Raw genomic sequence first — 144,179 nt, 5'->3', positions numbered from 1 at the left:
ATTTCCCAGTGGAAGTCATTATTACACAGAGATTAACTTGAGTGAAACTAGAAGGTGGGTAGTTCTGGATCTCTGTGAGATCCAAGTGCTTCCAAATAAAAAACAAACAAAACATTTTCAGAGATTCTGTATTTTATCTATATATTACAGTGGGCTCCAGAATTATTGGCACCCTTAATAAAAATAGATAATAAACAAACAACATGGATAATGATCTGCATTTCATATTCAAGCATAAGGGAAAACTATATACTTTTATTTCAATGCATTTACTCTCATGTTTGAATGTTTATTACGTCAACCATCAGCATGGGAAAAGCCAAAGAAGTGTCAATTCAGAAGACACACAGATGGTAATCGATCATCACAAGTCAGCTAATGGGTACAAAAAAAATACATAAATGGTTTAACATACCACTTAGCACTGTAAGGGAAATAATAAAAAGGCATAATACATATGGAATGGTTACAAATTTGCCAGGAAGAGGATGCAAGTGCGTATTATCCCCATGGACAGTAAGGAAGATGGCCATAAGTAACCCAAGGATCGCAGTTTAGGAATTTCAGAGATTGGTTGTGTTTTGGGGTCACCATTAAAAAAACATAAAATGGCACCTCCATACCAACAAACTCTTTGGAAGGGTAGCATGAAGACAGCCCTTATTGAGCACAATAAACAAAACCAGGCATTTTGGGTTTGCCAAACCTCATCCAATTATGATTAGAATTATGAAGATTATAGAAGAGAGTGCTACGAGAGTGCTATGATTCCATTTAATTGTTAATGAAGCACACTGCTTTATACATGTTGGAAATTGAAATGGAGATTATGCCAATACTTTTTTGTGCATATTTATGAAGGGTGGGCCTGTAGTGTGGTGGTTAAGGCACATGAGTTGGACCCGCAAGGTTTGGCGGTTCGATTCCCGGTGTAGTCACAATATGATCCGCTCTGGGTAACAGTGTCTGCCAAATGGCATTAATGTAATGTAAAGTAATGGGTGCCAATCATTCTGGGGCCCACTGTATATACAGAAGTAGAATGTCCAGGGGTCATGCCAAGTGTTTTTTCCACCCATGAATTGATTTCACAAATTAGTTCTACCTTCTGGCTGAAGAATTGTGTTGATCAGCAAATCCAGGTAATGGGAAGACAATACTGGGACGATTTTTACTTTATGAACCTGAATTTTCCAGCATGTATGAACTAGTAATAAAACATGCATGGACTCATCATCCCTGCTTAGCAAACACACATTCATGAGGGTTGTTGTACTTCTGTATTAATGTAGAAGGTTTCATAATTGCGTGGGTCTATCTTTCATGCATTGAAACCACATGCATGATGTGAAGAGACTATAAGAGGAAAGAAAAAGGTTCCTCCAGAGAGTGAAATGGCTCAGCAATTATTTGTTGGTGATGATGATAGTCACATTTGGACTAGATGATAATGATGTCGGGCAAATTATACACTAAGGATCTTTCTAAAGTAATGTGCTCTTCTTGAAAGCTGCCGTTATGCAAATTCAGGCAATTATTTTGAGGACTGAGAACTGAGTGCGATCGATCATTATGGGCCTGTATAACATACTACACTGTACTGTATAACAAATGGATTTCTGTGCATACTGCATTTAAAGACAAAACGTGTGCATTGATGGCTATTAGATGCCTGTCAGCTTTCTGAGAAGGTATTTACATAAATCTGGTAAATGACAGTACGGTGGCATATTTAAAGACTCCCAGGATTGGCGGAATTTACAGTTAGGTCCGGAAATATTTGAACAGTGACACAATTTTCATAATTTTGGCCCTGTACGCTACCACAATGGATTTGAAATTAAATAATGCAATTGAAGTGCAGACTTTCAGCTTTAATTTGAGGGTATTTACATCAAAATTGAAGGAAGGGTTTAGGAATTGCAACAATTTTCATACATAGTCCCCTCATTTCAAGGGACCTAAGGTAATTGGACAAATGAATATAATCATAAATAAAATGTTCATTCTTAATACTTTGTTGAGAATCCTTTGCAGGCGATGACTGCCTGAAGTCTGGAACCCATGGACATCACCAAACGTTGGGTTTCCTCCTTTGTGATGTTTGCCAGGCCTTGACTGCAGCTGTCTTCAGTTGTTGTTTGTTTGCAGGTCTTTCTGCCTTAAGTTTTGTCTTAAGCAAGTGGAATGCATGCTCAATCGGATTGAGATCAGGTGATTGACTCGGCCATTGTAGAATATTTCACTTCTTTACCTTGAAAAACTCCTGGGTTGCTTTCGCAGTATATTTTGGGTCATTGTCCATCTGTACTGTGAAGCGCCGTCCAATCAACTTTGCTGAATTTGGCTGAATGTGAGCAGACAGAATGTTCCTATAGACTTCAGAATTCATGCGGCTGCTTCCGTCTTCTGTCATATCATCAATAAACACTAGTGACCCAGTGCCATTGGAAGCCATGCATGCCCATGCCATCACACTGCCTCCTGTTTTACAGATGATGTAGTGTGCTTCGGATCATGAGCTGTTCCAAGCCTTCTCCATACTTTTCTCTTCCCATCATTCTGGTACAGGTTGATCTTAGTTTCATCTGTCCAAAGAATGCTGTTCCAGAACTGGGCTGGCTTTTTTAGATGTGTTCTGGCAAACTCTAATCTGGCCTTTCTATTCTTGTGGCTTATGAATGGTTTGCACCTTGTGGTGAACCCTCTGTATTTGCTCTTGTGAAGTCTTCTCTTTATGGTAGACTTGGATAATGATACGTCTACTTCCTGGAGAGTCTTCTTCACTTCACTTTACCATGGAAAGGATCCTGCGATCATCAACCGCTGTTGTCTTCCGTGGACGTCCGGGCCTTTTTGTGTTGCCGAGTTCACCAGTGCGTTCCTTTTTTCTCAGAATGTACCAAACTGTTGATTTGGCCACTCCTGATGTTTCTGCTATCTCTCTGAAGGATTTTTTCTTTTTTCGCAGCCTAAGGATGGCCTGTTTCACTTGCATTGAGTGCTCCTTTGACCGCATGTTGTGGATTCACAGCAACAGCTTCCAAATGAAAATGCCACACCTGAAATCAACTCCAGACCTTTTACCTGCTTAATTGATGATGAAATAACAAGGGAATAGCCCACACCTGCTCATGAAACAGCTTTTGAGTCAATTGTCCAATTACTTTAGGTCCCTTGAAATGAGGACTATGTATGAAAATTGCTGCAATTCCTAAACCCTTCCTCCAATTTTGATGTCAATACCCTCAAATTAAAGCTGAAAGTCTGCACTTCAATTGCATCTCGATTATTTAATTTCAAATCCATTGTGGTAGCGTACAGGGCCAAAATTATGAAAATTGTGTCACTGTCCAAATATTTCCGGACCTAACTGTATATATTATGTTGCATTGTTTAAAATTCCCCATTGCTGTTTTCATAGTATAGTTCAGAAACTTAGGTATTTAACATGTACAGAATAAAAACCTACATATTCAACATATAGATTATATCCACTACTCAGTGAACAGTTTATTAACTAGACCTGTACATCAGTTTGTTAATGCAAATATTTAATCAGCCAACCATGTGGCAGCAACTAAATGCATAAAAGAATACAGACATGGTCAATAGGTTCAGCTGTTTTTCAGACCAAAAAGACCAGAATAGGGAATTGGTGCCAGACAGGGTGGTTTTAGTGATCTCAGAAACTGTTGATCTCCTGGGATTTCACAGACAACAGTCTCTAGAGTTTTCAGAGAATGGTGCTAAAAACAAAAAACATCCAGTGAGCAATTAATTTCACAAACATTTTTTAGATTTCTTTGTGCATTTCTGTAGAACCTAATGAAACCTGGATTTTATCTGTTAACTTTAAAGGTACAATAGGTAAGATTTGTGTGTTAAAACATTGTAACAAGACCATTGTAAATCCCTTCCAATCATTGAAAAAGGCTCACTGACATGTTGACTCACCCTCTGTCTGTGTTTATAGTCCTTAGGTTTGGGTTTCAAAAACACAGTTGTATGACAGGTGTACAATAATTCAAGCTCATTGGTTGAAAATTGGTTCTAATTGCCACAGCCAATGGCGTGGGGCCTTATTCTGATTGTTTGCGTGTTGCTGCCCAAATTGCACTCCAGACAAGCGATCACTGTAACTCTGTATACTATTGCTTATTATCCAAGCGAAGACTGCATATCTAGTTATCAAACAATACCAGTTTTCTATTGGTAGCAATAGATATTTGTAAATTCGGCAAGCTAACTAATAGCAAATTTGCTTGTTGCTACCGATAACGAACTGGTATCGTTTTATAACTAGATATGTATTCTTCGCTTGGATAATAAGCAATAGTATACATAGTTTCAGTGATCACTTGTCTGGAGTGCAATTTGGCAGCTGCACGTTCCTTTTATCTCTTTACGTCTTCAATCATGTGTGTTTAGCTAAACCTTTATCTCAAACTGTAAGTTACAGTTGCATCGTTTGAGGTAGACTATCATATCTAAGTTTTATAGCCAGCTAGTTACATAGCCAAATAAGTTGCTTGTTCATAATACAGTTGGTTAGCTAAAGTTAAAACTTCAAAAAGACAAAAAATGTAAATAGTGTTGTGTAGCACACTAAAGTCAACATTTCATAAAGTCACCTGTTAAAATACTACTAAAGATGGCAGCCTCTGTTGCATGTGTCACCATCAGCTTTCCAAAACAGTGCATGGGAACACTGATCTGTATAATAATGTTTTATATTACACATTATATTCATAGACTGTGGGAAGGATAAACAGTGGTTTGAGAGGGTTTTTTTGCTGTAATTCCTCTCTTGACCGTTAGGAGTCCAGAATTACGAATTACCTATTGTACCTTTAACTTGTATTTAAGTGCAATTCTGCTTTGTCTCTGGTCAGCATATATATATATATGGCGGCACGGATGGTGCAGTGGGTAGCACTGCCGCCTCACAGCAAGGGGGTCCTGGGTTCAAATCCCCGTCGGCCGGGGCCTCTCTGTGCGGAGTTTGCATGTTCTCCCCGTGTCTGCGTGGGTTTCCTCTGGGTACTCCGGTTTCCTCCCACAGTCCAAAGACATGCAGATTAGGCCGATTGGAGAGTCTAAATTGCCCGTAGGCATGAGTGTGTGAGTGAATGGTGCGTGTGCCCTGCGATGGACTGGCGACCTGTCCAGGGTGTATTCCTGCCTTTCGCCCAATGTATGCTGGGATAGGCTCCAGCCCCCCTGCGACCCTGATCGGGATAAGCGGGTTCAGATAATGGATGGATGGATGGATATATATATATATAGCGCCTCTAACAAAGCGCTGTACAATTGATGCCTCTCATTCACACATTCACACACATGGCAATTGGCTGCCATAGAAGGCACCAACCTTTTGGGGAGCAATTGTGGGTTAGGTGTCTTGCTCAGGGACACTTTGGCACACCAAAGACGGGATCGATGGGGTCGGTGTCTTGCATGGCAGCCAATCGCCGTTGGTGTGTGAGTGTGTGTATGAATGGGTGAATGAGAAGCATCAATTGTACAGCACTTTGGATAAAGGCGCTATATAAATGCCAACCATTTACCATTTACCTCCTGAGCCAATGTCAGCAAACTCAGTTTGGCAAGGTCTGAAATTAGTAAAACAAACTTGCCAACCTGAATTTGTGAAGAAAAAGTGTAGCGTTTGCACCTGCTTGAAAGTCAAAGTTAAGGACAAATGTTGGTTCAATAAAGGCCTTTTTAAGAAAAGCAACAAAAAAAAACTTCCTTAGAAAATATTTATTTGAACATTGAGCTATTGCCTCTCAGGAGACAGATTTATTGTATACTGTAAATGTTAGTACATTTTGCCATGCACTTGGCACAAGGTTGCTTTAAACAGTTTGTCTTCCTGCATAAGATCTGCGTCTCTGGTATGTAGACATATTACTCATCTCCCGATTACCGGCTTCTCCTGATTTTCCACACCTGGATTTAAACCAATAAAAAAAATGTTCTGGTCACTCATAAATAATTTCTATGGAAACAATATGAACTTAAACCACCTGAGCCTGGGAGAATTGTTTCTCGGCGAAAACAAATTTTCAACATTAAAAGTCAGATGAAAATAAACAAAGATTTTTTTCCATGGGTTTGGTTTGTCTATACGACCACTGTCAATTCCTTTTGCATGAAAACATCTTGGGTGTGACCACATGCATTTAGCTCTCTGGTGCACCACTGCGGCCAATTCCTTCAAAGAAAATACGCCCTTTGTTTCTTCATGAGTAAAAATTGTGTTGAGCTTACATAGACTTTGAGCATGTTGAATGTTGTTGCGGGAGATTACATTCTAATCTGCCAGTTTGATATATTTTTTATTTAGCCAAATTCATGTGAGGGGGCCAGTGATGGGGACAGCTCTTTGGGGGAAAGAGGTGAATGCAGTGCCCCTGCAGTTATTTGGCTGATGCTTTTTTTATCCAAAGCAACTTACAGTTGATAAGACTAAGCTGGAGAGTTCAATGAGATAAAGAAGTAATGAAAAGAATAATTTGGAAACAAATGTACATGAAGCCACAGAGAAATATGCGGACATGCTGTGAATGAAACTGTCTGCCTCATAATATATTTCCGTCTTTGGTCACAGGAATTTAGCAGGTGGACAGCACTGATGACTGTGAAAACAATATTGTTGGCGGCAGACATGACAAGTGATTGTGTGAATGTTGCTGGACGATGGAAACTCTGAGGACCATGCCTTCGTGACACCCTGCGATCACACATTGCTGGGCCACAGGGCTGCAAAGATGTCACTCCTCCCAGAATATCACAATTGGGAAGGACAAGCACATTGCCAAATGCCAGCTGGTGACATCATCTCATATGCTGGGGGATATGACATCACTTTGTAGCAGCCTTGGTGCTTAACTTTGGTACATCACAGCATTCTTGTTGGAAAACCAGTGAGATTCTCAAGGCTCCTTTGGACCATTCAGTGATTTATTACAGGACAACTGATAGTGATATGGACACTAATATATTGCCTCCCTCACTACAGTACAGTGCATCCAGAAAGTATTCACAGCGCTTCACTTTTCCCACATTTTGTTATGTTACAGCCTTATTCCAAAATGGAATAAATTCATTTTTTTCCTCAAAATTCTACACACAACACCCCATAATGACAACATGAAAGAAGTTTTTTTTTTTTTTTTGCTAATTTATTAAAAATAAAAAACGAAGAAATCACATGTAGATAAGTATTCACAGCCTTTGTTCAATACTTTGTTGATGCACCTTTGGCAGCAATTACAGCCTCAAGTCCTTTTGAATATGATGCCACAAGCTTGGCACACCTATCTTTGGGCAGTTTCGCCCATTCCTCTTTGCAGCACCTCTCAAGCTCCATCAGGTTGGATGGGGAGCGTCGGTGCACAGCCATTTTCAGATCTCTCCAGAGATGTTCGATCGGATTCAAGTCTGGGCTTTCGCTGGGCCCCTCAAGGACATTCACAGAGTTGTCCTGAAGCCACTCCTTTGATATCTTGGCTGTGTGCTTTGGGTCGTTGTCCTGCTGAAAGAACCGTCGCCCCAGTCTGAGGTCAATAGCGCTCTGGAGCAGGTTTTCATCCAGGATGTCTCTGTACATTGCTGCATTCATCTTTTCCTCAATCCTGACTAGTCTCCCAGTTCCTGCCACTGAAAAACATCCCCACAGCATGATGCTGCCACCACCATGCTTCACTGTAGGGATGGTATTGGCCAGGTGATGAGCGGTGCCTGGTCTCCTCCTAACATGATGCCTGGCATTCACACCAAAGGGTTCAATCTTTGTCTCATCAGACCAGAGAATTTTGTTTCTCATGGTCTGAGAGTCCTTCAGGTGCCTTTTGGCAAACTCCAGGCGGGCTGCCATGTGCCTTTTACTAAGGAGTGACTTCCGTCTGGCCACTCTACCATACAGGCCTGATTGGTGGATTGCTGCAGAGATTGTTGTCCTTCTGGAAGGTTCTCCTCTCTCCACAGAGGAATGCTGGAGCTCTGACAGAGTGACCATCGGGTTCTTGGTCACCTCCCTGACTAAGGCCCTTCTCCCCCAATTGCTCAGTTTAGACGGACGGCCAGCTCTAGGAAGAGTCCTGGTGGTTCCAAACTTCTTCCATTTACGGATGATGGAGGCCAGTGTGCTCATTGGGACCTTCAAAGCAGAAGAAATTTTTCTGTACCCTTCCCCAGATTTGTGCCTCGAGACAATCCTGTCTTGGAGGTCTACAGACAATTCCTTTGACTTCATGCTTGGTTTGTGCTCCGACATGCACTGTCAACTGTGGGACCTTATATAGACAGGTGTGTGCCTTTCAAAATCATGTCCAATCAACTGAATTTACCACAGGTGGACTCCAATTAAGCTGTAGAAACATCTCAAGGTTGATCAGTGGAAACAGGATGCACATGAGCTCAATTTTGAGCTTCATGGCAAAGGCTGTGAATACTTATATACATGTGATTTCTTTATTTTAGTTTTTTATATTTAATAAATTTGTAAAACTTTCAAAAAAACATCTTTCATGTTGTCATTATGGGGTGTTGTGTGTAGAATTTTGAGAAGAAAAAAAAGAATTTATTCCATTTTGGAATAAGGCTGTAACATAACAAAATGTGGGAAAAGTGAAGCGCTGTGAATACTTTCCGGATGCACTGTTTGTGGCAGGTGCGACCATTTTGGTGCTACAGAAAATGTGTAATTTGGCAGGGGATTTTCTCCTAGTCCTTCACAGTGGTGCTGGGTGATGAACCTTAACCATAATGGTCAAATTTTCTTTTCTTTTTTTTTCATTTATATTGTAGTGCTGAATATCTAAACTACAGGGGCCACACAAAATGCTTCTGGGGAAAAAAACATCACCACTTCTAACTATTGGGTGTTGATAAGAACCAATCAGCAAGGCCAAGCAGCTTGAATGTGATTGGCAAACACAAGTCGCATGATCACATGGAAGCAGAAACAAATTCAAGTGGGAAGTCCACAAGCACAGATTTAAGGATGTTTTTTCTCTTTATTGAGTGCACAATGTATGTAGCACATTATCTGTCTTTACTGCTTTCTTTGCTCATTTTTATCAAGGATGTGAATGAATTCAAAGGAAGTAAGCATGTTTTCCATGAATAAAAGCCATAATGCGGTGACTCATATATTGTAGAAAACAGCAGAAATTGAGGGTTAAAATTTAACAAATAGAATTTTACACATTAGTTCCACTAAAAACCTACCTGTTAGCAAGCTGTTTCATCTTGCATGTGTCTGTTATGTTCCTGTGTGTTAGTGTATCATTGTTTAGTATTATTTATTCTTGTAATTTATTATTTTTCATATTTCATGTCTGGTTCTGTTTATATTTGTTTGTCTTTGCACTCGTCTTCCCCTTCCCCTCTCTGAGTCTGAATGTTTTCTAGTCCAGTCACTCCCTTGTCTGCGTGCCCCACTATTCGGGTGTTTACGGTAGTTCCAGGGTTCAGTCTTCCTTCCAATCTTACTTACTTCCTGCTTTCTCTCCATTTCATGTTTGTACATAGCACTAATATACTAATCCCAACTAACATAGAATTTGTACAGTACTAATTATACTAACACACTAATATGTTTGTCAAACTAACATTCACTAGTTTTGGGTATTTGTAATTTAAAGCACTTAACTAACTTACTAATGCATCTCCAGTTTCAATTCTGTTCTGTAACTCCACCTCCCTATTCTATCACTGATTACTTGCTTAGTTTTCAGCGAAGTATTCGCACCTGTCTCTCTGTATCTCTGCATCTCCTGATTCTCTGCAAATTGTCTACTCCCTAGTCCGGAGCCGTTTGTATTACATGTGTGTCTTTGTGATTCCAGTCCGCGTTTTTGTTTCCCCCTCGTTATTGTCCCATTACCCTTTCATGTGTCTCACCTGATGTTTATTTGTTAGACCGCCCTCACTCCCATGCCCCGCCTAGTTTGTCTCATTCCCCTGTGTATTTATACCTGTCCTTTTCAGTTGCACGCTGCTAGTTCGTCTTGTCCTGTTTCTGTTCCTGAGCCCTTGATTCCTTCCCCAGTTCTAGCCTCCTTGTTTCCTTGCCCCTGCCCTTGTTCCCGAGTCCTTGCCCTTGCCCTTGCCCTTGCCCTTGCCCTTGCCCTTGCCCTTGCCCTTGCCCTTGCCCTTGCCCTTGTTTATCTGGTTTTCCTGTTTTGACCCCTGCCTGCTTCCCTGGACTATTCTTTGTGTTTTGTGGATTTCTGTACCTCTGCCTGTTTGGACTGACCCCCTGGATTTTGACCGTGGCTTGTTTTGTGACTACGCTCTGTCTGTCCCATCACCTGTGAGTAAACTTGCCATTTTCCACACCCCTGTGTCTGCTTCTGGTTCCTCTGTCCTCCCTGCCGTAACAGTGTCATGATGTGTAAATATGACAAGCTAAATTTATGACTTTCGGCGGAGATTTGCAACGTCGACATTTCACAAAAAAATAAACTGAAGCAATGGCCCCTTGAGAATATCCTGTTTGATGAGGACCTGTTTTTGTTTTGCCTGAGTTCAGGTTGAGACTGTACTGTAAAGTTAAGACAATTCATATCGCTAATGCCCCTGGAACTACTCCCCTTAACTGACAAAACATTTCACTCCAGCTACAAAACAACGTAAATCGCTTAGGGGTTCCGGCGGGAGGGGAAAGTTAGGTGAATTGTCTGCACCTCATTTACATCCAAATTACATTTTTAAATATTCATGCATGTTGGCCAAAGGAAGGGAGATGGCAGCATACAGCAGGGCTCAATCTGTTTAATGAATACAGACCTGCCTCTCCAAGTAGCACAGGTGCCCTTTAACACCTCACATTCCAAAACGATTAAATATTTATTAACATCTAATATTACCATCCTCATCCTGGTGGTTTGTGACCGCCGGCAGGATTATTAGCATAAGATGGACACTGTTAATAATCAAGTCTGTGGTGGTAAAGAATGATGCTCTCTGTGAGCTGTTTGGTGCCAAATGGATGCAACTATAGGCGTATAGAGAGCAGATTTGTGCATATTGAGTACCCACATCCTGAGTCAGCTCGACCCCAAAACTGACATAAGAGGCTGCTTAACAACTTTGGATTGCCGGGGGGCCCTCTAAATATTCTGATTATTAAAAATTATATTATTTAGGAGGTGGGATGTCCCTCCCCCCTCCCCAATCAAATCATGCTTAGGGCCCCTCAAAGGCTAGAGCTGCCATGTCCTAATATCCTGCTTAAAATTATCAAGGCTAAAATACAAAAACATGTGATTTTCAGGCACATAAGCAGTATATTAAGGAAATATATGATATTGCTCATTTAAAGTACTCATAGCAGCTTAAGCCATTGTCTGTGAAACTGCTTTAACCTTTAACTGAGAAGATAATACAGGTCACAAAGTACAAGCTCCACTGGATGAATAACCAACACTTTTTGTGAGGTAAGGCCAAGTTCTAAAGGTTATACAGCATGTTGTCACTGAGACTTAGATTTCCCACAATAAAAATGCATTTTATCCAAAGCCAAGCCATATTTCTACCATGTGCACTTTTCTGCATCTAAGTGATAAATTGTTATTATTACCAGAACTCCAGCAGCTTAGAGAATTTGCCTGCAGCAAACGTATGCTTTTCCTGAACACTTAAGATAATAATCGGGTTGAGAGCAAAATGTGGACACACATTACAGCGGACTACCCCTTAGATACAATCAAATAACAGATAACAGAATTCAATTCTGTTTTTGTGACATTTAGGCATATTCTCATTTTTTCCAGGAAGGCAAAGATTTGATTGTTGATTACTGAGTCACCAGAGTTTGTTCTTCAGTACAATTCAGGATTCTGCCCCTAACAAGACTGATTATTTCTCAAGATAGAAGATACTGTAAAACTGGTGTTCTACCATCTGCCCACTCTGCCAATGTGCTAAATTGATAATGGACCTATTAGATACAATAAAAATAACTATAACTGCAGGCTGTGTGACCTGTCATTTTTCAAATGCAATTTTCTTTGGATGTTACTCACTTTTTCTGTGTCCAAACCATACTCAGGCATTCTACTATACTATACAACTAGTATATAGTCAAAGAATAATATTTCAGATAATATGCCTGTTGTAATTCCTATCAAGGCAGCCAGGAAGGGTGTTACCAAGGAACCAACTGTAAATATATGAATATTACATACGTTAGAGTTACAAAAAGTCTTAATTCACTACATTACAAAATTTCATCAGAGAACACCATTCCTTATTAAGTTTTAAATTAATGTTTATATTTGGAGGCACAATGTCATTTTCAGTGGTGGGTGCTTGCTTTTATTTTATTTGAGGTTTTGCAAAAACGCATGCTCAATTTGGTTGTATACAGTTTCAGGAAGAGTGTCTCAAGAATCAACATAACGCATTATGACTATTAAAGTGCTTTTATTTTGAAATTACACATCTGTCAGGTGCAACGATTCTTGTGGGTTACGCAAGGGATGGTACCCTATGAACGAGGAAATAATTGCCTGACAGGGTGGTGCCATTTACCACCCTGAAGGGCAACTCATTCATAGGGTATTATCCCGCTTATATCACGGCTAACTTGCCAAAGTAATGTAGCTATGGATTATTTATTTTTAGTTTATAAATAAATGTACTAATTGAAACGCAATGGGAACGTGAGAAAAAGTAGTCCCTGTTGCTGAGAAAAATATTTACACAGCCGAAAAGTGACTGCTGCAACTAAAAGCCGACTGCAATATCGCCAAAGAAAAGTTCACTAGCTCACCATCGGCGAAAGGAAATACAACGTTAGGCTATTAACTAATGTTAGCTTGCAAAATTATAGTAAACAATTTATAGAAATTTGATGCTGTTTTCCAGACTTCAGTGCCTTCCCATTTTGAACTGAAGCATAGAAAAACCTCAATATTTTGTTGAGTTTTACAGCTTTTACAGCCAGTCCCGCAAAACAACATATTCAATTATTACGGACTTCATTTATGTTGTTTTATGGAGTGAATTACAGAGAGTAAATGTTTTTTGATCAATCTCTCCTCACTCATGTGATGTAGGTTATGTTATTATTACTGCCTAAGTTAAAATGCCCGGTTATATTATGTTTGAAACATCTCCTTTGGTAGCTCCAATGTAGCCTATAGTAACCAGGTCGGCTATAACTGGACTACTTGCATGAATTCCAGATCCATTATGTATGTTGTTGTAAGCATTGATATTTGTTGCTAACGATATTTTCTCGTCAGCAAGGCTGTACGAAAAGATTCACTCCCACGTGATATATCTTGGCCAATCAGAATTCCTTATTACCCCTGGGTGGTTGGTTATTTTTTAGTGCTGTGGTATAAGGGTTGAGTACACAGTAAATCCTCAAATTGTGATTCTATTTGAAGCCGGGCCTCGGATAATAGCCGGGGGCGTGGGCAAATAAAGGACGGCCCCCAAATACAAGCCGGGGAAATATTGCCTACCAGTAGGGCTATCAGTCCATGAGCACTAGAAGACATTGTTTCGATTTAAGAGCTTTTCTTAATATTTTATATTGTTGGTTGCTTTAATACTGTTGCCAATGAAAAGTCGTTGTCCTACACTATGGGTCTCCAACACGTTGCTACCAGTCGCTTGCCGCCCCCTTCTAAGTAGCTTGCCAAAGGCTGAAGCAGTATACATTTAAACACAATTGTTGCCGCGAGGCATTCCAGCCTACGAATTTAATAAAAAGTAAATCAGGCAAAATTCTAAATTAACTCAATTTAGGCTACTTGGCTACACAATAAGGTTTCCATGAATTTACAGCACAGCGCACGTTCAATGAATGAATGAAAGCGGCTGCCTTGGCGCGCAATAAACAGACGGGTGGAAATCCCGACACTCTTTCAACTACATAAAACTTAACAGTGAACCATCAAATACCCCCCAGATTTCAGTGCCCATCAGTCCCAACATTTACCAATAGAATCAAACAGTCCAAAAGTAAATTAAATCCCAAACCAAAGCGAAAATCTTTTGATAGCCTACCGGTATGCTGTTCCAAATGAAACGCATGTCTCACAATAAAACGCACTTTAGGAAAAAAAGATCCTTAGCTTGCTGTTATCTACGCTAATTTGTTATTGTTCATGAAGGCGTGTCTGGCAAGTTGTTATTTTATGGATTCTGGACTTGCATGTGATTTATTGTGTTTGAGAATATTTGCAATAAACTAAGTCTGTTAAACTGACACTATGACGGTGTTTCCTGATTAGCCTACACCAATTGATTTCTGAACGGTTACAGGAAGTGTTGAACAGTGTTGGCCCACTTGAAGTGTAGCCTTTTACTTTATTTCTAAGAATAAAATTCTACAACAGAAGCCTAATAAGAAATAAAGGCCTGCCTCGAATACAAGCCTGCCCCAAATAAAGGCCTGTGCTTTGTGCAGCCTAAGTAAATAAAAGACCCCGGACACAATTTGAGGATTTACGGGTACACACATTTTGGCTCACAGTGCAGTGAGTTCCTGTTTTTTTTACATTTCTGGCAGCAGGCTTGACAACGGTCTTGCAACCTATGCTATATTTTTCATCATCAAAATACAGATTTGTTAGGATTGAATAATGAAGAGAAGAGCTGAAGGGCGGGTTAAATTAGCTCTAGTATGTTGAAGTCCCTGAAAAGGTTAGTGACATCAATCAAGCTAATGTGTGTAACTAATTTCATGGATGATAAGGCTGAATGGCTTGCACAGACAGCCGTACTATCTTGGCCATAACATTTGCTAATAAACAGCCAATTGTATGTTTTTTTATGTAAAATGAGTCATGGAAAAACATGGTATTGTAGAAAAAAACTTAAAACATTATTAGTTTGGTTATAATTAAATGCTACTATAATTTGTCAGCAAGCAGCTTTCTGACAGGTCAGCAGAGTGCTTCTCAGTGGATCATGATGAGGCAAGTTTAGTGTAGTACTGGAAGCCAAATTGTTTGATTCAGTTGATAATCTCACACTTTTACATAGATAGAATACTAGGGCTGGAGGTCAGGAAAATAAAACTATGAAAAAGATTAATTTAAATATAAAAATCTTATAAAGTAGGCAATCTCTTTATTATGAGATGTGACATAAGGAAGTGCACATTAAATATTAAAATTCTGAGGTTCTCATTTATCACATATGCCTCCCAAACCCCCGCACCAAAAAGACTTGACTACCTAGCCGCTGTAATTATTTCTATTTTTATATCCTTTATGTACAATGGACCTGACTGAAATTCACTTTGTTATGCCCAAGCTAACCGCCTTCCTTAGTTAGGTATTTTCCTTATTTTTTCATTTATCTGTAGTTAATAGTGGTAAGGTAACCCCTGTTCTAGGAGTGGGAGGACAGATGTGTAATTGGGAACACACACAGGAGTTTGATTGGGTAACAACAGGTAGGAAAAAGATAAAAGGAGTGTGAAGAGGATGGCGGGGTGTCAGACCATTGAAGAGTGCTATTTAAAAAATTCCATGCTAGACGCACTTTGCATGCTCTCCATCCATCCATCTTTGCTTCCTCAGTTTTCTGTTCACCTGCGACTACTTCATCACACCTTTTTATTTTCACCCTAAACTAGACGACAGCCAACAACGACGGAGCAGTCCACTACCGAGCAGTTGCTCAAATGTTGGCAAAAGCCAAGGAAGCAGTGTGGTGGTGAATGTTCCATATATGACTATGTCGGTACCTGTTCAGTCCCACAGCCACTTTTACAAGTTACGTTTCTACCCCTAGACAAGCAAGCATAACACATGAAAACATTCATAAGCAAATTTTGCTTAATAAAGTGTGTCTTTCTTTACTTTACTTAGTCTTAATATTGTGTACTGAAGTCCTCCACTAAAGTTCCCACCTACTGTATATACATACATTAGTTATTGCTGTCAGAAAATGTGGTAAACATATATAGTAGATTGGTCAGGTCTACTGTAATTATGTCCCAATGGGTCTGTAGACTATAATTTTCACCCCACCACTTTCAGACCTGTAGTGCTAACCGATTCCTTTCATTTGATTGATGGAAACGTCAGAGTATTGCTTCAGTTTCCATTAAAGCCAGGGTCTCTGCAATCTTACTCACGTCTGCGTCGGTTTGCCTTGAGGAAAACGCACAGCCCCATTTCTTAGCCATTAGCTACGGTGGAAGGGGGAAGTTAAGGGGGGTTGGGCAGGAAGTAGTTAAAGAGACTGCCAGCGTGTGTAAATCATTCATTCAGCTTTATCGGCGGGTTTCAAAGCCATACCCTTTGAAAATCGGCAAGATTTATGTACACATCTGAAAACGCATGTGTGCGTTTGATGCCTTTCAATTCTGCATGTGAACCAGATTCTACGGAGTCATGTTTGTTTCTCACAGTGATGTGCTGTAAAATGAAGACCCATTTCCAAAGACGATGAGATTTCAGTTAAAGAAATATTATATTTGTATTGCTGTATTACTTTTGTATGCATATAAATTGGCAGCATATGTATTGAACTATATATTAATATTTATCAATTTATCTATGTATATTGGTTGCCCTATTTTAACAAGCATTTTCTTCACCAGGATGAATTATTTAATGGGGGGTTCCCAACTCCTACAGCATGACCCACCTCTAGTCCAACTGTTGACCACTGGCATTCACACTATTCACCTACCTTTCTGCTAGGACAAATTACATTTCTGCTAGGACAAATGACACATTCCCCTTATTCAGCAGGGAATTGGTTGGAAATTATGCAATATGTGGTTTATGACTGATACATATTCAAACCATGATGGTCATGGTGAAGTGAAAATGCTTCTTTCTAATTTAATACAAACTTTTTCAGTGAAAAATGTGACTGTGAAAAATGTATATGAATTTCAGAATGTCTTAGTGTTTGGTATGTCCCCCTGTTGCTTTAATGGCAACATGCACTTGAGCTGTCTTGGACTCCACAAATTTGTGCAAAACCTGGTGATCCATGTTCTCCGAGCATTATTTCCAAAGAGAAACTTGTGGTGTTACTGAATGCTTGGCTTTTGTCAGTCTTCAAGTGTCCCCATAAATATTAAATGGGGTTGAGTTCAGGTGATTGTGGATTGTGCAGTGCTCCTTTCTCTTCTTTGGTCTTTAAGTAGTTCTTGCAAAGCTTTGAAGTAACTTTAATTTGCTTTATATCTTTCAAAATCCTAAAACTTTCTGTTTATTTTTGTCATTACATGAAAAAAAACCCAGATTTTCAATGTGGTCTCAGACTTTTGGACCCCACTGTAGATGCCTGCTGAGAAGGGTCTCTGACTGAGAAGCTGCACCCTCTTTCTGAGAGATTGTTTATTTTCACCACCAGGCCTGGTCCAATTCCTCTGTATTCAGTGATTGCTGGGGAAATGAGCTGACAGACTGACTGATTGTCCCTCCAGTGCCTGGCCCAATGCGAGGCCAAGCACTTAGAGATTTGGCAAAACCAGGGCTCAAAAACACAGCTTCAGAGGTCATCTGCCATACATATTTTTCTCAGAAAATATAGCTTTGAGAATAACAGCTCACATCATTCCCATGACCAATGCCAGTGTATATATTCAATATACCACTGATACATTGAGATTATTCATGCATATCCGTTTATAAATACAAGTATTTAAGTATATGAATGTATTGTTATCTCCCAATTTGTGCTCTTTTTGGGGAAATTCTTTATTGTAAAAGTGTGCAGTTTGGTGCTTGCTTATGGTAAAACCCCTTCCGCACAACCACTATTTCCCATGCATCATGAGCAAGTACTGCAAAGCCTCACCCGCTGCTAAAAAATAATGGATTTTAACTAAAAATCTGTTTAGTCTATAGCCAAAATGAGTAATGGCCATCCTTAGCTTTGGCAGAGGACCAAATGGGAACGATTCTGTTCAACAATTGTACCTGTAATTCATTGCAGGGTAACTATAATTCATTGTGTCTGCATGTGCTTGGAAAACAAAAACACCTTGTTCTTTGTGCTAACACATCAAACATTGCTTCAAAAGGACCGGAATTTAAAGTAAGCTTCCCATCTTGAAACTGCTGGTGCCTGTGGATTCTTAACTACTAAGACTCGTTTTAAAGGGATACTATGCAGGATTGTGTAGCCTTGTGTTTACAGTCAAAGAAGTCTCCTCCTCAGTCCTCAACCCTGCCCAGTCATCTCTGTTTTTATATTTCAAATTCATTTTAGCGTTTTTATATTTATATCTCTGTATTTCAATAGCTGTCTCGTGTGAGGAAAAGCAATTCCAAGGTTGTCTCTGGTTTTTGAAGGAGCACCTTACGCTTGTCTTTTCGCTTTGCTGTACTTTTGCTTCTTCACCGACAGCATTGCGGCAGCTAGTTCGTTTCAATCATTCCACTGAAACTTGATACCAACCCCACAGGCCTGGAGCCATAGTCACCCCTTGGCCAAGTGACACAAGAAAGAATAATCCACCCAGAAATGCCCCGATCACAATTTAGAATTGGCAAAAGTGCGCAAATACCGAGATTGCCAGTGCATCATAGACATGCCTTTGCATGGCTATTTTAGAATATTTTAAAGGTAGAAATCCAGCATAGTATGCCTTCAAGACATGATGCTTCTCTTGATATTATTGTATCTTAATGATGCATCAAGGACACAATAAAACTGACTGAATGTGCAGGGGGGAAACCTACCCCATTGTTGATGAGTTTGGGACCTAAGAACACATATTCACTGCAGTCAAAACAAGCTGAAAATGGTCAAATTACAATTAAATCCATGATATAATATATAATAATATAATCAGCACACATGCCTTGAGGCAAAGAATGATTCCTGTTCGTTTTGGAAACCTAAGAGTTCCTAGATTTTTGGTACCCCCAAGTACATTTTAATTTGAATTATAAACCATCCTCAAAATGAGCTGAATTCATCTGTAAGAACTTAGTTTTGAAAAGGCTGATCTGTGTTGAACAGAATTTAGAAAAGAAAAGATGAATGGCAGCAGAATATGGGAAAATCAATCACCGGTATGAGGGCCTCTGAAATAATCAGAAAATCCCATTGAAAAGTTTCCTAAAGTTTAATGAAAGAGTCCCATCCACAGATGTACTGAAAGCAGTGAGGTGACTGTCATTACAAATTAACTGTGTTCACGTTGGCAGTAGGTATCACTTAATGAAGTGACACAGCTGCATAAGATAGCTGTTTGATATATGACCTCATTAATAAATAAGACCAGCATGGTGTTGGACTCCCTGTAGACCAGTATATTCTGGTGATTTAACAGAACCTAGAATGTAAAAGACAACAGGGTGGATGTATTGTATGGCCTACATATTAAGCCTCACTTGAAATGGCTGCTTTTCCTAGGTTTATGCCAAGATACAATATGACATCAACAAAAACACTTTAGGCTACACTTTTCTGTCATCACATTTTTATAAAAAGCCAGTGTCACCAGGTTATGTCACAACTGTTTTTTCTTAAAAATATATTAACAGTTACTTCCTATCCAGAAACTCATTAAAAAAACTGTAATTACACTCTCGCGATAATCACCATTTTCAAGAGATGCAGACACTTTACATTTGCATTTTTACATTTTAGTCATTTGGCAGACGCTTTTAATCCAAAGCGACTTACAAGTCCATAGGTTCTACCATAAGTCAGAGCATCACATCCAGAAACTAGCAAAATACACAGGAAATGCTGTTCTAAACATAGTTGTCATTTTTTTTTTTTTTTTTTGGGGGGGGGGGGGGGGGGGGTTAGACAAGGATAGGGATATCAGAAAGGAGGGGCAGGGGAAATCAGGAGGGAGGACTAAGGTAGAGTTTGAAAAGGTGGGTTTTGAGTCTGCGTCGAAATAGGGGGAGGGATTCTGCTGTTCTGACAGTGGTAGGCAGGTCATTCCACCACTGAGGAACCAGAACGGAAAACAGGCGTGAACGTGCAGCTCGACCGCCAGGTGCACGTAGAGAGGGACTTTAAGAGTACTTTAAAGTAAAGTACTGGCTTGAGATCTGACAGACAGTTTGATCAGCACAGCCATGCATAAAATATCCACGATTTAGTTGTTTGGCAGTCATAGCAACAGCCACAAAAATCAACCACAGCCGTGACTCCAAGGACGCGCCCTATAAGCCGGGCTTAGAACTACAGCTCAATAAATCTTTAAAGACATCCTCCACATACATGCACTGAGATAAGACTGAAATGACTGGCAACCAGTCTCAATATTGGGAGGCAAGAGGAAAAGTTCAAGGTAATTACCTTTATCTTTATTTATCGTTAGCTTTTCTGGACCTAGTCCTCCAGTATTGCAGCATGTAGAAATCATGACATGTTATATTAATTTAGGAGCGGCGAGGACTGGTCTCTGAAAAAGTCTGAGTGTTTTAACCTATAATGATTTTTTTTCACGTCTATCCACTTGGAACTTGAAAGAACGTAAATGTTCCTACAGCCCCCCTGCCTCTGGGAACAGATAAATATAATTTAACATTCATTTCAAATCCTACAACTTCGCTCAGACAAACTCTCTCTGCCTCTCAGCATCTTGGATATTTGTATTTGGCAGGCAAACCATCTTAATGAAACAAGGCAGGGATTAACTGATCAAAAGATTAAAAGATTAATCCTATCTATTGAGGCAGACTGAAGACCCACCACTTCAGCCCATGCCACAGCTTTGCCAACCCTCTTTATCCTCTTTCTTCTTGAATTTCCTATTGGATAATAATGTTGTAATTGTGTAAATGTGGGTTAGCTGCTTAGTTAACAATGATAATTATCGGTTTGTTCAGCCTTACTGGTCATAAATGGGCCTTCTGTGCCTTCTTGGTGATTTAGCAATTTTGTATTCCTGAGACGAATGCTGTTGTTCTGCATTTTTGCAAGTCGCTCTGCATAAGAACATCTGTACTGAAATACAAACTACAATGAAATATAATTGATTCTATGTACAGTTTGACTTGGGTCAAATACGTAATTGTTTTGAATTTAAATACTTTTCTGTGCTCAATTGATCTTGACTGGTGCAACTGAACCATCCAAGAGGACCAGAAGGTGGGGTTTGAGGGTATTTCATACACCAGACAAGCTCAGCAAAGCATATAAATGTTGTTTAATCCAAAACAATTGCACTTTTGATCCAGATCTGCTATTTACCTTCTGATGTCTTTTCAGGCCTGAAGACCAGACATGAGTTTTCAAAGGAGAACCCTCCTTGCCCAAATACTGTATGAACCCCCACTCCCCCCTTCTTACACAGAGAAAGGAGCGACTGGTGAAAAAAAAGAGAACCTGCAGCCTGCCCCTTTGTCTGTCCTCACTTATTAAGTTCATTGTAAAGCCTTGACCATTGGACTTGGACAGTAGAGGCAGGAGAGAGAGAGAGAGAGAGAGAGAGAGAGAGAGAGAGAGAGAGAGAGAGAGGGTGGAGGGAGAGAGCAAGACACATCTGAACAGAGGCCTTGCAGAGTGAAGGGCTGTTGAAGAGACGCTGCTGTGTGCTTTTCTTTCTTTGTTCTTTTCTTTGCACAAAGCAAGCGATAATGCCCTGAAAGAGTCCTGTGCACTGCTGTTTTTTCCCCCTGAAACCTGTACAGCGTCTGTACCTTGTATCTAGAGGGACATAGTCCTGAATTAAAGGGTAAGTCTGCCAGAGAGTGTCTGGTGACAGTATATAGTATTGTAACAGTAACTGCTAAAATTATTATTTAGATTTATGTTGTGGGATTTTAAATTATTTGCTTCATCATTATTCTCTTTTGGAATAAGAAGAAAGCTGAACACAACTGTGCCTGAATTGGTTTAAGGAGTTGCAATCTGGCAGGGAAACTGGCCAAGTGATGATTGATTCAGAAGGTATGATTCTGAAGCAAAGTTCAACCAAAAGCCAAACCAGAATATTATGTCTAACTTTGAGTGATATGTTAAAACAAACGTTTGGTTTTCTATTATTTATTTATTTAGGAGAGGAGTGCATGAACTCACAACTACCTATTTTTGTTGTTTCTGAAAATGGCAATAGAGCTGTATTAACTCTGATCACCGCTAGCACTTTCCAATACTGTCTGGATGGGAAATCCCTGAGACTCGAGACTGACTCAGGTTTCTCAGTGGAACAACCAACAAACAATATCACCACCCCCCACTGCCACCCCCACCCCCAGCAGATAACAGCAATACCACTCTAACCAGAGGCTGGTAGCCTTGGCGTATTCTCTGGGTATCTGTTACCATGACAGCAGCAGAGAGCGATCGTGAAAAATCCTGTTAAGGACTCTGGATTAATCCCTGGACACCAAGGAAATATGCATCAAGCAGCCGAATAACTGGCTTTGCATTAATGGGAGAGGAAGGTTGGATTCGCAATCAGATCCTATATCCATTAATTATTCACTGAGTGGAGGTATAAATCTTATTTGGGTGATTGAAAGGCTGCTAAATAATTCACGCCGCAAAATTTGTTTCAGTGTTTCGGGCCTCTTAGGGGCACACATTATATTTTGGCAAACGGATCAGGAGGATGGACTCGTTTTTTAATAAGCAATTTCCTGGACAGGTACAATGCAGACAGACACTTGAGTGGGACTGAGACGTACGTGCTGCAGTGTTTGGAAGCAATATATGCCTCCATCTCTTTTGCTTTTGAGCCAGTGTACAGTGTCAGCTTGTCAGAGCTCATAAAAATGTAAAAGCCGTACAACAAGAACTAAAGATTAACAAAGATCTGTTGGTAGGAAAAAATAACTAGAGGCGATATCAAAGGCCAGTGCTGCACCCGATCTTAGGTACCATACATCCCTGTGTCCCTCTGTCTATCTGCACATTTTCTGTTTCTTTGATAATTTTGCAGAAGAAGGTGGAAAGTCTGAGAGATATCATTGTTGCTTCTTTATTTTCGACTCCCGCAATCCAGACACATCACAGAAATGTTTCTCAAAAAAACTAAACAAAAGTCAGATGCTGTCATTTTCTGGCTCATAGGCTTACTGGTAGTCTGCAGGGATATTAAATTAGTTATGTCCTGGTGGAGTGGGCATCAGCCCTGTACTCTTTGCTGTATTAAGGAGTGCACTTGTGGTGGAAAGAAGATTTGGCTAGTTTGTACGCACAAAATGACATAGAATTACGCGTTTGTGGATAAAGCGAAACTCCACTGTTTGACTTTGCCAACCGCAGTGTTCACATCCCTGCTAGCCAAGATTTTTGCACCCTGAGGACAATTTGTCTAAAATATCACATGGGTGGCTGCTTTGGCTGAATCCCATCTTCTCATTTCATTGAGAGGATGAACATACCATCTTTTATAATAATAATATATGTATATTTTTAATTTGATAATTCATTCATTCATTCATTATCCTAACCCGCTTATCCTGAACAGGGTCACAGGGGACTGGAGCCTATCCCAGCATACATTGGGAAAAAGGCAGGAATACACCCTGGGCAGGTCGCCAGTCCATCGCAGGGCACACACACCATTTACTCACACACTCATACCTACGGGCACATGTCTTTGGACTGTGGGAGGAAACCCACGCAGATACAGGGAGGACATGCAAGCTCCACACAGAGAGGCCCCGGCCGACGGGGATTCGAACCCAGGACCTCCTTGCTGTGAGGCGGCAGTGCTACTGCACCATCCGTGTCGCCTCTAATTTGATAATATAATAATAATAATAATAATAATAATAATAATTAAATTAATGAAAGCAGCTTGGAAATCATCATGGTAGCATCCAGGGGTTCCAAACACAGCCAGAAACTCACCTATAGGTGGCCCATACCCTTGCGAAAAATGTCTCTCTTATGCTTCCTCACAGGTTTGCTGGTGAGTTTCTGGCAAATTTCTGCTCCTTCGCCAGAGCAATGGTTGCTTTCTGTTTAGTGTGGCACACATCGCCGCTTCTGTGTACTGCAAAATCGAAATGTGCTGCCCCATTGGCATGGAATGTCACTAAATGAACAGTTTGAAACTGCAGTCAATGAGTACAGAATGGACAAGTTTATGTACTCAGTGGTGCTTCAATTTTGTCTGTTTGCCTTCCTATCAAGTATACTCCCACCTTTAGCCACTCACATTAAATTAGCCAGGTCCAACATGTAGCATTAGCTAGCAGAGGCAGCATCAGGTGTGAGATACACCTCCCCTTGAGTACCACAGTAACTCCCTCCAAAATCACAGTTAGGTATTTCTGATATGGCACAAAAAAATTATAACCAAACCCTCCCCACAGCACAAGCATCCATTAACATCTCATATTGCATCATGGGTAGGCAACTCCTGTGACACTATAGCCTCCCCTCACAGGACATGTACAGCATCAGACCACTGAGAAATCATTAAAGGATTTTTTTCGAATAAACTTCCAGTTATTTTACATGGGAGTGCTCGGCGGTTGTCACTGCTGTTTCGCAAGTCTGATCCGAGACGTTGCGTGTCTCGTGGGCAAACTGCGCTCGGTCGAGGAGTGTCCCAGATCTTTGCCGAAACCTCACATATCTGTCACGGTACGCCATCTCTGCTGATTACATGTCAGGCCCAGACGAAGCCCACAGAGCTCAGCCAGAGACACGGGAGTCCTGTGCTCCTTTGGAAATAAGGCATGAAAGCCACCGCTGCCTTGCGACAATCTGCTGTCAAAGATTTTAAATGGCATTTCTGGCAGGGAGGGAAGTCTTTAATCAGGCAGCCAGCCTGTCCGGGGTGTCCCAGCAGGGTTCCGGTCGGTCTGGAGCGGATGCAGATGTGTGCTCTGTCACCTCTTCGTCTGAGGCTGTCTGTCATGGGTGGGAGGGCTTTTAATGAGCTGGTTGTATACTCAACCCCCTGTCCCGCCGTCCCCTGTCCCCTCCCCCTTCTCCCACCACCGTCACCACAGCTCCCTGCTCAGACGATTCTGACAGTAAACCCGATGATGCCTTACAGATCTCTTTTTTTATCTTTTTTTTATCCAAGATCGACAGGTCCGCCAGCTGACTTTGTTTGCAAGGAGTGAGAAATTGCTAAATTATGTCAAGGCCCCACTAAACCACAGCCAGACTGCAAATGTATGAAATGGTACGACACAAAGTTGCTGCTATCTCTCAGAATCTGCTCACCAGCCAGCGACCAGGTTTTCATCTAAGAACATATGAAAAGTTAATGAGTGAGCAAGCAGATTTGAAGATCATTGCAGCAGGATTTTTCATTTTTTCTATCTTTGTTTAACCAGGGTGGTCCATTGAGAACATGTCCGTCGCTTTTTCAAGGATGCCTGGGGGGAAACACCAGAGGAACCGCTACAAGTGGGGAAAGTGAAAGAGAGAAAGCCCCTGAAGAAATGAAGGTAAAAATATTAAGAATGTATAACATGCCCATAGCACAATTTAATTTGTGGTGAACATTTGCCAGTTAAAAAAACAAAAAACAAACAGATCCAATAATACAACAAATGCAGCTGACTGAATGGAAAGTTGGAGTAGTTAATCTAATGCTACATGTTGGACCTGTGTTTTTTAATGCTGAAGATGCATCCTAAGCTGGAGATGGTGAGAGATCACCAGCAAACCTGTGAGGAAGCATAAGAGAGACATTTTTCGCAAGGGTATGGGCCACCTATAGGTGAGTTTCTGGCTGTGTTTGGAACCCCTGGATGCTACCATGAGCCAAGCTTCTGGGTCTCCTGCCATCAATCTCTCTGTCTGCCCAACCCACTACACACCCAAGCCCCTTCCCTTTTTAGTCACAATCACCAAACAGGGCTCAACAGGGGCAGCCGTGACAAGTCTAAAAGGAACATTTAGACTGGTCTGCAGGGAGGATCCTGTTTGGCTATCACATTCCCAGGCATTTCAGGCACGCTGGCTGCTTAATGACTCATCGAAGGCGAGTGAATGCCATCACATCTCTAACATACACAAAGACATATACAACCGTCTCTGCACTCTCTGACTACAAACTCAAAGCCTCTTTTGTCTGTACTCCTCATGTCAGTCACACTCCTTCAGTTCGCACACACATATAGACACACGCATGCACAACTCATACACACACATCGCCAGGAAACACACATATTTGTATTACTGAGGATGAAACAAGTCAGAGAATAACTGCAAAAATGAAAAGAGTGCACTTAATTCATGCTAGCTATCAACACATACTCACAGTGTGCTGTCCAGTCAGAGCAAAAGGAACCTAGAACTACATGGTAAACACATGAACTATAGGGGTCATTAGATATTTGGCCCCTCCAACTGAATAGGCCTACGTTACTTTAGGGTCTTTTTCTTTAATTATGTTAAATGACCTTTGCGAGGAAACTGCTGATCAATTCTATTTACTTATTGACTGATAACAGCCAAAGGTGTTGTTGGAAAATGTCACTGGTAACACACAATCCAATCACGCTGCCCAGTCAAAAGCTAAATTCTGTACTTCAATATTAATCGATATTACTCAAGTCATTATGGTTAAAATGTTAAAGGCATTCCGTTCGTCAACATTTATAACATGATGCATTTAATAAAGCTAAATAAAAGTTTTTGTTAAGCTAACTGTGGTTTCAGTTCCTCTGTGCTTGGGGGTTTATTAGTACAAGACATTCTGCCAGCCTGTTCTTTCTTTTAGACTTGTGGGACTGAAGTATTTCTCTATGTTGAACTTCATTGCTATTATAATAAATAAATAAGAAGAATGTTGTGCATCTGGCCATCTTAACTGATAAACTTGGTTTGACCTACAGGAATGAGAAATATTGATGTACAAGTGACCCCGGGGCAAATCAATACACATTGAGTAATTACAGAAATGTTGACGGTTTCTGTGAGTTTTCTACATGTGTTTCTTCAAGAAAACTGATTTTAGCTTTCACCTGACATAATATTTGCACTTATTATGTCCTGCGTCCAAGATCTCAGAAAGTATACAGAACAAGCAGATTTCAGTTTTAAAATAGTTTTAATCAGGACTCCACAGGTTGTCTCCCCTTAAGCCACCTTAAATCATGCAATTTAATGGACTCAGCATTTAATGGACTTCTGTAAAAAAATAAATTGTTTTTTGTCCTCCAATGCACAGACAGTGCTGGCTGAATTTACTGGTGGCTGAGCAATATGAATGTAATACTTTAAAGACTCTGTCCAGCAATTTAATAGCTTTATTACAATTAAATAACAAAAGAAAACAAGCACTGTTACTGCATATTAAGTCCATATAATCTGGTTTATATTTTACATTTTATTTTCTAAATCCCCAAGGCAAGCTGTTCTACTGCCACCTATAGGAGGATTCATATTTTGTCTTTTGCAAGTACAAACAGTGTAACTGTTGCAAGTATACTCACTTTATTAGGCACACCTGTACACCTGCAAATATCTAATCAGCCAATCATGGGGCAGCAACTCAACGCATAAAAGCATCCAGACATGGTCAAGTGGTTTAGTTGTTGTTCAGAACAAACATCAAAATGGGGAAGTGACCCAAGTGATTTTTACCATGGAATGATTGTTGGTGCCAGACAGCGTGGTTGAGTATCTTAGAAAATGCTTATCTCTTGGGATTTTCATCCACAACAGTCTCTAGGGTTTACAGAGAATGCACAAAAAAAACATCCAGTGAGCGGAACTTCTGTGGGTGAAAACACCTTGTTAATGAGAGGGGTGAGAGGAGAATTCACTGGTTCAAGCTGACAGAAAGGCGACAGTATAAATAACCATGTGTTACCTCAGTGGTATACAGTGGTGTCTCTGAACACACAATATGCCAAACCTTGGAGTGGATGGGCTACAGCAGCAAAAGACCAATAAGTCTAAAAAATAAGTTTAATAAATACCTAATAAAGTGGTCACTGAATGTACAATCAGTTAACAAGTGGGCACTGCATCCATTTATTAATAAGCTGTCAATTAGATGTGAACTTGAAACAAATATCCCATACATGATGGACATGCTTCTTACCTTAAGATCTCAATTCCCACTTCTATGTGGAGTTTGGCTCTTCTCCCAGTGTCCATGTGGGTTTCCTCTGGGTACTCCTTATTCCTCCCACAGTCTGACAACATCCAAGTTGGGCTAACTGGAGAGTCTAAATTGCCGGTAGGTATGTGTGTGAGTGAATGGACCTGCAATGGTTCCCTTATTAAGTGTAACACTGTCCTCTAGTGTCTGATTACGAAAGTACAATAAACAATTTCAGAAGACATTAACTGATAGAACTTCAGTAAAATAAACATCAGGATTAGACTAACGGAGCGTGCGATGTTAACTTGTTTTGAGGCTCAGTTTGTAAAGGCAGTTTGTCCCATAGCCTACAAACAGACGGTGCTGGTATCGAAGGCTGGACCTGGAGCCGAGCCTGGGACAGTACCGGAACAAGAGCCTGGGACAGACCCGGAGACAGTGTCCTGAACGGGACCCGAGACGGTGTCAGGGACAGAGCCTAGGATGACACCAGGGCAGGGGCCTGGGACACATCTGAACACGGAGCCTTGGAGGACGAAGCCCGGGACGGTGTCGGGGTAACGGCCATTGGACAGAGCCGGGGACAGGGACAGGGACGGAGCGGGCGATGGGGCCCTGGATGGGACCCAGTTAGACTTCGGGGACAGAGCCTAATACAGAGGCTGGGAGACTGTCGGGGACTGGGCTTGGAATGGAGCTGGGGGCCGAAACCGGAACATAGCAGGGGACGAGGCCAGCGACGGTGTCGAGGACAGAACCAGAGACAGGGCGTGATGGCGTCGTGGACGGGACTTCAGATGGTGTCGGGGCCGACACCGAGAAAGATTCAACAGACAGAGTCTGAAAAGGTGCTATAGCTGATCGTGCCAGGGAGGCCCGAAGAAGGGGTCGGGGTCGAAGGTTGAGGTGGAACTGGACAGAGATAGGGAAGGCGACAGAGATGCAACCAATGACCAGCGAGTGGAGAAGACTCTGAGGATGAGGTCTGGAAACGGGTCCTGAGAGGGGTGTGGAACAGAACAGAAGACTGGATCCAGGGAAGCACTGGAGACTGGATCTGGAGCGGCCCAGGGTACAGAGTCCAAGGAGGTGCTGGAGAAAGAGCCTGGGGCATAACTGGAACTCGGGGCGGTGCTGGGGACTGGGTCTGGGGTGAGGTTGGAAACCAGACTTGGGGTGAAACTGTAGACTGGGCCCGGAGAAGCACTGGGGACTGGATTTGGGCCATCTGAGACTAGTCTGACGAGGTGCAGACCACATAGAGACTGTCTCTCGGTATGCCGGTCTTGCAACCAAGACTTAATCCGGATGTCCAAGTCGATAACCCTGTCTAGAGTCTGAGGGAGTTCTTCGCATAAAAGTGATTGTTTTAGTGGTGAAATCATCAAAAACCACAAAACCTGTGACTGTTTTACTATTATACATGTAGCTTGAACCATGAACACTGCTGTTTTCCAGCAAAGTCTCTGACACCCCTTTGTCTCTCCACACCTCAAGGTGTCTGTGATCGCAGGATTGACTTTCAGTAATTCAGATAGTGGTCGGTTGTACTGTGTACACATAGTCTGATGTGTGGGCATGATTAAAACAAAACACTTTATTAAGCCTTTTCACAACTGTGGGACAAGAAAAGTTCAAGATAGCATCAGCCTGATCCAGGGTCACTATGATATAGTGTGTGAGTGCCAGCGGAACATTTCTGTATTATGTCTCCACTTTCCAAAACATTGATGTCTTTCACAGCTACTAATGGAGTACTCTTTCAGAGGTGGGTCATAACTGGTTCCCCTGCTAAAACACTTGATAACCTGTCAGGTGATTAAAGGGGGGTAATTCTGGAATGTTCCAGATGTTCCTGCAGACAATTCAAACAACTTTTGAGGTTTCAAGGTGCTCACCTGCTTAATGTCAGTGAATGCTTGTAATTCTGACAATATGTCCATGCCTAATATAGGTCCCGTAACAGGCCCTATAAAAACAATGTATTTGAATTTATGTGGTCTTAACCCAATTATGAGTGGTTCAGTTTTACCACATTGTTCGCAAAGCCATTACATCATACATAGTCTAATGAGAACACGCATTTCCATTCACAATTCCTTAATTGTATCTACAATCATTTTTACTTTATTACATAATTCATCAAGTGCAATTTCAAGAGTTTTTTTTCCATGCTTTGAGTGCTGCACAGATACTATATCAGCTTATGCACTGTGTGCCTTATGTCTATAATTCTGCATACTTTTAATGTGTAGCAAGAAGTATGCCTGGCACATGTTTGAACTTCTTGCCCTGACACTTATTGTTCCGCCACACTACACACTTACAGGTTTAACAACAGGAATTATGTCTTCATTTGGGCAGTCTGACAAAAACTACTTTTCTATAATTTAGTTGATTTCTTTAATATTTTTTAGATTCAATATTTTACATACTCAGTATTCAGAACTATGTAAAGAAAATGTTATTTCAAAAAATATTTTTGCAATTAAATAAAAAATTGTATTCAGTCAACTTTTTTACAATCCTAGGGCTACAATGCATGGAACATTACAAAACATACCAGTGGATCTGCACTTTAATAATTTTGTTCCATGTCAAATTATTTGTGATGCATCAATAAACCTTTCCCAAACTGACCTTTTTTCACAAGCAAAACACGCACCATATTTGTCTTTCTAAGTATTTGAATACATTTACAGCTTTCCACAACAGCTTTCCACAACCAATATCAGATATTTGTTTTCCTTGCAGTAGGTGAAATGACTTATTTTGTAAAGCATTGCTTCTCACATATAAATGGCACTGATATTTCTTGAGTAAACTGACATTATGCAAAACATCATTTGAAAGATGTCACAAAAAGGAGCACATATAAAACCATTGAATAAGCACTGGACTGGCATTCAACAACTGGTGTGTTTCAGAATTCATAAAATTCTTGAATTAGTCGAAAACCCTGGTAAAATGAAATAATAATATTATATTAATTGCACAATTAATTGCCATCACAGGTTTTATAATATTTTTATTCCTAAAATCTTATTCCCTATTATTTAAAACTGGATAATCAATCTTTGATTTCTAAAGGGTGTCCTCAGTGAAGTACGCTTCAGCATCTTTCCCTTTGGAGAGGTACTTGATGGTATCCACCTCTCCTCCATTGTTGGTCGGTTTCTGGAAGTGAATTTCCAGGATGTCCTGTTGGTCTTCCTCATCTTGGATGTCCTCAATCCCGTCCAGTAGAACCGTCCGCTTGGTCACCCTGGAGAAAGTCTGGAACCAGTCACAGGTAGTCAAGCCACCACACAACACGCTACCAGCCACTTCAGGCCTCCCATACAAATGTAAATACATTCACAACCAGTAAAATTATTTTATCATGTCCTGAGTCAATAAAGCCCAGCCCTTCATAACAGGTTTTGCATGTTCAATACTGACACAGCTAAAAAGCAATGCTAAACAGGAAAAACTAGTGATGGATGCCAGAAAGAAGGTCCAGGGATTAGCACCACACCTGAAAGTTTTTCAGTTGGTATTCCAGACTAGGAAAAGTGCTGACAGCAATTTTACGATTGGTGTCCAGGCAGTATTTGTTCTTGAGGGTCAAATTCTCTGCAACTAAAAGTAAAAAAGTGTTAGTTTTATTATTTTACTCCCATGACTATTCATTAAAGCAATTAACATATAAATTCAATGTTCCTGAAATGTTCCATGTACAAGACATGTCGGTGACTGTAAGCACTAGACTGTTACAGTATGATAGAAATACATTCTATGCTAATGCAATTCTAGAATGCACTGACCTCCAGTGTTGAGAAAAGTGACCTGTCCTGATCCTCTCTTCTTGTTGTAGGTCACATCCACCACCTCCCCTCCTCCGCGGCTGGGTTTAGAAAAACAAGCCTCCAGCCAGTCCTTCATGTGCTCTTCCGGTAAGATGGGAGCGGCGTCTGAAAAGCATATCTTCCTCTTGGAGACTTGCATGTGTACCTGTGTGGTCAAGAGGAGACCCCCGTTCACAGGAGATTGCAGTCTGGTGCAGTATGGCACGGCAGTACAACAGAAAGGGGACAGCCCAAGGAACTGCAACTAGCTTTGTGTATTTCTTTCATAATGACTTACTGCACCTTCTAGTGCTAAAATAAAGACACTGTCATTATGAGGAAACCATTCATTAGTCAGAGAGTGAGCCATAGCATTTTTAAGACCCTGCTCCCATTAGTCCCACTCAACTTTGTTTAATTTATTTACATTTTACCTCTCACTTGAGGACAGCGGAAGGACAAGTGCATGAGATCCAATCATTACTAAATTAAAAGTCAACATTAGCCAAGCTCTCTATGAACATCATTCCACTCTACTGTATCACCTAACCTTTGTGTAAAACACAGATCAGAGACTTTGGATCCAAACCTCAAATTTCACTGAGGGCTCCAGGGTCACAGGCTGTGGGGTCACACATACCCTCTTGGTGCCAAACATCACTGGGCAGGTGGCTTGATTGAGGATTTTTGCAGCCACTAGAAAACAGAAACCCATATAAATTACCCCCGTATAAATGACCCCTGAAAAAACTGCTCTGTCTGAACAGTTGTAGTTTTTTTACATATTGGGTAGTTTTAGGATCAGTACCAGACATACAGTGCGGTGAAAATGTCAAAGGACAAAGTCTTTACTTGAACCCAATAGAGATGCTGTGGCAGCACCTGAAACGAGCAGTTCTGCAAAGAAGAGTTGAAAGTTTCCTCCACAGCGATGTGAAAAACTGATATGAAATTATAAGAATTTTTCACAGGGGTGACATGGGTGTTTGATAACTTAAGTAAATGAAATGATCTGCTTTGGCTTTACTCTGGTTCCATTTGTCTAATATTACAGAAGAAAACAGGAAGGGGAAATACTTTGTCACTGCACTGTAGGATCAGGTGTACACAACAAGAAGGTAAACCAACAAACAGGGAAGATAAACAGATGCTGGGGATCTACCTTCCTCTTCCTCAAAAGTGATGAGGGCCTGGCAGCCCTTCAGTAGAAAGGTGGGTCTCTGGGTGATGGAGAACACGGCCATGGTGTTGTCATAGTTTGCATCCCTTGTCGTCTTTTCCACCCCAGTAAACACCACCTTCTTCTCTGGGATTTCTGCATTAATCTGGGGGAATGCGTGACATAGCATGTCTACTGTAGGACACCATAACTGGATTCTTCAGGCATTTTTCACAGACTTCCCCATAGCTGACCTCATACCTTGAGCTGGACATTGGCACACTCCGCCTTTTTATTCTTCAGGATTGTTCGAAATTTCTTCAGCTGCTCCAGCAGTGCACTGTTACTTTTCTCCAAATCCAAAAAATTGTTCTGAAACATAAGTGGAAATAAAATTTTTCAATGGACCAATAAATAAGCCTAATAGCAAAGTGTGATAGTAGAATGTAAGGAAAGTACCATAGTAATTAAACATTTAAATTTTGCCGCACGTATTGCGTATGGAATGTTGCCTGACTGGGTGCTGGGGAGATCTGCCCAGTGATGTACCAGTAATGACTAGATTGCTAGGCTTAGTTTTGTGTTGTTTATTATTTTATTGTGGTTCTGTAGCAAATGGGTTTTTAATAATTATTAATATTTTGATTGAGAGGGGTATGGGCATTCTGTGCATCCACCTCTTGTACTTTCTTCACTTCCAAAGAGCTGTCTTCCCTCTTCTGTTGCTGTGTAGCAAGAGCGATCAGTTCTTTCTCGGCCTGTTTCTTGGCATCTTCAGAATCCAGTTTTTCAATTAACAGCTTTGCTTTTTTGCTATCTGCTTCTTCAACTTTCCTCTGAATCAAACAAAAACAATAAAAGGTTATTAACAATAAATAGCTTATTAGAAGGTGTGAATAAAAGAAAAGTCAGATTTTAATCAAATAAAACTCATGCATGGCAGTAGGACATGCTTGATTGGCTATACCAAATGCATTAAATCTGCCTATGAAGGAGACTCCACTGTTATAAAACATACAAATTAACTTTCTGAGAAGAATAATAAAAAAACAGCACTGTATGTGATCCCAAGACTAGAAATGTTGACTGTTGTAAGAACCATTTTAATATATGTTTGTTATTACTGTTCAGAGAACTGTCCTTATTGGAGTTTGATCTTTCACATTACAGTACCTTCCATTTCTCCAGCTCCTCTTTTGCCTCAACAAACTGTTGCCGTTCTTCAGAGGAGCAATCATTGTGATGCTGCTTAATTCGAAAAAAGCGTGAGCCATAGAGAACAATCGATACTTGTTTAATTGAACAATATATACGCGTTTAATTGTTTAAATATATCTTATTTTTATATGTATGTATCTATTTTTCTTCCAGGAGATGGGGAGTAATATTTCCAAGTAAACTATATTTAAATTACATTCAAACATGCTAAATTACATGGCCTGGGTGGTGGGGATCCAAAATGGCTGGTGGCGCCTGTGTCCCTCTATATCAATTCAACCTCATTCAAAACCCGATCGTCATCTGGACGTTTAAACTGAAACTGGCATAATTAATTATAGCCTTTTAGACTTACGGCCTCTTTTCTTTTCAATGAATCCATTGTGAATTAAACCTGGGGAAATTAAGGGACATATCTAAAAACATGAACCATTTTAAAAATATACTTTATAGTTAGGCATATGATGATAAATAGAAATGTAACCTTGATTAAATACCATTGCATTATCAATAGGAACGTTATACGTTCATTGGTTTAAATCGTACAGTCGGCCTATAGGCTACAGTCGGCAATTTCTATCTTTCAGAATGTGTAGCGTAATTATATCGCCTATATTTTTATAATCGTTGTATATCCATGCGATATGCATCAGACTTATTATGAAGTAATGTATACCAAATGTAAAAATCTAAAACAGGCTGCAGTTTGCAACTTACATTCTATTCGACCTAAAATGTTTAAACATGAATTACACCCATACCTGTTCTCATTAACAAGCGATTATCATCATAGGCTAGCCTATTACTCAGAAATTTAGACTTAATTTTCCAAATCCTTCTTTCAAAGTAGCCTGCACTCAGTCCTTCTACGGCGTTTGTTCGTTTTGGTGTTTTTTGGTTTTCCTGCCGAAGTAAAAGCGAAAGCTAATTCAAACTACGTACGCAACAGTTCCTGGTTTCAAAGGGATTTACTGCCTATGAGAAGTAGGCTACATGACTAACCGCTAGTTGATTTATTCCTGCTCAACAATATTACTAAAATACCACATTAATGGCACTGTTTTCATGCAAATAATGAAATTGTAAATTACGAAGGATGCATGTTGCACTTTATTGAACATGTTGCCTAATTGCCTTTTAAATTATATTCATAAACTGAAGATTTCCCACTCTCTCTAGGTGCTGGAGCGATGTTTTACCATAGTTCTTTCTTGGTTTTGTTGAACACCGTAGTCCTAAAACTGGAAAATAATGTTTGTTTATTCAGCGCCACGTCTAACAATATTATATATATATATAAGTTGCAACAAAGGTTATAGGATAATGTCAAAACACAATTTTCAACAGATGGTGAAGGGTCCAACAAGAATCACTCGGACGAGTAAAACCATGATTGATCTGATAGTCACAAACAGACCCGAATGAGTCACAAGGACGTATAATCTACTAACGGGGCTCTCTGACCACAACATGACCCTGACCACAGCAAAACTAACAAAACACCGTCTACCAAAGTTTACGAATGAACATAAACCAGGGAATGCAGTCATTCCCAAGAATAAAATGCCACGATTTGAAAATTACCTAAATAATATTGACTGGAATGGCGTTTTACAAAACAATGATTTAGATAACTGTTGCAACTGTTGACACAATAATTTATGTATCAGCTAAAACACCTTTTGTAGCAGCAGAGACACTGTCTATGGAAATGGAGGGTGTATCCCACTGGCTGAAAGATAACCACCTAACTGAATCCTAAAAAGATTGTTTCAATGTGTAAAAGAAAAAGCACAGGATAAGCTTACCATCAGAATAGATCAAGAGGATATAGAGGAAGTCAGTGAATTTCTAGGTGTTATTCTGGACTCGCAACTCAAATTTGATAAACACGTGAAAAAGTTATTCAAGACTGTAAAGATAAATCTGAACTGCTTTAGAATGATAAGACACTACATACCTCTTAAGGCAGCTCAACTGTTTATGCATGCCATGATATTCTCTCATTTATCCTATTGTGTTACTGTATGGGGTCAAGCTTCACAGTCAACTGTCAAACCCATTACGTCGCTATAGAAACAGGCACTGAAAATAATGCATCAAAAACAAATGAAATGGCATCACTGTGTAATTCTAAAAAAGTACAATGTATTGAGTCTTGACAGCTTTATTCAATCTAGCCCCAGCTGTACCAACTGTCCATATGTGACAAAAACAAACACCAGTAGAATGGCTACAAGGGAATCGGTAAATGGCAACTGCAAGGTGGCACAGCGCAAAACCACATTCGGTCAGTCATCATTTTCAGTAAAAGGGATACATCTTTGGAATGCCCTACCAACTGAAATAAACACACAAACTGAGCTGAAAATGTTTAATGGAAAGGTGAAATACTGCCTGAAACAAAACCAAACATGCAATCACTGCTCAAAGAGGAAAATAAATAAACTGATGAACATACTCATAAAGATTACAAGCACACATGCACACGAACCATACACATTTATAAACACACATACATACATACACATAGTGTATCGCCATGAATCAGTGAACACACATATGTGTGATATAATTGTTAATGTGATGTAATTATTGGATGATGTAACTGTTGATTGTGTAATTGCTGTATTTGTATTGAGCCTTTTATTTTTAGAAAAGCCTAACCAGGGACAGGGGTCGCAAATTAGCCTTGGCTAGAAACCCTACATGCAACACATGTGTTTCATGGTGTTGGAACCTGTTATAATGTGCTCTGCACTGTCCCTGTCAAATAAACCAATAAATAAAAAATTAATACAAATATACATACCTATATATTCAGCCAGGAATCTTTTTTGACTAGCCCCAAATCTTTTAGAGTGTCTCGCTGTGTGCAGAATTGTTTGCTGACTTCTCAACTGACATACAAACATAAGCATTGATTTCGTCCACACTCCTGTGATTGACATTGTGAACAGCCAATGAGTGCAACTGTGGGTGAGCTGTCTGAGACTACTCCAGCCTTGTAACGTTTCTCCTGGTTTCTCCACGATTGAAGCCACTGAACTGTTCAATGATTCAAGCAGACTCAACTCTGGTTGTTACGGTGCGTTCCATCTACCATCGGAGGTCAGAATTGCCAACTCCTGACCTATAAGCGTTCCAGGTGTACGACGCCAACGTGAACAAAAAGACACTGACCATGAAAAATGGTGACCCTTGTGAACCACTGCTGTGGATTGTGGAAGTACTAAATAGCAATATCAATTTACCTAGTACATTAAGTAGGTATGTCTAAATTAGTTTGATGGGCCATCTATGAGTGGTGGCACGGATGGTGCAGTGGGTAGCGCTGCCGCCTCACAGCAAGGAGGTCCTGGGTTTGAATCCCCGTCGACCGGGGCCTCTCTGTTTGGAGTTTGCATGTTCCCCCCCGTGTTTGCGTGGGTTTCCTCCGGGTACTCTGGTTTCCTCCCACAGTCCAAAGACATGCAGGTTAGGCTGATTGGAGAGTCTAAATTGAATGGTGTGTGTGCCCTGCGATGGACTGGCGACCTGTCCAGGGTGTATTCCTGCCTTTCGCCCAATGAATGCTGGGATAGGCTCCAGCCCCCCTGTGACCCTGTTCAGGATAAGCGGGTTAAGAAAATGGATGGATGGATGGATGGATGGATACAGACTGATAAACATTACAGCAATTTAACCTGTAAGTATAAAGGTAAAATGCATGGAATGGCCCTTCCCAGCTCAACTTTAGCTCAGCCCTAAGTGTATTCAAACCATGGTGACCCCCCTGGTGACATGGTGTTGTCATAGTTTGCCTCCCTTTTCCACCCCAGTAAACACCACCTTCTTGTCTGGGATTTCTGCATTAATCTGGGGGAATGCATGACATAGCATGTCTACTGTAAAACACCATACCTGGATTCTTCAGGCATTTTTCACAGACTTCCCCATAGCTGACCTCATACCCTGAGCTGGACATTGGCACACTCCGCCCTTTTATTCTTCAGGATTGTTTCACATTTCCAAAATATTGTTCTGAAACACACCGATAAGTGGAAAATTTCATTTTCAGTGGACCAAGAAATAAGCCTAAAAACAAAGTGTGATAGTAGAATGTAAGAATGTAAACATCTACGTTTTGCATTACATATTGCGTATGGAATGTTGCCTGACTGGGTGCTGGGGAGATCTGCCCAATGATGTACCTTTGAATTACCTGTTTGCTAGGCTTAATTTTGTGTTGTTTATTATTATATTATTGTGGTTCTGTAGCAAATGGGTTTTTAATAATTTGTTATTTTGATTGAGAGGGGTATGGGCATTTTGTGCATCCACCTCTTGTACTTTCTTCACTTCCAAATGAACTTTCTGAGAAGAACAATAAAAACAGTACTGTATGTGATCCCGTCTTGAGATCACATACAGTACTGTTTTTATTGTTCTTCTCAGAAAGTTCATTATATGACGTTCCTATTAAAAATGCTATGGTATTTAAAGTTAATCGATTAACTTTAAATACCATAGCATTTTTAATAGGAACATCATATATCCATTTGTTTAAAGCGTACATATATATCTTTCAAAATGTGGAGTGTAATTATATATTGTCTATATTTTTATAATCGTTTTATATCCAAGCAATATGCATCAAACGCATAAACCAAATCAAAAATCAAAAACAGCCTGCAGTTTACAAGTTACATTCTACGCGATCTAAAATGTTTAAGGTTGAAATACACCCGTACCTGTTGTCATTAACAGGCGATTATCATCGTAGGCTAGCAGGAAGTTTAGACTTTAGTCTTCTAATTAATTTTTGTTTTCCTGTCGAGAAATCGCGAAAGGAGTTCTTGGTATGAAAGGGACTTTTTGCCTATGGGACCAGCCACTAGTTGATTTGTTGAAGTTGTGTTAAGTTGTTTTGCATTAATTTACTTTCTTTTCAGACTGCATCCGGCATATGGCACCGTTTCTGACATCCTAGTATTTCTGAGAAGAACAATAAAAACCGTACTGTATGTGATCCCAAGACTAGGGTATAGAAATGCTGACTGTTGTAAGAACCATTTTAAGATATGTTTGTTATCACTGTTCAGAGAACTTTCATTACAGTACCTTCCATTTCTCCAGTTCCTCATTTGCCTCAACAAACTGCTGCCGTTCGTCAGAGGAGGAGCAATCATTGTGATGCTGCTTAATTCAGAAAAAAGTGTGAGCCATAGAGAACAATCGATACTTAGTTTAATTTTCCATGAATCCATTATGTATTTAACCTGGGATATTTATTAATCCAGGTTACATTTATAAACTGTGATATATATCGCATTTTATAAATGTAACCTGGATTAATTTTAAATACCATAGCATTTTCAATAGGAACTTCATATATCCATTTGTTTAAAGCGTACATATATATATCTTTCAAAATGTGTAGTGTAATTATATATTGTCTATATTTTTGTAATCGTTTTATATCCATGCAATATGCATCAAACGCATAAACCAAATCAAAAATCAAAAACAGGCTGCAGTTTACAATTTACATTCTATGCGATCTAAAATGTTTAAGCTTGAATTACACCCGTACCAACAGGCGATTAACATCGCAGGCTAGCAGGAAGTTTAGACTTTAGTCTTCTAATTAATTTTTGTTTTCCTGTCGAGAAATCGCGAAAGGAGTTCCTGGTATGAAAGGGACTTTTTGCCTATGGGACCAGCCACTAGTTGATTTGTTGAAGTAGTCTTAAGTTGTTTTGCATTCATTTACTTTCTTTCCAGACTGCATCCGGCATATGGCACCGTTTCTGACAGCCTAGTATTTCTTCGCACTTATACAAGTGCCTTGTCTTTATGGAAGAAAATACATTAATTTTAGTCGGTCTTCCCGGTGATTTTGCTTCTGTGAAATCGAAGTTGGAATTATATTTCAGAAATAAAAGAAAATCTGGAGGTGAAATTTCGGAAATTAGAAATGACCCCAATGACAAGAGGAAGGCATTGCTCATTTACGTAGAGGATGAAGGTAATGTTTAAAATAACTTAATTAAACTGAGTGTACCTGATAATAATTATATATATTGTTTTACCACTAGATATAAATAATAAAAACGGACTAGTTTCAAATACTTTAATAACAATAATAATATGCACATATTATCATTATTATTATTATTATTATTATTATTATTATTATTATTATTATTATTATTATTATCATGATTGTATGTATGTATGTATGTATGTAATTGTTATTATTATTGTTGTTGTTGTTGTTTTTGTTGTTATGATGACCGATTTGGTAGAAAAGCTTCAAGTTAAGCAAAAAGCTCCCGACCAATTGGACCCCATTCGATTTCTTTGTACGTCGCTCTGGATAAGAGCGTCTGCTAAATGCCTGTGATGTAATGTAATGTCGGTTCCATGCTCGCATCCGTCGGCTGCCCTCTACTGACAACTATAATGCATTGATTGCAAGTAAAACAAAGCCGAATGGGATTAATTGTGGGACCAGTCTTAAAACCGTGGTAGAGAAAGATTTACGGCATCTATTATCTATTTATCAGCCGCAAAAAGTGTGTTGGAAAAAGGACCGCACAAGGTTGATTTTGAGGCCTTGGGCGTGGTGGAACTTCAAGTGAAGCCACTACAAGAGGACGGCGTCGCAAATGTGAAGAGAATTAAACCAGTGCCGTTGCCCCGTCGTCCCCTTGAGAAAGAGGTTGGCTTTGGAAAAACTGCACCTAACATAGGAGAAGCGGTAAATATCTTTAAATAGCTACGATAATGTTGACACGTGATGATTGTGATGATTTTGCTGTATAAATCACGAAGCTGTCCCTCTGAAATAAACACAGCTTTAGAAGCCAGGAATCCTTCACATTCTTGAAAACAGTGATAATCAAATTGTTTTTTTTATGTCAGAACAACAATGTAGGCTCATGTTGAAATATGACTCTTCCCCAAATCTCTGGACATCTTGGTGTGGTGTAGCAGAGCCAGAGGCCATGCTGATTTAATGTTAAATGGCCAAACACTGGTGCACTTACTGCATCTTCTTACATCAAATATTAATAATCTTTATTGTATTTTCTCTTTTCTATCAATTATAGGAGCCAGGACCATTTCACCAGGAAGGCAAGCTAAATGCTTCTGTTTCTGTTCATGTTCTGTTTATTATCTTATGTATGCCAATGGTAATAAGAATAGGTGCCATGTACCATGCAGATTTTATTGGACATGTTTTATTGAGCATATTGCGGGTGGTTTTATGTAGTTTGATGTATACTGACCATTTTTAGTTTTAATCATTTTTATATAATGTCAAAGGTCTATCTGAAGTCATAAGCATGAGATGAGACTGGTGTTGGTTTCCTTTATCTTGCAGCTCTGTTTAACAGTGATAAGGATGGAATCTACCTTGGGCTATTTCTGAAAAATTGTCTTTTTGTAATATAGTTTTCATTAAGTTCTTCATTTTCATTTCACATGTAGGTCTAATTAGAGGAAGTTTGTGATACTTATGTTAAATCCCAGTGAAAGTCTTGTGTGGGATGTAAGGTACCATATACAGACACGAGCAGAAACTCTTTAAAATGCTTGTATGTCCAACCCAACAATTAACCCCTTAAGTATCGCCCCTTTTCTTGAAATAAGCTTAAACATTATTATACACAAAATCAAAGGAACCCTTTTGACTACAGGCATAATCCTGGTGTCTTCTGAAGTGTAACCCTTTGGGGTTTTGTTTTCCAAGAGTCAGAATTACTCCTAATATTACTAAAACTTTCAGAAGCCCAAACATACAGTGAAGTTTTTTTTCTCACTGAAAATATTTTCTGTTTTTGACTGGAAGCAGATTATTGTGGTTGTGGCTGGTGCGCTTAGAAACACAATGGAGCCAAGTCACGACACTGGACAAACAAACCCCTATAGTATCACCAAAAATGAGCATTCTGCATTGCTTTTTCTAATGCCCTCTATTGTGTTATCAACTGTGTTTTCACTGTCTTCCTCAGAAACATTCACTCCTCCAAAGGTAGTCATATATTCAGATAAAATATTTTTTGTTGTTGTAAAACGTAAATTTTTGGCATAAAATCAGAAGAACTATTTTTGTCATAGCGCAATAGATGTGCATATTGAAAATGCTCTAGTTTTGTTGGGCAGGTGAAAAAATGCTGGGTTGTTTTTTTCAAGCCTAACAAATTATATGCCGCTGGAAACGTAATGTCATGAGCTAAAATGCTTTTTAGTCTTCAGTTCAATAACATGCTCACCGTCAGTTCTTTGATGAGCTGAAGTTACAAATACTGGCCAGAAATGGATGTACATCGGCTCATAATGTTCGAGAAAGCCTATACAAAATGTTGATAATAGTATTTCTATAGTACTAAGTACTTTTGTAGAAATATACAATGGTGAAATGGACATTGATAATTCCTCCAGAGAAATTTTAAGTACACAATGGGCATTCTATCAACGTTTCTCCGTGTGAACTATTATGCATTCAGTCCGCTGGACACTGGACATTGACATTACTGTATTTTTTGTTGTATGTGGATTTCCAAAATGCAGAGAATGTCCTTTCACAATTGTCCACCCTTGTTTTACCACCCATATGTTACAAAATAAGGAACTGTTGTCGCTAAAGCAATAGCATCTTAAAATAGGTTATACAGATAGACCCTGTTACCATAGTGATTGAAAATTGCGCCCAGAAAAAAGCAATGAATGCAAAAAACCCTCACCAATATGCAATGAAAATTATTGAAAAATCTTCTGTGTATCAGTGAATTTCCAAATACGTTATTTTGGTTGGGATACACCCCTAGTAGCTAAGCTCTGAAGTGATAGCCTTTTCTACTTTTCTATTAAGATGGCTTACTTATCTGAAACCTCAAGGGTATCTGTGGATGTGTACCTGCTTTATAAGACCAATATGGAATTTATCGATATCATGAATATCAGCATATCTGGAAGATGCTAGCCCTTGGTTCAACTGGATCCCAGAGTTATACTCTGTGTCCTTTTTAATGGTACAAAAGGTAATTTTGGACTTCTAATGGTCAAGTGAGGAATTACAGCAACAAACACCCTCAAACCACAAAACTGTTTATCCCTCCCCCTTTTCTGTGAACGTGAGGTTTAAACCCACCCGCCATTGGCTGTGGCAATTACAACCAATGAGCTTGAATTATTGTACAGCTGTACAATGTTTTGGTACAGAATTTAAGGACTATAAACAAAGGCAGAGGGTGAGTCAATATGTCAGTGAGCCTTTTTCCATTTCCATTGGTCTTGTGACGTTTTAACACAAAAATATTACCTATTGTACCTTTAAATCCTGTATCACACTTAATGCGAATAATGAATGATACATTTGTATAATTTTGTTTGTGGCTGAATTATCAATCGGGCCCATTAAATGTTAACAGAACTCATGTACTGCATCTCAGATTTGAAGAATGTCCTGGCCAAGAAGGATCATGACCCGGAGGGTTGCTTGATGTCCGTACAGCTATACGATGAGAGAAAGGCAGAGGAAAGGCTTGATCCCCGTAGGTTCATCCTGAGTGGCTTCAGTGAGGATTGCAAGTGCAGCCACCTCTCCGTCTTCATCAAGAGCTGCAGCAAAGGGGCTGAGCATTCCTGGGAGATCCTGAATGACGGAGAGAGAATTGCAGTTACCTTCAAACAGGATATAGGTGGGTCCGCATACCAAAGCTAAAGCATAAATGGTAAAGGCAGGCATTTATATAGCGCCTTTATCCAAAGTGCTGTCAGGAGCGACCAGCTTGTCAGGAGCATTTGGGGGTTAGGTGTCTTGCTTAGGGACACTTCGACACAGCCTGGGCGGGGGATCGAACCGGCAACCCTCCGACTGCTCTTACTGCCTGAGCCATGTTCATGGGAGAGCGGCCTGTAGCGTAGTGGTTAAGGTAAAGGACTGGGACACGCAAGGTCAGGGGTTCTAATCCTGATGTAGCCACAATAAGGCCCTTAACCCTGCATTGCTCCAGGGGAGGATTGTCTCCTGCTTAGTCTAATCAACTGTACGTCGCTCTGGATAAGAGTGTCTGCCAAATGCCAATAATGTAATGTAATAATGAGAGCGGCAAACAAGGCTGAAATGCAGTCTGAATCTAGAACATGATAATCACCTATATTTTTATTATTTAACCTTAATTTATCCAGATGCCATAGTATCTATTGAGCAGGAGGGCAGCACTATCAATAAACAAGATAAAGCTATTGTAATTCACATCGAGGCTGTCAATACATGCCTGTGTCTAGAACAGTACAGTGTACTAATATGCTGGATAGTTTTGTTACTAATAAGTTTTGTTCAACATGTCAATCCCATGGTTTAGATGTTCAGGCATTTTTGAAGAAATGCTCCTCAAAAAGACTTCAGAACTTGGATATCTCTGCCAGTCGTCTGGAGTACACAGACACTGTGCTGGTGGAAGGAAATATGGAGAACATCTCAGATGAGGTGCTCAGGGCATATTTTTCCAGCAGAAGTAAAGGAGGGCAAGTCAAATGCGTGAATTTGGACAATAAACCAAAGAGTGTGCTTATAGAGTTTGAAGATTTTCATGGTATGTTATCATGCATTCACCTCACGTTATGATCTTCTTTTATACACTAATGTTCTCTGTCCAATGATCACAATGTACATTCCATCACTGTGAGTATTTAATGAGAACTACATGTGCAGTGGGGTGTGCAGCAGGATGTGTTACATTATATCTCCTTTTCCAATTTTACAGTTGCAAACAGAGTGGCCGAAGAGAAACACAATATTTGTGGAGTCAGCCTGTGTGCTTTGTTGTACTACTCCAGCCTGCAGCAAGCCTTAAGAGGAGAGAAACCCATTACACCACCCTCCTTGTTGCTACACCGACTGGCCCATACATGGGAGAGGAAGACTAAGCAAGCAGCTGAGGCACTGCTGGAGAAATATAGCACAGTCATGTTGATGTCAACTGAAGAGGTCTGGGATAGAGTGAAGGACAAATGCATCAGTCTAAATCTCAAAACTTCCAGAGTCACATTTGAGAGCACTAAAAACTCTGTTGTGGTGGTGGGGCAACAGAACGAAGTGAAGAAGCTTCAAGGTGAAATCCAACTCCTGTTGAACAAAGCAAAAGAAGAACTGGATGTTGAAAAAAACACTGTGGTAAGGAAGATTTCTGTAGATACTAAGGAAGAACTGGATTGCCACCGGAAACACATATACTCCAATGCTGGGGAGTCAAAAGTGTTGGAGAAACATCAAGATGCTCTCAAGGCCAAGGCCAAGGACTTTGCCTGTAAGCTTTACCTGACTGTTGAGCAAGCCAGTCAGACAAGCTCTCACCTGTCGTGCACATTTAAAATAGGATACTTCCTGACTTTAACCATAGCCCAGGGTGAACTATCCAAGCAATCAGCTGAGGCTGTCATTTGCCCATTGAGTGGAAATATGTCATTTGATAATCCGGTTGGCAAGGAAATTGTACAGTTTGGGGGGCCTCAGATTCTTTTGAAGAGACTTCCTTTCGCTGGGGACATAGTTGAAGGTAACCCAGGAAAACTGTCTGCCAAGGCCCTCATCTATGCTGGGATACCCACATGGCATAACACCAACAAAACTGAGTTCAGCAGATTTTGTGATACAAGGTTCTTGGCATCAGCTGTCAAAAAGAGCCTCCAGAATGCAGAGAGCAAGCACTGTGTCTCCATGGTAATGCCGGCTCTGGGGTGTGGTGCTTTCGGTTTCCCCATCAGAATAAGCTGTGAAGTCATTGACAAGGAAATCGCAGAGTTCTGCAACAGTCATTGTGACACCCCTCCACACCTGAGGGAAATATTCATTGTTGACTCTGATGCCAAAACTGTAGAGGAATTTCACACTGTCCTGAAGGAAAAGGTTTGTGGCATCACTTGTACAGACTCATGAGAGAAAAGCCACATTCCAAATGTATTGATGACAACAAATTTTCTGTCTTTATTTACATTCTGTTGTCGCCCATTTGTTAAACAGGGATATCAAAGTACAGATTCAACAGAAACACAGTTATCTGTTCCTCCTGCAAATACAACAAAGCAAGCCACTCCTCCACCTCCTCGGTTACCTAAACCTGGATCAGACTGTATCGGTAACATTTACTTTCATAATTAATAACCCATTGCACATATTAGGAGATAGTGTAGACAATGGATTGTCTGTGAGCTCACTTGCCTTTTCCTGTTTTTCTTGTTGTCAATAATTACAGTGGATAGTGGTGGCATTACAATAATTCTGAAGAAAGGAGACATTACCAAAGAGGTTGTGGATGCCATTGTGAATTCCAGCAATAACAGTCTGAATCTAGACACTGGTACGTTTCTGTATGTCCAACTTTGAGTCATAAGAACATAAGAATATCATCATGACAGGAAGATCATTTGCTACTATCTAGGCCTTTGTTCTATTAATATAGAACAGTCAAGCCCTATGGGATACATGTTATTCTGTAGAATGGAGAATGGCCATATGTATGGCAGCACAGTGTTGTAGTGGTTAGCCGGGTTCTGGCTGGCCAGATTCTCTTTTCATGGATTTTGAGTTTGCATTTTCTCCCCTCTTTGGTGTGGGTACTCTACTTCCTCCCACACCAAAAGACATGCATGTCAGATTAGGTATACTCCTGCTATTGCCCTTGACCATGGCACTGGCCTCAGAACTGGAGTTGATCCTCAGGCACTGCACTGCTCCTAGCTAAAATGCAGAGGGCAATAAAATATAACTTCTTATATAGTCACAGGAAGCTGAGCCACTTGCTTGGAACTATTCAGTCACTATACAAATGAGAGTTCATATTTAATCCACATGTATTTGTCTCATTGTTGGGGGAAATACATTTTTACCCTACTTTGTTTCTTAGGTGTCTCTGGAGCCATTCTGAAAGCAGCAGGAAAATCTGTTCAAGATGAATGCGCCAAACTGGGTAACCTTCTTAAAACACAAATAAATTAACATTAAATTAAATGTATATTATTCTTATTAAGAAAGCTATTGTATTTTCCTTGTGAAAGTTTCTCACTCTGCTCTGTATTTATTATATCACCTGCAGTGGCAGCGTCCAAGCCTTAAACAGTCAAACTTGCGAAAATTATTGAGTTTATGCTTGCTTGTTACATCCAATCACTTTCCTGGTTTCATTTTCCAGTGACTACCCTACCACTGTTTTTCATATATAACCGATCTGGAATGACTATTTTATAAAATATTAACCACAGGCCTGCCCCAATTGTTCAGGTACCCAAAACGAAGATGGGGTGGTTGTCACAGGAGGAGGGAATTTGAAATGTAAGCACATCATTCAGATGGTGGGGCCGACCACCACAGCTGGCATCACCACCTCCACGGAGAGGGTCCTGCAGCTCTGTGAGAGCAAGAACACCACAGCCGTGTCCTTTCCAGCCATCGGGACGGGTAAGACCACAACACAACCAGTGCCCACATCCACACAACACAGACCACAACCACTGCCCACATCTACACAGTGTCGTGAGCCACGGACCCCTTGCCGAGCTCAGACCTCACGTTCCCACGAGCAGTACCTCACAATGAGGTGTCTCGGGGACGAACTCAAGTACTCCGAACGTCCTGGAGCCCTGGTAAGTTCTACTGAACTTCCAGCCCAGTCTCGAAGTAAAGGGTGTGATGCAAATCTGGTAATCAATGTCCTGTATTCAATGTATTTCCTCTAAAGACTCTTTGTCACATATGATTATAGTAAGATATATTTTATTATAATCAATCAAAAGAATAGAGTTGTACAGATTACAGTGTACATATCATCTTTTGCAGTTTGCTAATCACATGCAAGTTACATATACCCCTCTTAGCTCTTTCTAAATTACCGTTCCACCACGATGTTTAAAAATCAAGGTACACCCTTCCTATATCCATCCTCTTTGGCCTTAGCCTTATCCTATAGCTCCCCCTTCTTGACGTTTAAAAAGAAACTATTCCTATAATATTATATTTATCTAAATATGATAATTTCTCTACATTTTTATACTTTATATAGTATCCTAATAAGAAATAAAAGATATATAAAAGTAAACTTATAATATGTTACTTTTCCTACTTCTACAAGTAATATAGATTATAATTACCACTCCAGCTTTATAATTGTTCTGCGTGGCTCTTTCTTCACCTGAGTCCGCACCGCGTACGTCTCTCCTCTCTCCATATCCTGGAGTGGCGCGCAGAGGGAGCGCGCCACTCCAGCTTGACTGTCTTGCGTTGCTCTCTCTTCAACAGCTCGTAGATATCTTCTGAAGCCAAATTCTGGGATCCTGCTCTAAGGTCTAAAAACTTATCCCTTATATATCTTTTTTGCATACAAAAGTGTACCTTTTTTGATAAGAAATGCCCCCATTATGTCAAGCGGGAAGACATTTATCTTTTATATAACCTGTTTTTCAATGACCATATTAATTATTTCTGTTTTTCCAATTGTCATTTTCTCATACCTCAAAAGAACTGTCCCCAATATTTTATTTCATGGGCCCCTCTGGTTTGGGAATTTCCCCCATTTTAATATATGAGTGGAAAAACACTAGCCCTTATGTTGTTTTTAATGAACCTATTCATCACTGGTGTCTGTGTCAGTTTCATAATCTTTCCTTGACTTCCTCCAAACTTTGATTTCATGTAAGCCAGACGTTAAAGCCTGCCACCATCCCAACACCCTCTTTAGGTGCCCCTTTTTGTGGCGCCTTAAGGGATCTACAAAGGACATCCAGCTAATAGCTGAGTGTAAATCATCCGCCATTAATCATTAATTTTCTTTCGGTATTGACATCCCTTCCGTTTTCCTTATTTTTGTTTTTCTTTAGCCAGGCATTGTGCCCCTCCCCTGTAGGGTTGGGGTATTCTCAGTCAGAACTTTAACCTTGCTCCTTAAAACCCTAAATCTAAGTCTCCCGACTTCAGACTCCTCTACTGACAAGCATGGCTGCTCATTCTCTGAACCACATATTTTTCTTCTTACGGGCGTTCTTACTACCACCTCGATGGCGTGTGCGAGGGGTTAACAATGCATTCCTTTCTAACCCATCCCCCGTCAATCTCTCATCAGGGGGGCCTAGGGCCGGGTCCTCGACAACAGTACAGACCAAACCACTGCCCACATCTACACAGCACAGACCACAAGTACTGTCCACATCTACAGAACACAGACCACAACCACTGCCCATGTCTACACTGCACAGACCACAACCACTGTCCACATCTACAGAACACAGACCACAACCATTGCCCAAATCTACACAACAAAGAGCACAACCATTGCCCACATCTACACACACAGACCAGAACCACTGCCCATGTCTACACTGCACAGACCACAACCACTGCCCACATCTACACAAGACAGATCACAACCACTGCCCAAATCTACACATTCAGACCACAACCACTGCCCACTTCTATATAACAAAAACTACAACCACTGCCCACATCTAAACAACACAGAACACAACCACTGCTCATGTCTATATAGTACAGACCACAACCACTGCCCACATATACAGGGTGAGACCACAACCATTGCCCTGTCTACACAACACAGACCACAACCACTGCCCACATCTACACAGAACAGACCACAACCACTGCCCACATCTAAACAACACAGACCCCAACCACTGCCCGTGTCTATAGAGCACACCACAGCTACGTACCCTCTTGATACAATATACTCTTAAACCACAAACGCTGACCATATCTATACAGCACAGACCACAACCACTGCCCACATCTACCCAACAAACCACAACCACTGCCCATGTCTATAGAGCACACCACAACTATGTACCCCTTGATACAACATACTCTCAGACCACAACTGCAGACCATATCTATACAGCACAGGCCACAACCACAGCCCACATCTACACAACATGGCCACAGTCACTATCAACCTCTATACTGCATAGACCACAAACACTGCCAATGTCTAAAGAGGATAGACTACAACCACTGTGCTTTGAACAAATACTATGATGAAAATGTTCAGCATTTTGGTCAAATTATATTTTCTTTCCCAATCGGTCAGTCATAGTTATTATCAGGGATTTTAGTACTTCAATTTTTCAATATAAATAACCCACTCACAAATAAGATTGAAAGACTGGTGTCTGTCTGGGCACTTTTAAAGATTAACAACAAGGCAACATGTGATAGTGGTTTCTGCTGCTTTCTGTCACAGGAAGAGGCAACATTCAGCCAGAACAGTCCATCAAGGCCATTCTCAAGGGGCTGCAGAACCATTTGTCTCAGACCACTTCCACAACCATCAAATTCATTTTCATAGTAGCCTTTGAGCAGAAGGTTTTTGACTCCTTTTGCCATTACCTTGAAGAGAGGAACCAGCAGTCTCTGCAGAGAAAGGAGGTTAATATTTTGATATCATAATATTTTAATATCAGAATAATTCCGTCAAAACAGTAGCTTCTCTGGGCACTTTCTATGTATTGGGTATCATTATCGACAGTTATGTTTTCATGGAATGTTCTGTCTTTATCCAGGCAGTCACTGGGTTCCACTTGCCAAGTATTCAGTCCAGGTCAATGCAGCTCCCAGCCAATCAAGGTTTGTTGAACAGAAAGATAGATACTTTATTCATCCCGATGGAAATTTTAGGATGCCATGACCGTACAGAATCATATCCATAGTTGCACACGGCAGCAACTGACTGTAAAGAATTCCAGTTAATTCATATGGTATCTCATCACTTTTTAAGGATGAGGCAAAACTTATTATGAAGAGCAAGCAATGTTGATTCTTGCACAACGCTTGTTCCACATAAGTTAATTCTATTTTGCCAATATTTTTATTGACTGCCTCTGATGACTGATCTATGGTTTCTGCAACATTATTAGGGTACTTGACCAGAAAGTTACATTGTTAAACTAGCTGCAGTAGTTAGGTGGAACACAATAGCATTAGGCAGTATTTACAGAACACAAAATAAAACAAGTAAAAATACAACTCCCATTGTTATTGTGATCATTGTGAAGGTGACACAAAAATAGCCACAATTCGACTGTTTGTGTGTCTTCTACCATCACAGTGACATTGGCATTTTTGTGTAATTAGTATGTGGGAAAGTGTAAGCGGATGCCTTCCAGTAAAAAAAAGCTCTTAAATCCAGATGCACTTTATTGTGTATTGATGTGTGTTTTCTTCTTCCTTTTGCATTTGGTGTGCTCTCACTACTATAATAAACCCTCTCAAGTTGAGATCCATGGTATCAGAATAGAAGTGAAGAAAGGTGACATCACCAAAGAAACTGTCAGAGGGATCGTCAACACAACCAACAATGAGCTGAACCTGAAAGCAGGTGAGTCCCTCTTTGATCTGGTTCATAAAAGTGAATTCAGCCTGTTTACAGTCGCAGCCAGGGTGCCTTCCTTGTTGCTATGTGATGAATACAAATCCCAAATTTTGTCCCTTGGTTTATGTATTATCATCTTCATGAATTGATCTGAATCTGCATAATCTGATGTTGCCTTTAGGAGTTTCAGGAGCTATATTCAGAGCAGCAGGACGCTTGGTTAAGAAGGAATGCAAAAAATTTGGTGAGCTTCAGGCAAAAGACTGACAATCAAGTTTCTTCCAAAAAAAGTTTCTGTGTTTTGCATAACCTCAAACTATTGGGTTTCATTTTGTTCACATGTTTGGGCTTAAAGGGCCCCAGCAGGATGATGGCGTGGTGGTGACGAGTGGTGGGTCGCTACAGTGTGACTTCATCATTCACATGGTGGGACCCCGCTCCTCAGCTGCTGCAACCTCACAGGTGGAGAAGGTTCTGGAACAGTGCGAGAAAAACAACATAACCACCGTCTCCTTCCCTGCTATTGGCACAGGTGAGCACTTACACAGTACAATACAGTACTGTCCAAAAGTCTTAGGCACCTGTTAACATTCTGTATAGACAGGATTCTTTCAAAAATAATTCAATGAAAGGTCATAAATAAATGTACTATACATTTTACATTACATTTTAGTAATTTGGTAGAATAGTTAAAAACTGATCAAATCAATATTTTTTGTGACCACCCTTTGGCATCACTTCTCTGAGATGGCCAACACGGTCCTGTAGTTCTATAAGACAATCAGCAGGGAGGTTGTTCCAAGCATGTTTTTCTTTCCATATGGGGCAACATGGCTCAGGCAGTAAGAGCAGTCGTCTGGCAGTCGGAGGGTTGCCGGTTCGATCCCCCGCCCGGGCTGTGTTGAAGTGTCCCTGAGCAAGACACATAATCCCCAAATGCTCCTGACAAGCTGGTCGGGGCCTTGCATGGCAGCCAATCGCCGTCGGTGTGAGTGTGTGTATAAATGGGTGAATGGAGAAGCATGAACTGTACAGCACTTTGGATAAGGGCGCTATATAAATGCCTGCCATTTACCATTTATGTTGGAGAACTTGCCACAGTTCTTCTGTAGACTTTGGTTGGCTCCTTGCTTCTGATCTCAGACAGCCTTGATCAAGTTTTTTATGTAAAAAGTAGTAAATTGCTTACAGTAACATGGGGGGTGACATGGCTCAGGCTGTAAGAGCAGTCGTCTGGCAGTCGGAAGGTTGCCGGTTTGATCCCCCGCCTGGGCTGTGTCGAAGCATCCCTGAGCAAGACACCCAACCCTGAAATGCTCCTGACAAACTGGTCGGTGTGTGAGTGTGTGTATGAATGGGTGAATGAGCAGCATCAATTGTACAGCGCTTTGGATAAAGGCGCTATATAAATGCCAACCATGTTACTTTTTAAAATTAAATATGAAAATGTCTCTGTAAAATGAAATATTATGGAAATCTCAAATATAAAAACACATATATTTTAAAGTCTAGGGTGCCTAAGACTGCACAGTACTTCTTATGTTATGCTTCTTATAAATCACTTAATATAAGAACTATGTTCCAAAAAATCCAGGAAGACTTAAACAGAATCCAGAAGTGGGCAGAAACCTGAAATTCAATGCAACTAAATGTAAAGTTCTACATGTGGGAAAGAAAAATATAAGGCAGGACTACTTTATGGGAGGTACAAAATTGGAAAATGCTCAAGGCGAAAAAGATTTGGGGATAATAGTTGACCAAAGCCTTTCAGGTTCTTGTCAATGTGTGGTAGCAGTAAAAACTGTCAACATGATGCGAGGATACATAGCCAGGAGTATGGAGTATAAGTTCAAGGAAGTTATACTCACCTTATACAATACTCTTGTTACACCTGCTTGGACATTGTAGGAATTTGGTCCTTTGTGAAGTAAAACTTGAAGTCTGATATTCAGGTAAACAACAATTTATTAAACAACAAAAATAGTCTTTAATTACAGTATGAAGCATACCGGGTAAAAGCAAGGCAGTTCAATTACAAACTCATGTTAGAAAGGAATGAGCTTTTATGCCCCAAACCGCCTGATGTAAAGTACAGGTAGTTGTCCCTGATTGGGTGACAGGAAACCAAATGGTCAGTGTCAACAAAGCAGGCAGTGAACCCCCTTTGATCATTCAGTATGGGCTTCCTAATCCCCCTTGATCATTCAGTATGATTGAGGTGTTAGGTGACCATCCAAGAACAATGAAGCTGGAAATGTATTCTTCCCTACAGACATCCATTAGTACTGTGTGCACTTCTGGGGACCGCACTATAAGAAAGATATAGAGGCACTGGAAAAGGTTCAGAGAAGGGCAACCAGATTGATTCCATTTATAAAAGATAAGAGTTGTATGTAATTGCAATTTCAGAATTAAAGTAAGAGTTTAAAAAATGAAATAAAAATGCATCAGCAGGGCTTCGACGTTCACATTATTAAATGAACAATAGCGCATTACATTCACATAGTGCTCAATACCATCAGATATAGCCAGTTCTCCTCACCAGTAGGATGTGCATGTATTATCAACATATATTTGAGATATACAATTTGAGTAATTTTCGCCCCATTTCAAATTTACCATTTCTTACCAAGATACTTGAAAAAATAGTTGCAGCCCAGGTACAAGCCCACATGACCAACAATAATCTGTTTGAGCAATTCCAATCTGGTTTTCGCTCCTTCCACAGTACGGAGACAGCCCTGGTGAAAATCACAAATGATCTATTAATGGCAGCTGATTCTGGGCTTTTAACCATACTTGTCCTTCTCGATCTGTCTGCAGCCTTTGATACCATCTCACATAACATCCTCCTTGAGAGACTAGCATCACTTGGAATCACTGGCACTTATCTTGTCTGGTTTACATCATACCTCTCTGGCCGCACTCAGTTTGTCCAACTCAAAAACCTGAAATCACAGCCCACTCCAGTAACCACCGGTGTTCCACAGGGTTCTGTTTTGGGCCCCCTCCTATTTATTATTTATCTCCTACCCCTTGGCAATATTTTCAGGAAATATGGGATTCAGTTTCATTGCTACGCGGATGACACCCAGCTCTATCTGTCCACTGAGCCCACCTCCGCTCTTCCGCCCACTTCCCTCTCCGATTGCTTGCTGGAAATCAAATCCTGGTTCTCAATCAACTTTCTAAAGCTCAACAGTGAAAAAACAGAGGTTCTCCTCGTTGGCACCAAATCCATTTTGGCTAAATCTGACAGTTTCTCCCTCACCATTGACAACTCCACAGTCTCCCCTTCCCCTCAGGTTAAGAGTCTGGGTGTCATCCTTGACAGCACATTATCCTTTGAAAAACACATCAATAATGTTACTCGGTCTGCATACTTCCACTTACGCAATATTAATCGTCTTCGCCCATCACTTACACCTACCAGCACTGCCATTCTTGTCCACGCCCTGGTTACATCCCGTATTGATTATTGCAACTCCATCCTCTTTGGTCTTTCACGCAAGTGTCTCCATGAAGTTCAACTGGTCCAGAACTCAGCTGCCCGTATTATCACCAGAACTCCTTCCATTGATCACATCACTCCAGTTCTCCAGCAACTTCATTGGCTCCCAGTTAAATCCCGTATTGATTTTAAGATCTTGCTGCTCACATTCAAAGCCCTTCATAACATGGCACCTTCATATCTCTCTGAACTCCTCCATAGCCACATTCCCTCACGTACTCTCAGATCCTCCTCTGCCTCCTTACTTGCCACACCATCTGCCCCCCGCCTGACCACCATGGGATCTAGAGCCTTTAGTCGTTCTGCCCCCCGCCTCTGGAACTCTCTGCCACAAGACATTCGCAACATTGACACTCTCCTCACTTTTAAATCTAGACTCAAGACACACCTTTTCACACTGGCATATTTAACCTGACCCTGATTGATGAGTTTTATGTTTTATGTTGATAATTTATATGTCTTGTTGTATATAACATGTCGGTGCTACTGATTGATTGATTAGTTTTTGTATGATGTTTTTACTGTGTCTTGTAAGGTGTCCTTGAGTGCTCTGAAAGGCGCCCACAAATAAAATCTATTATTATTATTATAAGTATATATCCCTATGACAAAGGCTTCGACTGTAGCCTTTCATTATGAATGCTGCCACCACAAATGGCCATTCAGCTTATTTATACTACCAGCATTCAATAAATATGTACCAATTCACAGCTGGTTGGTGCCTTACATGGCAGCCAATCGCTGTTGGTGTGTGTGTGTGTTTGAATGGGTGAATGAGAAGCATCACATGTACAGCGCTTTGGATGAAGGCACTATATGAATGCCAACCATTTACCATTCACTATTTACATTACAAATGCTGTCACAGCAGATGGTCTGATGACTGTCACCATATATTTCACATCATCATTGTGAGACAATGGATGTCTAATGTGTTTGATCCCGTACTGTCATATTGCAGGTGGGGGAAAGCTGAGTGCTGTAGATGTCATTGATGCCATGCTTCTAGGATTCCACAATCATTTATCGCAGCATAACTCCACTGTTCTCAAGCTGATGTACATTGTTGTCTATGAAGACAAAATCCTCCAGGACTTTCTGCAGGGGCTGAAGCAGTGGTCAATACCTAAGCTGGTATGGAAAACCTTTGAGAGGAAAATTAACTTGGCCTTCTCATTTTGCTGCTGTCATAACTGAAACACACAGACATGCTAAGCCAGAGCTAATAAACTGTGAATATTAATATAGGGTAACAGTGATTAAACATTGATTCAACATTGTTACATTGATTTCAGGATACTTCTGGTGAAGAGGAAGATGACATGGAGTTGAGTACTACATCTGAATTGGACACTAAGGATGAGGATATGGATGAAGATGACAATGGTATTAAAGTTCCTGCATTAGGGAATCTTTATATGTGTCATCCCTGCTGAAAACAACAGCTCAAACTAGGTTTTAAAATAGCCGGTAACTGGTTGACAAGTTCAGACCAGCTCCCAGCTTGATGTCGTTTAGCTGGTTGACCAGTTCAGACCAGCTCCCACCTGGTTTTACCAGCTCAAGCTACATATGTTTTGAAACAGCTGGTAGAGTTCAGACAAGCTACCAGCACTAGCTGGTCAACCAGCTCATACACAGCTGGTCATACACAAAGCTGGCATAGCTGCATATTACAGCTGAAATTTAATTTTGATAAAATCTTTTAAAGATCTTATGACTGCCTTCCTTTCATTTATACAGAAGGAAGCATTGAAATAATCATGGGACCAATAAAAGTCAAAGCCCTCTGCGGTGACATCACCCAGGAGACGACAGATGTCATTGTGAGCAGCACCAACACCAGCCTTGATTTGAGCTCAGGTGAGTACCTGTTTCTTCTCTGGCATATGCTACAGCCCTGAAGCCCTCTTCTGATCATATAGCTCCTTCAGTACATAGTACATCAGAGCTTTAAATTCACATCCAATCAGATGGCATCCAATCAGATGGCACCCATATAGTAATTAAGGTGTGGCTTACAACAAACTAAAACACAAATAGAGATTACTCTTGGACAACAACCAGCCTGAGCCTCACTTGTTATTTGGAAACTTAAACTTAAACTTCATATAGTTGAAAATACGATTATCCACTGCATCTGAAACAGCCATTACCAGCATATTTCTGTTATGGTCTCAGGATCAGAAATAGGCATTTGATTAGTTGACCAGTGCATTGTCTTCCTTTTGACAGGTGTGTCTGGGGCCATTCTCAAAGCAGCTGGACAGACAGTACTGGATGAGTGCAGAGCTCTAGGTATGACACCACCTGTCACTCCATTACTGAGAGCCTGATGGGACTTCCTGGTTTTCTGGGAGTAGTTGGTTTGATGGTATTGCTTTTCAGTGTAGAAACAGGTTTTATTTTGTTGCCCAGGGACACAACCTAAAGATGGAGTAGTAATAACCAAACCTGGCAATCTGAAATCCAAGCACATCATCCATATGGTCGGGCAGACTAAGGAGAGAGACATCACCAATTCCATGTGCAAAGTTTTAGAAACTTGCGACCACATCAAAGCCCAGACCGTCGCCTTCCCAGCACTGGGGACAGGTACGCCACTGCCAGTCCATGAATGTCACAAGTGAAAAATGTAGTGTCCTCTTTGGACTCACATCTTCTCTCCCTTTTTATAGGAGCTGGAAATTTGACTGCGTCTCAGGTGGCCAATGCCATGACTGATGCCATCAGTTACTTTATATTGGACAAGCCAAAATCATCCATCACCGCGGTTAACATCGTCATATTCCAGCCAAAGATAATATCTGACTTTGGACAAGTCATGAAGAAGTTCAAGAGAGTCACCCCCATGCCTGGGGTGGCAGGTATGATCCAAACAGCACATCTATCACTGTAGAATAGAGCTCGGAGTGCTGTTAATACACAGTGGTCCATTTGGAATTAAGTAGTTAATAAACATAGGATACTGTTTGGCTCCCAGCATATTTTAATTCTGTTCTCTTAAACCTATTTAAGCCCGGGTGGGCAACTGCTTTTATACCTGAAGCACCAGGTAGCATGCCCTGATCAATAACAGCAATTTATGAAGGTTTGAAATATAGTAGATAGATAGATAGATAGATAGATAGATAGATACTTTATTCATCCCGAGGGAAATTTTAGAATTTTAGTATCGTTTTGTCACAGTGAATCTACTGCAGTAGCTAGACAGAATTTTTAAAATAAATTGAATGATCGATTACTTGCCACAGACCGAAGACCCATCCCTTCAAATAGACTGGACTAGGCAGCTACATACCATGGATTTATAACAAAAACATAATCCTTACTTCCGTAACCCTTAAAAAACAAGCTGGATGGATAGTATATTATAAAAAAATTTTAAGGTTGCACTGGATCAGGTTCTTGGTCTAATTATATTCATTTATAGTCCTTATCTTTGTTGTACAGGTAGCAGTTGAAATTGTACTTACCTCTAGGGTCTTTCAGCGAACTTATCCCTGGTTATGGGTATGCACTTTGTTGTACGTCGCTCTGGATAAGAGCGTCTGCCAAATGCCAATAATGTAATGTAATGTAATTTAATTTCATGGAAACAGCGGAAATAGCAGCTCAAAATCCCCCAAACTCCAGCCCTTCCCGGAAAAACTCCAACCAGAGTCTGGAAAGCATGACAGCAGACATTACCTTCCCTGTGATGGTGGCTGAAGTTTACGGAGCTTCTGTGGCAAACCTGGCCCAGGTGAAGAAGTGCCTCGATGACCTGATTTCAGAGGAGTGCACCAGCCAAGACGTGGTAGACAACTACCTCCACCTCCTTGCAGAAAAGGATAAGCAAGATATTGTTGAAACAAGCCAGAGGCACCAGGTCCACATCTCTATGCTGCAAAACAGGCTGACGGTGTCGGGAAAGAGAGAGGATGTCCTTTTTGTCGTCATGCAGATCAAAGATTCTCTGCAAAGAGCCAGAGAGAGGGAAAGCCAGAAGCGGGAGGAGAGAAGGATATGGCAGACTGTCCGCTGGATGTTGGGCAGGTCAGATACCTGGAAGGGCCTGAAAAAACAAATCAACTGTGAACTGGAGCTGGCTTTCCACAGAAAGGACAAGTTCTACACTTACCAGAACGAAAAGGGGAGGTTCATGGTGGATTTCGAGAAGATGGAACAAAGAGACAGCGGAGGGCAGATTAGCAGAATCAAGAGGACCCCTCTGTCTGACTCTGAAACAGGTCAGTACATTTCTTGACAAGTTTTCAGCCTGACCAGTGAAGCAAGTAGTCATTGTGTAGTCATGTGGCATATCCCCAAAGCTACTGCTGAATAGAAATAAACCATGTTTGATATAATGGTCAGAAGAAAATGTGTTAAAAGGCATACTATGCAGGATTTTCACATTAGAAATATTATAAAACAAACATGCTCAGTCATTACTATGATACACGGGCAACCTGTGTCTGTGTTCACTTCTGCCCAATGCCTTGCTTCTCTACTTGTATTCAGCCCATGTTCCAGATTTGGGTGGGGTCCAGGATATACTCAGTGCAGTTATCTGGCTAATTCAGTCATCCTGCTTTGTGGAACAGATCATAGGCCTCTTCTGTGTATGGGCCTTTTTCATTTCTGTCTTGTATCCCGAAGGCATGTGTCCAATACACTGAACTCATACACTCGGATCCAGTAGAAGGAGGAGGGGGCGTGGTCAAGAGGAGACGATTGGCTACTACAGTGTTGAACCGGGCTTGCGAGAGATTAGCCTTGGTGGCTAAACATTAATAATCAAGTGGCTCACCAGTTTCCAGTAACATTAATTAGCTGCCCATTAAAAGCCAACTACATTCAGTTTTGTATGTCTGCTGGTTGGGCGTGATAGCTGGGTCCAACTACACAATACTAACGTTATTGCTTATATTTTAGGGAGATTTTACCAGCATATTTCTCTCCTGGGCTAGGAGCTCATGCCTAAATCCAAAAGGCTTCAGGACTTGTGATGTGTGCAGGCAGGCGAGAGCAGACTGAAATCCACAGATATTAGCAGCAGTGGCTAGCGTCACCACGAGCTAACATTTAGCTAAATATGTCACGTACTTTGTATGCATAGTACTAGAATTCCCCGATTACAATAAATTGAATCATTATACATTCATTATTATTTTGCAGCTATCATTACAACGCCAGCTACATGGACCAAGATGGATGGAAAAGATCTGGACATCATTCTACTCTTAGAAAACTCTGATGAATTTCAGAAGATTTCTGAAGGATTTGTGCAATCCTGTCAAGTTTTTGCACAGAACAACAGTAAAAAGATTGAAGTGGTCCAGGTACATCTCATCATTCACTCTAATTCTGTGCAACTGACACCTTCTTTTTACATACAATCTATTCATACAGCTGGATATTTACTTAAGTTGCAAATTGAACATTTTTGAACGCTTTAAATTACAAGCCCATTTCCCTAACCTAATTTCCAAAGAATAAAGCCAACAGCTCCAACCTCTAGCAAAAACTACGAACTGAAATTGAGCCCTTGAAAGGTTTAAAGTTGAGAGTGATGTTTGTAAAACCCCTTCAGATCCAGAGAATCCAGCACCAGGAGCAGTGGAGGAAGTATGCAGTAAGCAAACAGGCATTGGATAAAAAATATCAAAAAAGTGATAACGAGCAGTTGCTCTACCATGGAACAACCAAGGACATCTGCCAGAAGATCAACAAGAACGGTTTCAACCGCAGCTTCTGTGGCAGAAATGGTACCGACCACAAAAACTCCCGTATCTGCTTGCTGTGCTAAATGCATTTAATTAATATATTCGGGCCCAAATCATTTAATTAATAATAGAAGTTCATATACTAGCCTCATGTGACCTACAGTATGGTTATTCGATGAATAATAGACCCAGGAAAGTACAGGCTAAACATAACTATTCAGTGAAAGAGGTCTGTAGTCAATACAGATTTGACATTAACACAGGGCAGTGGTTTCTGACCCCATTTATGGAGCCCTACCGTCCTGTAAATTTTCAATTCAACCCTACTTTGGTACATGTGACTCTACTACTGAATTCAACAGAATTCAGTGGACTGAAAACCTGAAACAGGAACAGGGTCCCCTGCCACAGGGGTTTTCCTGCATTCATTTTCAAAATGTTTTTAAAATTAAAATAATTTGCATTACATTTATACATCCATGTTACCGTGAGCAAATTAAACAACGCAGCTGCCCCTCAGACTTGATATACACCTCTAGTTTAAACTACAGACAAAGTGTGTGAGAAAGATGGATGCTTTCATTCGTATTGCACACTTAACATTCAAAAATGCTTCTGGGTGTTTTCAGCTACAATCTATGGAAGTGGAACTTACTTTGCCAAAGAGGCGTACTACTCGTGCCATGACCAGTACTCCACCCCCGATGGGAACGGTCACAAGTACATCTACAGAGCCCGCGTCCTCACTGGCAAGCCCTGCCTCGGACTGCAGGGCATGAAGGCGCCGTCTCCTGTGGACCCCAACAATCTCCAGACGGGCCTGCATGACTGTGCAGTGGACAAACTCCAGAACCCCTTCATCTTTGTCATTTTCTATGACTCGGGCGCCTACCCTGAATACCTCATCACATTCAAGACAGTGTGATGGGGTGGGGGGGGCATCTACTTGGCCACCAATTAAGAATCATTAAAGGCCCACGTGCATCAGCTTTCTTTTTAAGTCCCTAACCCTGCCCTCAGAGTGCCCCAGACCCCATGGGTCAGCTCTCTGTGTTAACATTTAGCAACATGATCAAATAATGCAAAAACATTCTTCTATGAACAGCTCCAAAAAATTGTATTTGAACTTTTTTTCCCCCACTTGAATCAGTATGGAACACAAATGAGCAAAAAAGGTCCAAGATCATACGAGAAGCTCAAAAACATGAAAACGTTTGGGCCTTTAATGATCCATTTTGTGCTTTAAACAGCTTTAATTGACATTTTATATTTTCTGATGACATATAAATATAATCTTTTTTAATGCATTTTAGATAGATCTGGATAGTTTTAGATGGAAATTTCACTAGTGCGTCAGATTATTTGTATCGGGAAGAACAAGTGTCCTTTAAAAAAGAAAATAAAATCTTAAAGCAAAACAGTTTCATCTATATTTCTGATAAATGTGAGCTTTAAACAAGTTTGAATGTCCAAACAATTCTTAAGCATGTCTTCATGTTAAGTTACACCTTCTGCTCTCTGTCTCAAACTGATTATTTTAGCTGGAATGTCAGGAATGGAGTGCATTGCTCCAATGGACCACATTGTAGTTTCTTTATTAAAGATTTGATGTCTGCAGTTCAGATGTACAAACACTTATTGGAATATTCATAATGTTTTGCAAAGTCCGGGATCTACTACAGCTACTGACTCAGAATCTGAATCTGAATCTGAACAAGAGACAAAAGCCTCATTTGAGCTGGATGGGTTGTACAGTAGGCTGTGCTGCAGTAAGGTTCCAAGGTGTATTGTCCAGTCTATTTGTATGGGCTTATCCATTTCTGCAATTCTTCTGAAATGACCAGATAGACTGGTTGTATACATCACTAGCTGCACTTCTGCGGGGGAAAAACTAAACTGTTGCCAAGACACAAGGCAAACCCTTTTAATGTGCTATTAAATTACTGCAGAGTCCATTCGAACGGGACTGCTATTACTGTAGGACCTCTGAGTTGGGTGAAACAGGATCATTTGCTTTGGCATTTTTACATTCTGCACTTGAAGACTACAGACGTTGCAGATTCATACTGGATTAAGATCACACATCACAAACTTCCCAATGTGAGATTAATACAGCTCAAAAAGGGGTAAAGTCAGGATTATGAGAGAGGTTGGTGAGATTTTAAGACGCAGCCACTAAGGCTGTTGTTACAGAAGTTACAGAACAGAATTGAAACTGGAGATGCGTTAATAAGTTAGTTATGTGATTTAACCCCTTCCCCGCCAATTATTTAGGAAAAAACCTGTCATTTTCAGACGATTTGTTTCAAATTATATGTAATATAGTATTCTTTATGCTGATTATGAAAAATAACTTGTTTTTCATTTTTTTCCCATTTTTGTGGTTGAAATTTTATTTTGAAAATAAAAGTGTTTAGACATGTTTACTCGTCCGTGACTGAAAAAAACACATTCGGTAAAAACGTATATACTCGTCTCCGCCAGGGAAGGGGTTAAATTACAAATACCCAAAACTAGTGAATGTTAGTTTGTTAGTTTGACAAACATATTAGTGTGTTAGTATGATTAGTACTGTACAAATTCTATGTTTGTTGGGATTAGTATATTAGTGTTATCTACATACATGAAATAGAGAGAAAACAAAACAGGAAGAAAGGAAAGCAAGATTGGAAGGAAGGTTGAACCCCGGAACTACCGTAAACACCCGAATAGTTGGGCACACAGACAGGGGAATGACTCGGGCTCGTAAACATTCAGACTCAGACATCACAGGGGAAGACGAATGCAAAGACTAATGACTATAAACAGAACACCAGACATGAATATGAAAGATAATAAATACAACGATAAACTAACAGAACAGACTCTGAACATTAAAAAAATAAGCTGTTATGGGTATGTATTATCTGACATTTAGCCACAGGGCAATTTAATGCATCACTCAAATTTTAGCCGTTTTTACCATTATCAAGTAAGAGATGTTGTTAACCAGTCAGATGGCAAAATAGTGTATGGCTCAGACAGATTCTGTGAGAGGATTGGCCTGCTGCCACTAGGGGGAGGATACCTCTTCGGTTCGCTGGATGAGGCAGGACCAGGCCCTTGGGGGACATTCAAATGTGATCACATTTAATTGTGATCGGAGTTCATTTTGTCAGAACATCTAGGCTATTACTTTTAAATGATGGGATGATTTCACATTTGTTGTACTGCTGTACAGTCAGTGATGCTGACAATGCAATATTGCTTTAATGCATATGCTAAGACAAATAACCCACAGCACCCCCACATAGCGTAGGCTATGTCCCTTAATTAGTCTATAAGGGTAAAACTCAAACTGGCATAATTAATTATAGCCTTTTAGACTCACGGCCCATTTCCCTAACCTAATTTCCAAAGAATAAAGCCAACAGCTCCAACCCCAAAAACTATGCCAAAAAACTGAAAGTGAGCCCTTGAAAGGTTAAAAGTTGAGTGATGTTTGTAAAACCCCTTCAGATCCAGAGAATCCAGCACCAGGAGCAGTGGAGGAAGTATGCAGTAAGCAAACAGGCATTGGATAAAAAATATACAAAAAGTAACGAGCAGTTCCTCTACCACGGAAGAACCAAGGACATCTGCCAGAAGATCAACAAGAACGGTTTCAACCGCAGCTTCTGTGGCAGAAATCACCCTTATATGCTTGCTGTGCTAAATGCATTTAATTAATATATTCCGGCCCAAATCATTTAATTAATAATAGAAGTTCATATACGAGCCTCATGTGACCTACAGTATGGTTATTCGATGAATAATAGACCCAGGAAAGTACAGGCTAAACAAAACTATTCTGTGAAACAGGTCTGTAGCACTTTAAACTTGGAACGAGTCAATACAGATTTGACATTAACACAGGGCAGTGGTTCCTGACCCCATTCATGGAGACCTACCATCCTGTAAATTTTCAATTCAACCCTACTTTGGTACATGTGACTCTACTACTGAATTAAACAGAATTCAGTAGACTGAAAACCTGAAAGAGGAACAGGGTCCCCTGCCACAGGGGTTTTCCTGCATTCATTTTCAAAAAAAATGTTACCGTGAGCAAATTAAACAACGCAGCTGCCCCTCAGACTTGATATACACCTCTAGTTTAAACTACAGACAAAGTGTTTGAGGAAGATGGATGCTTTCATTCGTATTGCACACTTAACATTCAAAAATGCTTCCGGGTGTTTTCAGCTACAATGTATGGATGTGGAACTTACTTTGCCAAAGAGGCGTACTACTCGTACCATGACCAGTACTCCACACCCGATGGGAACGGTCACAAGTACATCTACAGAGCCCGCGTCCTCACTGGCAGCAGGGCATGAAGGCGCCGTCTCCTGTCGACCCCAACAATCTCCAGGCGGGCCTGCATGATGTACAGTCAGTCAAGCTGACAATGCAATATTGCTCAAATGCGTATGCTTAGATAAATAACCCACAGCAACCCCACATAGCGTAGGCTATGTGCCTTAATTAGTCTATAACAAAAATGCAATAAATGAGAATGTAGCATAGCCTACGATGTAGCATAGACCCCAAACATAAAAGCAGTCATAAAATCTTACGTAACGGGAAGGTAAAACTCAAACTTGCATAATTAATTACAGCCTTTTAGACTCACGGCCTCTTTTATTTTCCATGAATCAATTATGTATAACCTGGGGAAATTATGGACATATCTAATACATGAACAATTTAAAAAAAAAATATATATATATATATATATATATATATATATATATATATATATATATACTTTAGAGTTATACATGTATATGTTTCAAAATGTGTAGTGTAATTATATATTGCCCAATTATTTATATCGTTTTTTATCCATGCAATATGCATCAAACGTATTATGAAGTAATGTACACCAAATTTTTAAATCAAAAACAGCCGCAGGTTGCAATTTACTACATTCGATTCGATCTCAAATGTTTCAAATTGAATTGCACCCATACCTGTTGTCATTAACAGGCAATTATCATCGTAGGCTAGAATATTACTCAGAAATTGCATTTTCCCAATCCTTCTTTCAAAGTAGCCTGCACCTTATACGGCGTTTGTTCGTTTTGGTTTTGGCTTTCATGTTTCGTTTGTCTCCAAAATCTAATGACATATTTCCTGGGAATTGGGAAGTAGGCTGCATGACTAACCGCCACTTCATTTGTTCCTGCTCAGGAACAAGTTGTCTTAAGTTGTTTTGCATTCATTTACTTTCTTTTGCGTCCGACAGCCTAGTATTTCTTTGCACTTATGCAACTCCCTTGTCTTTATGGAAGAAAATACATTAATTTTAGTCGGGCTTCCCGGTGACTTTGCTTCTGTGAAATCAAAGTTGGAATTGTATTTCAGAAATAAAAGAAAATCTGGAGGAGAAATTTCGGAAATTAGAAATGACCCCAATGACAAGAGAAAGGCATTGCTCATTTACGTAGAGGATGAAGGTAATGTTGAACGTAAAATAAAAAAATTAAACTGAGTGTCTTTGAACAGCTTCAATAATCTGATTTCTTAGGAAGTGAAAGTGAAACTAAGCAGGTTGCCAACTACAGGGGGTGGCCTGTAGCGTAGTGGTTAAGGTAAATGACTAGGACACGCAAGGTCGGTGTTTCTAATCCCGGTGTAGTCACAATAAGATCCGCACAGCCGTCAGGCCCCTGAGCAAGGCCCTGAACACCGCATTGCTCCAGGGGAGGATCGTCTCCTGACTAGCCTAATCAACTGTACGTCGCTCTTGATAAGAACATCTGCCAAATCCCAATAATGTAATGTAAAAAATTCGGTTGTACTTCAGGATACAGGAATCAAATAATATTTGATACAAATTATATATCGGCCTATATATTGTTTTACCACTAGAGGGCAGGCGACAACAGATACAGAATTAATACCATACAAACTTCAATAAAAGCGGACTAAACAGATGCATAAAAACTTTTAATAATGAGATATTATTTATTTTATTTATTTTATTTATTTTATTTATTTTATTTATTTTGTTATCGTTGTTGTTGTTATGGTCGAAAGGTTTTTCAAGTGAAGCCACTACAAGAGGACGGCGTCCAAATGTGAAGAGAATTAAACCAGTGCCGTTGCCCGGTCGTCGCCTTGAGAAAGAGGTTGGCTTTGGAAAATCTGCACCTAACATAGGAGAAGTGGTAAATATCTTGGAAATGGCTATGATAATGTTGACAAGAAATGTGGTTTTGCTGTATAAAGCAGAAAGCTGTCCCTCTGAAATAAACACAGCTTTGAAGCCAGAAACCCTTCACATTTTCTTGAAAACATGAATAATCAAATAGTTTTATTTTTTATTTTTTGTCAGAACAACAAGTAGGCTCCAATATGTTGGAATATGATACCAGTCAATTATCATATTCAACTATTCAGGAATTGGCCTTTAAAAATATTTGCAGCTCCAAAATTACAGAAGGCATGCAGGCCTAAAAGGCAATAAATTGGATAATGACATGGATACAAGATGAGACACAGTACCCAAAGGAATTCTGGCTAGGGACAATAGTGCAGAAAGATGAATGCAGTTTGTGATTTAGCCTTAATATTGCTTTATTTGGCGTGACTCTTCCCCATAGCTATGGACATCTTAGTGTGGTTAGCAGAGCCAGAGGCCATGCTGATTTAATGTTAAATGGCCAAACACTGGTGCACTTACTGCATCTTCTTATTCTAATGTTCTTCTAATGTTACTAGTGTTTATTGTATTTTCTCTTTTCTATCAATTATAGGAGCCAGGACCATTTCACCAGAAAGGCAAGTTAAAAGAATAGGTGCCATGTACCATGCAGATTTTATTGGACATGTTTTATTGAGCGTATTGCGGGTGGTTTTATGTAGTTTGATGTATACTGTCTTTTTCTTGACCATGTTTACTTTTAATCATTTTTATATAATATCAAAGGTCTATCTGAAAAGTCATAAGCATGAGATGAGACTGGTGTTGGTTTCCTTTATCTTGCAGCTCTGTTTAACAGTGATAAGGATGGAATCTACCTTGGGCTATTTCTGAAAAATGGTCTTTTTGTAATATAGTTTTCATTAAGTTCTTCATTTTCATTTCACATGTAGGTCTAATTAGAGGAAGTTTGTGATACTTATGTTAAATCCCAGTGAAAGTCTTGTGTGGGATGTAAGGTACCATATACAGACATGAGCATAAACTCTTTAAAATGCTTGTATGTCCAACCCAACAATTAACCCCTTAAGTATCGCCCCTTTTCTTGAAATAAGCTTAAACATTAAAAGGGATACATCTTTGGAGTGTCCTACCAACTGAAATAAAAACACAAACTGAGCTGAAAATGTTTAATGGAAAGGTGAAACACTGCCTGAAACAAAACCAAACATGCAATCACTGATCAAAGAGGAAAATAAATAAACTGATGAACATACTCATAAAGATTACAAGCACACATGCACACGAACCATACACATTTATAAACACACATACATACATACATACATACACATAGTATATCGCCATGAATCAGTGAACACACATATGTGTGATATAATTGTTAATGTGATGTAATTATTGGATGATGTAACTGTTGATTGTGTAATTGCTGTATTTGTATTGAGCCTTTTATTTTTAGAAAAGCCTAACCAGGGACAGGGGTCGCAAATTAGCCTTGGCTAGAAACCCTAAATGCAACACATGTGTTTCATGGTGTTGGAACCTGTTATAATGTGCTCTGCACTGTCCCTGTCAAATAAACCAATAAAAAAAAAATGTATACAAATATACATACCTATATATTCAGCCAGGAATCTTTTTTGACTAGCCCCAAGTCTTTTAGAGTGTCTCGCTGTGTGCAGAATTGTTTGCTGACTTCTCAACTGACATACAAACATAAGCATTGATTTCATCCACACTCCTGTGATTGACATTGTGAACAGCCAATGAGAGTGTAACTGTGGGTGAGCTGTCTGAGACTACTCCAGCCTTGTAATGTTTCTCCTGGTTTCTCCACGATTGAAACCACTGAACTGTTCAATGATTAAAGCAGACTCAATTCTGGATGTTACGGTGCGTTCCATCTACCATCGGAGGTCAGAATTGCCAACTCCTGTCCTGTAAGCGTTCCAGGTGTACGACGCCAACGTAAACAAAAAAACATGACTGACCATGAAAAATGGTGACCCTTGTGAACCACTGCTGTGGATTGTGGAAGTACTAAATAGCAATATCAATTGACCGAGTACATTAAGTAGATATGTCTAAATTAGTTTGATGGGCCATCTATGAGAATTGTATGGTTGTTAAAATATTTGGTTAAGAAAACCAATATGGTAAAAATGTAAATAGGTAAATAGGTTTTTGTCCACCCACTAGGTGGCTGTGTATGCACCTTTTGCATTATGCAGACTTCCCTAAGTATTTCCCCTCCTTAAAACCTTCATCTGGAAGTTCCTTTTACACGTTTCTCATATTCACAAAACAATCTTATAAATGGTGTTGTTTTGTAAGAATTTAAGGAATATTTATGTTAATATTTAATGTATGCATAGATTTCATACATATATGATACATTTGGAGTTGGTAACATAATTTAGAGAAAAGTGAGATGAACAAAATACTTACTGCTTAAATGGTTATATAAATAAGTCTTTCAATCCATTCTACTGTTGTCATCTGGCTCATTGTTTATTATACTTATACATACAGACTGATAAACATTACGGCAATTTAACCTGTAAGTGTAAAGGTAAAATGCATGGAATGGCCCTTCCCAGATCAACTTTGGCTCAGCCCTAAGTGTATTCAAACCATGGTGACCCCCCTGGTGACATAGTGTTGTCGTAGTTTGCCTCCCTTTTCCACCCCAGTAAACACCACCTTCTTCTCTGGGATTTCTGCATTAATCTGGGGGAATGCGTGACATAGCATGTCTATACTGTAAGACACCATACCTGGATTCTTCAGGCATTTTTCACAGACTTCCCCATAGCTGACCTCATACCTTGAGCTTCTGCAAGACATTGGCACACTCCGCCCTTTTATTCTTCAGGATTGTTTCACATTTCTTCAGCCAAATCCAGAATATTGTTCTGAAACACACCGATAAGTGGAAAATAACATTTTCAGTGGACCAAGAAATAAGCCTAAAAACAAAGTGTGATAGTAGAATGTAAGGAAAGTACCGTAGTTATTAAACATCTACGTTTTGCATTACATATTGCGTATGGAATGTTGCCTGACTGGGTGCTGGGGAGATCTGCCCAGTGATGTACCTTTTAATTACCTGTTTGCTAGGCGTAATTTTGTGTTGTTTATTATTATATTATTGTGGTTCTGTAGCAAATGGGTTTTAAATAATTTGTTATTTTGACTGAGAGGGGTATGGGCATTTTGTGCATCCACCTCTTGTACTTTCTTCCAAATTAACTTTTTGAGAAGAACAATAAAAACGTTCGTCAGAGGAGGAGCAATCATTGTGATGCTGCTTAATTCAGAAAAAAAGTGTGAGCCATAGAGAACAATCGATACTTTGTTTCATTTTCCATGAATCCATTATGTATTTAACCTGGGAAAATTAAGGGACATATAAAAACATGAACGATTAATATATATATATATATATATATATATATATATATATATATATATATATATATATATATATATATATATATCGTTTTATATCCATGCAATATGCATAAACCAAATCAAAAATCAAAAATCAAAAACAGCCTGCAATTTACATTCTATGCGATCTAAAATGTTTAAGGTTGAATTACACCCGTACCAACAGGCGATTATCATCGTAGGCTAGCAGGAAGTTTAGACTTTAGTCTTCTAATTAATTTTTGTTTTCCTGTCGAGAAATCGCGAAAGGAGTTCCTGGTATGAAAGGGACTTTTTGCCTATGGGACCAGCCACTAGTTGATTTGTTGAAGTAGTCTTAAGTTGTTTTGCATTCATTTACTTTCTTTCCAGACTGCATCCGACATATGGCACCGTTTCTGACAGCCTAGTATTTCTTCGCACTTATGCAAGTGCCTTGTCTTTATGGAAGAAAATACATTAATTTTAGTCGGTCTTCCCGGTGACTTTGCTTCTGTGAAATCGAAGTTGGAATTATATTTCAGAAATAAAAGAAAATCTGGAGGTGAAATTTCGGAAATTAGAAATGACCCCAATGACAAGAGGAAGGCATTGCTCATTTACGTAGAGGATGAAGGTAATGTTTAAAGTAAATTAATTAAACTGAGTGTACCTGATAATAATTATATATAGGCCTATATATTGTTTTACCACTATTGTTTTTCTGCTAAATGCCTGTAATGTAATGTAATGTCGCTTCCATGCTCGCATCCGTCGGCTGCCCTGTACTGACAACTATAATGCATTGATTCTTGCATTGAGTCTTAAAACCGCGATGGAGAAAGATTTACGCCATCTACTATCTATTTATCAGCCGCAAAAAGTGTGTTGGAAAAAGGACCGCACAAGGTTGATTTTAAGGCCTTGGGCGTTGTGGAACTTCAAGTGAAGCCACTACAAGAGTACGGAGTCGCAAATGAGAAGAGAATTAAACCAGTGCCGTTGCCCCGTCGTCGCCTTGACAAAGAGGTTGGCTTTGGAAAATCTGCACCTAACATAGGAGAAGCGGTAAATATCTTGGAAATGGCTATGATAATGTTGACATGTGATGATTGTGATTATTTTGCCGTATAAATCACGAAGCTGTCCCTCTGAAATAAACACAGCTTTAGAAGCCAGGAATCGTTCACATTCTTAAAAACAGTGATAATCAAATAATTTTTTTATGTCAGAACAACAATGTAGGCACTAATATGTTGAAATGTGATAACAGTTTTATCATATGTCAATTATTAATTTCAATTATCAATTGTTATGATGCTCTCACGTTGAATACTTTGCAATTCATGTTTTGGCCTTTAAAAATACTTGCAGCTCCAAAATTACAGAAGGCATGCAGGCCTAAAAGGCAATAAATTGGATCATGACATGGATACAAGATAAGACACAGTACCCAATGGAATTCTGGCTAGGAACAATAGTGCAGAAAGATGAATGCAGTTTGTGATTTAGCCTTAATATTGCTTTATTTGGCATGACTCTTCCTCGTAGCTATGGACATCTTAGTGTGGTTAGCAGAGCCAGAGGCCATGCTGATTTAATGTTAAATGGCCAAACACTGGTGCACTTACTGCATCTTCTTATTCTAATGTTCTTCTAATGTTACTAGTGTTTATTGTATTTTCTCTTTTCTATCAATTATAGGAGCCAGGACCATTTCACCAGAAAGGCAAGTTAAAAGAATAGGTGCCATGTACCATGCAGATTTTATTGGACATGTTTTATTGAGCGTATTGCGGGTGGTTTTATGTAGTTTGATGTATACTGTCTTTTTCTTGACCATGTTTACTTTTAATCATTTTTATATAATATCAAAGGTCTATCTGAAAAGTCATAAGCATGAGATGAGACTGGTGTTGGTTTCCTTTATCTTGCAGCTCTGTTTAACAGTGATAAGGATGGAATCTACCTTGGGCTATTTCTGAAAAATGGTCTTTTTGTAATATAGTTTTCATTAAGTTCTTCATTTTCATTTCACATGTAGGTCTAATTAGAGGAAGTTTGTGATACTTATGTTAAATCCCAGTGAAAGTCTTGTGTGGGATGTAAGGTACCAAATACAGACATGAGCATAAACTCTTTAAAATGCTTGTATGTCCAACCCAACAATTAACCCCTTAAGTATCGCCCCTTTTCTTGAAATAAGCTTAAACATTATTATACACAAAATCAAAGGAACCCTTTTGACTACAGGCATAATCCTGGTGTCTTCTGAAATGTAACCTTTTGGGGTTTTGTTTTCCAAGAGTCAGAATTACTCCTAATATTACTAAAACAAATTTCAGAAGCCCAAACACACAGTGAAGCTTTTTTTCTCACTGAAAAGATTTTCAGTTTTTGACTGGAAACAGATTATTGTAGCTGTGGCTGGTGTGCTTAGAAACACAATGGAGTCAAGTCACGACACTGGACAAACAAACCCCTACAGTATCACCAAAAATGAGCATTCTGCATTGCTTTTTCTAATCAATGTCTAGGCAGTTTTCCAAAAAGGACATTTGGAGACTCCAAAAGGACACATGGAAACTAAATGACATTATGGGTCATATGAAGTGTAAAATACTGCATTTTCCTAAACTTCATCTGGAGAAAAAGAGTTTGCACTTTCCCCTGCCTGTCACCTCTCTGTCGGAAACTCCCTCTCGTGGCAGCTATCCTCAGACAGCAACATGTCGAGAAGATCATGAATCACAATAATACCATCTTGTAACCTAATATATTAACTGAGGTCCACTGATTACATTTTTTGTCAAATGCTCAACCCCATCAATAAGTCAAACACATTCCATAATGTCATATGCTATTTATCATTCAAAAGCAGTGTGGCTCCTTATTTATAAGCATACTGAATAATCATAAAATATTTTGAGAATGTATTTAGATGCTTACCAATATAAAATGGGGTAATGTCATTGAAAATGCCCTCTATTGTGTTGTCAACTGTGTTTTCACTGTCTTCCTTAGAAATATTCACTCCTTCAAAGGTAGTCGTATATTTAGATAAAATATTTTTTGTTGTTGTAAAACGTCAATTTTTGGCATAAAATCACAAGAATTGTTTTTGTCATAGCGCAATAGATGTGCATATTGAAAATGCTCTAGTTTCATTGGGCAGATGAAAAAATGCTGTGTTGTTTTATTCAAGCCTAACAAATGATATGCCGCTGGAAACGTAATGTCATGAGCTAAAATGCTTTTTAGTCTTCAGTTCAATAACATGCTCACAATTAGTTCTTTGATGAGCTGAAGTTACAAGTACTGGCCAGAGATGGATGTTCATGTCCGAGAGAGCCTATACAAAATGTTGATAACAGCATTTCTTTGGACAAGTACTTTTGTAGAAATTTACAATGGTGAAACGGACAATGATAATTCCTCCAGAGAAATTTTAAGTAAAGAATGGGCATTCTATCAACGTTTCTCCATGTAAAGTATTATGCATTCGGTCCGCTGGACACTTGTGAAAAGGACATTGACATAACTGTATGTTACAAAATAAGGAACTGTTGTCGCTAAAGCAATGGAATCTTAAAATAGGTTATACAGATAGATCTGTAGGTTTTAACGCTTTCAAACAGTATACCCTGTTACCATAGTGATTGAAAATTGAGCATTGAAAAAAGCAATGAATACAAAAAACCCTCACCAGCCTGAGACTTAAGGGGTTAACCTGGGTTTCCTTTCTCATGGAAGCACAAAACGTATTAATTATTGGGAGTATTTGAAAGCAGCATAACTTAAGTTAAGGCATAACTCTAGGCAAATGCATTTATCTTTTTTCCAGGCTTGCAGCAAGTTTGTGGTGACAATGTGTTATCACTACTTGTGAGCAGTGACCGTCCAATCAAAGAGGACATCCTTCGGTTGTACTTTGAGCAATTTACCGATGACATTGATATTTGTAGATATGGAAATAGTCAATGGATTCTCAAGCTAACCAGCCAGTCAGGTAAGATGTTTTAGATTTTTTGATTGAGGTCTTAAGAGGAAACTAAGGTCTTAAGAGAGAACTGAGATCTGTCCTGAGAGCCAAGCAGCTTTCATTATGTGTTCACATTTCTCGTTACCATTTTCCAAAGCAGCAGAAGGGGTTTATTTTAAGTCCACATAGACATAAATTGTGGTTTTGCTGTATGTAGAGTACTGTAACCTTTCCTCCCCATGTGATTGCTTGACTTTTACTTAGCTAATCTGATCTCTGTGGAAAGAATATGACAATACTGTGCAATATGTCGACAGAACAGCTAAGAATCAAGCTAAACAAGTTTTTATGATGTGATTATAATGAAAAACATGGCAACATGGAACATGGTAACACTGCTGTTCAGCTTTTTCAATCTTATGCACATTTTCTGCACATCTCGTCTTCCAAATATGTAATGAAAATTATTGAAAAATCTTCTGTGTATCAGTGAATTTCCAAATACGTTATTTTGGTTGGGATATACCCCTTGTAGCTAAGCTCTGAAATAATAGCCTTTTCTACTTTTCTATTAAGATGGCCTCGTCTTACTTATCTGAAACCTCAAGGGTATCTGTGGATGTGTACATGCTTTATAAGAGCAATATGGAATTTATCTATATCATGAATATCAACATATCTGGAAGTTGCTAGCCCTTGGTTCAACTGGATCCCAGAGTTATACTCTGTGTCCTTTTTAAAGGTACAATAGGTAATTTTGGACTTCTAATGGTCAAGTGAGTAATTACAGCAACAAACACCCTCAAACCACAACACTGTTTATCCCTCCCCCTTTTCTGTGAACGCGAGGTTGAAACCAACCCCGCCATTGCCTGTGGCAATTACAACCAATTTTCAACCAATGAGCTTGAATTATTGTACAGCTGTACAATGTTTTGGTACAGAATTATTTAAGGACTATAAACAAAGGCAGAGGGTGAGTCAATATGTCAGTGAGCCTTTTTCCATTTCCATTCGTCTTGTGACGTTTTAACACAAAAATATTACCTATTGTGCCTTTACATCCTGTATCACACTTAATGCGAATAATGAATGATACATTTGTATAATTTTGTTTGTGGCTGAATTATCAGTCGGGCCCATTAAATGTTAACAGAACTCATGTACTGCATCTCAGATTTGAAGAATGTCCTGGCCAAGAAGGATCATGACCTGGAGGGTTGCTTGATGTCCATACAGCTATACAATGAGAGAAAGGCAGAGGAGAGCCTTGATCCCCGCAGGTTCATCCTGAGTGGCTTCAGTGAGGATTGCAAGTGCAGCCACCTCTCCGTCTTCATCAAGAGCTGCAGCAAAGGGGCTGAGCATTCCTGGGAGGCCCTGAATGACGGAGAGAGAATTGCAGTTACCTTCAAACAGGATATAGGTGGGTCCGCATACCAAAGCTAAAGCATGGGAGAGCGGCCCATACAGCATTAGTCATTAGCAAACAAGGCTGAAATGCAATCTGAATCTGGAACATGATAGTCACTGATATTTTTATGATTTAACCTTAATTTATCCAGATGCCATAGTATCTATTGAGCAGGAGGGCAGCACTATCAATAAACAAGATAAATCTATTGTAGTTCACATCGAGGCTATCAATACATGCCTGTGTCTAGAACAGTACAGTGTACAGCTGGATAGTTTTGTTGCTAATAAGTTTTGTTCAACATGTCAATCCCATGGTTTAGATGTTCAGGCATTTTTGAAGAAATGCTCCTCAAAAAGACTTCAGAACTTGGATATCTCCGCCAGTCGTCTGGAGTACACAGACACTGTGCTGGTGGAAGGAAATATGGAGAACATCTCAGATGAGGTGCTCAGGGCATATTTTTCCAGCAGAAGTAAAGGAGGGCAAGTCAAATGCATGAATTTGGACAATAAACCAAAGAGTGTGCTAATAGAGTTTGATGATTTTCATGGTATGTTATCATGCATTCACCTCACGTTATGATCTTCTTTTATACACTAATGTTCTCTGTCCAATGATTACAATGTACATTCCATCACTGTGAGTATTTAATGAGAACTACATGTGCAGTGGGGTATGCAGCAGGATGTGTTACATTATATCTCCTTTTCCAATTTTACAGTTGCAAACAGAGTGGCCGAAGAGAAACACAATATTTGTGGAGTCAGCCTGTGTGCTTTGTTGTACTATTCCAGTCTGCAGCAAGCCTTAAGAGGAGAGAAACCCATTACACCACCCTCCTTGTTGCTACACCGACTGGCCCATACATGGGAGAGGAAGACTAAGCAAGCAGCTGAGGCATTGCTGGAGAAATATAGCATAGTCATGTTGATGTCAACTGAAGAGGTCTGGGATAGAGTGAAGGACAAATGCCTCAGTCTAAATCTCAAAACTTCCAGAGTCACATTTGAGAGCACTAAAAACTCTATTGTGGTGGTGGGGCAACAGAACGAAGTGAAGAAGCTTCAAGGTGAAATCCAACTCCTGTTGAACAAAGCGAAAGAAGAACTGGATATTGAAAAAAACACTGTGGAAAGGAAAATCCCTGTAGACAGTAAGGAAGAACTGGATTTTGTGTGGAACTTGGTGTCAGCAAATCTGGGAGGAGTTCAACATCAGAAAGACGGAGTAAACTTGACATTTAATCTCAAAGGCCTCAGAGACAAGGTGAATGAAGCAGAGGGAATCATCAAGAACACAAAAGATAATTTATCCATCCAAACTTTGCATCTGTCACCCGACCTAGCAATGTTTTTGCAATCGCTGGACCTTAAACAATTTGAGCGCGATCACTTTACTCACATTTCTGCTACAGTTTTCTCCTTTGGAGATTCCATCCAGATTCTTGCAGAGAAGCAAGATGGTGAGAAAGCCAGAGATAAAATAAAGCAGATACTAACAGAAGATGTCATCAACCTCACTCCTGATCAAAGAAAAGTCACCCAGGAAGAACACTGGAGTGTCTTCTACCATGGTATAATGCAAGAGGTAGAATCCAGCAATAATACACGGAACATCAAGATCTCACATTCTGGTGTGCAGATTTCAGTGTGTGGGTTCCAAAACGTGGTTACAGATGTTGCTAGGAAACTGAGAGGAAATCTAAATAACAAAATGCCAGTGACGGAAGACATCCAGCTGAACACACTGAGACAGGTTGAATACATTGATGCTTGCATGAAACTGTCTGAGGCCCCTGAATTGAAAGCCCTGGATGTCACCATTCTGTCGTCAAGGACACAGGCGTCCCCTTACCTGAAGGTCACCGCTGCCAGTGACAACATCAAGGAGGCTGTGGCAGCTGTGAAGAGGCAAATTTCAAACATTGTGCATGAGAAACACATATACTCCAATGCTGGGGAGTCAAAAGTGTTGGAGAAACATCAAGATGCTCTCAAGGCCAAGGCCAAGGACTTTGCCTGTAAGCTTTATCTGACTGTTGAGCAAGCCAGTCAGACCAGCCCTCACCTGTCATGCATGTTTAAAATGGGAAACTGCCTGACTTTAACCATAACCCAGGGTGAACTATCCCAGCAATCAGCTGAGGCTATCATTTGCCCATTGAGTGAAAACATGTCATTTGATAATCCGGTCGCGAAGAAAATTGTACAGGTTGGGGGGCCTCAGGTAAAAGATGTTGTTGACAAGCTCTTGACAGAGACCCATGTTTTGGTTGCTGGGGACATAGTTGCAGGTAACCCAGGAAAACTTTCTGCCAAGGCCCTCATCTATGCTATAGTACCCACATGGAAAAAACTCAAAACTGAGTTCAACGGATTATTGGAGACAAGGTACTTGGCATCAGCTGTCCAAAAGAGCCTCCAGAATGCAGAGAGCAAGCACTGTGTCTCCATGGTAATGCCGGCTCTGGGGTGTGGTGCTTTTGGCTTCCCCGTCAGAGGAAGCTGTGAAGTCATTGAGACGGAAATTGCAGAGTTCTGTAACAGTCAATGTGAGACCCCTCCACACCTGAGGGAAATATTCATTGTTGACTCTGATGCCAAGACTGTAGAGGAATTTCACACTGTCCTGAAGGAAAAGGTATGTGGCATCACTTGTACAGACTCATGAGAGAAAACAAGCCACATTATAATGTATTGAGGTGGCACAGATGGTGCAGTGGGTAGCACTGCCGCCTCGCAGCAAGGAGGTCCTGGGTTTGAATCCTGGTCGGCTGGGGCCTCTCTGTGTGGAGTTTGCATGTTCTCCCTGTGTTTGTGTGGGTTTCCTCCGGGTACTCTGGTTTCCTCCCATAGTCCAAAGACATGCAGGTTATCCTGATTGGAGAGTCCAAATTGCCCATGGGTATGAGTGTGTGAGTGAATGATGTGTGTGCCCTGTGATGGATTGGTGACCTGTCCAGGGTGTATTCTTGCCTTTCGCCCAATGTATGCTGGGATAGGCTCCAGCTCCCCTGCAACCCTGTTCAGGATAAGAGGGTTCAGATAATGGATGGATGGATAATGTATTGACTAGAACTAATTTTCTATCTTTATTTACATTCTATTGTATCCCATTTGTTAAACAGGGATATCAAAGTACAGATTCAACAGACACAATGTTATGTACTCGTCCTGCAAAAACATCAAAACAAGCCACTGCTCCACCTCCTCGGTTACCTAAACCTGGATCAGACCGTATAGGTAACATATAATTTCACGATTAATCACCCATTGCACATATTAGGAGATACTGTAGACAATGTATTGTCTGTGATCTCATTTGGCTTTATATGTTTTTCTTGTTGTCAATAATTACAGTGGATATTGGTGGCATTACAGTAATTCTGAAGAAAGGAGACATTACCAAAGAAGCTGTGGATGCCATTGTGAATTCCAACAATAAAAGTCTGAATCTAGACACTGGTACGTTTCTGTATGTGCATCTTTGAGTCATAAGAACATAAGAATATCATTTTGACAGGAAAATCATTTGCTACTATTTAGACCTTTGTTCTATTAGTATAGAACATGCAATGTCACGTTTCAGGTCTGTCTTGCCATGTTTTATGTTTATTCATTTTGTCTTAGTCACGTATTGTCTTATCATGTATTATGTTAGTCTAGGTTTGTCATGTTGTTTAGTTTGTTTCTTGTTACGATTTATTTTCTTGTCATGTCTAGTTATGTTTAGTTACGATTATTTTACCTTGTTATGTTGAGTGGTTAGCGTCTTAGTTCATTTAAGTGTTATGTTTTGATTTATGTTTATTGTTACGCAGACTGGTCACTGTTTAAACATACACTTTTACATGTCTTTCCGCAAACCGCCTTTCTCTCTCTCTTTCTGTCATTCACACCCTAATTGTTTCTATTTGTCTATTTACTAAAACTACTAACGCTAGATCAGGATTGGGTAGAACTAACAAACTAATCATGTGTTCATGTTACCTTACGTTTCTCGTGCATGTCATTTACTAATTTACTAATGCTAGGGCAGAATAGGTTTATTACTAACGATTACTAATTACCTTGTTAAACTTGTCATCCATCGCACCTGTTTTCCATTTACTTGCTGCGCTCTAACTAATTGTCTACACCTGTCTACACCTGCATTTAGCCCAGTCGCGCTACTGTTTGTTGCGAAATTGTCTGCCTCTTGTACGTCAAAGCAACTCTTGAGCATTACTGTTATAGATTACACGTTACGATCCAAGCCTGTTTACCGACCATCGATTATTGATTTCTGTTTTGTTGACCATCGCTTGTTTTTGACCTCGTCCTCGCCTACCGATTTTGTACCTTTGCCTCGCTGTTTGTTTTATGGTTTCGACTTCTGCTTCGCCCTCGACTACGACCCTGCCTGCCGTCCGCCTGTACTTCTGCCCCGCTGACAGCTCTCCTGCTACCGGACCTCCCTGCACGTCTACCGACTACGAGTTTGCCTCTTCCCTTGGCACCGTGCTTTTTGTTTGTTTATTGTTTGTCTGGCTGGATCTACGTGTACGGACTTTGCTTGTTTTGACTACGCTCCTGGGATTCGTCCCGAATAAAGCCCTGACGGGACTTTATCCGATTATTGTTTCTGAGTTGTGCATTTTGGGTCCAACCCCCACGCACCCGTCTCAGAACAATTTCGCCAAGATGGACCCTGCTGACTCAACCGCCATGTTCTACGCACTCCAGGAACAAGGCACCATTGTCCAGCAATACTCCCAAGGAATCTCCAAACTTCGTCTGGAGATTCGGGAGCTTTGTGCGGAGATGAGGAGACTCGCCATCGCGGTTCAGCCACACCGTGGAAGAACCTGCCAACCCGCCTGCACCTCCACCTTCCAACCCCATGGGAACCTGGCAATTCCGGGAGCCACAACAACCCCCCCCCCCGGAGAGGTTCGACGGAGAACCGGAGAGATGCAAGGCTTTCCTGCTCCGGTGCGACTTTGTGTTCCGGCAGCAACCTCAGACCTACAACAGCGATGACCGCCAGATCGGCTACGTGATGGGATTACTAAAGGGGAGAGCCTTGGACTGGGCGACAGCTGTGTGGTCCGGGGGTTCATTCCCTCCCCGGTACCCGGAGTTCGCCGAGGAGATCCGCAAGGTCTTCCAGCATGCATCCAGTGACCAAGAGCCATCCCAACATCTGATCGCCCTTCGCCAAGGCAGGAAGACTGCGGCAGACCATCCTATCGAGTTCCGCACTCTTGCGGCAGCCACAAACTGGAATGATGCAGCTTTGGCTAACCTGTTCCTGACCAGCCGGAGTGAGACTGTCCAGGACGAGTTGGCGCGACTCTAACCTATTACTCAGTTTGACCCACTCGTCCGTGCCACCATCCGTTTGGACAACAGCTCCAGACAACGCCGGACTGAGAGACTGGTCCCACCTGGCCAGCCATACCCCATGCGAGTTTCTAGTTCCCGACCAGAGGAGAATCAAACCGAAGGACTCGAACCCATGGACCTGTCCCGTGCCGGTATGAAGATTTCTACTGAGGAACGGGCACGTCGGAGAGCTACCGGTTCCTGTTTCTATTGTGGGAGGCTGGGCCACACCCAAGTTCAATGCACCTTCCGGTCCAAGAGATCTGTCGAGGTGAGAGCGCTCCACAGACATGAAGGTTCTGCCAGGAACGACCATGGTCCCACACTTACTGCTATGTTGGTTCTTCCCGACAAAACTATCCAGGTTAATGCGTTGGTGGATTCCGGAGCTGACGCCAACCTCATCTACGAAATAATGGTCATGGAACTGGACATCCCCACCCTCCCACTACCCCATCCCGAGAATGCTCGGTCATTGGATGGAAAGACCTTTTGCCGCATGACGCACATCACCAAACCCATCCAACTGATCATTTCTGGGAACCATCATGAGATGATTCAGTTCCGTGTCATCCGGTCCCCTAATGATCAACTCATTTTGGGATTACCCTGGCTCCAGATACACAACCCCACCATTGACTGGAGTTCATGCCAGATTCAAGCCTGGAGTCATGAGTGTCACCAATCCTGCCTACGATCTGCTCCTGCACCAGCAGAGGGTGCACCCAACCCACCACAAATCCCCAAGCCCTCCCTGGAGAAGGTGCCCACCCCTTACCATGACCTAGGCACGGTCTTCTCCAACACACAGGCACAGATGCTTCCCCCTCATCGACCCTACGACTGCGCCATCGAGCTCCCGGTTCCACACTCCCCGCAAGCCGTCTATACATTGTCTCCAGACCTGAAAGGGAGTCCATGGAGAAATACATCTGGGACTGCTTAGCCAATGGACTGATTCGTCCATCCTCCTCACCTGTGGGCGCCATCCTTCTTCTGTACGAAGAAGAATCCGGCGCCCACAGGTGAGGAGGATGGACTGATTCATCCATCCTCCTCACCTGTGGGCGCCGGATTCTTCTTCGTACAGAAAAAGGATGGCTCTTTGCGTCCCTGCATTGACTACAGAGAGCTAAACAACATTAGAGTAAAGAACAAATACCCTCTGCCTTTGATGGACTTGGCCTTTCACCCCCTACATGATGCCACCATCTTCACCAAGTTGGACCTATGCAATGCCTACCACCTGGTTCGTATCCGAGAGGGTGATGAGTGGAAGACCGCCTTCAATACCTCCCTCGGACACTTTGAGTACCTGGTCATGCCATTCGGCCTCACCAATGCATCTGCCGTGTTCCAGGCTTTAGTGAATGATGTTCTTCGGGACTTACTGGGCCGATACGTACCTGGACGACATTCTTATTTACTCCACCAATGCCAAGGAGACTCACATCAGGAAAGTTCTCCAGAGACTGTTGGAGAACAAACTGTTCATCAAGGCGGAGAAATGTGTCTTCCACACAGACACGGTTGTGTTCCTGGGCTTCATTCTGGAGAAAGGACAGATTAGGGCGGATCCCAAGAAGATTCAGGCGGTCACTGACTGGCCTACGCCTTCAATTCGGAAACAACTTCAACGCTACTAGGGATTCGCCAACTTTTACCGCAGATTTATTAGATCCTACAGCCAAGTGGTCTCCCCCCTCACCAAGCTGACGTCTACTGCCATGCCATTCCGTTGTGGAGTGGAGGCACTGGCTGGAGGGATCCGAGAAGCCTTTCATCGTCTGGACCGACCATAAGAACTTGGCATACCTCCAGACGGCCAAAAGACTAAATTCACGCCAAGCTAGATGGGCGCTGTTCTTCGGAAGGTTCAACTTCACACTCACGTATTGCCTAGGGTCTAAGAATGTCAAGCCAAATGCCCTGTCCCGACAATTCGACACCTGTCCTGAGCGTGAGGCGCCTGAGAACATCCTCCCGGGTTCCTGCATCGTTGGTTCCGGAACCTGGAAGATTGAGGCGATGATCCAGAGGGCTCTACGGGAGGAACCCGATCCCAGGTCCAACCCAGGAACACGTCTCTACGTCCCATCTGCTGCCCGGACATTCAATGGGCTCACTCGTCCCTCTTGTCTTGCCATTCCGGCTTTACCCGCACCTTGGCGGTGCTTAAACGAAAGTTTTGATGGAGCTCCATGATCCCGGACACCAGGCGCTTCATCAAGGCATGCACTACCTGCGCCAGAAGCAAGGCCTCCCACCAAGCCCCTGCTGGTCTGCTCCAACCTCTGCCCGTGCCCAGCAGACCCTGGAGCCACATTGGGGTGGACTTTGTCACCGGACTTCCACCTTCCGAAGGTAACACCACCATCCTCAACGTGGTGGATCGCTTTAGTAAAGCAGCCCACTTCATCCCCCTACCTGGATTACCCACCTCCCAAGAGGCCGCGGAAGTATTAATAAGAGAAGTGTTCCGCATCCACGGCATCCCCGCTGACATTGTATCCGACCGGGGCCCACAATTCATTTCTCAAGTGTGGAAAGCTTTCTGCCTGGCCCTCGGTGCCACGGCCAGCCTCTCATCCGGCTATCACCCCCAGTCCAATGGGCAGACCGAGAGGGCCAACCAGGATTTGGGAGCCGCACTTCGTTGTCTCTCTAACCAGAATCCGGCTTCATGGAGCAAGATGCTCACCTGGGTTGAGTATGCGCACAACACCCTACCCTGCACCGCCACCGGAAAATCTCCCTTCGAGATCTCTCTTGGCTACCAACCTCCACTGTTTCCGGACCAGGAAGCTGAGATCGCTGTTCCCTCCCTCATCGTCTCATCGTCTACACCTGTCTACACCTGCATTCATAGCCCAGTCGCGCTACTGTTTGTTGCGAAATTGTCTGCCTCTTGTACGTCAAAGCAATTCTTGAGCATTACTGTCATAGATTACACGTTACGGTCTCATGCAAAGCCTTAATGGTAGAATAGCCATATGTATGGCAGCACAGTGTTGCACTGGTTAGCCGGGTTCTGGCTGGCCAGATCCTCTTTTCATGGATTTCATTTTCTCCCCTCTTTTGCATGAGTACTCCTCCCACACCGAAAGACATGCATGTCAGATTAGGTATACTGCTGAACTGGAGTTGGTCCTCAGGCACTGCACTGCACTCCCCCTAGCTAAAATGCAGAAGTGAATTTTTACCCTATTTTCACCCTGCCTAGGTGTCTCTGGGGCCATTCTGAAAGCAGCAGGACAATCTGTTCAAGATGAATGCACCAAACTGGGTAACCTTCTTAAAACACAAATAAATTAACATAAAATTAAATGTATATTATTCTTATGAAGAACAATATTGTATTTTCCTTGTGAAAGTCTCTGACTCTGCTCTGAATGTAATATATCACATGAAGTGGCAGCTTCCAAGCCTTAAACAGTCAAACTTGCGATAATTATTGAGTTTATGCTTGCTTGTTACATCCAAGCACTTTCCTGGTTTAATTTTCCAGTGATTACCCAACCACTCTTTTTCATAAATAACCCATCTGGAATTACTATTTTATAAAATATTAACCACAGACCTGCCCCATTCAGGTACCCAAAACGAAGATGGGGTGGTTGTCACAGGAGGAGGGAACTTGAAATGTAAGCACATCATTCAGATGGTGGGGCCGACCACCACAGCTGGTATCACCACCTCCACGGAGAGGGTCCTGCAGCTGTGTGAGAGCAAGAACACCACAGCCGTGTCCTTTCCAGCCATTGGGACGGGTAAGACCACAACACAACCAGTGCCCACATCCACACAACATAGACCACAACCACTGCCCACATCTACACAGCACAGACCACAACCACTGCCCACATCTACACAGCACAGACCACGGCCACCGCCCACGTCTACACAGTACAGACCACAACCACTACCCAAGTCTACACAGTACAGACCACAACCACTTCCAACATCTACACAGCACAGACCACAACCACTGCCCATGTCTACACTGCACAGACCACAACCACTGCCCACATCTACACAGCACAGACCACAACCACTTGCAACATCTACACAGCACAGACCACAACCACTGCCCATGTCTAAACTGTACAGACCGCAACCACTGCCTACATCTACACACACAGACCACAACCTCTGAGATCACAATCACTGCCCATGTCTACACAGTCAGACCACAACCACTGCCCATGTCTATATAGTACAGACCACAACCACTGCCCACATGTACAGGGCGAGACCACAACCATTGCCCTGTCTACACAACACAGACCCCAACCATTGCCCATGTCTATAGAGCACACCACAATTACGTACCCCCTTGATACAACATACCCTTAGACCACAACTGCTGACCATATCTATACAGCACAGGCCACAACCACAGCCCACATCTACACAACATGGACCACAACCACTGTCAACGTTTATACAGCATAGACACTGCCCGTGTCTAAAGACGATAGACTACAACCACTGTGCTTTGAACAAATACTATGATGAAAATGTTCAGCGTTTTGGTCAAATTATATTTTCTTTCCCAATCGGTCAGTCATAGTAATTATCAGGGTCCATTTCTGGGATTTTAGTACTTCGGTTTTTCAATATAAATAACCGACTCACAAATAAGATTGAAAGACTGGTGTCTGTCTGGGCGCTTTTAAAGATTAACAACAGGGCAACATGTGATAGTGATTTCTGCTGCTTTCTGTCACAGGAAAAGGCAACATTAAGCCCGAAGAGTCCATCAAGGCCATTGTCAAGGGGCTGCAGAACCATTTGTCTCAGACCACTTCCACAACCATCAAATTCATTTTCATAGTAGCCTTTGAGCAGAAGGTTTTTGACTCATTTTGCCATTACCTTGAAGAGAGGAACCAGCAGTCTCTGCAGAGAAAGGAGGTTAATATTTTAATATCATAATATTTTAATATCAGAATAATTCCGTCAAAACAGTAGCTTCTCTGGGCACTTTCTGTGTATTGGGTATCATTATCTACAGTTATGTTTTGATGGAATGTGCTGTCTTTATCCAGGCAGTCACTGGGTTCCACTTGCCAAGTATTCCATCCAGGTCAACGCAGCTCCCAGCCAATCAAGGTTTGTTGAACACGCCATGACCGTCCAGAATCATATCCATAGTTGCACACGGCAGCAACTGACTGTACAGAATTCCAGTTAATTCATATGGTATCTTATCACTTTTTAAGGATGAGGCAAAACTTATTATGAAGAGCAAGCAACGTTGATTCTTGCACAACGCTTGTTCCACATAAGTTAATTCTATTTTGCCAATATTTTTATTGACTGCCTCTGATGACTGATCTATGGTTTCTGCAACATTATTAGGGTACTTGACCAGAAAGTTACATTGTTAAACTAGCTGCAGTAGTTAGGTGGCGCACAATAGCATTAGGCAGTATTTACAGAACACAAAATGAAACAAGTAAAAATACAACTCCCATTGTTATTGTGATCATTGTGAAGGTGACACAAAAATATTCATAATTTGACTGTTTGTTGTCTTCTACCATCACAGTGACATTGGCACTTTCCTGGCATTTTTGTGTAATTAGTATGTGGGAAGAAATAAAAGCTTGAATTAAATCATTTCATTTTGGAGTGTAAGCGGATGACTCCCAGTAAAAAAAGCTCTTGAATCCAGATGCACTTTATTGTGTATTGATGAGTGTTTTCTTCTTCCTTTTGCAATTGGTGTGCTCTCACTACTATAATAAACCTCCTCAAGTTAAGATCCATGGTATCAGAACAGTAGTGAAGAAAGGTGACATCACCACAGAAACTGTCAGAGGGATCGTCAACACAACCAACAATGAGCTGAACCTGAAAGCAGGTGAGTCCCTCTTTGATCTGGTTCATAAAAGTGAATTCAGCCGGTTTACAGTTGCAGCCAGGGTGCTTTCCTTGTTGTTATGTCATGAATACAAATACCAAATTTTATCCCTTGGTTTATGTATTATCATCTTCATGAATTGATCTGAATCTGCATGATCTGTTGCCTTTAGGAGTTTCAGGAGCTATATTCAGAGCAGCAGGAAGCTTGGTTGAGTGGGAGTGCAAAAAATTTGGTGAGCTTCAGGCACATCGGTTTCAATAACTGGGTGCACAAAAGACTGACAATCAAGTTTCTTCAAAAAAAAAAAGTTTTTTGTGTTTTGCATAACCTCAAACTATTGGGCTTCATTTTGTTCACATGTTTGGGCGTAAAGGGCCCCAGCAGGATGATGGCGTGGTGGTGACGAGTGGCGGGGCGCTACAGTGTGACTTCATCATTCACATGGTGGGACCCCGCTCCTCAGCTGCTGCAACCTCACAGGTGGAGAAGGTTCTGGAACAGTGCGAGAAAAACAACATAACCACCGTCTCCTTCCCTGCTATTGGCACAGGTGAGCACTTATAAAGTACAATACAGTACTGTCCAAAAGTCTTAGGCACATGTATAACATTCTGTATAGATTCTTTCAAAAATAATTCAATGAAAGGTCCTAAATAAATGTACATTTTACATTACATTTTACTAATTTGTCAGAATAGTTAAAAACTGATCAAATCAATATTTTTTGTGACCACCCTTTGGCATCACTTCTCTGAGATGGCCAACACTGTCCTGCAGTTCTATAAGACAATCAACACACAGTTCTTCTGCAGACTTTGGTTGGCTCCTTGTTTCTGATCTCAGACAGCCTTGATCAAGTTTTTTATGTAAAAAGTAGTAAATTGCTTACAGTAACATGTTACCTTTTACCTAGTCTAGGGTGCCTAAGACTTCTGCACAGTATTGTATCTTATGTTATGCTTCTTATATAAATCACTTAATATAAGAACTATGTTCCAAAGAATCCAGGAAGACTTAAACAGAATCCAGAAGCAGAAACCTGAAATTCTAAATGTAAAGTTCTACATGTGGCAAAGAAAAATATAAGGCAGGACTAATTGATGGGAGGTACAAAATTGGAAAGTGCTCAAGGTGAAAAAGATTTGGGGATAATAGTAGACCAAAGCCTTTCAGGTTCTTGTCAATGTGTGGTAGCAGTAAAAACTGTCAATGTGATGCGAGGATACATAGCCAGGAGTATTGAGTAGAAGTTCAAGGAAGTTATACTCACCTTATACAATACTTTTTTTACACCTGCTTGGACATCCATGCATTAGTACTGTGTGCACTTCTGGGGACCGCACTATAAAAAAGATATAGAGGCGCTGGAAAAGGTTCAGAGAAGGTTTTATCAACATTATTTAAAATTATGGATACATGTATTTTTTCTACACTGACACTTAGAATATTCACTTGATTCAACTTTGATGAAAAGTGAAAATGCTCAGTGGCTGGTGACTTTGGAAAACCTCGAGCCATGTGGTTAGCCATGACTGATGCCACCATAGATATTATAAGTATATATCCCCATAATAAAGGCTGCTACTGTAGCCTTTCATTATGAATGCTGCCACCACAGATGGCCATTCAGCTTATTTATACTACCAGCATAGATGCCCACATTCAATAAATATGTACCAATTCACATTACAAATGCTGTCACGGTAGATGGTCTGATGACTGTCACCATATATTTCACATCATCATTGTGCGACAATGGATGTCTGATGTGTTTGATCCCGTACTTTCATATTGCAGGTGGGGGAAAGCTGAGTGGTGCAGATGTCATTGATGCCATGCTTCTAGGATTCCACAATCATTTATCGCAGCATATCTCCACTGTTCTCAAGCTAATGTACATTGTTGTCCACGAAGACAAAATCCTCCAGGACTTTCTGCAGGGGCTGAAGCAGTGGTCAATACCTGAGCTGGTATGGAAAAACTTTGAGAGGAAAATTAACTTGGCCTTCTCATTTTGCTGCTGTTATAACTGATAACACACAGACATGCTAAGCCAGAACTAATAAACTGTGAATATTAATATAGGGTAACAGTGATTAAACATTGATCCAACATTGTTACATTGATTTCAGGATTCTTCTGATGAAGAGAAAGATGTGGACAATGACAAGGAGTTGAGTGCTACATCTGCATTGGACACTGAGGATGAGGATGTGGATGAAGATGACAATGGTATTAAAGTTCCTGCATTAGGGAACCTTTATATGTGTCATCCCTGCTGAAAACAACAGCTCAAACTAGGTTTTGAAACAGCTAGTAACTGGTTGACAAGTTCAGACCAGCTCCCAGCTTGATGTGGTTTAGCTGGTTGACCAGTTCAGACCAGCTCCCACCTGGTTTTACCAGCTCAAGCTACATATGTTTTGAAACAGCTGGTAGAGCTCAGACAAGCTACCAGCACTAGCTGGTCGACCAGCTCATACACAGCTCGACCGGCTTGATATTCAAGCTGGTCAAGCTGGCATAGCTGCATTTTACAGCTGGAATTTCATTTTGATAAAATCTTTTTAGATCTTATGACCACCTTCCTTTAATTTATACAGAAGGAAGCATTGAGATAATCATGGGACCAATAAAAGTCAAAGCCCTCTGTGGTGACATCACCCAGGAGACGACAGATGTCATTGTGAGCAGCACCAACACCAGCCTTGATTTGAGCTCAGGTGAGTACCTGTTTCTTCTCTGGCATATGCTATACCCCTGAAGCCCTCTTCTGATCATATAGTACATCAGAGCTTTAAATGCACATCCAATCAGATGGCACCCATATAGTAATTAAGGTGTGGCTTACAACAAACTAAAACACAAATAGAGATTACTCTTGGACAACAGCCAGCCTGAGCCTCACTTGTTATTTGGAAACTTAAACTTAAACTTCATATAGTTGAAAATTGCAGTGGGTAGCACTGCCGCCTCACAGCAAGGAGGTCCTGGGTTCGAATCCCTGTCAGCCGGGGCCTCTCTGTGCGGAGTTTGCATGTTCTCCCCGTGTCTGCGTGGGTTTCCTCCGGGTACTCCGGTTTCCTCCCACTCTCCAAAGACATGCAGGTTAGGCTGATTGGAGTCTAAATTGCCCGTGGGTATGAGTGTGTGAGTGAATGGTGTGTGTGCCCTGTGATGGACTGGCGACCTGTCCAGGGTGTATTCCTGCCTTTCGGCCAATGTATGCTGGCATAGGCTCCAGCCCCCCTGCAACCCTGTTCAGGATAAGCGGGTTCCGATAATGGATGGATGGATGGATAGTTGAAAATATAGTTGATTATCCACTGCATCTGAAACAGCCGTTACCAGCATATTTCTGTTATGGTCTCAGGATCATGTAATAGGCATTTGATTAGTTGACCTGTGCATTGTCTTCCTTTTGACAGGTGTGTCTGGGGCCATTCTCAACGCAGCTGGACAAACAGTATTGGATGAGTGCAGAGCTCTCGGTATGAAACCACCTGTCACTCCATTACTGAGAGCCTGATGGGACTTCCTGGTTTTCTGGGAGTAGTTGGTTTGATGGTATTGCTTTTCAGTGTAGAAACTGTTGGTTTTATTTTGTTGCCCAGGGACACAACCTAAAGATGGAGTAGTAATAACCAAACCTGGCAATCTGAAATCCAAGCACATCGTCCATATGGTCGGGCAGACTAAGGAGAGAGACATCACCAATTCGATGTGCAAAGTTTTAGAAACTTGCGACCGCATCAAAGCCCAGACCGTCGCCTTCCCAGCACTGGGGACAGGTACGCCACTGCCAGTCCATGAATGTCACAAGTGAACAATGTAGTGTCCTCTTTGGACTCACATCTTCTGTCCCTTTTTATAGGAGCTGGAAATTTGACTGCATCTCAGGTGGCCAATGCCATGACTGATGCCATCAGCTACTTTATATTGGACAAGCCAAAATCTTCCATCACCGCGGTTAACATCGTCATATTCCAGCCAAAGATGATATCTGACTTTGGACAAGTCATGAAGAAGTTCAAGAGGATCAGCCCCATGCCTGGGGTGGCAGGTATGATCCAAACAGCACATCTATCACTGTAGAATAGAGCTCGGAGTGCTGTTAATACACAGTGGTCCATTTGGAATGAAGTAGTTAATAAACATAGGATACTGTTCAGTTTGGCTCCCAGCATATTTTAATTCTGTTCTCTTAAATCTATTTAAGCCTGGGTGGGCAACTGATTTGATACCTGAAGCACCAGGTAGCATGCCCTGATCAATAACAGCAATTTATGAAGGTTTGAAATATAGTAGATAGATAGATAGATAGATAGATAGATAGATAGATAGATACTTTATTCATCCCGAGGGAAATTTTTGAATTTTAGTATCGTTTTGTCATAGTTAATCTACTGCAGTAGCTAGACAGAACAGTGTTAATGAAGAGAATAATTAGATTTTTTAAATAAATTGAATGATAGATTACTTGCCACAGACGGAAGACCCATCCCTTCAGAGAGACTGGACTAGGCAGCTACATACCATGGATTTATAACAAAAACATAATCCTTACTTCCGTAACCCTTAAAAAACGAGCTGGATGGATAGTATATTATTTTAAATTTTTAAGGTTGCTGGATTAGGTTCTTGGTCTAATTATATTCATTTAATTTCATGGAAACAGTGGAAATAGCGGCTCAAAATCCCCCAAGCTCCAGCCTTTCCCAGAAAAACTCCAACATTCCCAGCCAGAGCCTGGAAAGCATGATAGCAGACATTACCTTCCCTGTGATGGTGGCTGAAGTTTACGGAGCTTCTGTGGCAAACCTGGCCCAGGTGAAGAAGTGCCTCGATGACTTGATTTCAGAGGAGTGCACCAGCCAAGACGTGGTAGACAACTACCTCCACCTCCTTGCAGAAAAGGATAAGCAAGATATTGTTGAAACAAGCCAGAAGCACCAGGTCCACATCTCCATGCTGCAAAACAGGCTGACGGTGTCGGGAAAGAGAGAGGATGTCCTTTTTGTCATCATGCAGATCAAAGACTCCCTGCAAAGAGCCAGAGAGAGGGAAAGCCAGAAGCGGGAGGAGAGAAGGATATGGCAGACTGTCCGCTGGGAGGTGGGCAGGTCAAATGCCTGGAAGGGCCTGAAAAAACAAATCAACTATGAACTGGAGCTGGCTTTCCACAGAAAAGTCAAGTTCTACACTTACCAGAACGAAAAGGGGAGGTTCACCGTGGATTTCGAGAAGATGGAACAAAGAGACAGCGGAGGGCAGATTAACAGAATCAAGAGGACCCCTCTGTCTGACTCTGAAACAGGTCAGTACCTGTCTTGACAAGTTTTCAGCCTGACCAGTGAAGCAAGTAGTCATTGTGTAGTCATGTGGCATATCCCCAAAACTACTGCTGAATAGAAATAAACCATGTTTGATATTGTTAGTAAATCTAAGTTTTACCAGGAACCAGTAAGATGACCGTTGTCACAGGAAGAAGCAGATCCGATGTTCGTCATTAGAAAACAGGAAAGTTTATTATAATCAGGAAAATGTTCCAAAGAGCAATGGTGTTTGGGATGTTTTAAAGGATAACATTTGCATATATTCAAATATGTCTACAAATCCAAGTGTAACCTCTGATTGGTGGTAAGGAATTGCGCTTATCCCGAGCACCTCGGATTGGGCCATTCAAATCCTTAATGGTTGTGAGGCCTTGCCCCGCTCCCCCCTGGAGTCCAGTGGAAAATCCCCAGAGGGGGAAACTTGAAACTGATAGCGGTCATTATCATATGTGAAGTGGTCCAATACACAAATTTGTCTGTCTCCCAACAATATCAATGGTCAGAACAAAATGTGTTAAAAGGCATACTATGCAGGATTTTCACATTGGAAATATTATAAAACAAACATGCTCAGTCATTACTATGATACACTGGCAACCTGTATCTGTGTTCACTTCTGCCCAATGCCTTGCTTGTCTACTTGTATTCAGTCCATGTTCCAGATTTGGGTGGGGTCCAGGATATACTCAGTGCAGTTATCTGGCTAATTCAGTCATCCTGCTTTGTGGAACAGATCATAGGCCTCTTCTGTGTATGGGCCTTTTTTTTATTTCTGTCTTTTATCAGGCATGTGTCCAATACACTGAACTCATACACTCGGATCCAGTAGAAGGAGGAGGGGGCGTGGTCAAGAGGAGACGATTGGCTACTACAGTGTTGAGCTGGGCTTGTGAGAGACTAGCCTTGGTGGCTAAACATTAATAATCCACCAGTTTCCAGTAACATTAATTAGCTGCCCTTTATAAGCCAACTAAATTCAGTTTTGTATGTCTGCTGGTTGGCCGTGATAGCTGGGTCCAACTACACAATACTAATGTTATTGCTTATATTTTAGGGAGATTCTACCAGCACATTTATCTCCTGGACTAGGAGCTCATACCTAAATCCAAAAGACTTCAGGACTTTCACAAGACTTGAGATGTGTGCAGGCTGGCGAGAGCAGACTGAAATCCACAGATGTTAGCAGCAGTGGCTAGCGTCACCACTAGCTAACATTTAGCTAAATATGTCACGTACTTTGTATGCAGAATACTAGAATTCCCCGATTACAATAAATTGAATCATTATACATTAATTATTATTTTGCAGCTATCATTACAACACCACCTACATGGACCAAGATGGCTGGAAAAGATCTGGACATCATTCTACTCTTAGAAAACTCTGATGAATTTCAGAAAATTTCTGAAGGATTTGTGCAATCCTGTCAAGTTTTTGCACAGAACAACAGTAAAAAGATTGAAGTGGTCCAGGTACATCTCATCATTCACTCTAATTCTGTGCAACTGACACCTTACATTCTTTTCACATACAATCTATTCATATGGCTGGATATTTACTTAAGTTGCAAATTGAACATTTTTGAACGCTTTAAATTACAAGCCCATTTCCCTAACCTAATTTCCAAAGAATAAAGCCAACAGCTCCAACCTCTAGCAAAAACTACACCCAAAAACTGAAAGTGAGCCCTTGAAAGGTTAAAAGTTGAGATTGATGTTTGTAAAACCCCTTCAGATCCAGAGAATTCAGCACCAGGAGCAGTGGAGGAAGTATGCAGTAAGCAAACAGGCATTGGATAAAAAATATCCAAAAAGTGATAACGAGCAGTTGCTCTACCATGGAACAACCAAGGACATCAGCCAGAAGATCAACAAGAACGGTTTCAATCGCAGCTTCTGTGGCAGAAATGGTACCGACCACAAAATCTCCCGTATCTGCTTGCTGTGCTAAATGCATTTAATTAATATATCCGGGCCCAAATCATTTAATTTATAATAGAAGTTCATATACTAGCCTCATGTGACCTACAGTATGGTTATTCGATGAATAATAGACCCAGGAAAGTACAGGCTAAACGTAACTATTCAGTGAAACAGGTCTGTAGCACTTTAAACTTGGAACGAGTCAATACAGATTTGACATTAACACAGGGCAGTGGTTTCAGACCCCATTTATGGAGATCTACATTCCTGTAAATTTTCAATTCAACCCTACTTTCGTACATGTGACTCTACTACTGAATTCAACAGAATTCAGTGGACTGAAAACCTGAAACAGGAACAGGGTCCCCTGCTACAAGGGTTTTCCTGCATTCATTTTCAAAATGTTTTTAAAATTAAAATAATTTGCATTACATTTATACATCCATGTTACCGTGGGCAAATTAAACAACGCAGCTGCCCCTCAGACTTGATATACACCTCTAGTTTAAACTACAGACAAAGTGTGTGAGGAAGATGGATGCTTTCATTCGTATTGCACAGTTAACATTCAAAAATGCTTCTGGGTGTTTTCAGCTACAATCTATGGAAGTGGAACTTACTTTGCCAAAGAGGCGTACTACTCGTGCCATGACCAGTACTCCACCCCCGATGGGAACGGTCACAAGTACATCTACAGAGCCCGCGTCCTCACTGGCAAGCCCTGCCTCGGACTGCAGGGCATGAAGGCGCCGTCTCCTGTGGACCCCAACAATCTCCAAGCGGGCCTGCATGACTGTGCGGTGGACAAACTCCAGAACCCCTTCATCTTTGTCATTTTCTATGACTCGGGCGCCTACCCTGAATACCTCATCACATTCAAGACAGTGTGATGGGGTGGGGGGGCATCTACTTGGCCACCAATTAAGAATCATTAAAGGCCCACGTGCATCAGCTTTCTTTTCCTGGTTTTAGTATTGCAAGGAGCAATGACTTCGGTCCCTAACCCTGCCCTCAGAGCGCCCCTGACCCCATGGGTCAGCTCTCTGTGTTAACATTTAGCAACATGATCAAATAATGCAAAAACATGTCACATTGTTCTATGAACAGCTCCAAAAAATTGTATTTGAACTTTTTTCCCCCCACTTGAATCAGTATGGAACACAAATGAGCAAAAATGGTCCAAGATCATACGAGAAGCTCAAAAACATGAAAACGTGTGGGCCTTTAATGATCCACTTTGTGCTTTAAACAGCTTTAATTGACATTTCATATTTTCTGATGACATATAAATATAATCTTTTTTAATGCATTGTAGATCGATCTGGATAGTTTTAGATGGAAATTTCACTTGTGCGACAGATTATTTGTATCGGGAAGAACAAGTGTCCTTTCAAAAAAAAAGTTTAATCTTAAAGCAAAACAGTTTCATCTATATTTCTGATAAATGTGAGCTTTAAACGAGTTTGAATGTCCATACAATTCTTAAGGATGTCTTCATATTAAGTTACACCTTCTGCTGTCTGTCTCAAACTGATTATTTAAGCTAGAATGTCAGGAATGGAGTGCATTGTTCAAATGGACCACATTGTAGTATCTATATTAAAGATTTGATGTCTGCAGTTCAGATGTACAAACACTTATTGGAATATTCATAAGGTTTTGCAAAGTCCGGGATCTACTACACCTACTGACTCAGAATCAGAATCAGAATCTGAACAAGAGACAAAAGCCTAATTTGAGCTGGATGGGTTGTACAGTAGGCTGTGCTGCAGTAAGGTTCCAAGGTGTATTGTCCAGTCTATTTGTATGGGCTTATCCATTTCTGCAATTCTTCTGAAATGACCAGATAGACTGGTTGTATACATCACTAACTGCACTTCTGCGGGGGAAAAACTAAACTGTTGCCAAGACCCAAGGCAAACCCTTTTAATGTGCTTTTAAATTACTGCAGAGTCCATTCGAACGGGACTGCTATTACTGTAGGACCTCTGAGTTGGGTGAAACAGGATCATTTGCTTTGGCATTTTTACATTCTGCACTTGAAGACTACAGACGTTGCAGATTCATACTGGATTAAGATCACACATCCTGTTAAATGTTAAATCACAAACCTCCCAATGTGAGACTAATACAGCTCAAAAAGGGGTAAAGTCAGGATTATGTGAGAGGTTGGTGAGATCTTAAGACACAGCCACTAAGGCTGTTGTTACAGAAGTTACAGAACAGAATTGAAACTGGAGATGCGTTAGTAAGTTAGTTATGTGATTTAACCCCTTCCCCGCCAATTATTTAGGAAAAAACCTGTCATTTTCAGACGATTTTTTAAAAATTATATATAATATAGTATTTTTATGCTGATTATGAAAAATAACTTGTTTTTCATTTTTTTCCCATTTTTGTGGTTGAAATTTTATTTTGAAAATAAAAGTGTTTAGACATGTTTACTCGTCCGTGACTGAAAAAAACACCCAAATAGTGGAGCACACAGACAGGGGAGTGACTCCGGCTCGTAAACATTCAGACTCAGACATCACAGGGGAAGACGAATGCAAAGACTAATGACTATAAACAGAACACCAGACATGAATATGAAAGATAATAAATACAAAAATAACGATAATAAACAACGATAAACTAACAAACAGAACAGACTCTGAACATTACAAAAATAAGCTGTTATGGGTATGCATTATCTGACATTTAGCCACAGGGCAATTTAATGCATCACTCAAATTTTAGCCGTTTTTACCCTAAGAGATGTTAACCAGTCAGATGGCAAAATAGTGTATGGCTCAGACAGATTCTGTGAGAAGATTGGCCTGCTGCCACTAGGGGGAGGTTACCTCTTCGGTTCGCTGGATGAGGCAGGACCAGGCCCTTGGGGACATTAAAATGTGATCATATTTAAGTGTGATTTAATTGGGAGTTCATTTTGTCAGAACATCTAGGCTATTACTTTTAAATGATGGGATGATTTCACATTTGTTGTACTGCTGTACAGTCGGTCAAGCTGACAATGCAATATTGCTTTAATGCGTATGCTTAGACAAATAACCCACAGCACCCCCACATAGCGTAGGCTATGTCCCTTAATTAGTCTATAACAAAAATGCAATAAATGAGAATGTAGCATAGCCTACGATGTAGTATAGACCCCAAACATAAAAGCAGTCATAAAATCTTACATAACAGGAAGGTAAAACTCAAACTGGCATAATTAATTATAGCCTTTTAGACTCACGGCCCATTTCCCTAACCTAATTTCCAAAGAATAAAGCCAACAGCTCCAACCTCAAAAACTACGCCCAAAAACTGAAAGTGAGCCCTTGAAAGGTTAAAAGTTGAGATTGATGTTTGTAAAACCCCTTCAGATCCAGAGAATCCAGCACCAGGAGCAGTGGAGGAAGTATGCAGTAAGCAAACAGGCATTGGATAAAAAATATCCAAAAAGTGATAACGAGCAGACTCTACTACTGAAAACCTGAAACAGGGTCCCCTGCCACAGGGGTTTTCCTGCCTTCATTTTCAAAATGTTTTTAAAATGAAAATAATTAGCATTACATTTATCCATGTTACCGTGAGGAATTTAAACAACGCAGCTGCCCCTCAGACTTGATATACACCTCTAGTTTAAACTACAGACAAAGTTTTTGAGGAAGATGGATGCTTTCATTCGTATTGCACACTTAACATTCAAAAATGCTTCTGGGTGTTTTCAGCTACAATCTATGGATGTGGAACTTACTTTGCCAAAGAGGCGTACTACTCGTACCATGACCAGTACTCCAACCGCGATGGGAACGGTCACAGTCACAGAGCCCGCGTCCTCATTGGCAGCAGGGCATGAAGGCGCCTGAATGATGTACAGTCAGTCACGCTGACAATGCAATATTGCTCAAATGCGTATGCTTTGATAAATAACCCACAGCACCCCTGCGGGTCCCTTAATTAGTCTAGAACAAAAATGCAATAAATAAGAATGTAGCATAGCCTACGATGTAGCATAGACCCCAAACATAAAAGCAGTCATAAAATCTTACGTAACGGGAAGGTAAAACTCAAACTCGCATAATTAATTACAGCCTTTTAGACTCACGGCCTCTTTTATTTTCCATGAATCAATTACGTATATAACCTGGGGAAATTATGGACATATCTAATACATGAACAATTTAAAATATATATATACTTTAGAGTTATACATGTATATGTTTCAAAATGTGTAGTGTAATTATATATTGCCCAATTATTTATATCGTTTTTTATCCATGCAATATGCATCAAACGTATTATGAAGTAATGTACACCAAATTTTTAAATCAAAAACAGCCGCAGGTTGCAATTTACTACATTCGATTCGATCTCAAATGTTTCAAATTTAATTGCACCCATACCTGTTGTCATTAACAGGCAATTATCATCGTAGGCTAGCATATTACTCAGAAATTGCACTTTCCCAATCCCTCTTTCAAAGTAGCCTGCACCTTATACGTCGTTTGTTCGTTTTGGTTTTGGCTTTCATGTTTCGTTTGTCTCCAAAATCTAATGACATATTTCCCGGGAATTGGGAAGTAGGCTGCATGACTAACCGCCACTTCATTTGTTCCTGCTCAGGAACAAGTTGTCTTAAGTTGTTTTGCATTCATTTACTTTCTTTTCAAACTTCGTCCGACAGCCTAGTAGTTCTTTGCACTTATGCAACTCTTGTCCTTGTCTTTATGGAAGAAAATACATTAATTTTAGTCGGTCTTCCCGGTGACTTTGCTTCTGTGAAATCAAAGTTGGAATTGTATTTCAGAAATAAAAGAAAATCTGGAGGAGAAATTTCGGAAATTAGAAATGACCCCAATGACAAGAGGAATGCATTGCTCATTTACGTAGAGGATGAAGGTAATGTTGAACGTAAAATAAAAAAATTAAACTGAGTGTCTTTGAACAGCTTCAATAATCTGATTTCTTAGGAAGTGAAAGTGAAACTAAGCAGGTTGCCAACTTGTGAAAACCTAAAACCGCTGATATAGTAGACTGTGATAACAGATAACAGCAATGAATGAAACCATTTACAGGGGGTGGCCTGTTGCGTAGTGGTTAAGGTAAATGACTAGGACACGCAAAGTCGCTGTTTCTAATCCCGATGTAGCCACAATAAGATCCGCACAGCCGTCAGGCCACTGAGCAAGGCCCTCAACCCCGCATTGCTCCAGGGGAGGATCGTCTCCTGCCTAGCCTAATCAAATGTACGTCGCTCTTGATAAGAGCGTCTGCCAAATGCCAATAATGTAATGTAAAAAATTCGGTTGTACTTCAGGATACAGGAATCAAATAATATTTGATACAAATTATATATCGGCCTATATATTGTTTTACCACTAGAGGGCAGGCGACAACAGATACAGAATAAATACCATACAAACTTCAATAAAAGCTAAACAGACTAAACAGATGCATAAAAACTTTTAATAATGAGATGATATTATTTTATTTATTTTACTTATTTTATTTATTTTATTTATTTTGTTATCGTTGTTGTTGTTATGGTCAAAAGGTTTTTGAAGTTTTATTTTATGCAAATATCCAATTATGCAAAAAGTTCTCGTCCCATTGGACCCCATTCATTTTCGGTTCCATGCTCGCATCCGTCGGCTACCCTCTACTGACAACTGCCTATTGTCTTTCTCAGCCGCAAAAAGTGTGTTGGAAAAAGGACCGCACAAGGTTGATTTTAAAGCCCTGGGCGTGGTGGAACTTCAAGTGAAGCCACTACAAGAGGACGGCGTCGCAAATGTGAAGAGAATTAAACCAGTGCCGTTGCCCCGTCGTCCCCTTGAGAAAGAGGTTGGCTTTGGAAAAACTGCACCTAACATAGGAGAAGCGGTAAATATCTTGGAAATGGCTATGATAATGTTGACAAGCAATGTGATGGTTTTGCTGTATGAAACACAAAGCTGTCCCTCTGAAATAAACACAGCTTTAGAAGCCAGAAACCCTTCTCATTTTCTTGAAAACATGAATAATCAAAAAATTTTTATTTCAGAACAACAAGTAGGCTCTAATATGTTGAAATGTGATACGAGTTTAATCATGTGTCAATTATCAATTTCGATTGTCAATTGTTATGATGCTCTCACGTTGAATACTTAGCAATTCATGTTTTGGCCTTTAAAAATATTTGCAGCTCCAAAATTCCAGAAGGAATGCTGGCCTAAAAGGCAATAAATTGGATCATGACATGGATACAAGATACGACACAGTACCCAAAGGAATTCTGGCTAGGAACAATAGTGCAGAAAGATGAATGCAGTTTGTGATTTAGCCTTAATATTGCTTTATTCGGCATGACTCTTCCCCATAGCTATAGACATCTTAGTGTGGTTAGCAGAGCCAGAGGCCATGCTGATTTAATGTTAAATGGCCAAACACTGGTGCACTTACTGCATCTTCTTACAAGAAACATTACTAATGTATATTGTATTTTCTCTTTTCTATCAATTATAGGAGCCAGGACCATTTCACCAGGAAGGCAAGTTAAATGTTTATGTTTCTGTTCTGTTTATTATCTTATGTATGACAATGGTAATAAGAATAGGTGCCATGTACAATACAAATATTTCATTATTATTTGACACTTATTTTTTATGAGACGTGTTTTTATCATTTTGCAGGTGCTCTATCTAGATTGATATATACTATGTCTTTTTTATGAGCATGTATGCTTTAATAACTTATATCTTTTAAATATAATGTTAAAGGTCTATCTGAAAAGTCATTAGCAGGTTAGTTTTACATTTCGTGCACCATTAAAAAAATAATTACACATGATAAAATGAGATTGGTGTTGGTCTCCTTGAAGATCCTGATCTTGCGGCACTGTTTAACAGGGATGAGGATGGAATCTACCTTGGGCTCTCTCTGGAAAATGGTGTTTATATAATATAGTTATAATTACAAGTTTTTCATTTTCATTTCACATTAGAGGAGGAACTGTGTGATACATATGTTAAATCCCAGTGAAAGTTTATTCCCTGTCTGTGTGGTTCACTATTCGGGTGTTTTCAGAATTTTTAAAAAAGTATTCACACCTGCTCTCCATTATCTCTACATTCCTTAACTCTGTGCAATTGTCTACTCCCTAGTCCGGAGCCGTTTGTATTAGTCTAATCAACTGTACGTCGCTCTTGATAAGAGCGTCTTCCAAATGCCAATAATGTAATGTAAAAAATTAGGTTGTACTTCAGGATACAGGAATCAAATAATATTTGATACAAATTATATATCGGCCTATATATTGTCTTACCACTAGAGGGCAGGCGACAACAGATACATAATTAATACCATACAAACTTCAATAAAAGCGGACAAAAACAGATGCATAAAAACTTTTAATAATGAGATGATATTAGCCGATTATTATTATTATTATTATTATTATTATTATTATTTATTTATTTATTTTGTTATCATTGTTGTTGTTATGATGTTTGGTCAAACAGGTTTTTTAAGTTGTATTTTATGCAAATATCCAATTATGCAAAAAGGCAAAACGCTTTAGCCCCATTGGACCCCATTCATTTTCGGTTCCATGCTCGCATCCGTCGGCTACCCTCTACTGACAACTGCCTATTGTCTTTCTCAGCCGCAAAAAGTGTGTTGGAAAAAGGACCGCACAAGGTTGATTTTAAGGCCCTGGGCGTGGTGGAACTTCAAGTGAAGCCACTACAAGAGGACGGCGTCGCAAATGTGAAGAGAATTAAACCAGTGCCGTTGCTCCGTCGTCCCCTTGAGAAAGAGGTTGGCTTTGGAAAAACTGCACCTAACATAGGAGAAGCGGTAAATATCTTGGAAATGACTATGATAATGTTGACAAGCAATGTGATGGTTTTGCTGTATGAAACACAAAGCTGTCCCTCTGAAATAAACACAGCTTTAGAAGCCAGAAACCCTTTTCATTTTCTTGAAAACATGAATAATCAAAAAAAAAATTATGTCAGAACAACAAGTAGGCTCTAATATGTTGAAATGTGATACCAGTTTAATCATGTGTAAATTATCAATTTCGATTATCAATTGTTATGATGCTCTTACGTTGAATACTTAGCAATTCACGTTTTGGCCTTTAAAAATATTTGCAGCTCCAAAATTACAGAAGGCATGCAGGCCTAAAAGGTAATAAATTGGATCATGACATGGATACAAGATGAGACACAGTACCCAAAGGAATTCTGGCTAGGAACAATAATGAAAGATGAATGCAGTTTGTGATTTAGCCTTAATATTGCTTTATTCGGCATGACTCTTCCCCATAGCTATAGACATCTTAGTGTGGTTAGCAGAGCCAGAGGCCATGCTGATTTAATGTTAAATGGCCAAACACTGGTGCACTTACTGCATCTTCTTACAAGAAACATTACTAATGTATATTGTATTTTCTCTTTTCTATCAATTATAGGAGCCAGGACCATTTCACCAGGAAGGCAAGTTAAATGTTTATGTTTCTGTTCTGTTTATTATCTTATGTATGACAATGGTAATAAGAATAGGTGCCATGTACAATACAAATATTTCATTATTATTTGACACTTATTTTTTATGAGACGTGTTTTTATCATTTTGCAGGTGCTCTATCTAGATTGATATATACTATGTCTTTTTTATGAGCATGTATGCTTTAATAACTTATATCTTTTAAATATAATGTTAAAGGTCTATCTGAAAAGTCATTAGCAGGTTAGTTTTACATTTCGTGCACCATTAAAAAAATAATTACACATGATAAAATGAGATTGGTGTTGGTCTCCTTGAAGATCCTGATCTTGCGGCACTGTTTAACAGGGATGAGGATGGAATCTACCTTGGGCTCTCTCTGAAAAATGGTGTTTATATAATATAGTTATAATTACAAGTTTTTCATTTTCATTTCACATTAGAGGAGGAACTGTGTGATACATATGTTAAATCCCAGTGAAAGTTTATTCCCTGTCTGTGTGGTTCACTATTCGGGTGTTTTCAGAATTTATAAAAAAGTATTCACACCTGCTCTCCATTATCTCTACATTCCTTAACTCTGTGCAATTGTCTACTCCCTAGTCCGGAGCCGTTTGTATTAGTCTAATCAACTGTACGTCGCTCTTGATAAGAGCGTCTTCCAAATGCCAATAATGTAATGTAAAAAATTAGGTTGTACTTCAGGATACAGGAATCAAATAATATTTGATACAAATTATATATCGGCCTATATATTGTCTTACCACTAGAGGGCAGGCGACAACAGATACATAATTAATACCATACAAACTTCAATAAAAGCGGACAAAAACAGATGCATAAAAACTTTTAATAATGAGATGATATTAGCCGATTATTATTATTATTATTATTATTATTATTATTATTATTATTATTTATTTATTTATTTTGTTATCGTTGTTGTTGTTATGATGTTTGGTCAAACAGGTTTTTTAAGTTGTATTTTATGCAAATATCCAATTATGCAAAAAGGCAAAACGCTTTAGCCCCATTGGACCCCATTCATTTTCGGTTCCATGCTCGCATCCGTCGGCTACCCTCTACTGACAACTGCCTATTGTCTTTCTCAGCCGCAAAAAGTGTGTTGGAAAAAGGACCGCACAAGGTTGATTTTAAGGCCCTGGGCGTGGTGGAACTTCAAGTGAAGCCACTACAAGAGGACGGCGTCGCAAATGTGAAGAGAATTAAACCAGTGCCGTTGCTCCGTCGTCCCCTTGAGAAAGAGGTTGGCTTTGGAAAAACTGCACCTAACATAGGAGAAGCGGTAAATATCTTGGAAATGGCTATGATAATGTTGACAAGCAATGTGATGGTTTTGCTGTATGAAACACAAAGCTGTCCCTCTGAAATAAACACAGCTTTAGAAGCCAGAAACCCTTCTCATTTTCTTGAAAACATGAATAATCAAAAAAAAAATTATGTCAGAACAACAAGTAGGCTCTAATATGTTGAAATGTGATACCAGTTTAATCATGTGTCAATTATCAATTTCGATTGTCAATTGTTATGATGCTCTCACGTTGAATACTTAGCAATTCATGTTTTGGCCTTTAAAAATATTTGCAGCTCCAAAATTTCAGAAGGAATGCAGGCCTAAAAGGCAATAAATTGGATCATGACATGGATACAAGATACGACACAGTACCCAAAGGAATTCTGGCTAGGAACAATAGTGCAGAAAGATGAATGCAGTTTGTGATTTAGCCTTAATATTGCTTTATTCGGCATGACTCTTCCCCATAGCTATAGACATCTTAGTGTGGTTAGCAGAGCCAGAGGCCATGCTGATTTAATGTTAAATGGCCAAACACTGGTGCACTTACTGCATCTTCTTACAAGAAACATTACTAATGTATATTGTATTTTCTCTTTTCTATCAATTATAGGAGCCAGGACCATTTCACCAGGAAGGCAAGTTAAATGTTTATGTTTCTGTTCTGTTTATTATCTTATGTATGACAATGGTAATAAGAATAGGTGCCATGTACAATACAAATATTTCATTATTATTTGACACTTATTTTTTATGAGACGTGTTTTTATCATTTTGCAGGTGCTCTATCTAGATTGATATATACTATGTCTTTTTTAGGAGCATGTATGCTTTAATAACTTATATCTTTTAAATATAATGTTAAAGGTCTATCTGAAAAGTCATTAGCAGGTTAGTTTTACATTTCCTGCACCATTAAAAAAATAATTACACATGATAAAATGAGATTGGTGTTGGTCTCCTTGAAGATCCTGATCTTGCGGCACTGTTTAACAGGGATGAGGATGGAATCTACCTTGGGCTCTCTCTGGAAAATGGTGTTTATATAATATAGTTATAATTACAAGTTTTTCATTTTCATTTCACATTAGAGGAGGAACTGTGTGATACATATGTTAAATCCCAGTGAAAGTTTATTCCCTGTCTGTGTGGTTCACTATTCGGGTGTTTTCAGAATTTTTAAAAAAGTATTCACACCTGCTCTCCATTATCTCTACATTCCTTAACTCTGTGCAATTGTCTACTCCCTAGTCCGGAGCCGTTTGTATTAGTCTAATCAACTGTACGTCGCTCTTGATAAGAGCGTCTTCCAAATGCCAATAATGTAATGTAAAAAATTAGGTTGTACTTCAGGATACAGGAATCAAATAATATTTGATACAAATTATATATCGGCCTATATATTGTCTTACCACTAGAGGGCAGGCGACAACAGATACATAATTAATACCATACAAACTTCAATAAAAGCGGACAAAAACAGATGCATAAAAACTTTTAATAATGAGATGATATTAGCCGATTATTATTATTATTATTATTATTATTATTTATTTATTTATTTTGTTATCGTTGTTGTTGTTATGATGTTTGGTCAAACAGGTTTTTTAAGTTGTATTTTATGCAAATATCCAATTATGCAAAAAGGCAAAACGCTTTAGCCCCATTGGACCCCATTCATTTTCGGTTCCATGCTCGCATCCGTCGGCTACCCTCTACTGACAACTGCCTATTGTCTTTCTCAGCCGCAAAAAGTGTGTTGGAAAAAGGACCGCACAAGGTTGATTTTAAGGCCCTGGGCGTGGTGGAACTTCAAGTGAAGCCACTACAAGAGGACGGCGTCGCAAATGTGAAGAGAATTAAACCAGTGCCGTTGCTCCGTCGTCCCCTTGAGAAAGAGGTTGGCTTTGGAAAAACTGCACCTAACATAGGAGAAGCGGTAAATATCTTGGAAATGGCTATGATAATGTTGACAAGCAATGTGATGGTTTTGCTGTATGAAACACAAAGCTGTCCCTCTGAAATAAACACAGCTTTAGAAGCCAGAAACCCTTCTCATTTTCTTGAAAACATGAATAATCAAAAAAAAATTTATGTCAGAACAACAAGTAGGCTCTAATATGTTGAAATGTGATACCAGTTTAATCATGTGTCAATTATCAATTTCGATTGTCAATTGTTATGATGCTCTCACGTTGAATACTTAGCAATTCATGTTTTGGCCTTTAAAAATATTTGCAGCTCCAAAATTCCAGAAGGAATGCAGGCCTAAAAGGCAATAAATTGGATCATGACATGGATACAAGATACGACACAGTACCCAAAGGAATTCTGGCTAGGAACAATAGTGCAGAAAGATGAATGCAGTTTGTGATTTAGCCTTAATATTGCTTTATTCGGCATGACTCTTCCCCATAGCTATAGACATCTTAGTGTGGTTAGCAGAGCCAGAGGCCATGCTGATTTAATGTTAAATGGCCAAACACTGGTGCACTTACTGCATCTTCTTACAAGAAACATTACTAATGTATATTGTATTTTCTCTTTTCTATCAATTATAGGAGCCAGGACCATTTCACCAGGAAGGCAAGTTAAATGTTTATGTTTCTGTTCTGTTTATTATCTTATGTATGACAATGGTAATAAGAATAGGTGCCATGTACAATACAAATATTTCATTATTATTTGACACTTATTTTTTATGAGACGTGTTTTTATCATTTTGCAGGTGCTCTATCTAGATTGATATATACTATGTCTTTTTTATGAGCATGTATGCTTTAATAACTTATATCTTTTAAATATAATGTTAAAGGTCTATCTGAAAAGTCATTAGCAGGTTAGTTTTACATTTCCTGCACCATTAAAAAAATAATTACACATGATAAAATGAGATTGGTGTTGGTCTCCTTGAAGATCCTGATCTTGCGGCACTGTTTAACAGGGATGAGGATGGAATCTACCTTGGGCTCTCTCTGGAAAATGGTGTTTATATAATATAGTTATAATTACAAGTTTTTCATTTTCATTTCACATTAGAGGAGGAACTGTGTGATACATATGTTAAATCCCAGTGAAAGTTTATTCCCTGTCTGTGTGGTTCACTATTCGGGTGTTTTCAGAATTTTTAAAAAAGTATTCACACCTGCTCTCCATTATCTCTACATTCCTTAACTCTGTGCAATTGTCTACTCCCTAGTCCGGAGCCGTTTGTATTAGTCTAATCAACTGTACGTCGCTCTTGATAAGAGCGTCTTCCAAATGCCAATAATGTAATGTAAAAAATTAGGTTGTACTTCAGGATACAGGAATCAAATAATATTTGATACAAATTATATATCGGCCTATATATTGTCTTACCACTAGAGGGCAGGCGACAACAGATACATAATTAATACCATACAAACTTCAATAAAAGCGGACAAAAACAGATGCATAAAAACTTTTAATAATGAGATGATATTAGCCGATTATTATTATTATTATTATTATTATTATTATTATTATTATTATTATTTATTTGTTTATTTTGTTATCGTTGTTGTTGTTATGATGTTTGGTCAAACAGGTTTTTTAAGTTGTATTTTATGCAAATATCCAATTATGCAAAAAGGCAAAACGTTTTAGCCCCATTGGACCCCATTCATTTTCGGTTCCATGCTCGCATCCGTCGGCTACCCTCTACTGACAACTGCCTGTTGTCTTTCTCAGCCGCAAAAAGTGTGTTGAAAAAAGGACCGCACAAGGTTGATTTTAAGGCCCTGGGCGTGGTGGAACTTCAAGTGAAGCCACTACAAGAGGACGGCGTCGCAAATGTGAAGAGAATTAAACCAGTGCCGTTGCTCCGTCGTCCCCTTGAGAAAGAGGTTGGCTTTGGAAAAACTGCACCTAACATAGGAGAAGCGGTAAATATCTTGGAAATGGCTATGATAATGTTGACAAGCAATGTGATGGTTTTGCTGTATGAAACACAAAGCTGTCCCTCTGAAATAAACACAGCTTTAGAAGCCAGAAACCCTTCTCATTTTCTTGAAAACATGAATAATCAAAAAAAAAATTATGTCAGAACAACAAGTAGGCTCTAATATGTTGAAATGTGATACCAGTTTAATCATGTGTAAATTATCAATTTCGATTATCAATTGTTATGATGCTCTTACGTTGAATACTTAGCAATTCACGTTTTGGCCTTTAAAAATATTTGCAGCTCCAAAATTCCAGAAGGCATGCAGGCCTAAAAGGCAATAAATTGGATCATGACATGGATACAAGATGAGACACAGTACCCAAAGGAATTCTGGCTAGGAACAATAATGAAAGATTAATGCAGTTTGTGATTTAGCCTTAATATTGCTTTATTCGGCGTGACTCTTTGCCATAGTTATGGACATCTTGGTGTGGTTAGCAGAGCCAGAGGCCATGCTGATTTAATGTTAAATGGCCAAACACTGGTGCACTTACTGTATCTTCTTACAACAAATATTATGAATGTATATTGTATTTTCTCTTTTCTATCAATTATAGGAGCCAGGACCATTTCACCAGGAAGGCAAGTTAAATGTTTATGTTTCTGTTCTGTTTATTATCTTATGTATGACAATGGTAATAAGAATAGGTGCCATGTACAATACAAATATTTCATTATTATTTGACAGACTTATTTTTTATGAGACGTATTTTTATCATTTTGCAGGTGCTCTATCTAGATTGATATATGCTATGTCTTTTTTATGACCATGTATGCTTTAATAACTTATATCTTTTAAATATAATGTTAAAGGTCTATCTAAAAGTCATTAGCAGGTTAGTTTTACATTTCGTGCACCATTAAAAAAATAATTACACATGATAAAATGAGATTGGTGTTGGTCTCCTTGAAGATCCTGATCTTGCAGCACTGTTTAACAGGGATGAGGATGGAATCTACCTTGGGCTCTCTCTGAAAAATGGTGTTTATATAATATCGTTATAATTACAAGTTTTTCATTTTCATTTCACATTAGAGGAGGAACTGTGTGATACATATGTTAAATCCCAGTGAAAGTTTATTCCCTGTCTGTGTGATTCACTATTCAGGTGTTTTCAGAATTTTTAAAAAAGTATTCACACCTGCTCTCCATTATCTCTACATTCCTTAACTCTGTGCAATTGTCTACTCCCTAGTCCGGAGCCGTTTGTATTAGTCTAATCAACTGTACATCGCTCTTGATAAGAGCGTCTTCCAAATGCCAATAATGTAATGTAAAAAATTAGGTTGTACTTCAGGATACAGGAATCAAATAATATTTGATACAAATTATATATCGGCCTATATATTGTCTTACCACTAGAGGGCAGGCGACAACAGATACATAATTAATACCATACAAACTTCAATAAAAGCGGACTGAACAGATGCATAAAAACTTTTAATAATGAGATGATATCAGCCGATTATTATTATTATTATTATTATTATTATTATTATTATTATTATTATTTATTCATTTATTTTGTTATCATTGTTGTTGTTATGATGTTTGGTCAAAAGGTTTTTTAAGTTGTATTTTATGCAAATATCCAATTATGCAAAAAGGCAAAACGCTTTAGCCCCATTGGACCCCATTCATTTTCGGTTCCATGCTCGCATCCGTCGGCTACCCTCTACTGACAACTGCCTATTGTCTTTCTCAGCCGCAAAAAGTGTGTTGGAAAAAGGACCGCACAAGGTTGATTTTAAGGCCCTGGGCGTGGTGGAACTTCAAGTGAAGCCACTACAAGAGGACGGCGTCGCAAATGTGAAGAGAATTAAACCAGTACCGTTGCCCCGTCGTCCCCTTGAGAAAGAGGTTGGCTTTGGAAAAACTGCACCTAACGTAGGAGAAGCGGTAAATATCTTGGAAATGGCTATGATAATGTTAACAAGCAATGTGATGGTTTTGCTGTATGAAACACAAAGCTGTCCCTCTGAAATAAACACAGCTTTAGAAGCCAGAAACCCTTCTCATTTTCTTGAAAACATGAATAATCAAAAAAATTTATGTCAGAACAACAAGTAGGCTCTAATATGTTGAAATGTGTTACCAGTTTAATCATGTGTCAATTAGCAATTCATGTTTTGGCCTTTAAAAATATTTGCAGCTCGAAAATTACAGAAGGAATGCAGGCCTAAAAGGCAATAAATTGGATCATGACATGGATACAAGATAAGACACAGTACCCAAAGGAATTCTGGCTAGGAACAATAGTGAAAGATTAATGCAGTTTGTGATTTAGCCTTAATATTGCTTTATTCGGCGTGACTCTTCCCCATAGCTATAGACATCTTAGTGTGGTTAGCAGAGCCAGAGGCCATGCTGATTTAATGTTAAATGGCCAAACACTGGTGCACTTACTGCATCTTCTTACAACAAACATTACTAATGTATATTGTATTTTCTCTTTTCTATCAATTATAGGAGCCAGGACCATTTCACCAGGAAGGCAAGTTAAATGTTTATGTTTCTGTTCTGTTTATTATCTTATGTATGACAATGGTAATAAGAATAGGTGCCATGTACAATACAAATATTTCATTATTATTTGACACTTATTTTTCATGAGACGTGTTTTTATCATTTTGCAGGTGCTCTATCTAGATTGATATATACCGTCTTTTTTATGACCATGTATGCTTTAATAACTTATATCTTTTAACTATAATGTTAAAGGTCTATCTGAAAAGTCATTAGCAGGTTAGTTTTACATTTCGTGCACCATTAAAAAAAGAATTACACATGATGAAATGAGATTGGTGTTGGTATCCTTGAAGATCCTGATCTTGCGGCACTGTTTAACAGGGATAAGGATGGAATCTACCTTGGGCTCTCTCTGAAAAATGGTGTTTATATAATATCGTTATAATTACAAGTTTTTCATTTTCATTTCACATTAGAGGAGGAACTGTGTGATACATATGTTAAATCCCAGTGAAAGTTTATTCCCTGTCTGTGTGGTTCACTATTCGGGTGTTTTCAGAATTTTTAAAAAAGTATTCACACCTGCTCTCCATTATCTCTACATTCCTTAACTCTGTGCAATTGTCTACTCCCTAGTCCGGAGCCGTTTGTATTAGTCTAATCAACTGTACGTCGCTCTTGATAAGAGCGTCTTCCAAATGCCAATAATGTAATGTAAAAAATTAGGTTGTACTTCAGGATACAGGAATCAAATAATATTTGATACAAATTATATATCGGCCTATATATTGTCTTACCACTAGAGGGCAGGCGACAACAGATACATAATTAATACCATACAAACTTCAATAAAAGCGGACAAAAACAGATGCATAAAAACTTTTAATAATGAGATGATATTAGCCGATTATTATTATTATTATTATTATTATTATTATTATTATTTATTTATTTATTTTGTTATCGTTGTTGTTGTTATGATGTTTGGTCAAACAGGTTTTTTAAGTTGTATTTTATGCAAATATCCAATTATGCAAAAAGGCAAAACGCTTTAGCCCCATTGGACCCCATTCATTTTCGGTTCCATGCTCGCATCCGTCGGCTACCCTCTACTGACAACTGCCTATTGTCTTTCTCAGCCGCAAAAAGTGTGTTGGAAAAAGGACCGCACAAGGTTGATTTTAAGGCCCTGGGCGTGGTGGAACTTCAAGTGAAGCCACTACAAGAGGACGGCGTCGCAAATGTGAAGAGAATTAAACCAGTGCCGTTGCTCCGTCGTCCCCTTGAGAAAGAGGTTGGCTTTGGAAAAACTGCACCTAACATAGGAGAAGCGGTAAATATCTTGGAAATGGCTATGATAATGTTGACAAGCAATGTGATGGTTTTGCTGTATGAAACACAAAGCTGTCCCTCTGAAATAAACACAGCTTTAGAAGCCAGAAACCCTTCTCATTTTCTTGAAAACATGAATAATCAAAAAAAATTTTATGTCAGAACAACAAGTAGGCTCTAATATGTTGAAATGTGATACCAGTTTAATCATGTGTAAATTATCAATTTCGATTATCAATTGCTATGATGCTCTTACGTTGAATACTTAGCAATTCACGTTTTGGCCTTTAAAAATATTTGCAGCTCCAAAATTAAAGAAGGCATGCAGGCCTAAAAGGCAATAAATTGGATCATGACATGGATACAAGATGAGACACAGTACCCAAAGGAATTCTGGCTAGGAACAATAATGAAAGATGAATGCAGTTTGTGATTTAGCCTTAATATTGCTTTATTCGGCATGACTCTTCCCCATAGCTATAGACATCTTAGTGTGGTTAGCAGAGCCAGAGGCCATGCTGATTTAATGTTAAATGGCCAAACACTGGTGCACTTACTGCATCTTCTTACAAGAAACATTACTAATGTATATTGTATTTTCTCTTTTCTATCAATTATAGGAGCCAGGACCATTTCACCAGGAAGGCAAGTTAAATGTTTATGTTTCTGTTCTGTTTATTATCTTATGTATGACAATGGTAATAAGAATAGGTGCCATGTACAATACAAATATTTCATTATTATTTGACACTTATTTTTTATGAGACGTGTTTTTATCATTTTGCAGGTGCTCTATCTAGATTGATATATACTATGTCTTTTTTATGAGCATGTATGCTTTAATAACTTATATCTTTTAAATATAATGTTAAAGGTCTATCTGAAAAGTCATTAGCAGGTTAGTTTTACATTTCCTGCACCATTAAAAAAATAATTACACATGATAAAATGAGATTGGTGTTGGTCTCCTTGAAGATCCTGATCTTGCGGCACTGTTTAACAGGGATGAGGATGGAATCTACCTTGGGCTCTCTCTGAAAAATGGTGTTTATATAATATAGTTATAATTACAAGTTTTTCATTTTCATTTCACATTAGAGGAGGAACTGTGTGATACATATGTTAAATCCCAGTGAAAGTTTATTCCCTGTCTGTGTGGTTCACTATTCGGGTGTTTTCAGAATTTTTAAAAAAGTATTCACACCTGCTCTCCATTATCTCTACATTCCTTAACTCTGTGCAATTGTCTACTCCCTAGTCCGGAGCCGTTTGTATTAGTCTAATCAACTGTACGTCGCTCTTGATAAGAGCGTCTTCCAAATGCCAATAATGTAATGTAAAAAATTAGGTTGTACTTCAGGATACAGGAATCAAATAATATTTGATACAAATTATATATCGGCCTATATATTGTCTTACCACTAGAGGGCAGGCGACAACAGATACATAATTAATACCATACAAACTTCAATAAAAGCGGACAAAAACAGATGCATAAAAACTTTTAATAATGAGATGATATTAGCCGATTATTATTATTATTATTATTATTATTATTATTATTATTATTATTATTATTTATTTGTTTATTTTGTTATCGTTGTTGTTGTTATGATGTTTGGTCAAACAGGTTTTTTAAGTTGTATTTTATGCAAATATCCAATTATGCAAAAAGGCAAAACGTTTTAGCCCCATTGGACCCCATTCATTTTCGGTTCCATGCTCGCATCCGTCGGCTACCCTCTACTGACAACTGCCTGTTGTCTTTCTCAGCCGCAAAAAGTGTGTTGAAAAAAGGACCGCACAAGGTTGATTTTAAGGCCCTGGGCGTGGTGGAACTTCAAGTGAAGCCACTACAAGAGGACGGCGTCGCAAATGTGAAGAGAATTAAACCAGTGCCGTTGCTCCGTCGTCCCCTTGAGAAAGAGGTTGGCTTTGGAAAAACTGCACCTAACATAGGAGAAGCGGTAAATATCTTGGAAATGGCTATGATAATGTTGACAAGCAATGTGATGGTTTTGCTGTATGAAACACAAAGCTGTCCCTCTGAAATAAACACAGCTTTAGAAGCCAGAAACCCTTCTCATTTTCTTGAAAACATGAATAATCAAAAAAAAATGTATGTCAGAACAACAAGTAGGCTCTAATATGTTGAAATGTGATACCAGTTTAATCATGTGTAAATTATCAATTTCGATTATCAATTGTTATGATGCTCTTACGTTGAATACTTAGCAATTCACGTTTTGGCCTTTAAAAATATTTGCAGCTCCAAAATTCCAGAAGGCATGCAGGCCTAAAAGGCAATAAATTGGATCATGACATGGATACAAGATGAAACACAGTACCCAAAGGAATTCTGGCTAGGAACAATAATGAAAGATTAATGCAGTTTGTGATTTAGCCTTAATATTGCTTTATTCGGCGTGACTCTTCCCCATAGCTATAGACATCTTGGTGTGGTTAGCAGAGCCAGAGGCCATGCTGATTTAATGTTAAATGGCCAAACACTGGTGCACTTACTGTATCTTCTTACAACAAATATTATGAATGTATATTGTATTTTCTCTTTTCTATCAATTATAGGAGCCAGGACCATTTCACCAGGAAGGCAAGTTAAATGTTTATGTTTCTGTTCTGTTTATTATCTTATGTATGACAATGGTAATAAGAATAGGTGCCATGTACAATACAAATATTTCATTATTATTTGACAGACTTATTTTTTATGAGACGTATTTTTATCATTTTGCAGGTGCTCTATCTAGATTGATATATGCTATGTCTTTTTTATGACCATGTATGCTTTAATAACTTATATCTTTTAAATATAATGTTAAAGGTCTATCTAAAAGTCATTAGCAGGTTAGTTTTACATTTCGTGCACCATTAAAAAAATAATTACACATGATAAAATGAGATTGGTGTTGGTCTCCTTGAAGATCCTGATCTTGCAGCACTGTTTAACAGGGATGAGGATGGAATCTACCTTGGGCTCTCTCTGAAAAATGGTGTTTATATAATATCGTTATAATTACAAGTTTTTCATTTTCATTTCACATTAGAGGAGGAACTGTGTGATACATATGTTAAATCCCAGTGAAAGTTTATTCCCTGTCTGTGTGATTCACTATTCAGGTGTTTTCTGAATTTTTTAAAAAGTATTCACACCTGCTCTCCATTATCTCTACATTCCTTAACTCTGTGCAATTGTCTACTCCCTAGTCCGGAGCCGTTTGTATTAGTCTAATCAACTGTACATCGCTCTTGATAAGAGCGTCTTCCAAATGCCAATAATGTAATGTAAAAAATTAGGTTGTACTTCAGGATACAGGAATCAAATAATATTTGATACAAATTATATATCGGCCTATATATTGTCTTACCACTAGAGGGCAGGCGACAACAGATACATAATTAATACCATACAAACTTCAATAAAAGCGGACTGAACAGATGCATAAAAACTTTTAATAATGAGATGATATCAGCCGATTATTATTATTATTATTATTATTATTATTATTATTATTATTATTTATTCATTTATTTTGTTATCATTGTTGTTGTTATGATGTTTGGTCAAAAGGTTTTTTAAGTTGTATTTTATGCAAATATCCAATTATGCAAAAAGGCAAAACGCTTTAGCCCCATTGGACCCCATTCATTTTCGGTTCCATGCTCGCATCCGTCGGCTACCCTCTACTGACAACTGCCTATTGTCTTTCTCAGCCGCAAAAAGTGTGTTGGAAAAAGGACCGCACAAGGTTGATTTTAAGGCCCTGGGCGTGGTGGAACTTCAAGTGAAGCCACTACAAGAGGACGGCGTCGCAAATGTGAAGAGAATTAAACCAGTACCGTTGCCCCGTCGTCCCCTTGAGAAAGAGGTTGGCTTTGGAAAAACTGCACCTAACGTAGGAGAAGCGGTAAATATCTTGGAAATGGCTATGATAATGTTAACAAGCAATGTGATGGTTTTGCTGTATGAAACACAAAGCTGTCCCTCTGAAATAAACACAGCTTTAGAAGCCAGAAACCCTTCTCATTTTCTTGAAAACATGAATAATCAAAAAAATTTATGTCAGAACAACAAGTAGGCTCTAATATGTTGAAATGTGTTACCAGTTTAATCATGTGTCAATTAGCAATTCATGTTTTGGCCTTTAAAAATATTTGCAGCTCGAAAATTACAGAAGGAATGCAGGCCTAAAAGGCAATAAATTGGATCATGACATGGATACAAGATAAGACACAGTACCCAAAGGAATTCTGGCTAGGAACAATAGTGAAAGATTAATGCAGTTTGTGATTTAGCCTTAATATTGCTTTATTCGGCGTGACTCTTCCCCATAGCTATAGACATCTTAGTGTGGTTAGCAGAGCCAGAGGCCATGCTGATTTAATGTTAAATGGCCAAACACTGGTGCACTTACTGCATCTTCTTACAACAAACATTACTAATGTATATTGTATTTTCTCTTTTCTATCAATTATAGGAGCCAGGACCATTTCACCAGGAAGGCAAGTTAAATGTTTATGTTTCTGTTCTGTTTATTATCTTATGTATGACAATGGTAATAAGAATAGGTGCCATGTACAATACAAATATTTCATTATTATTTGACACTTATTTTTCATGAGACGTGTTTTTATCATTTTGCAGGTGCTCTATCTAGATTGATATATACCGTCTTTTTTATGACCATGTATGCTTTAATAACTTATATCTTTTAACTATAATGTTAAAGGTCTATCTGAAAAGTCATTAGCAGGTTAGTTTTACATTTCGTGCACCATTAAAAAAAGAATTACACATGATGAAATGAGATTGGTGTTGGTATCCTTGAAGATCCTGATCTTGCGGCACTGTTTAACAGGGATGAGGATGGAATCTACCTTGGGCTCTCTCTGAAAAATGGTGTTTATATAATATCGTTATAATTACAAGTTTTTCATTTTCATTTCACATTAGAGGAGGAACTGTGTGATACATATGTTAAATCCCAGTGAAAGTTTATTCCCTGTCTGTGTGATTCACTATTCAGGTGTTTTCTGAATTTTTTAAAAAGTATTCACACCTGCTCTCCATTATCTCTACATTCCTTAACTCTGTGCAATTGTCTACTCCCTAGTCCGGAGCCGTTTGTATTAGTCTAATCAACTGTACATCGCTCTTGATAAGAGCGTCTTCCAAATGCCAATAATGTAATGTAAAAAATTAGGTTGTACTTCAGGATACAGGAATCAAATAATATTTGATACAAATTATATATCGGCCTATATATTGTCTTACCACTAGAGGGCAGGCGACAACAGATACATAATTAATACCATACAAACTTCAATAAAAGCGGACTGAACAGATGCATAAAAACTTTTAATAATGAGATGATATCAGCCGATTATTATTATTATTATTATTATTATTATTATTATTATTATTATTATTTATTCATTTATTTTGTTATCATTGTTGTTGTTATGATGTTTGGTCAAAAGGTTTTTTAAGTTGTATTTTATGCAAATATCCAATTATGCAAAAAGGCAAAACGCTTTAGCCCCATTGGACCCCATTCATTTTCGGTTCCATGCTCGCATCCGTCGGCTACCCTCTACTGACAACTGCCTATTGTCTTTCTCAGCCGCAAAAAGTGTGTTGGAAAAAGGACCGCACAAGGTTGATTTTAAGGCCCTGGGCGTGGTGGAACTTCAAGTGAAGCCACTACAAGAGGACGGCGTCGCAAATGTGAAGAGAATTAAACCAGTACCGTTGCCCCGTCGTCCCCTTGAGAAAGAGGTTGGCTTTGGAAAAACTGCACCTAACGTAGGAGAAGCGGTAAATATCTTGGAAATGGCTATGATAATGTTAACAAGCAATGTGATGGTTTTGCTGTATGAAACACAAAGCTGTCCCTCTGAAATAAACACAGCTTTAGAAGCCAGAAACCCTTCTCATTTTCTTGAAAACATGAATAATCAAAAAAATTTATGTCAGAACAACAAGTAGGCTCTAATATGTTGAAATGTGTTACCAGTTTAATCATGTGTCAATTAGCAATTCATGTTTTGGCCTTTAAAAATATTTGCAGCTCGAAAATTACAGAAGGAATGCAGGCCTAAAAGGCAATAAATTGGATCATGACATGGATACAAGATAAGACACAGTACCCAAAGGAATTCTGGCTAGGAACAATAGTGAAAGATTAATGCAGTTTGTGATTTAGCCTTAATATTGCTTTATTCGGCGTGACTCTTCCCCATAGCTATAGACATCTTAGTGTGGTTAGCAGAGCCAGAGGCCATGCTGATTTAATGTTAAATGGCCAAACACTGGTGCACTTACTGCATCTTCTTACAACAAACATTACTAATGTATATTGTATTTTCTCTTTTCTATCAATTATAGGAGCCAGGACCATTTCACCAGGAAGGCAAGTTAAATGTTTATGTTTCTGTTCTGTTTATTATCTTATGTATGACAATGGTAATAAGAATAGGTGCCATGTACAATACAAATATTTCATTATTATTTGACACTTATTTTTCATGAGACGTGTTTTTATCATTTTGCAGGTGCTCTATCTAGATTGATATATACCGTCTTTTTTATGACCATGTATGCTTTAATAACTTATATCTTTTAACTATAATGTTAAAGGTCTATCTGAAAAGTCATTAGCAGGTTAGTTTTACATTTCGTGCACCATTAAAAAAAGAATTACACATGATGAAATGAGATTGGTGTTGGTATCCTTGAAGATCCTGATCTTGCGGCACTGTTTAACAGGGATAAGGATGGAATCTACCTTGGGCTCTCTCTGAAAAATGGTGTTTATATAATATCGTTATAATTACAAGTTTTTCATTTTCATTTCACATTAGAGGAGGAACTGTGTGATACATATGTTAAATCCCAGTGAAAGTTTTTTTCCTGTTTGTGTGATTCACTATTCGGGTGTTTTCTGAATTTTTAAAAAAGTATTCGCACCTGCTCTCCATTATCTCTACATTCCTTAACTCTGTGCAATTGTCTACTCCCTAGTCCGGAGCCGTTTGTATTACAAGTGTGAAAATTGTGCCTTGAAAAAAGGAATGAATACAAAAAACCGCTCACTGGCCTGAGACTTAAGGGGTTAACCTGAGTTTCCTTTCTCATGGAAGCATTGGGAGTGTTTGAGAACAGCACAGGCATAAATGCATTTATCTTTTTTCCAGGCTTGCAGCAAGTTTGTGGTGACAATGTGTTATCACTACTTGTGAGCAGTGATCATCCAATCAAAGAAGACATCCTTTTGTTGTACTTTGAACAATTTACCGATGACATTGATATTTGTAGATGTGGAAATAGTCAATGGATTCTCAAGCTAACCAGACAATCTGGTAAGATGTTTTTGATTTTCAGTTGGTGAACTGAAGTCTTAAGAGAGAACTGAGATCTGTGCTGAGAGCCAAGCAGCTTTCATTATATGTTCACGTTTCTCGTTACTATTTTCCAAAGCAGCAGAAGGGGTTTATTAGAGGTCCAAATGCCATAGACCAAAATTGTGGTTTTACTGTACGTACAGTACTGTAACCTTTTCTCCACATGTGATTTCCTGATTTTACTTAGCTAATCTGATCTCTGTGCAAAGAATATGACAATACTGTGCAATATGTCGACAGAACAGCTAAGAATCAAGCTAAACAAGTTTTTATAATGTGTCTATAATGAAAACATAGAACATGGTAACACTGCTGTTCAGCTTTTTAAATCTTATGCACATTTTCTGCACATCTCATCTTCCAAATATGTAATGAAAATTATTGAAAAATCTGTGTATCAGTGCATTTCCAAATACATTATTCAACCTCTGGGTTGAAACCCACCCCACCATTGGCTGTGGAAATTAGAACCAATTTTCAACCAATGAGCTTGAATTATTATACAGCTGTACAATGTTTTGGTCCAGAGTGTTGGGCCGTCAATTGTATATTTCGAAAACCAAATTTAAGGACTATAAACACAGACAGAGGGTGAGTCAACATGTCAGTGAGCCTTCTTCAGTGATAGGAAGGGATTTATATTGATCTTGTGAAAAATATTACCTATTGTACCTGTATCTGGACCTGTATCACACTTATGCTAAAAATGAATGATACTTTTGTATAATTTTGTTTGTGGCTGAATTAGAGGCCCATTAAATGTTAACAGAACTCATGTACTACACCTCAGATTTGGAGAATGTCCTGGCCAAGAAGGATCATGACCTGGAGGGTTGCTTGATGTCCGTACAGTTATACAATGAGAGAAAGGCAGAGGAGAGGCTTGATCCCTGCAGGTTCATCCTGAGTGGCTTCAGTGAGGATTGCAAGTGCAGCCACCTCTCTATCTTCATCAAGAGCTGCAGCAAAGGGGCTGAGCATTCCTGGGAGGTCCTGAATGACGGAGAGAGAATTGCAGTTACCTTCAAACAGGATATAGGTGGGTCCGCATACCAAAGCTAAAGCATGGGAGAGCGGCCCATACAGCATTAGTCATTAGCAAACAAGGCTGAATCTGGAACATGATAGTCACGTAATTTTTTTTTATTCATCCAGATGCCATAGTATCTATTCATCAGGAGGGCAGCACTATCAATAAACAAGATAAAGCTATTGTAGTTTACATCAAGGCTATCAATACATGCCTGTGTCTAGAACAGTACAGTGTACTAATATGCTGGATAATTTTGTTGCTAATAAGTTTTGTTCAACATGTCAATCCCATGGTTTAGATGTTCAGGCATTTTTGAAGAAATGCTCCTCAAAAAGACTTCAGAACTTGCATATCTTCGCCAGTCGTCTGGAGTACACAGACTCTGTGCTGGTGGAAGGAAATATGGAGAACATCTCAGAAGAGGTGCTCAGGGCATATTTTTCCAGCAGAAGTAAAGGAGGGCAAGTCAAATGCATGAATTTGGACAATAAACCAAAGAGTGTGCTTATAGAATTTGACGATTTTCATGGTATGTGATCATGCATTCACCTCACGTTATGATCTTCTTTTATACACTAATGTTCTCTGTCCTATGATTAATCACATTCTTCATCTCCTTTTCCAATTTTACAGTTGCAAACAGAGTGGCCGAAGAGAAACACAATATTTGTGGAGTCAGCCTTTGTGCTTTTTTGTACTATTCCAGTCTGCAGCAAGCCTTAAGAGGAGAGAAACACACTACGCTACCCTCCCCTCATAAATTCTCCATTCTTGTGGATGCTTTGTTCCTTGAATACATCCAAAGTGATGAGGTGTGCAAAGAGGACTTTGAGAGCACACTAAAAGAGCTGAACACCAGCATCTCCTTTAAGGCTGACCCGGAGATCTCTCAGGTGGTTTTGGAGATGGCAGTGGACAGAGAGTCCCTGTTGCTACACTGTCTGCCCCGTACATGGGAGAGGAAGACTAAGCAAGCAGCTGAGGCATTGCTGGAGAAATATAGCATAGTCATATTGATATCAACTGAAGAGGTCTGGGATAGAGTGAAGGACAAATGCCTCAGTCTAAATCTCAAAACTTCCAGAGTCACATTTGAGAGCACTAAAAACTCTGTTGTGGTGGTGGGGCAACAGAACAAAGTGAAGAAGCTTCAAGGTAAAATCCAACTCCTGTTGAACAAAGCGAAAGAAGAAGTGGATGTTGAAAAAAACACTGTGGTAAGGAAGGTCCGTGTAGCCAGTAAGGAAGAACTGGATTTTGTGTGGAACTTGGTGTCTGTAAAACTTCAAGGAGAGGTTCAACATCAGAAAGATGAAGTAAACTTGACATTTAATCTCAAAGGCCTCAGAGACAAGGTGAATGCAGCAGAGGGAATCATAAAGAACACAAAAGATAATTTATCCATCCAATCTTTGCATCTGTCACCCAACCTAACAATGTTTTTGCAGTCCCTGGACCTGAAAAGTTTTGAGCGTGATCACTTTACTCACATTTCTGCTACAGTCTTCTCCTTTGGAGATTCAATCCAGATTCTTGCTGAGAAGCAAGATGTTGAGAAAGCCAGAGATAAAATAAAGCAGATACTAACAGAAGATGTCATCAACCTCTCTTTTGATCAAAGAAAAGTCACCCAGGAAGAACACTGGAATGTTTTCTACCATGGTATAATACAAGAGGTAGAATCCAGCAATAATACACGGAACATCAAGATTTCACATTCTGGTGTGCAGATTGCAGTGTGTGGGTTCCAAAACGTGGTTACAGATGTTGCTAGGAAACTGAGAGGATATCAAAATAACAAAATGCCAGTGACAGAAGACATCCAGCTGAATGCACTGAGACAGGTTGAATACATTGATGCTTGCATGAAGCTGTCTGAGGCCCCTGAAATGAAAGCCCTGGATGTCACCATTCTGTCGTCAAGGACACAGGCGTCCCCTTGCCTGAAGGTCACCGCTGCCAGTGACAACATCAAGGAGGCTGTGGCAGCTGTGAAGAGGCAAATTTCAAACATTGTGCATGAGAAACACATATACTCCAATGCTGGGGAGTCAAAAGTGTTGGAGAAACATCAAGATGCTCTCAAGGCCAAGGCCAAGGACTTTGCCTGTAAGCTTTATCTGACTGTTGAGCAAGCCAGTCAGACAAGCTCTCACTTGTCGTGGACATTTAAAATGGGATACTTCCTGACTTTAACCATAGCCCAGGGTGAACTATCCAAGCAATCAGCTGAGGCTGTCATTTGCCCATTGAGTGGAAACATGTCATTTGATAATCCAGTTGCCAAGGAAATTGTACAGTTTGGGGGGCCTCAGGTAAAAGATGTTGTTGATAAGCTCTTGAAGAAGCGCCATGATTTGGTCGCTGGGGACATAGTTGCAGGTAACCCAGGAAAACTTTCTGCCAAGGCCCTCATCTATGCTATAGTACCCACATGGCATGCCAACAGATTCAGCATGTTATTGGAGACATGGTACTTGGCATCAGCTTTCCAAAAGAGCCTCCAGAATGCAGAGAGCAAGCACTGTGTCTCCATAGTCATGCCGGCTCTGGGGTGTGGCACTTTTGGCTTCACTGTCAGAGAAAGCTGTGAAGTCATTGAGACGGAAATCGCAAAGTTCTGCAAGAGTCATTGTAACACCCCTCCACACCTGAGGGAAATAGTCATTGTTGACTCTGATGCCAAGACTGTAGAGGAATTTCACATTGTCCTGAAGGAAAAGGTATGTGGCATCACTTGTACAGACTCATGAGAGAAAACAAGCCACAGTATAATGTATTGACTCGAACTAATTTGCTGTCTTTATTTACATACTGTTGTCTTCTTTTTGATAAATAGGGTTATACAAGTACAGATTCAAAAGACACAATGCTACCTGCTCCTCCTGCAAATACAACAAAGCAAGCCACTTCTCCACCTCCTCAGTTGGCTAAACCTGGATCAGACCGTATAGGTAACATTTCATTTCACAATCACCCATTGCACATATTAGGAGATACTGTAGACAATGCATTGTCTCTCACTTGGCTTTATATGTTTTTCTTGTTGTCAATAATTTCAGTGGATATTGGTGGCATTACAGTAATTCTGAAGAAAGGAGACATTACCAAAGAGGCTGTGGATGCCATTGTGAATTCCAACAATAACAGTCTGAATCTAGACACTGGTACGTTCCTGTATGTGCATCTTTGAGTCATAAGAACATACGAATATCATCATGACAGGAGGATTATTTGCTACTATCAACGCCTTTGTTCTATTAAAATAGAACATGCAAGCCCTTTATGGGATTCGTGTTATTCTGGTAGAATAGCCATATGTATGGCATCACAGTGTTGCAGTGGTTAGCCAGGTTCTGGCTGGCTAGATCCTCTTTTCATGGATTTTGAGTTGGTATGTTCTCCCCTCTTTGGTGTGGATACTCTGCTTTCCTCCCACACCGAAAGAGATGCATGTCAGATTGCAGTACTGTGCAAAAGTTTTAGGCAGGTGTGAAAAAATGCTGTAAAATAAGAATGCCAGTTTTTAAGTTGAAGATTGTGTTTCAATTGATGCTCATTAGCTCCTGTTTGGTATAATTGGTTTATCACACACCTGATTATATGCCTACAAAATCCCTGACTTTGTGTAAGTGTACCTAGAAGAATTGATGCTGGCTTGAAGGCAAAGGGTGGTCACACCAAATATTGATTTGATTTAGATTTTTCTTCTGTTCACTCAATTTGCATTTTGTTAATTGATGAAAATAAACTATGAACTATTTTTGAAAGCATTCTTACTTTACAGCATTTTTTAACACCTGCCTAAAACTTTTGCACAGTACTGTAGGTATACTCCTACTATTGCCCTTGACTATGTCACTGGCATCAGAACTGGAGTTAGTCCTCAGCACTGCAGTGCTCCTAGCTAACATGCAGAGGACAATAAAATATAACTTATCTTATCTCATCATATATATTCAGTTAGCTGAACTGCTTGTTTGGTACTATACAGTCATTTGCAAATGAGAGTTCATATTTAATCCACAAGTATTTGTCTCATTGTTGGGGGAAATACATTTTTACCCTACTTTGTTTCTTAGGTGTCTCTGGAGCCATTCTGAAAGCAGCAGGAAAATCTGTTCAAGATGAATGCGCCAAACTGAGTAACTTTTGCACAATATCAATTAATATAAAATGAAATGTATATTATTCTTATGAAGAAGGATATTGTCTCTCACTCTGCTCTGAATTTATTATATCACCTGAAGTGGCAGCTTCCAAGCCAAACAGTCAAACTTGCGATAATTATTGAGTTTATGCTTGCTTGTTACATCCAAGCACTCTCCTGGTCGAATTTTCTAGTGATTACCGTACCACTATTTTTCATATATAACCGATCTGGAATAGCCATTTTATAAAATATTAACCACAGGCCTGCCCCATTCAGGTGCCCAAAACGAAGATGGGGTGGTTGTCACAGGAGGAGGGAACTTGAAATGTAAGCACATCATTCAGATGGTGGGGCCGACTACCACAGCTGGCATCACCACCTCCACGGAGAGGGTCCTGCAGCTCTGTGAGAGCAAGAACACCACAGCCGTGTCCTTTCCAGCCATCGGGACGGGTAAGACCACAACACAACCAGTGCCCACATCCACACAACACAGACCACAACTACTGCCCACCTCTACACAGTACAGACCACAACCACTACCCACATCTACGCAGTACAGACCACAACCACTACCCAAGTCTACACAGTACAGACCAAACCACTGCCCACATCTACACAGCACAGACCACAAGTACTGTCCACATCTACAGAACACAGACCACAACCACTGCCCACATCTAAACAACATTGATCACAACCACTGCCCACATCTAATCAACATTGACCACAACCACTGCCCACATCCACACAGTACAGACCACAACCACTACCCACATATACACAACACAGAACACAAGCACTATAGAGTCCAGACCATAAATACTGCCCTGTCTACACACCACAGACTACAACCGCTGCCCATATTTATACAGTACAGACCACAACCACTGTCCACATCTACACAGTACATACCACAACGACTACCCACTTCTACACAACAAACACGACAACTACAACCCATGTCTAAACAGCACAAACCACAACCACTGCCAACATCTATAGAGTACAGGCCACAACCATTGCCCACATCTATACAGTACAGACCACAACCAATGCCCATGTCTATACAGTACAGACCACAACCACTACCCACATATACATAACAGACAACAACCACTGCCCATGTCTATAGAGTACAGACAATAATCACTGCACTGTCTACACACCACAGACTACAACCACTGCCCACATCTATACAGTGAAGACCACAACCACTGCCCACATCTATACAGTACAGACCACGACCACTGCCCATGTCGATACAGTACAGACCACAACCACTACCCCCATATACCCAACAAAGACAGCAACCACTGCCCACATCTACACAACACAGACTACAACCACTGCCCACATCTACACAACAACCACTACCCATGTCTAAACAGCTCAGACCACAACCGCTGCCCACATCTATACAGTACAGACCACAACCACTGCCCATGTCGATACAGTACAGACCACAACCACTACCCCCATATACCCAACAAAGACAGCAACCACTGCCCACATCTACACAACACAGACTACAACCACTGCCCACATCTACACAGCAACGACCACAACCATTGCCTATGTCTATATAGTACAGACCACAACCACTACCCACATATACACAACACAGACAACAACCACTGCCTATGTCTATAGAGTACAGACAATAATCACTACCCTGTCTACACAGCACAGACTACAACCACTGCCCACATCTATACAGTGAAGAACACAACCACTGCCCGTGTCTACACAGTGCAGACCACAACCACTACTCAGATACACACAAGACAGACTACAACCACTGTCCATATTTTTTCCCCAATAGGTCAGTCATTGATTATGGCCTCAGTGTCCATTTCTGGGTTTTTAGTATTTTTCAGTTTAAATAAACCACTCACAAATAAGATTGTCTTCTGGGCACTTTTAAAGATGAACAACAAGGCAATATGTGACCGCACCAAATCTGCTTCTTTCTGTCACAGGAAGAGGCAACATTAAGCCCGAAGAGTCCATCAAGGCCATTCTCAAGGGGCTGCAGAACCATTTGTCTCAGACCACTTCCACAACCATCAAATTCATATTCATAGTAGCCTTTGAGCAGAAGGTCTTTGACTCCTTTTGCCATTACTTTGAAGAGAGGAACCAGCAGTCTCTGCAGAGAAAGGAGGTTAATGTTTTAATAACATAATATTTCAATATCAGTATAATTCCGTCAAAACAGTAGCTTCTCTGGGTCACAGTATCGACAGTTATGTTTTGATGGAATGTTTTGTCTTTATCCAGGCAGTCACTGGGTTCCACTTGCCAAGTATTCAGTCCAGGTCAATGCAGCTCCCAGCCAATCAAGGTCTCTTGAACACGCCCTGAAAGAAGCATCGTCACCACAGTAGCACACAACAAGAACTGACTATACACCATTCCAGTTAATTCATATGGTCATCACTTTTTAATGAGGCAAAACTCCACAGAAGTTAATTATATTTTGCCCATGTTTTTATTGACTGCCTCCATTGACTGAGCTATGGTTGTGTAACATATTTAGGGTACTTAGCTAAAAAGTAACATTGTTAAACTAGCTGCAGTAGTTAAGTGGCACACAATAACATTAGCCAGTATTTACAGAACACATAATAAAAATAATAAAAAATACAACTCTTACCATTGTTATTGTGATCATTGTGAGGGTGACTCAAAAAAAGCCATATTGTTTTCTACCATCACAGTGACAAGTTTAAATGCTTCCACTTGAATTTAATAATTTGCCTCCTAGTAAAAAAAAGCTCTTAAATCCACAATACACACTTTATTGTGTATTGATGTGTGTTTTCTTCTTCCTTTTGCATTTGGTGTGCTCTCACTACTATAATAAACCTCCTCAAGTTAAGATCCATGGTATCAGAATAGAAGTGAAGAAAGGTGACATCACCACAGAAACTGTCAGTGGGATCGTCAACACAACCAACAATGAGCTGAACCTGAAAGCAGGTGAGTCCCTCTTTTATCTGGTTCATAAAAGTGAATTCAGCCTGTTTACAGTCGCACCCAGTGTGCTTTCCTTGTTGCTATGTCATGAATACAAATACTAAATTTTATCCCTTGGTCTATGTATGATCATCTTCATGAATTGATCTGAATCTGCTTAATCTGATGTTGCCTTTAGGAGTTTCAGGAGCTATATTCAGAGCAGCAGGAAACTTGGTTGAGGAGGAGTGCAAAACATTTGGTGAGTTTCAGGCACATCGGTTTCAATAACTGGGTGCACAAAAGACTGACAATCAAGTTTCTTTAAAAGAAAAAAAAGTTTCTGTGTTTTGTATAACCTCAAACTATTGGGTTTCATTTTGTTCACATGTTTGGGCTTAAAGGGCCCCAGCAGGATGATGGTGTGGTGGTGACAAGTGGTGGGGCGCTACAGTGTGACTTTATCATTCACATGGTGGGACCCCGCTCCTCAGCTGCTGCAACCTCACAGGTGGAGAAGGTTCTGGAACAGTGCGAGAAAAACAACATAACCACCGTCTCCTTCCCTGCTATTGGCACAGGTGAGCACTTATACAGTACAATACAGTACTGTCCAAAAGTCTTAGGCACCTGTATAACATTCTGTGTAGATAACATTCTTTCAAAAATAATGTAAATAAAGGTAAATAAATGTACTATATATTTTACATTAAATTTTAGTAATTTGACAGAATAGTTAAAAACTGATCAAATCAAAACATTTTGTGAACACCCTTTGGCGTTAAAACTGCATCACTTCTCTGAGATGGCCAACGCTGTCCTGCAGTTCTATAAGACAATCAGCAGGAAGGTTTCATGCTGGAGAACTTGCAACAATTCTTCTGCAGACTTTGGTTGGCTCCTTGCTTCTGATCTCAGACAGCCTCAATCAAGTTTTCACGTAAAAAGTAGTAAATTGCTTACAGTAATGTTAAGATATGTGTTGCGACAGTTACGGTCGCATTAGGCAGAAAGTGACTTGCAGTGTTGTCGCTGAGGTGTTAAGAGAGCACATGGTCAATAAAGACACGTGTTGAAACCACAAGAACTCTCATCATTTTTAGAATAAACAAACAAGTTTATTACAACTTGTGGGAAAGAAAAATATAAGGCAGGACTACTTTATGGGAGGTACAAAATTGGGAAGTGCTCAAGATGAAAAAGACTTGGGGATAATAGTTGACCAAAGCCTTTCAGGTTCTGTCAACATGATGAGAGGATACATAGCCAGGAGTATGGAGTATAAGTTCTTACTCACCTTATACAATACTCTTGTTACACCCGCTTGGAGTACTGTGTGCAGTTCTGGGGACCGCACTATAAGAAAGATATAGGGCACTGGAAAAGGTTCAGAGAAGGGCTACCAGATTGATTCCATGTATAAAAGATAAGAGTTGTATGTAATTGCAATTGCAAGTTTCAAAAATGAAATAAGAATGCATCAGCAGGGCTTCCACGTTCACATTATTAAATGAACAATAGCGCATTACATTCTCATAGTGCTCAATACCATCAGATATAGCCAGTTGTCCCCACCAGTAGGATGTAATACAGTAAAATAATTATTGCATTGCACGTTTGCATGTTTTATCAACATTATTTAAAATTGTGGATACATGTATTTTTTCTCCACTGACACTTAGAATATTCACTTGATTCAACTTTGATGAAAAGTGAAAATGCTCAGTGGCTGGTGACTTTGGAAAACCACTAGCCATGTGGTTAGCCATGACTGATGCTACCATAGATATTATAAGTATATAAGGCTGTAGCCTTTCATTAGGAATGCTGCCACCACAGATGGCCATTCAGCTTATTTATACTACCAGCATAGATGCCCACATTCAATAAATATGTACCAATTCACATTACAAATGCTGTCACTGTAGATGGTCTGATGACTGTCACCATATATTTCACATCATCATTGTGCAACCATGAATGTCTAACGTGTTTGATCCTGTACCGTCATATTGCAGGTGGGGGAAAGCTGAGTGGTGCAGATGTCATTGATGCCATGCTTCTAGGATTCCACAATCATTTATCGCAGCATATCTCCACTGTTCTCAAGCTGATGTACATTGTTGTCTATGAAGACAAAATCCTCCAGGAGTTTCTGCAGGGGCTGAAGCAGTGGTCAAGACCTTGGCTGGTGTTAGGGAAAAATGCCCCTTTTAACATTTCACAGGTGAGCATCTGATGAAACAGATCCACTCTAAAACAACAATAGCTATACTTGAGTTTAACTTCATATTTTTTTGCAAAGAAATAACAGAAAGTGAGAGAGCATAGTTTTCAGTACACTGACTCAGAAGTGGGGGCTTTACCAAAACAAAAAGACATGAAGCTGGCCACTAACATTTATCAGTATTTTGTCTTACACCCTTGTTGACCTTGCTGTAAGACCGGAATGCGCTCGCTACCCCCTTCTAGGAAAAGCTGAGACATTATTGTCAAAGGCTGTCTGTCTGCTGGGAGAGAGACAGATAAAGACTCCTAGTAAGCACTCAATTCAGAAAGTGGTCTAATAGTAATAAGGATTAAAAATAAAAGGTTATTTTTAATCACATGATTGTCTTTATGTTAACACACATTGTAAATTAAGAATCTATCAAGAAGATTACCCTTACACTGGTATGGAAAACTCACTTGGCCTTCTCATTTAGCAGCTGTTATAACTGATAACATATAAGAATATAGGGTAATAGTGATTAAATATTGCTCAATGTATTCATATCATAATCTACCAGCATAATAACATTCATGTTAGTAATTTAAGAAATGTGTTACATTGATTCCAGGATAGTTCTTATAAAGATGATGTGGAGGATGACAAGGAGTTGAGTACTACATCTGAATTGGATACTGAGGATGTGGATGAAGATGACAATGGTATTAAAGTTCCTGCATTGTATTTGTAATCCCTGCTGAAAACAACAGCTCAAACTAGGTTTTGAAACAGCCAGTAACTGGTTTACCAGTTCAGACCAGTTCCCAGCGGGTTTTACCAGCTCAAGCTACATATGTTTAGAAACAGCTGGTAGAGCTCAGACAATCTACCAGCACTAGCTGGTCGACCAGCTCATACACAGCTTGAATATCAAGCTTGAATAACAAGCTGGTCAAGCTGGCATAGCTGTATTTTACAGCTGGAATTTTATTTTGATAAAATCTTTTAAAGATCTTATGACCGCCTTCCTTTCATTTATACAGAAGGAAGCATTGAGATAATCATGGGCCCAATAAAAGTCAAAGCCCTCTGTGGTGACATCACCCAGGAGACAACAGATGTCATTGTGAGCAGCACCAACACCAGCCTTGATTTGAGCTCAGGTGAGTACCTGTTTCTTCTCTGGCATATGCTACAGCCCTGAAGCCCTCTCCTGATCGTATAGCTCCTTCAGTACATAATACCATACACCAGTGATTTCAGTTCACATCCAATCAGATGGCACCTAGTAATTAAGGTATTGTAATGTTGGGGCTGGGCGGAGAGCCAGAAGCGACCAAGGGTAAAACCCTTCTAAGCGAACACGCGAACGTGTTCGCCACTAAATCCCGGGAGGAGGGGGAATAGGGATACACAGCCAGGAAAAGAAAATAACAGGAACAAGTCTTTTTTTTTAAACAAACAGAAATGAAGCCCAAAACGGCTAATAGAAAATAAAACGACTCTTTGAAAACAGGGCGAACCACTCAACCAAAATAAGTGCTAATAACTGAGCACTGATGGTCGCAGACCGAGTATGAAAATAAAGTACAACCTAGCGGGAAAAACTAGGCAAGAAAATAAAAACCTTGAGGCGCAGCTCAGGACAAAAAATGCAAACCAAAATACATTACTGGGGACAACGTCCCTCTACCACCGGCTCACACAAGCCCGAAAGAAAAAAGAAAAACCAAGACTCTCGAGGAAGGCGTCAGTGAAGGAAACACTACCAGCTGAACGCCTTCCTTACCTTTTAAAGAACGAGTTGAGAATCACACACCAGACTCGTAATTTAGCAGAGTCTACCTTGTGCGTTACCGGCTTTGTGCAAGGGTGAACGGTTGAATACAAAAGCGTCAATGGACTGCCAGCAGTGGCCTTAAGTACTCTTTTAGGAGAAATCCTCTGGCGCTAATGAACTCCAGGTGCAACCAATGAGCCCCAGCCCTCTGGTGGCCACCTAGAGTCATTACCTCCACCATGACAGGTATGGCTGAGAACAAACTAAAACACAAAGAGAGATTGATCTTGGAAAACAGCCAGCCTGAACCTCACTTGTTCTTTGGAAAGTTAAACTTAAATTTAAAAAATATGAATCCAAATTTAAACCACATAATCAGAAGGGTAGTTAAAAATATGATAATCTACTAATCAACCATGACCTGCGTATTTGTGTTTTGGTCTCAGGATCGTGAAATAGGCATTTGATTAGTTGACCTGTGCATTGTCTTCATTTTGACAGGGGTGTCTGGGGCCATTCTCAAAGCAGCTGGACAGACAGTACTGGATGAGTGCAGAGCTCTAGGTATGACACCACCTGTAACTCCATTACTGAGAGCCTGATGGGATTTCTTGGTTAGCTGGGAGTAGTTGGTTTGATGGTATTGCTTTTCAGTGTAGAAACTGTTGCTTTTATTTTGTTGACCAGGGACACAACCTAAAGATGGAGTAGTAATTACAAAACCTGGCAATCTGAAATGCAAGCACATCATCCATATGGTCGGGCAGACTATGGAGAGAGACATCACCAATTCCATGTGCAAAGTTTTAGAAACTTGCGACCGCATCAAAGCCCAGACCGTGGCCTTCCCAGCACTGGGGACAGGTACGCCACTGCCAGTCCATGAATGTCACAAGTAAAAAATGTAGAGTCCTCTTCGGCCTCACATCTTCTCTCCCTTTTTATAGGAGCTGCAAATTTGACTGCATCTCAGGTGGCCAATGCCATGATTGATGCCATCTGCTACTTTTTGTTGGACAAGCCAAAATCTTCCATCACCACGGTTAACATCGTCATATTCCAGCCAAAGATGATATCTGACTTTGGACAAGTCATGAAGAAGTTCAAGGGGGTCACCCCCATGCCTGGGGTGGCAGGTATGATCCAAACAGCACATCTATCACTGTAGAATAGAGCTGGGAGTGTTGTTAATACACAGTGGTCCCTAATCAGTTAATGAACGTGGGATACCGTTTGGTTTGGTTACCAGAGTATTTTACTTCTGTTCTCTTAAACCTATCGCCTGGATGGGCAACTGATTTTATACCTGAAGGAGCAGGCAGCATGCCCTGATCAATAACAGCAATTTATGAGGTTTTGAAATATAGTATCATTTTGTCATAGTGAATCTACTGCAGTAGCTAGACAGAACAGTGTTAATCAATAGTTGTTTTTTTTTTGATTTTTCAAATAAATTGAATGATTGATCAATTGCCACAGACCGAAGACCCATCCCTTCAGAGAGACTGGACTAGGCAGCTACATACCATGGATTTATAACAAAAACATAATCCTTACTACTGTAACCCTTAAAAAACAAGCTGGATGGATAGTATATTATTTAAAATTTTTAAGGTTGCCCTGGATTAGGTTATTGGTCTAATTATATTCCTTTAATTTCATGGAAATAGCGGAAATAGCGACACATAGGAGACAACTTCCCACTCCCACAAGCTCCAGCCTTTCCCAGAAAAACTCAAACATTCCCAGCCAGAGCCTGGAAAGCATGACAGCAGACATTACCTTCCCTGTGATGGTGGCTGAAGTTTACGGAGCTTCTGTGGCAAACCTGGCCCAGGTGAAGAAGTGCCTCGATGACCTGATTTCAGAGGAGTGCACCAGCCAAGAAGTGGTAGACAACTACCTCCACCTCCTTGCAGAAAAGTATAAGCAAGATATTGTTGAAACAAGCCAGAGGCACCAGGTCCACATCTCTATGCGGCAAAACAGGCTGACGGTGTCGGGAAAGAGAGAGGATGTCCTTTTTGTCGTCATGCAGATCAAAGACTCCCTGCAAAGAGCCAGAGAGAGGGAGGGCCAGAAGCGGGAGGAGAGAAGGATATGGCAGACTGTCCGCTGGACGTTGGGCAGGTCAGATGCCTGGACAGGCCTGGAAAAACAAATCAACTGTGAACTGGAGCTGGCTTTCCACAGAAAGGACAAGTTCTACACTTACCAGAACGAAAAGGGGAGGTTCACAGTGGATTTCGAGAAGATGGAACAAACAGACAGCGGAGGGCAGATTAGCAGAATTAAGAGGACCCCTCTGTCTGACTCTGAAACAGGTCAGTACCTGTCTTGACAAGTTTTCAGCCTGACCAGTGAAGCAAGTAGTCATTGTCTAAAATGTGGCATATCCCCAAAACTACTGCTGAATAGAAATAAACCATTTTTGATATCAATGGTCAGAACAAAATGTGTTAAAAGGCATACTATGCAGGATTTTCACATTGAAATATTATAAAACAAACATGCTCAGTCATTACTATGATACACTGGCAACCTGTAGCTGTGTTCACTTCTGCCCAATGCCTTGCTTGTCTACTTGTCCATGTTCCAGTCCATGTTCCAGATTTGGGTGGGGTCCAGGATATACTCAGTGCAGTTATCTGGCTAATTCAGTCATCCTGCTTTGTGGAACAGATCATAGGCCTCTTCCGTGTATGGGCCTTTTTTATTTCTGTCTTGTATCCCAAAGGCATGTGTCCAATACACTGAACTCATACACTCTGATCCAATAGAAGGCATGGTCAAGAGGAGACGATTGGCTATGTAAAACCCCACGCTAACCCAATGATGGAATTTAGCAAGGGCCGATGGGGTTTGCACGCTTGTCCTTCTGGTGTTGCTGGAAGAATATTAGTAGGGTTAAATAGTAATGACCGCTATGCGGAGAGTCTAGATCAGCTAATGAATAAACCACGTTACAAAGACAGTAGTACCACTCTGCCTTCCGCTCTTTACTGGTCTGGGCTGACCAAGAATCTCCACAGTAGGGTCAATACATCTACCTTCTTTATCTGACTCCATTTAAGATATAATTTAGAAATTTGGGTTTGAAACATATGCGAACCTCGGGAGTGATTACACTTGACTCTTACCTGCGCCACCATTACTCAATCTATGCTCCCGGGATTTGCATTTATTGCTGAAATTTCAGTTCGGCGGAGAACTCAGAGGCTGAGGGTCTAGCCAACACAATACATGCACTATACTGACATGATAGTTGCGAGCCCAGGTCGGCGTGCATTAAATGGGCTCCTTAGAGTTAACTTGACAGGAACCAGCGTCGTAACGCCCATGGGATCCCTTCCCACCTAGAGCCATGCACCACCAATCCTTTGGGCCGAACTTAGCGGCCTCTCAGCTTGGAAATACCACGAATAATACAAAGCCACTGATCAGTCGGTCTCTGGTCAATATCATTCCCCTGAGTATTCAGTCGTAATTTAGGCTGAAAAAGGTGCAAGATGAATTAGAGTCATGGAGATCACGCAAGTTACAAACAAAATAGTTTATTCGCAGACAGGTAGGTTATTAGCTTTAGAATTCCAATAGTCAATTACAGTCTACACAAATTAAGAATAGAGATAGAGTAAATCATCATACCTCGCCTGTGTTGGCTACACACAAACAAAGAGTAGAACATGCAGAGTGTGGGAAGCCGATTACGGTTTTCCTGATACATACTTTCCCACGACATGTTGTGTGGGAAGTCTAATGCGATCTTCCCAGATTGGTCTGTCTCCCTTGCTTTTATGCCAAATCATACGTTTGAAACCAGGCGGCAGTGCCATAAATCAACCTGGAGGGGTGGTCAAATCTGGAATTTAGACCCCCACCCTTGGAGGTTGTTAAGTAGGGAAAATGAGATGATTCCCAGAGAGGACGTGTAGGTTTTCCCTTGAGTTACTGAAACTATCGTTTATTAAACTCCATTTGCTATGAAATGTATCTCATCCAATTCCTTGATTTTACTGGATCACATCCATACCAAACAGATTACCCTTATGTTTTATTATGTTGCAGTTATCATGAAACCTCCCTCCTGAGCATCCATTATACATGCACTCCCTGTTACCATTACATAAGACTTAATGCAATAATACAAGGATCACATGGACAATGTTTTCAAGGTTTTACCGGGTCTATTTACTATCTCAATAGAAGTTTTGAATATTTTATCTAGGAGAGCAGTCACCGGTGTAATGACAGCAGTGCCCAAATGAGGGCACTGTGGGAGTGTCCGGAGCCTTTCCCATAGGAGGGGCCCAGGTGGTGGGTTACGGTTCCCATGACTTATTGACCCCTTAAACTCCCCTTATCTCCTTTGGCGCTGATGGCCTGAAACTCCCCAAAGCTTATCTCCAAAATCTAGGCCTTAGTTCTTGACCCTGAAAACAGGTAACCCATCTGGAATTTACAGGCAAACTCCCACCAGTGAGCTAAAACAAATGGCTTCTACAGAGACAGATTTTGCCCAGTTTCCCCTCGGCTCCTGAATGGTTATGATATCAAAGGTAGACTGTTACAAAAACTAGACCATTACACCAGTCGCACTGAACCAATCAGAATAACACCAAACATTACTATTACCTGGGATTATCATGAAACATCTTTATGCCATCTCCAGTATTCCTGTGCTCTAACCCTGTAAGGAATATGAAAGAAGGGGGGCTCCCCAGGAATCCTTCTCTAGCTCTCCCCCACAGGCATGTGTGCCAAAAGGTGGGGGCTAACAATGCATGCTCCGGGAGGGGGAAGTCAGCAAGCTGACCAGCGCATGACACCAAATGTTACTTATTACTGGCTTACAGCTACTTCAGTGTTGAGCTGGGTTTGCAAGAGATTAGCCTTGATGGCTACACATTAATAATCAAGTGGTTCACCAGTTTCCAGTAACATTAATTAGCTATTTAGGGAGATTCTACCAGCATATTTCTCTCCTGGGCTAGGATCTCATGCCTAAATCCAAAAGACTTCAGGACTTTCAGAAGACTTGAGATGTGTGCAGGCAAGCGAAAGCAGACTGAAATCCAAAGATGTTAGAAGCAGTGGCTAGCGTCACCACTAGCTAACATTTAGCTAAATATGTCACATAATACAGAATACTAGAATTCCAATGAATTGAATCATTATACATTAATTATTATTTTGCAGCTATCATTACAACACCACCTACATGGACCAAGATGGATGGAAAAGATCTGGACATCATTCTACTCTTAGAAAACTCTAATGAATTTCAGAACATTTCTGAAAGATTTGTGCAATCCTGTCAGGTTTTTGCACAGAAATACAGTAAAAAGATTGAAGTGGTCCAGGTACATCTCATCATTCACTCCAATTCATTCACACCGTACATTCTTTTCACATACAATCTATTCATACAGCTGGATATTTACTAAAACAAGTCAGGTTTAGCACTTTGCTCAGAAGTACAATTGCTTCACTCCAGTTGCAAATTGAACATTTTTGAACACTTTAAATTACAAGCCCATTTCCCTAACCTAATTTCCAAAGAATAAAACCAAAAGCTCCAACCTCTAGCAAATACTACACCCAAAAACTGAAAGTGAGCCCTTGTAAGGTTAAAGCTTGAGATTGATGTTTGTAAAACCCCTTCAGATCCAGAGAATCCAGCACCAGGAGCAGTGGAGGAAGTATGCAGTAAGCAAACAGGCATTGGATAAAAAATATACAAAAAGTGATAATGAGCAGTTCCTCTACCATGGAACAACCAAGGACATCTGCCAGAAGATCAACAAGAACGGTTTCAACCGCAGCTTCTGTGGCAGAAATGGTACCGACCACAAAAACTCCCGTATCTGCTTGCTGTGCTAAATGCATTTAATTAATATATTTGGGCCCAAATCATTTAATTAATAATAGAAGTTCATATACTAGCCTCATGTGATCTACAGTATGGTTATTCAATGAATAATAGACCCTGGAAAGTACAGGCTGAATGTAAATATTCAGTGAAACAGGTCCGTAGCACTTTAAACTTGGAACGAGTCAATACAGATTTGACATTAACACAGGGCAGTGGTTTCAGACCCCATTTATGGAGATCTACCGTCCTGTAAATTTTCAGTTCAACCCTACTTTGGTACATCTGAATTCAACAGAATTCAGTGGACTGAAAACCTGAAACAGGAACAGGGTCCCCTGCCACCGGGGTTTTCCTGCATTCATTTTCAAAATGTTTTTAAAATTAAAATAATTTGCATTACGTTTATACATCCATGTTACCGTGAGCAAATTAGACAATGCAGCTGCCCCTCAGACTTGATATACAGCTCTAGTTTAAACTACAGACAAAGTGTTTGAGGAAGATGGATGCTTTCATTCGTATTGCACACTTAACATTCAAAAATGCTTCTGGGTGTTTTCAGCTACAACATATGGATGTGGAACTTACTTTGCCAAAGAGGCGTACTACTCGTGCCATGACCATTTCTCCAAACCTGATGGGAACGGTCACAAGTACATCTACAGAGCCCGCGTCCTCACTGGCAAGCCCTGCCTCGGACTGCAGGGCATGAAGGAGCCGTCTCCTGTGGACCCCAACAATCTCCAGGCGGGCCTGCATGACTGTGCAGTGGACAAACTCCAGAACCCCTTCATCTTTGTCATTTTCTGTGACTCGGGCGCCTACCCTGAATACCTCATCACATTCAAGACAGTGTGATGGGGTGGGGGGGCATCTACTTGGCCACCAATTAAGAATCATTAAAGGCCCACGTGCATCAGCTTTCTTTTCCTGGTTTTAGTATTGCATTAGGTTTTTTTGAAGTCCCTAACCCTGCCCTCAGAGCGCCCCTGACCCCATGATCAAATAATACAAAAACATGTCATGTCACATTGTTCTATGAACAGCTCCAAAAAATTGCATTTTAACTCTGAAATATGCATACTTCAACCAAGTTTTTTTTCCCCAACTTGAATCAGTATGGAACACAAATGGAAAGCTCCAAGATGATATGAGAAACTCAAAAACATGACAACTACGAAAAGTAGTTTAAAGTAATTAACATTTTATATGTAAATATAATCTTTTTATATGAATTTTTGATGGAAATTGCACTAGTGAGATTATTTGTATCAGGGTAAGAACAAGTGTCCTTTAAAAAAACGTTTTAAAAAAATGTTCATACAATTCTTAAGGATGTCTTCAGATTAATTTACACCTTCTGCTGTCTGTCTCAAACTGATTATTTCAGCTGGAATGTCAGGAATGGAGTGCATTATTCAAATGCACCACATTGGAATATCTTTATTAAAGAGTTCAGATGTACAAACACTAATTGGAATATTCATAAGGTTTTGCAAAGTCTGGGATCTACTACAGCTACTGACTCAGAATCTGAATCCCCAAAGCAAACACTTGCAATTAAATTAAATTACTGCAGAGTCCTTTCAAACGGGACTGCTATTACTGTAGGACCTCTGAGTTGGGTGAAACAGGATCATTTGCTTTGGCATTTTTACATTCTGCACTTGAAGACTACAGACGTTGCAGATTCATACTGGATTAAGATCACACATCCTGTTAGAAATGTTAAATCACAAATCTCCCAATGTGAGACTAATACAGCTCAAAAAGGGGTAAAGCCAGGATTATGAGAGAGGTTGGTGAGATCTTAAGACACAGCCACTAAGGCTGTTGTTACAGAAGTTACAGAACAGAATTGAAACTGGAGATGCGTTAGTAAGTTAGTTATGTGATTTAAATTACAAATACCCAAAACTAGTGAATATTAGTTTGTTAGTTTGACAAACATATTAGTGTGTTAGTATGATTAGTACTGTACAGATTCTATGTTTGTTGGGATTAGTATATTAGGAACAGGAAGAAAGGAAAGCAAGACTGGAAGGAAGATTGAACCCTGGAACTACCGTAAACACCCGAATAGTGGAACACACAGACAGGGGAGTGACTCAGGCTCGTAAACATTCAGACTCAGACATCACAGGGGAAGACGAATGCAAAGACTAATGACTATAAACAGAACACCAGACATGAATATGAAAGATAATAAATACAAACATAACGATAATAAACAACGATACACTAACAGACAGAACAGACTCCGAACATTACAAAAATAAGGTGGTATGGGTATGTATTATCTGATATTTAGCTGGCTCAGACAGATTCTGCGAGAGGATTGACCTGCTGCCACTAGGGGGAGGTTACCTCTTCGGTTCACTGGATGAGGCAGGACCAGGCCCTTGGGGGACATTAAAATGTGATCACATTTAATTGTGATCGGAGCACATTTTGTCAGAACATCCAGGCTATTACCTTAAAATGACGGGATGATTTCACATTTGTTGTACTGCTGTACAGTCAGTCAAGCTGACAATGCAATATTGCTCAAATGCGTATGCTTAGACAAATAACCCACAGCACCCCCACATAGCGTAGGCTATGTCTCTCCATTAGTCTATAACAAAAATGCAATAAATGAGAATGTAGCATAGCCTACGATTTAATCATTATTATATGTCATTATGGGTGCAGAAACCAGAAAGCAGTGATCTTCGTGCTGAATTGAAAGCACTTTGAGTTATATTGCATGTATGAAATGTGCTATATAAAGGTGCTATATAAATAAATATTAAAATGAATAATTAAGAAAGCTGCCTTTCAAGCGTTACGCCTCCCACCTAATGCTCATAACTACATTATGCAACTCGTTACTAAACCTACGTCCTGCCCCCTATCTCTCCAGACCCTGCTGGGCCAGTTTTTACACCTAGGTAATTACATCTATAGTAACGGGCTGATTTCACAAAATGAAAAAACGGTTCGTTCCACTCTGGGTTTGTCGAAGTGTCCCTGAGCAAGACACCTAACCTCCAATTTCTCCTGATGAGCTGGTTAGTGCCTTGCATGGCAGCCAATCACATGTGTGTCTGAATGGGTAAATGGGTGAATGAGAAGCATCTAGCACTCCCCAGCACTTTGCATAATGCCGCTATATAAATGCAGACATTTACCATTTAAGTGAACTGGTTGGTGAAGGAACAGTATTCTCGCCGTCAAATTTATTACAGACATGGCTCAGACAGTTTTAAACTTAAATATACATTAAATATACTAGCCTTACCATGTTTCAATAATAACATTATCAGTAGTTGGGTCTGAAAGTTGATCCATGGCTAGCCACCCCTGAGCGGCCTTGGCAGACCTAAAACCAAGAAACTATTTTGTGGTCACAGGAAAGTCTGGGTCATTTCAACACACTTTGGGCGACATGGCTCAGGCAGTAAGAGCAGTCGTCTGGCAGTCGGATGGTTGCCGGTTCGATCCCCCGCCCGGGCTGTGTCGAAGTGTCCCTGAGCAAGACACTTAACTCCCAAATGCTCCTGACGAGCTGGTCGGTGCCTTGCATGGCAGCCAATCGCCGTTGGTGTGTGAGTGTGTGTATGAATGGGTGAATGAGAAACATCAATTGTACAGCGTTTTGGATAAAGGCGCATTACATTACATTGCGTGGCATTTAGCAGATGCTCTTATCCAGAGCGACGTACAACAAAGTGCAAATCAAACACAAGAACAAGTGCCAAGAGGACCTGAGAGGACAGTACAGTTCTGAGTCCTAGTGTAAACATACAGAAATTCAGAACCCTTGAAGAGTACAATCAACTTTCAAACTAGCATACCACAGTTGGCAGCTAGAATACAACAATACAACAGCCAATAAAAACAACAATACCTATACAAGTAACGATATGTATACATAAGTGCCATTACAGTCTAAGGCTAATCATGGTGATTATGAGTTGGGGAGGGAAAGGTGTAGCCTGAAGAGATAGGTCTTCAGTCTGCGCTTGAAGGAGGTCAGAGACTCTGCCGTTCTGACATCCACCGGGAGGTCATTCCACCACCGTGGGACCAGGACAGACAGCAGTCGTGAGCGTGAAGTGCAGGTGTGGCGAGGGGGAGGCGCCAGACGTCACGAAGTGGCAGAACGAAGGGGTCTTGTTGGTGTATAGGTCTTGATAAGGGATTGAATATATACAGGGGCTGATCTTTTAACTGCCTGGTATGCGAGCACCAAAGTTTTAAATTTGATGCAAGCCATAACAGGCAGCCAGTGGAGGTTGCTAAGCAGGGGGGTGACATGTGAATGTCTGGGAACATTGAATACCAGACGGGCTGCAGCATTCTGGATGAGTTGTAGGGATCTGATGGCAGATGCTGGAAGGCCAGCCAGCAGAGAATTGCAATAGTCCAGGCGGAACAGGACCATTGCTTGAACAAGGAGTGGAGTAGGTGGTGAGAAAGGGTCAGATTCTCTGGATGTTGTACAGGAAGAACCTGTACGCCTGGGTCACCGTAGCGATGTTCTTGGAGAAGGATAGCCTGTTGTCCAACACCACTCCAAGGTTTCTTGCACTAGGGGATGAGGTCACTGGGGTATCCCCTAGTGAGATGGAGAAATCAGAGAAGGGAGAGGTTAAAGCAGGGATGAAGATTACCTCCGTCTTACCTGGGTTGAGGCAGGCGGAGATATGGGTAGAGACCTGTGTGCCTGATGGGGGGAAAGAGAGAAAGAGTTGGGTGTCATCGGCATAACAATGATAGGAGATGCCATGAGCAGAGATAGCGGGGCCAAGGGATCTCGTGTAGATGGAGAAGAGGAAGGACCCGAGGACTGAGCCCTGGGGGACTCCTGTAACAAGGGGGCGTGGGGTTGACACTCCTCCAGCCCAGGACACCTGGGAGGACCGGCCAGCGAGATAAGATTTGATCCACTCTCAGGCTGTGCCACAGATCCCTGTAAATGCCAGGGAGGCTAAGAGGATGGAGTGGTTGACCATGTCGAACGCCGCAGAGAGGTCAAGAAGGATCAGGACAGAGGAGAGAGAGGTTGCTTGTGCAGCCTGAAGGGACTCATTGACAGAGAGGACTGCAGTCTCCGTCGAGTGGCCAGGTCTGAAGCCCGACTGGTTCTGTGAGAGGAAGGAAGAGAGTTGGTTGGAGGCAGCTCGTTCAATGGATTTGGATAGAAAAGGAAGGAGAGATACCAGACGGTAGTTTTGAATGCAGGAGGGGTCTAGAGTGGGTTTCTTTAGGACCGGGGTGATGTAGGTCCTCTTGAATGATGAGGGAAAGCAGCCAGAGTACAGAGAGGAGTTAACAAGGGAGGTGACAAATGGGAGGATGTCAGGCGTGATTGCCTGAAAGAGGTTTGAGGGGATGGGGTCCAGGGCACAAGTAGTAGGGCGGTGGGAGAGCAGGAGGTGAGACACATCAGCATCTGTAAGGGGACAGAAAGAGGAGAAACAGGGGGCAGACACAGAAATGGAGGCAGGCATAGTAGTGGTGGTGGTTGCGAAGGTGCTGCGGATATCTGCAACCTTCTCGTCAAAAAATACCGCAAAATCATCAGCAGTGAGCGAGGACTGAGATGGTGGGGGAGGTGTGCTGAGGAGAGAGGAGAAAATGGAGAACAGTTGACGAGGGTTAGAAGTGGAATTCTGGATTTTTGTTTGGAAGTAATTTCTTTTGGCAGTGGTGATAGCGGAGGAGAATTCCGCCAGGAGAGACTGGTAGGAAGACAGGTCTGATGGGTCTTTTGATTTCCTCCACTTCCTCTCAGCTGCACGTAGGCTGGGTCTGGAGGAACGTAGAAGGTCAGAAACCCATGGGCTGAGGAGAGAGAGGAAAGCAGCACGGAAGATGCAGAATCAGTGGGTAGTTTGGAGAAGGATTCAAGAGGAGGGAGGGAAGCGGTGACTCTGGGGGCAAGGGAGGAGGGTGATAGAGAGAGGAGGTTACATCGGACAGAAACAGTGGGGGTGAGAGAAGGGGAGGGAGGCAGAGGGGCTAGGGGGATGGAGAAGGAAATGAAGTGGTGATCGGACTTGTGTAAAGGGGTAACAGTGGGGTTAGAAGAGGAGCAGTTCCTCAGAAAGATCAGGTCGAGAAGGTTTCCAGCCTTGTAAATTGGGGGAGAGTGCTGCAGAGAGAGGTCAAAGAAGTGAAGTAGTGGTAAGAAGGCAACAGACTGGGAGGCTTCCAGGTGGATGTTGAAATCTCCCAGGAGGATAAGTGGAGTGCCATCCTCAGGGAATGAGCTGAGTATGTGTCAAGTGTCAAGCTCATCAAGGAAACTTCCCAGGGCACCCGGCAATATAAAGTTGAACAGGGTGAGTAATTGAGACAGCGTGGCATTCAAAGGTGGATAGGGATAGGTCAGTGAGGGAAATCGCAGAGAATTTCCACAAAGGGGAATCAGCAAGCCAGTGCCACCTCCACGGCCAGAGGGCCGGGGGGTGTGTGAGAAGGAGAAGGAGGATGAGTGGGCAGCGGGGGTGGCGGTGTTCTCTGGTGTAATCCAGGTCTCGGTGAGGGCAAGGACAGGAGGGAGGGACAGGAGGGAGGCATAACCAGTAATGAAGTCAGCCTTCCGTGTGGCAGACTGGCAGTTCCATAGCCCCCCTGCAACTGTGAAGTTGTCACAGGGGGTCAGTGAGGGGTAGCAGAGGTTGGTGGGGTTCCGTCGCCCTGGAGGGCCACGTCGCTGGAAGTGCGTTCTGAAGGGGAGAGAGCAGACTGTAATGGGGTGCTGACACACCATACCATTCCAAAATGGGAGGGAGCGTCGCTCTGAGCACGCCTATATAAACTGCTAATTACTAATGCAAACTAGTGATCTAATAATTATCATAACAATTGCAGCGTCCAAATTATCTAACTGATTCTGATCACCTAATCAGAATAACAGAACCGAGCGAAACTGCCGGCGGCTGGTGAAAAACACACGA

The 144,179-nt window shown here is 40.3% G+C and overlaps 4 protein-coding genes across 4 annotated transcripts; 3 read left to right on the top strand and 1 right to left on the bottom strand.

Moving 5' to 3' along the window:
* Positions 1 to 30,338: 30,338 nt before the first annotated feature.
* LOC133124757 (N-myc-interactor-like) lies at positions 30,339 to 35,052 on the bottom strand. The gene is made up of 10 exons (XM_061236209.1): positions 34,915 to 35,052; positions 34,509 to 34,547; positions 34,109 to 34,180; positions 33,613 to 33,771; positions 33,197 to 33,307; positions 32,939 to 33,101; positions 32,366 to 32,472; positions 31,756 to 31,942; positions 31,467 to 31,570; positions 30,339 to 31,225 (listed from the first exon to the last, which is right to left on the bottom strand). Exons 2-10 carry the CDS (start codon positions 34,533 to 34,535, stop codon positions 31,034 to 31,036), a joined length of 1,122 nt encoding a protein of 373 aa, XP_061092193.1. The 5' UTR covers positions 34,536 to 34,547; positions 34,915 to 35,052; the 3' UTR covers positions 30,339 to 31,033.
* Positions 35,053 to 39,932: 4,880 nt separating this feature from the next.
* LOC133123501 (protein mono-ADP-ribosyltransferase PARP14-like) lies at positions 39,933 to 61,823 on the top strand. Its single transcript, XM_061233972.1, has 24 exons — positions 39,933 to 40,163; positions 40,705 to 40,898; positions 43,605 to 43,845; positions 44,512 to 44,742; positions 44,914 to 46,055; positions 46,170 to 46,284; positions 46,402 to 46,506; positions 47,053 to 47,115; positions 47,427 to 47,603; positions 50,392 to 50,576; positions 50,711 to 50,774; positions 51,421 to 51,525; positions 51,701 to 51,763; positions 51,875 to 52,051; positions 55,992 to 56,164; positions 56,326 to 56,416; positions 56,774 to 56,893; positions 57,266 to 57,328; positions 57,449 to 57,625; positions 57,709 to 57,897; positions 58,633 to 59,262; positions 60,191 to 60,354; positions 60,606 to 60,780; positions 61,368 to 61,823. Exons 1-24 carry the CDS (start codon positions 39,992 to 39,994, stop codon positions 61,661 to 61,663), a joined length of 5,112 nt encoding a protein of 1,703 aa, XP_061089956.1. The 5' UTR covers positions 39,933 to 39,991; the 3' UTR covers positions 61,664 to 61,823.
* Positions 61,824 to 64,215: 2,392 nt separating this feature from the next.
* LOC133123500 (protein mono-ADP-ribosyltransferase PARP14-like) lies at positions 64,216 to 95,222 on the top strand. Its single transcript, XM_061233971.1, has 25 exons — positions 64,216 to 64,396; positions 64,960 to 65,079; positions 74,181 to 74,345; positions 75,496 to 75,744; positions 76,055 to 76,285; positions 76,457 to 78,391; positions 79,095 to 79,199; positions 84,325 to 84,387; positions 84,695 to 84,871; positions 85,834 to 86,005; positions 86,179 to 86,216; positions 86,866 to 86,970; positions 87,143 to 87,205; positions 87,347 to 87,523; positions 88,771 to 88,943; positions 89,106 to 89,205; positions 89,306 to 89,328; positions 89,591 to 89,696; positions 90,402 to 90,464; positions 90,588 to 90,764; positions 90,848 to 91,036; positions 91,652 to 92,290; positions 93,618 to 93,781; positions 94,044 to 94,218; positions 94,826 to 95,222. Exons 1-25 carry the CDS (start codon positions 64,216 to 64,218, stop codon positions 95,119 to 95,121), a joined length of 5,886 nt encoding a protein of 1,961 aa, XP_061089955.1. The 3' UTR covers positions 95,122 to 95,222.
* A 3,727-nt stretch (positions 95,223 to 98,949) lies between these two features.
* LOC133123499 (protein mono-ADP-ribosyltransferase PARP14-like) lies at positions 98,950 to 138,150 on the top strand. Its single transcript, XM_061233970.1, has 24 exons — positions 98,950 to 99,121; positions 99,912 to 100,105; positions 119,020 to 119,176; positions 120,009 to 120,257; positions 120,550 to 120,780; positions 120,885 to 122,974; positions 123,178 to 123,418; positions 124,334 to 124,396; positions 124,681 to 124,857; positions 126,387 to 126,571; positions 126,721 to 126,751; positions 127,285 to 127,389; positions 127,565 to 127,627; positions 127,770 to 127,946; positions 129,384 to 129,556; positions 130,206 to 130,296; positions 130,618 to 130,737; positions 131,856 to 131,918; positions 132,042 to 132,218; positions 132,302 to 132,490; positions 133,025 to 133,678; positions 136,554 to 136,717; positions 137,022 to 137,196; positions 137,792 to 138,150. The coding sequence occupies exons 1-24, from the start codon at positions 98,950 to 98,952 to the stop codon at positions 138,085 to 138,087; spliced, it is 6,237 nt and encodes a 2,078-aa protein (XP_061089954.1). The 3' UTR covers positions 138,088 to 138,150.
* The last annotated feature ends 6,029 nt before the right edge of the window (positions 138,151 to 144,179 follow it).

The sequence above is a fragment of the Conger conger genome, chromosome 3 (genome assembly GCF_963514075.1).
Source record: "Conger conger chromosome 3, fConCon1.1, whole genome shotgun sequence".
Classification (NCBI taxonomy): domain Eukaryota; kingdom Metazoa; phylum Chordata; class Actinopteri; order Anguilliformes; family Congridae; genus Conger; species Conger conger.
This window is presented reverse-complemented; position numbering and strand designations above follow the sequence as displayed.

Bases quoted from the DNA above. Each gene is read 5' to 3' on its own strand.
- LOC133123499 (XM_061233970.1), top strand. From the start codon at position 98,950: ATGGAAGAAAATACATTAATTTTAGTCGGTCTTCCCGGTGACTTTGCT. The intron at 127,628-127,769 runs GTGAGTTTCAGG...TTGGGCTTAAAG, and splicing joins GGAGGAGTGCAAAACATTTG to GGCCCCAGCAGGATGATGGT. The intron at 132,491-133,024 runs GTATGATCCAAA...TCATGGAAATAG, and splicing joins CCCCATGCCTGGGGTGGCAG to CGGAAATAGCGACACATAGG.
- LOC133123500 (XM_061233971.1), top strand. From the start codon at position 64,216: ATGTTTGTAAAACCCCTTCAGATCCAGAGAATCCAGCACCAGGAGCAG. The intron at 64,397-64,959 runs GTGGCAGAAATC...GGGTGTTTTCAG, and splicing joins CGGTTTCAACCGCAGCTTCT to CTACAATGTATGGATGTGGA. The intron at 92,291-93,617 runs GTCAGTACCTGT...ATTATTTTGCAG, and splicing joins TCTGTCTGACTCTGAAACAG to CTATCATTACAACACCACCT.
- LOC133124757 (XM_061236209.1), bottom strand. From the start codon at position 34,535: ATGGATTCATTGAAAAGAAAAGAGGCC. The intron at 34,181-34,508 runs GTAAGTCTAAAA...CGAATTAAGCAG, and splicing joins CATTGAAAAGAAAAGAGGCC to CATCACAATGATTGCTCCTC. The intron at 31,943-32,365 runs GTTTGGATCCAA...TTGACCACACAG, and splicing joins AGCCCTCAGTGAAATTTGAG to GTACACATGCAAGTCTCCAA.
- LOC133123501 (XM_061233972.1), top strand. From the start codon at position 39,992: ATGGAAGAAAATACATTAATTTTAGTCGGTCTTCCCGGTGATTTTGCT. The intron at 46,056-46,169 runs GTTTGTGGCATC...TTTGTTAAACAG, and splicing joins ACACTGTCCTGAAGGAAAAG to GGATATCAAAGTACAGATTC. The intron at 52,052-55,991 runs GTGAGCACTTAC...GTCATATTGCAG, and splicing joins CTTCCCTGCTATTGGCACAG to GTGGGGGAAAGCTGAGTGCT.